The sequence below is a fragment of the Taudactylus pleione genome, unplaced genomic scaffold, assembly GCF_031769625.1.
Source record: "Taudactylus pleione unplaced genomic scaffold, aTauple2 ptg000093l, whole genome shotgun sequence".
Classification (NCBI taxonomy): Eukaryota; Metazoa; Chordata; class Amphibia; order Anura; family Myobatrachidae; genus Taudactylus; species Taudactylus pleione.
In genome coordinates, this window is record NW_028284495.1 from 27191098 (window position 1) to 27335276 (window position 144179).

Consider the following 144179-nt stretch of genomic DNA (forward strand, 5'->3'; position numbering starts at 1 on the left):
CTGACCCAGATTGGGACTTAGGGCCTGATTCAGAGCCGAACGCTCTGACCAGAGCGCTCGCTCTGAATCAGGGCCCTCCTCCATGAAAATGGAGCGGCCTCCTGGCCGCTCGCATAGCTGTGGGTTACCACCCACAGCATATGCGTGCGTCCATGATGATGGTCGCGATGGTCTTGACCATCGGGCTTGCGACGGAGACCCTGCGGTAGGGTCTCGCTGCCGCAAGCCCTGGAGTGATTTTGGCTCTATCAGAGCCAAAATCACTCCCACTGACATCACTAGTGATGTCAGTGGGGCCGGCTTCAGACGGTAGGCATTCCCATGGGAACACCTCCGTCTGGCAGGCACGCCCCCGGCACACCCACCAAAGGGTGCGTGCTGTCAATCAACATCGACAGCATGCCCCCTTTGGTGCGAGACCCGGAGCGATGGAGAGCCCGTCGCTCGCCGGGTCACGCGCATGCGCACGACGGAGCTCCCTCCGTCGTGCGCATGCGCAGTGGGGGAACATTGACCCACTTGCGAGCGTCCTCCGCTCGCGAGCGGGTCTGAATGACCCCCTTAGATATCGGATATATATCTCTTTTCCTATCTCTTATCAGTCACCCATTACTGGACCTACTGTGGCCCAGATAATATTTTGTGTTTGTTTTGTTTTTACAGTGTTTACGTATAGTTGTTTGTCATATCATTTTATCTTTTTAACAACATACAAATTAAAAGTAAAGTTTTATATACTGCAGTAGGATAGAGAGCCCCACAAAAAGAGAGTACCTTTCCCCTTTTTTCTTCTCAATATACATATATACAGTGCTGTTTTTTAGCAGGAACAAGCAGGAACTCAGGGCTCCATTCAGATGCATTTGCACGCAGCAAAAGTATGCACATCCTGCAATCGCACAGCAAGGCATTAGCACGCCCACTATGTTTTGGCATACGATCGCGGTGTGTATGCAGACACCCACTAACCTTACTTAAGATGCCCACTTATGTATTATGTACATCATCTCCAGGAAGTGTATGCTGCCATCGGTAACATTGAATGCCACCGGATGCGAACGCAGCACTTGTGGTCGACCATACCCTACCGCAAGCACTGTGTGTACTATGACGCTCCGTAATAATTATGCACGCCTCTGAAATGCCGTTGAGACTCTCAGACACGCCTGCATTTGCACCACCACTCCCCGTTACCATCGACCAACCATCGACCAACCCCTGTTACCACCCACAAATGGCTTGTCCTGTCACTCATTCTAGCGAGCAGGCTTTGCTTAAGGGGCGATCGCATAGACTGGTTCGTGCACGCGCACTGCGATGCGTACGCATGTGCAGATTGCAAACATTAGCTGTCTGCATGAGAACGCATCCTAGCGAGTGGGTCTGAATCAGTTCCCGAACCTCTCATTAACTATGATGTAATGTCCAGGGCCAAAATGTATTTCCTATAAAATAAGTTTTATTTTAAAGGCCCTTTTGAGTGCCTTCTTTTTTATATAAATGTATATACAATATAAATATAAGTATTTATAATGTGCATATATAATTGTGTTTCTATAGCTCTACCCACAGTTCCAAGAAAAAATAGCCCTGCATATATATATATGTGTGTTCATTTTTATTGTCAGAACCCAATTACTGTGTAGGAGTGGAGAAGGAGGTGTAAATATTTTCCTTTATAATTTATAGTTTTTCAAATATATGCTGGAGGAATCACTTACTAAAGAGAACATACTGTATTTTGAAACAGAGATGGTCTGGTGCCCAACTTATTGTATTTGCACTACACCACCATGTAACATCACCTGGGTCCAGGGGCTGGCTGGCAACTTTTAGCCTGGGGGGCAAATGCATGCAGGCGGCCCTGGCAGAGAAGTAGCGTGTAGCCAGGGTGCCCGAAGAACGTGCGTGCTACGGGGCCGCCCCCCTCAAGTGTTTCAGGGAGGAGGCGGGTCCATATGGGATTAATGTAAGGTAAAAATAAAGATTAGGGGCAGCCCCCTGTCGTAGTGCCCATATGCAGTGCCCCCGTGTGCCACAGGAGATAACACCCTTATGCAGGCCTCCAGTAGTGCCCCCAGTAGTGATCCCCCCCTATGCAGTGCCCCTTGTGCCCCCAGTAGTGGTCCCCCCTGTTCAGTGCCCCTTGTGCCCCCAGTAGTAAGCCCCTTATATAGTGCCCCCAATAGTGGTACCCCCTATGCAGTGCCCCCAGTAGCAGTCCACCCCCCCATGCAGTGCCCCCAATAGTGGTAACCCTTTAGCAATGTCCCTTAAATAGTGGCCCCAGTTGTAGTCTCCCCACTATGCAGTACCCCCAGTATTGCCCTTTATATAGAGTCCTCAGCAGTGGTCCCTCGCAGTGCCCCCAGTGCTAGTCCCCTCCCCCTATGTAGTGCCCCTAGTAGTAGTCCCCTCCCCCTATGCAGTGCCCCTAGTAGTAGTCCCCTCCCCTTGTAGTGCCCCCAGTAGTAGTAGTCCCCCCTTGTAGTTCCCCCAGTAGTAGTAGTCCCCCCCTTGTAGTGCCCCCAGTAGTAGTAGTAGTAGTCCCCTCCTTGTAGTGCCCCCAGTAGTAATCCACCCCCCTGGTAGTGCCCCCATAGTAATCCCCCCCCTGGTAGTGCCCCCAGTAGCCCCCCCCCAGTAGAGAGAGACTTTATAAAAAAATAAAAAAAAAACTTACCTGAAACTCCCGCTCCTGGTCCCAACGCTTCTACCGGCTCCTCCGGCCGCTTTGCATTATGGGAGAGACGTCATCATGACGACGTCTCTCCCATTACCCATTGCGGGAGCCGGAAGATGGCTCCCGCAGTGGGAGCAGCGGCAGCCGATGAGAGTCTGACAGACTCTCAGCGGCTGCTGATTACAGCAAACACACAGCTGCCGGCTCCGGCGGCTGTGTGTTTGTGCTGTGTAGTGCTGAACACGCGGTGCAGTCTGTGTCACAGTGACACAGACTGCCCGCGGCCCGCATGACACTGCGGCCCGGGGGGCACATGGCACCCTGCCCCCCGGCCCAGACCGCCACTGCCTGGGTCCACACAAGAAAAAGAGTTGCTGTAAAACCTGCATGAGTGGGGGCCGCTTAGTCACTAATTGCCCAAACCTAAACTAGCCATGGTAGCGAAGTGTATCAGTGAGGAGATGAGCTATCTACTCATGCACCTCGTGACATCTCAGCAGTGACAGGGGGTTACACATGCATATATTTATACATATTGTATTCGGTTCATATCGTTTTCCCTGGACACAAGCTATTATTTTCTGTTATTATTTTCTGTTATCAGAAATCAGCTATTATATGCAAAAGGGGCTAAAAGGGGCTAATTGCACTGGCCTTCAATGATATCCCTGAGGGCCTGATTCTGAATTGGATGCAAGTCCAAATCCGTATCATACAGATCTTGCAGATATCTGTAAACTGTGCATATGCTGCAATATGTATATATAATTATATATCACATGGATGAAGATTGAAAGTGCGGAAAATTAATCGATCCTTTGACTTATCGCTATTTGCATAAAATAGATTATTACTATGCATACGTGCTGAAAATGTCCATCTCGTGGGAGCACCATTGGCATGTATTTGAACTTAAGTGCTCATTTGGAGTGTGTGGATGGAGGTGGAATCCCTGTTTCTGATGGTTATTTTCCCCCCATCATGGGTTGGGCTGTAAGTCCATATACTAATAATGACCACTGATGATGGAAAAACAGTGGGAAGCTTGTCCTTTTGCATGAAGGAGGAAAGATAACAGACATACACGTGCAAATAGCAATAGCCTAAGGTAGTAAGCAGGCTACCGCAGAGCGGCCTCAGATAGTGCTGAAATTTACAAAGAATCGAGTTTGGGGGAGATTAAGCTCGAACAGGTTCCCATGAACATGCATGAGAATGTATGCATCATCCTAGGAAAGTTTTCCCAGAGCAAACTCTTAAATTTACCAAGAAGTGAGTTTTGCTAAATCGTGTTTTTCATTGGTGAAAGCAACCCTGTTTTGTCATGCGAGTTTTTGGCAAAACACGTGACAGAATGGATGTGTTTTTAAAACATGCATGAGAATGTATGCATCATCCTAGAAACCTGTTCTGATGGGTTGAAGCAGTTACACTTCATGTGCACACTGCCCAAGCATATAAAAATTCAACAAACAGCCCGACCTTTGAGGGTTTTGTTGGGTGGAGTTTGCAGAGCAATAGGGGTATATTTACTAAGACGCTACATTAATGCCACTCCTGCTTTGCCTGCTATCTGTAATGTACTGGTTTAGTTGTGGACCCGGGGTGGTGACAGGAGCAAACACAGAAGCAGATTTAAAGAAAAAGGTAGAATTTTTAATGAGTGGCTTAGAAGACATGGGAATGGCAAAAGCAAAAGTCCAGGTTTAGCACTAAAGTGCACTTGATTACTGTAGTGAGGATAATGGTAGAATGTCCAGATAGTGGCAGATAAGAACAGTCCAGGTATGCAGGTTAGTGAACTGAAATAAACACAGGCAGAGGTGATGAGTCCAGCTGGGAGTGAAATGGAGGTAGGGAGTCAGCAGGCTCAGGCAGGGGAAAAGGCAATGGAGGATGCAGGGTAGTCCAGAGGGTTATTTGGAGCTGACAAGCAGGTTGGCAGATAGCGTATACACAGGAACAAGAGGTGAGCACAGAGAACTCCCTCTCAGCTAGGCTGAGATACACGTTGCACTGGCAATGAAGGAAGGCTCTGGACCTTCCTAAATACCCCGTGCCGTGCTATGACTGGCTGGAGGGAACACATGACTCACCAGGATTGGGCAGTTGAATCACATGGTCAGAAGGCAAGATGGCGGCGCCCATGCCAAACGGAACGGAAACACCGCCAGGCCTCACCAGCCTCGAGTGACAATCTGCACGCACAGAACCACGCGCAGCCACAGCCCCTCGCCAAACACCAGCGCCACCGCCAGACACCCCCCGCCATAGTGACCTCACAGGTAATACCCGCCGACCACCATGCAGAGAGACCCTGGCCGTGACACTACCGCTGCAAAGCAGGAGCTGGCTAACGCAGCACTTACTGAAAACAGACCAGCCGAGGTTGGTTAACGTTAAGTCACCCCCTCGTCGGTAACAGCTGAGACTCCCTTTCCCTGAAAGCCCTTTGTGTGACTCACAGCAGCAATTACTTTTTTTTTTAAACAAAACTTTATTTAAAAACGGCCAACCTGACACAGCCAAAGCAGGTAACGGCAGCTACAGGAGGCGATATCAGCGCTGGAGAAGTCAGCAGACGGTAAGTGACATCTCCTCTTAGTAATACCTGGGACACTTAGCGCTGCCATAGGTGTTTATGGCAGCGCTAAGTGCCCCAGGTCCAGTGTGATATTGTAGCCTGCACTTAGCGCTGGCAGGCTGCAGGCAGAGAAAATCCCTTTAGTACATACTAAGAAGCGCTATGTATAGGGATTTTCTCTGCCTTTAGCATTTTTACCCCTTTTCTTCCCTTAGTACATAGAACCCTTAGTGAGGTGTGTGTATAGTGGTTATATGAGAGTTTTTGGCTAGTGGAATTGATTGCTGCTTGGTGTATGCTAGTGGAATTGATTGCTGCTTGGTGTGTGAAAGTTGTTTTATGCTTATTTGTTTTATTTTATTTATCTGTTTGTCTAATTTTTTTGTATTTCTTGATTGTCCTGTCAGTTTTCTTGATTTCTTGATCTTTTGTGCTGTCAGTTTTTTTTTTTGTGTGGGTAGTAGGAGAGAAGGTTTATGTTAGTTTGTCTTTTTTGTGTGTGTGTGTGTGTGTGTTTTGTGTCTGTATAGGGAGAAGGACAGGAATATGTTCAGGGCAGAGGAGAGGCAGGGAGAGAGTGAGGTGGAGGAGGGTGCTGCTCAGGAGCCCTATTGAGCAGTACAGGCAGCAGTGATGAAGCGCTTAGTCAGAGGGGCAAGACCAAGACGGGGCGCAGTGTGAAATTCTCTGTGGAGGAGAAAATGGCCCTTGTGCAGGAGAACATGAAATCCCACCGCATACTGTTTGGACGAAAGACTGCCAGCACATCGACTCTCCACAAGAATGCCATCTGGGCAGCGGCTGTGAGTGCAGTCAATATCTCCCAGGACATTAGGCATTCCCACAATGCTATAAAAAGCTACCCTGGCTGCATGCCACTGTGACTCACGGCTAGGGAAGCTGGTGCAGGTATCCATTAGTGGCTGAAATGTCACCATAACCTGAGTTAGATACCATAAGACTGTTGACTGGGATATCCCGAGAACTCTACCGGTCACAGACTGAAAATTACCAGTAGCCAGAAAGTGCAACACAGCCAGAAGCTTATGCAGGCCTGAGACAGAGGGCCGTGTTCAATCAGAGGTGAAAAGCCTTTTAGTCTGTTTTTTGGTGAAAATATTGCCTAAAAACATTTCGCGTAATTCAATTCCATGATGATTTCGCCTAAGCGGAAACTCGATGCATTGAATTCGCCAAAAAAGATTCTCCAATGAATAGCAAGTGAAAAGAAGTGCAAAATCTTTATTTTGGGGTGCAAACATGGGAAAAAGACTCAGAACCCTTGGGACAGCCCCCCAAAGGACAAATCTGCAAAAAATAACTAAGAACACCCCCAAAAAAGTCATTTTTGGAGTGAAAATGTAAAAAGTGGGGGAACAAGCATAAAAATAGTAAAAAAAGGCTTCTTGGGGGGCTGCAAGGATGGGTCAGGGGTTTTTGGGATTGAAGGTGAATTTTTCACATTTTTAAAAAGGTCACTTTAGAGTCATAAAAATACACTAGCACCCATTTTCAAGTTCCCCAAATTTGACAGGACTACTTATTTTCACCAAAAAATACTGCTTTATGCCACTTTTACAAAGACGCTAATATCAAGCAATTTGCACAACTTTATTATGGCTTTATTATTAGTACACATACAGTATATATTGATTTCCTTTGTTAGTGCATCTTTTTCTGGGGTACAGACTGATTTCCCCAATTCTTTCAGTAATTTTCGCCTGTTCCGCATTCGCCTTTTTCCGTTTTCTCCTGTTTTGCAATTGAATTAAGCGAAAAGCGGGGACGCGCACGGAATGAATTCGCCTCTGAAACAGGCAAATGAGGCGGAAAGTTGGACAGGCGAAAACTTTCTGACTTTTCGCCTCTAATTGAATACGGGTCAGAGTGGGAACGTGCCATGTCAGGGTCTAGGTCCAGTTTGACTTTGTCATACAGATGGAATATGTTGTAACGGTTCAGCCGTAACATCTGTATGACCTCGCCATATGCCAATGTGCTCAGGTTCAAACACCTCCTAAAAAACTGTGGCCTGTGCAGCCTTTGTAGTACCTGCATTACCTCATGAGCTTGCTCAGTTTCTTGCTCCAGGGTCCTTCCAGCCTGGTAGTAGAGCATCTGAAATCCCAGCCACATGCAGTGAATAGCACTGGTACTAAATTCTGCCATTTTTGCTTCACACAAATCAATGCAGCTGATTTATCCCCTTTTATAGGTATCATCATTGTTGTCTCAGTAATTGCAACTTGAAATAGCATTGAACACATGCAAATACTCACCTCAGGAGGTCGTCTATTTGAAAAGTTTATTTTGGTGAGAATTTGGTCATTTCCCATGCGAATTCCAAAACTCGATTCTTGGTAAATTTACGTGTTGTATTGTTTCCTCTGGAAAGTACTTGCGAGTTTGGCCGATGGTGTATTTGGTCGTGTTTTGTAAACTCATGTGAGTTTTGTTGTTTGTTTCCTGAAAGTTTGCACGTGTTTGCCCTTAGTAAATTTGCGAGTAGGGAAAACAGGCCAAACTCGCATGAGAATACAATCTCAAAATATGTCCCCGTTCTCAAATTTAGATCTCAGAAAATAAATCTTTTGTTCTGTAAGATTACTGGGCAGAGGTGTAATGAGGTTGGGGCAAGCAGGGCATGTGCCCTGGGCACCAGCGCTGTGGGGCACTGATATGACAACAGAACAGGGTGGCCACCTGTCCTGTATAATACAGGATCGTCTCAGAAATGCAAGCAACATGTTTGTCCCGTTTCCAGTTCTGCGCCCCACCGATGACTGTGTGAGCTGGAGCTCCGCCACTCTCAGTCATTCTGCGCCTATCACTGTCACATTGTCTGGATTCCTGAGGGTGCCTGAAGAAATGCCGGCACCGGCGGCTATAGTGCCCGAAAGGGGCAACAATTGAATTACTCTATTATTATAAACAATTGAATCACCCCCTCTGGCCCAATTACAATTTATTGTAATTGGCCAGAGGCTACTCTGCTGTTAGGTAGCCATCACTTGTGCAGGTTTCACTCTCACTGTGCCACAATGGTTCCCACCTGCTTCATCCTATGGGTTTACTGTTCATTTACTGCTATTGTTTATATCCTGAGTACTCCAGTCCACTCCATCATGTTGCTACCCCCCTCCCTCCCCCCGATCCCTTTCCTAGTACACCTCAACCCTTTGCTCACTAATTTGCTAATCCGTCCTTTCCCCTTCCATCATTTCCTTCTCTACTCCTTTAATGCCTCCTCACTCCATTCTGATACTCATCCTCTCCCCTTGCCCTTATCTCCGTCCCAGATCTAGGCCACCCTCAGCTCATCTTGTAGCTCTAGTGCGCATTCTGTTGGCTTGATTCAGCTTAGGACGGAATTGTAAAGCTGCACTCAGGCAGTTGACAGGAGAAACTCTGACATTGTTGAAGATCCAGGAGAGGGATGCAGTCATTGGGCAGGCCAGACAAACTTTTCAAAAAAAGAGATGACCAAAAAGAAATCACACAAAACAGTTATACAGAGACGCTGGAACAGGTTTGCTGGATTTCTAAAAAGGAAGAAAAATCAAATCATAACAGAAATTAGCAGAGGCCAAACAGGCATCCCATTGGTTCAGCAAACTGCCGAAGAGAGGTGCTCTATGCCCACCAGCCACCGAAGCCTAGACACTGTCCCTCTAACAATGGAAACATTTACTTTCTACTCAATACTTGGAGAGGGAGGTTATGGCAAAGTGATGCTGGCAACAGATGCTATTCGTAGAGAAAGAGTGGCAGTTAAAATCTTAAAGAAGAGATTACTAATAGAATATGAGGACAGTTTGGTAGAGTGTCAGGTCCTTGAGGTGGCATATGAGAGCATTTTTCTAATCCATGGTTATACAGCCTTCCACACAGAAAGCTATCTATACTGTGTAATGGAATGAGACCTCAGAGCTAGACCTCACCACAATAACATTTATGGCTGCTGAACTGGTTTGTGGACTGCAGTTTATGCATTCAAGAGGAATCATTCATCGGGACATAAAATTGGATAACATTTTGCTGACCACTGACGGTCATGTCAAGATCACCGACTTTGGTTTGGCCCTGTTGAATGTGTATGGAGATACCGATGCCACAGACTTTGGTGGGACACTGGCTATAATGCTCCTGAAATGATAAACTGCCAGCCAATCAGTGCAGGGGTAGACTGGTTCACATTTGGTGTTATTTTGTATATACTCACCATAGGATCACACCCTTTCCCTGGAGAGTCAACATCAGAGGTAGAGACAATGATCCTTACACATGAACCAGCATTCCCAGACCTTACTGATCCTGTAACAGAGGACATTGTAACAAAGCTTCTTGCAAAGAACAGTCCCTCCAGCTCGGGGTAAATGATAATGTGCGAGAATACCTCTTCTCTTTAATCAACTTCGAAGAGACAGAGACTGGAAAAACTGCATCTCCAGTCACACTCAAGGACTCAATGGATCTAGATAAAGAACAGCAAATTCCTGTGCCCAAAAGTGAAGTTTTCAAAGAACCAATTACTGCCACAAACCAGAGGCTTTTTGATAACATTCCATTTGTGTGCCCCATATGGGGTGAAACTTATCACAATGTGCCAATGGAAGCAGATACTATACCATCAGACGAAGAACTGCACTAAAGAAAATCTGTGGTCCTAAAAACATCTTTTCCTGCTACGTGTGCTGCCTGCCCCATCTTCTGCTATGTCCCTGGAGATGCAGTCTGTCACCTGCCCCGACCTCAGCTAACATCACTGGAGATGCACTGTCTGCCACCTGCCCCGACCTCGGCTACATCCCAAGAGATGCATTGTCTGCTGCTTGCCTCAACCTCAGCTAACATCCCAGGAGATGAACTGTCAGCTGCCTGCCGCGACCTTGGCTAACATCACTGGAGATGCACTTTCTGCCACCTGCCCCTACCTCTGCTACATCCCAGGAGATGCACTGTCTGCTGCCTGCCCGGACCTTGGCTATGTCCCTGGAGATGCACTGTGTGCTGCCTGCCCTTACCTTGGCTACATCGCAGGAGATGCACTGTCTGCCACCTGCACCGAACTTAGCTACGTCCTAGGAGATGCACTGTAAGTTGCCTGCCCAGACCTTGGCTATGTCCCTGGAGATGCACTGTCTACCGCCTGCCCTGACCTTGAGTACATCCCATGAGATGCACTGTCTGCCACCTGCCCCAACCTCAGCTATGTCCCTGGAGATGCACTGTCTGCCACCTGCTTCTACCTTGGCTACATCCCAGGAGATGCACTGTCTGCCGCCTGCCCCGACCTCAGCTATGTCCTTTGAGATGCACTGTCTGCCGCCTGCCCTGACCTCAGCTATGTCCCTGGAGATGCACCTGCCTCTACCTTGGTATGTCCCAGGAGATGCATTGTCTGCTGCCTGCCCCATCCTTGGCTATGTCCCTGGAGATGCACTGTATGCTGTCTGCCCCTATATTGGCTATGTCCCAGGAGATGCACTGTCTTCCACCTGCCTCTCTACCATTGCTACATCCCAGTAGTTAGTGCCTCTGCTGCCTGCCCTGACCCTGGCTATGTCCCTGGGGATGCACTGTCTGCCGCCTGCCCCGACCTCAGCTATATCCCTGGAGATGCACTGTTTGCCACCTGACTCTACCTTGGCTACATCCCAGGAGATGCATTGTCTGCCCCAACCTTGGCTATGCCCCTGGAGATGCACTGTATGCTGTCTGCCCATACCTTGCTACATCCCAAGAAATGCACTATCTGCCACCTGCACCGAACTTAGCTACATCCCAGGAGATGCACTGTAAGTTGCCTGTTCAGACCTTGGCTATGTCCCTGGAGATGCACTGTCTTCCGCCTGCCCTGACCTCAGGTACATCTCAGGAGATGCTCTGTCTGCCGCCTGCCTCGACCTTGGCTACATCCTAGGAGATGCACTGTCTGCCACCGGCCCCGACCTTGGCTATGTCCCTGGAAATGCACAATTGATCCTTTTACTGAATTATATACATTGCTTATTTTAAATAAAGTTTAAAAAATACATAAAGGTATCTTGCTTAAATATATGTGGATTTACTTTGCTTCAACCCCAAAATAAGTAAAAAAATGTGGAAGAAATAAATAGGGGCATGATAGGGCTAAAAGAAGCTTTATCCTTAAAAGGAAAAACATAGAGGGCCTGATTCAAAGGTGCACATAATTTGAGGCAGATTTACTGTGAAACTAATGAAGCTTAAGCTTCATGGCCCCTTACCCCGGAGGGGCCCTGGAGCAAATTTTTTTTTAATGATTGAATTTTTCAACAAAATCAATTGAGTTTTTAAAGTCTGTGTTATTAAAATAAGGTTATTTTAGTGAAAAAAATCATAAGCCAATGGGTTGAAGAACTTACTATTGACCTTAGAATATTCTCTACCGCAGTGAATGTGTGTGTGTGTGTGGGGGGGGGGGGGTTCTGAGTACCCAGAAGTCCCCACTGATCAGTACAGGCCAGCACTCTATCTACAGCTCCAATCAGAGGATGGCTCCTATGAGCCGGCCAGGTGCAGAATAGAGAGCTGCTGTCAGTGTCATTGCTGAGTGCAGTACTGCCTAGTGCCACTAGATGTTCCCATCTCCATTTGTGCTGTCCCATCTGCCAGAAGTCATCCATGCAGTGCTGATCACAAACTGAAAGCTCAGATGAATGAGGGATGGCATTCAGCTCAGAGGTGGGAGCATGCACCGTGGGGGAGAGACCTGACAGGGGAATTCCACTCAGGAGGATCAATAGCTGGGATCCTACAGAAGAAGTGAGTATGTTTTGGTTTTGTATGTGATCTATCTACAGTCTCTCTTTCTCTGGAGGGTTTCTGTGTCTATCTATCTATCTATCTATCTATCTATCTATCTATCTATCTATCTATCTATCTATCTATCTATCTGTCTCTCACTCTCTGGGGGTTCTTTATCTATCTATTGTCTCTATTTCTGGGGGGTTTCTACATCTATATAACTATCTACAGTCTCTGACGCTTTCAGGTTTTTTTACATCTATATATAGTCTCTTACTCTCTGGGGGGTATCTATCTATCTATATTCTCTCACTCTCTGGAGGGTTTATACATCTATCTATTTATCTATCTATTTACTGTACAGTATCTACCTACAGTCTCACTTTCTGAGGGATTTCTACATCTATCTATCTATCTACAGTCTCTCACTCTCTGGGGGGTTTCTACAACTATCTATCTATAGTCTGTCACTTTCTGGGGTGGGGTTTCCAGTGTCTCATTCGCTGGTGGACTTCTATACTTATTTATCTATATCGATTGATCGATCTATCTACAGTCTCTCACTCTCTGAGCGGGTTTCTACATCTATCTATCTACTGCACTCAAGCTGTACTTGACAATGTCTATCATGAGCTGTGAAGCAGAAAGGAATTTCTGAAAGCTTTCCTTTATAAAGAACAAATTTTGGTCTACCATGACTGAAGAGCGCTTAAATTCTTTATGCATATAGGGCCTGATTCAGACCCACTCGCGAGCGGCTGTCCGCTCGCAAGTGGGTCGATGTTATGCATTGAGCATGTGCACGACGGAGGGAGCTCCGTCGTGAGCATGCGCCAGACGCGACGAGCGAAGGAAAGTTCTTCGCTCGTTGTGTCTTATCAAAGGGGGCGTGTTGTCGATGTTGATTGACAGCACGCCCCCTTTGGTGGGCGTGCCTCCCTGACGGGGGCGTTCCCATGGGAACGCCTCCCATCAGAAGCCGGCCCACTGACATCACTAGTGATGTCAGTGGGAGTGATTTTGGCTCTGATAGAGCCAAAATCACTCTGGAACTTGCGGTTGAAAACGTCAACCGCAGGCTCCGGCTCGCAGTTTCGATGGTCGCGATGGTCACGACCATCGCGGCCATCAAAATGCACGCTCGTATAGGCTGTGGGTGGTGACCCACAGCTATACGAGCGTCCAGGAGGACGCTCCATTTTCATGGAGGGCGGCCCTCATTCAGAGCGTGCGCTCTGCTCAAAGCGTACGGCTCTGAATGAGGGCCATTGTCTCTAGAAAATGATATTGCAAGGAAGCTCTCATATGACAAAATTGTATGTGAATATGTTTCTAGAAAAAAACTGAAAAGTGAGTATTTTATAAAATGTGTTTCATGTAGTATATATTCTCACATGTGTCTAAAATAAAAGATTATATTAACCGTGGTCTTTGCTATGTTTTATATCTTTACTCTATAATGCATCATGCATATATATAATGTTTCCCTAATTATTTTCTCTTATAACTCAAAAACTATAAGGCATAGCCTAGAAAAGTTTTGTTCACACCAGTGACTTTGACATGTGAGATAACCCAGTACAGCAATTTTAATCAAAATCTGAAAATGGAGTGGGTAAATAAAAAAAAAAATGTGGTGATCTGCCATGGAACAACCACATTGAAGAAAATAACAGCAGTGACCCAGACCTTATTGCTGGTGGGAAAGGACTCACTGTATGGCCTATTTTCACCGACTCCACCCCACCACCCCGTCCTCCGCCATTTGGGCCTAAAGGTCCTTGCAAGGGCAGAAAGGCGCTTTGGACCTTGTTGGATGTTGCCCTATTGTTGCAGGTTGCAAAGGAGCCCTCATAACACAATAACAAACAGAGGGTAGGAATATGCAGATGCACTCCCTAATTTAGCAGCCTAGGTATTTATAGGTGGTACCCTACCACCTTAACAATAACAATATACAGAAAAGAAAATATTTTAGAAAGGCCTTTGGTGCTACTAGTGTTCAAAATCACTAATCAGACAGTCTCAAGTAATTTGTCTTTTTGATGAATTCCTCTGTTAGCAGTGATATGTCCTTTCAGTCCAAATTGGGGAAGCTCACATGAGATTTCATAGAGAGAGAGGAAAGAAAATACTCATATAGTGTAGTATTTCTTTAAAATTGCTTTTAATTTATTAACAACAAATGAACATGCATTCAAACAATAATTGGTCCGAAGTAATGATAATGTGAGGAACCATACCATGTGAGGCTCCAAATGAGGAGCCAGCAGCTGAATACAAGGGTTGGGAGTGTGCGGTATTCCTCCTTCTTCCCTTACTGGCAAATCACTGGAACGTTCACAGGGTGTCCTGCTATAATGTAGCAGATGGGTATCCAATATTGCCCCCAGTAGTAATGCTCCCTGCAGTGCCCCCAGTAGTAATGCCCTTGTAGTGCCCCCAATAGTAATGCTCCCTGCAGTGCACCAGTACTAATGCCCCTTGAAGTGCCCCCAGTAGTAAGGACCCCTGAAGTGCCCGCAGTTGTAGTGCTCCCCATATGAGGCCTCCAGTAGTAAGGCCCCTGTAGTGCCCCCTGGAGTAAGCCCCCCCACCCCGCGCGCACACACACACATACCCACACACAAAAAAAAATTCTTACTTTAAACCCCGCTCCAGTGTCTGCTGCTGTCTGTTCCCGGTGCCCGCTCCTCGGAACTATGGGAGTGACGTCACAACGTCACTCCCATAGTGCACTGCGGGACCCGGAAGCCGGAGCTTAGAAGTGAGCTCCATCCTCCGGCTGCCACTGGCACCAGGGGGGGGTAGAGAAGGAGCCGGGCGCCTGATGGTAACACAATCTCAGCGGGCATCCAGCAAATGGAGGGTGCAAGGGGTGCGATCGCTGGGCCGGCGGGCCCCTTAAGCCGCCGGGCCATAGCAACTGCACCCCCCGCACCCTCCGTAGTTAGGCAGACTCAGAAGTGCCCTCTAGTGACCGGCGCCCCTATGTAGATGCCTAAGCTTGCCTAGTGGTAGCGCCGGCCCTGGTTGTGGAACTACGATAAAGCTGGAAAATCAAAGGAGGTCATCTCTACTCTAGGTACAGGAGTAATTCTTACTGCATTTAGAAGCAGATGTTACACAACGTGAGGATTGGGGACTTCTCTGATGCCTTACATCTTGAAGGCAATCTTCACTATATCATTCCATGGGCAAATAATTACACCCATGTGCATGGACTGCTAAGGAGGTGGATGAAGCTGTTCTGTATTAACTTCTTCTGCAAAAGCCCAAGGGAATTTTCCAATGAATAGCTGGAAGTCCACACACCTTTCTGAGTATTATAATTAATTCTAAGATCATCTAGAAAAAGCGTACCTGCGCTGTAATTAGTTACACAGTTGTCCAGTACCTGGTCCTGATTCATTACGGATTGCTATAGCGATTGCAGCTGAGACTATGCACGCAGGCCCACTGCGAAAATAAGCTAATATTTCCAATCTCAATGCCGTCGCAGGCCAACATAAAGATGCCCACTTCCCCTTTCTCACATCCGTAATACATTGCAAGTCTATGAAAACAGTGGTAACATAAATTAACATGGGAGCCTCATGCACAATTACACAAGGTCAGACCTTATCTCAGAAATAGCCAATCTCGTCTCACACAGTAGGAGCTCAAGCTGCGTATGTCATCGCAGTGGCTAATTTATGTACGCCCCTGTAATGCCATTCAAACGCACTGACGCCTGCGTTTTGCCGACCACTCCCGTCAACACCCCAAATACTCACTTTCTGGGATGGACTCTGCTATCGCAATATAATTGTAGTGATACCTTCGCATACGCATGCGCAGTACGCAATCGGATGTGTGCATGCGTAATCGCAATAGCGATCCATAATGAATCAGGCCCACTATTTGAAACAAAATTATTTTAGTCACAAATTACCATTAATGGATCTGGATTCTGCAAGCATTAGACCAAGCTAAGATTTCCCGTAAGGTGTGCGACTAAACATATTTTTTCAGGCTCTTGCACATGGATCCATTTGTTTTTTGCATTAGAAACATTTCCTTATTTTGGTTTAAGTGCAGGGGGAATTACGTTTTTTTTTGGTATATACAGAGGTGTTCTGACATTTATTACTATGCCAGACAGTAAGATCACCGATCATCTGTAGCAAATATATATGGTATCCAGATACATGTTAATAGAGGATTATTAAAGTTGCGTACAAATACCTATTTTTTGAGCTGCACTGGCAGCCAGCCGCCCACAGTAGACCTTGAGAGACACAGCGCCACTGTCACTCTAATGTGGCACCGGACACGAGCCATTCGGAGCTCGCGGACTGGCAGCAAATCAGCAGCGGCTGCTAGTCTATGAGCTCCAATTGGATCGTGACCGGCGCCACATTAGAATGACAGTGGCGCTGTGCCTCTGAAGGGCTGCGGATGCCTGCCAGTGTGGCTCCATGTCAACACCCGATAATGCAGGCACATAGGGGGGCAAGGTAAGAGGCTGCTGGAGGAGAGAGGGGGAGGGTAAGAGGCTGCTGGAGGGGGAGGGGCACAATGTGTAAGGGCATTACTGTGGCATAAGGTGTTATGGGCATTACTGTGGCATAATGTGTTATAAGGGGCATTACTATGTGGCATAATGTGTTATAAGGGGCATTACTGTGTGGCACAATGTGTTATAAGGGGCATTCAATAGTGTGGCATAATGTCTAAGGGGCATCACTGTGTCACAAAGGGATGTAGTGGCCGGAATGCCACTACCCGGCCAGAAGACTGGTGCTGGAATACCGACAGTTGACATGCCAACGCCGGAATCCCGACAGCCAGGATGCCAATCGTAAATACAGCGGGGCTGGTTATAATCCTCCGCTGTGCGGACGGAGGGTTAGGATTAAGCGTCATTGGTGGGTTAAGGTTAACTAGGGAAGGAGGAGGTTAGGGTTAGGCACCACATGGGGGGGTTTGGGTTAGGCACTAAGGGGGAAGGGTTTAGGCACAAAGGGTGAGGGTTAGGTTTAGGCACTAATGGGGAGGGTTAGGGTGTGGGGTGTGGAGGGTTAGTGTTAGGATGTAGGAACGAAGGGTTAGGGTTTGGGTGAGAAGGGGGGATGGTTACTATACTTACCGGACCCTTGTCGGGATCCTGAGCATCGGGATGCCGCTGTCGGTATATTGACAGCAAGCATCCCGACTGCCGGGATTTCATGCCCATTCCGTCAGAAAACCACACAGCCTTTTTTAGGCCCTGGTCACACAATATTTTAACAACCTTAGAATACACAGTTCAAGTTAACTAACATACGAAATTCACCACTTAGGTAAAATTTATGAAAAAACTCTCTAATAAAATATTATTCAGTCAATCTGGCACTAGAGTGCAGTTGGAGAGATATGAGGTACAACTTTTACAAAATTAAACTAATTACAATTTGAACACAAACAACTTTAATATATTTGCAAACAAGACTTTATACTGCAGTATAATACATAAATCACAATTACATGTCCATCAGGGTATTAACCTGGCTGATGGCTATAATTATAGCTAGCCTGGATCTGATTGCACTGGAAAAAGTCAGTTTTCAATTAATGGAAGGGTTGGAGCTTTTCCTAAGGAGTAATGGAAAGCTGGATAATTGAGCAGCAGTTTCTCACTGCAAATACTGTAAGAAGGCAGATCCTCCTGGAGAAAATATTAAAACGGGATGCGGTCAAAATGCCGACGGCCGGGAAGCCATCTAACTACATCCTGGGGTCAAAATCCCAACGCTGGACTAATGACAGGCGTCGAAATCCTGACGATCTTCAGCATTCGGGCTTGCGGCGTCAGTATTTAGTCAGACGGCTTCCTGGATGTCATTATTTCATACCCAACCCCATTAAAACAGTGACTGTCTTTGGGAGGATAAGCAGCTATTGGATGTCCTTGGTATGTGTGTGCAGTTACCTGGAGGATTCCTCTACTCACATTGCTGTATTTATGGCTCTCTATCTGGCTCCACCAGACAGGACTCAGTGCCGGGATCCACTAATTCAGCTCACAGACTCTCCACCTCAGGTATTCAGGGAAAGAGTCGCTCAACTGTACATTAGGGATGGCCATCGACCAGCAATGTCTCCAAAACATCGATGGTTGCTGGCCAATGTCAACTACTTTTCCCATCGATAGGTAGAGAACCAATGTTCTCTGCTATTGATGGATGAGCAGGAGCCAATGTTTTTTTGTTTTTTAAGAGCAGGACGGAGCTTAGCCCCTCTCCCTGGTGACAGCTAAGCTCCACTCTCATTTTTTATTGTCCTGTGGCCCAGCGAGCCCGCAGCAGAGGTGGCCATAGATGGTTTGTGTCCCATCGATGGTAATCACCAATGGGCCCATGGATGGTAACCATCGATGGCCATCCCTACTGTCCATCTGCCTCCTCACACCATAGTTCTGCTCTCCTTGTCTGTTACCTCAGCTCTCTCCTGACCAACCTCCACTCACTTCTAACTGTCATATGTCTTACCACCTGACACTGCTCATGTGACCTCCTCCTGACCTCTTGAGCAGCTGCAGCTGCTGCTGGGAATCATATTCTGCCTGTGTAATAACATACACATGTGCTGTAGCATGATGCATAATGTCAGACGTAATACCTCAACTAGGCAGTTTACTACACAAACACCACCAACAAAATTAATCAGGATTTTCAAGATTTATTTATCTGCCATAAGATTTTTGGAGGTAGACACATGATGCTTCTAAACGAATGGGTATATTTACTATAGATTGTTTTTTTAAAGCCGTCGATTATCAGCAAATTTCAAAGGGAATTAATGATATACACAAAACCAAGCAGTAAATATACCCCCGAGTTTCTATACCTGCTCTTCTACCACTGGCAGAGCCGGTGCAAGGTTTCAAGATGCATTAGGTAAAGGTTCACAATGTCACCCCTGCTTCCCCCAATCCCTCAGCCCAGCCAATGACATACACATCCCTCCAGCTCCCAGTAGTACAATGTTACAAGTCAGATGGCATCTGAGAAAAAAAATGTATGCACACTAAAAAAATGCAAATTACAGCCAAAAAAGCCACATATTCCATTTAAACCTGACTCTAAAGGACTTTAAAGTTTAAAAATAATTATAGTCGTGTCCATGTTATGTAATAACAAATACATTTGATTAACAATAAGTCATGCTTTCATAAGCCTAGAAAAAAAAACATCAATAAATATGTGTTCGCATACCTGGAAAAGGGGCATGACCTCGCAGCACGCCCCCGTTTTCATGCCCAGCACTGTGTAGATACCTTGAGCATGCGCACATCATCTATTGACCCACTTTCTGTGGCGACAGTGCTCCCCGCAGTGTGGTTACAGCCACTTTATTTCTCACATTTCAGGCCCTTATTACAGTATGTCTTTAGACACCACCACTTGACCCTTTTATGTCATCAGATCCCAACACTTTCCCCTTTTATGCCATCAGGCTTCTCTGCTTGCAACATTTATGCCATCAGACACCTTCACATGCTAATTATGTGTTGTCACACCCAACCACATGACCCTTAGGTGTCATCACACCTAACAGATCTTTCAACCCCTTAATAATCAATATATGCCCATCAAAATTTTCACTCATTGCAAAGCCAATACAAAGATAGATAGATAGACAGATATGTGTTTTACCTTGCTACGAATAACAAACTTGGCATTCAAGTATAATAGAGCATAATAGTATAGTTGAGCAATATCTCACCTACAAGGAGGCTGACATTTCAGGAGGGCTGAGTCACAGTGTCATTTTAGCAAGACCTCTTACAGCATATGTTCCATTCCCTCCATCATCCTGATGACGATTCCTATCTGATCCCTGTCTGCCCCACATGCCAAGCACACTTTGGGCTTGATTCAGACCCGCTCGCTGGTCTGATGGGCCTTTTTTTTTTTTTCTTCAGGCCACTCGCTAAGCTGTGGGTGACCACCCACAGCGTTTGAAAGCAGCCTGGAACCCATTGCGATTATCGCGACCATCGGGCTTGCGAGGAGACCCTGTGGTAGGGTCTCAGCTTTCGCAAGCCCGAGTGGACAATAGAGCAGGAAGTCCACTACTGACATCACTAGTGATGACAGTAGAGCCGCCCACAAATGCCAGGCATTCCTAAGGGAACGCCTGCATTTGAGTAGCCACCCCCCTTCCCCACCTACAAAACGGGGCGAGCTGTCAATCAACATCGACAGCCACCCCGTCTTGTAGCGAGACCCGTAGCGACAGAGCAGGAAGCGCATGCGCAGTGGGGGACCATCGACCCACTTGCGAGCTGGTCTGAATCAGGCCCTTTGTGTTTGGGACTAGAAAAAAGAAAAGAGAAGATTGGCTACAGCGCTAATATAGTTAGTCTTTTCCAAGGTTTAATTATAGAGTTCAATCTCAATTCAGTACTGGCAGCTGCAAAGTGTCTATAGGGGGTGGAAAAGCCCCATATAATCATAAACAGAGAAACAAACAACAAAAACTAGACTTTGCGCTTATTGCCTATTAATAATCTGAAATGGCAGAATGATATCAACTAGACTCGATCTTATATGGGTAAATGTACAGTTTTATTCATAAAACATTAGAAGCTTCTATTACATATAATTAACCGAATTATAATAATCAACCGATTACTAATAATCATAAATATATAAACAGCATATCTCAAATGTAAAACCTTAATAATATGTATAAAACTACAATGACATATTGAGCACCACAGATAAGAACATGTATTGCAGGCCTGCTTATGATTGGCTTGTATATTCTTATTATGCCGGTATGGGAATTCCTCTTAGAGGTGGATTAAATACACCACTGTGCATATATGTCAATAGTCACTATGTATCAATTTATGTAAGCAAGTAGACCTCTTTCCAAATGCAGGATGATGTGTCTTTGTGTCAGTAGAGGGCTGCCGGACTGATTACTAAGTTTATATTGAATTACTGACAATGCTGTGTAATAGTAACAAGTTCTCCTTAAGGAAACAGACTCAGTCCCGCTGATGTGTAAATACACTTGGGTTTCCTGGAAGACCACTAATACAAGTGTTCTGTACACTGCTAAGGGTGGAGGCAGCACAGCGGATGTAATGTTAGCTTGTCTCTCGAGGGGTAGCGCTAAGCAGCCTGACGGCTCACTTACATTGATGCCCCGAAGCTTGTCCCAGGGCCAAATCCCGACAGCGGCAGCCCGACAAGGGTGAAGATGCCGATCGTCCCTAAGGTAAGTATCGCTAACCTAATTCACCCCCCTAACCCTAACCCTTCCTTAGGGGTGTCTAACCCTAACCTTCCCCCCAAGCGCCTAACCCTAATCCCCCCTCTAAGTTCCTAAACCTAACCCCACTGCCCAGACCTAAGTCCCCCAGGGGGGTGCCTAACCCTAACCTCCCCTCGGGGGTGCCTAAGCCCCCCTTCCCGTAGCCTAAACCTAACCCTCCCGGGGGGGTGCCTAACCCTAAGTCCCCCCGGAAGCCATAAACCTAACCCTTTCCCCCCCTGTGGCTGTCCGCGCCCGGCTTGCCTTTGTTCAGTATGTCGGGTGTCAGTCTTCCAGCGTATGGTTAATGACAGGCGTCGAGTTTTCAATGCCTGTCATTAGTACCACGTCGGGATTAGAAAGTCTGGAAGCCGGCGGTCGGCATTTAGTCCGTTGGCTTCCAGACTACATCCCAATCAGAGGACTACGTCACCCTGAATTTTGTGTTCGTTATGCCATCTCATGTTTTGCATTGCTTTGAAGCTAACTTTAGCTTTAATGCTTGTCTTGTTCAGGGGATAAGAAAATGCATGGCAGATGCTTTGCATTGCTTCCAGTGGGCTAGGATTAGAGCACTAGAGCCAGGTTTTAGTATGCAGGGTCTAATTTGACCACCTTGGCAGATTGCCAAGCCGGTATAGAAGGATTGGCATTGTTGACCATTGCAATTTCAAGTTGTTTTCATAGATGGCCTGGGAACAGTTCCTTGGGTCAGATGTTTTTGCAGGTAAAACTTGCGAGCAGTGCCTTAGTGTTTTTATATGCACATTATAAGGAATGAAGATCAAGCCGATCTACATTGATGGTCTTCGCAGGCATTGCTTATTTTTGTAGATTATTTGGTTGAGAAGATCCTATGAAATCATTCTTGACTTTGATGGAGATGGAAGGTTGGGCATCATCTGAAAAATATTGGAAAGACCTCGCTGGATTCCAGCCTTTTGGCCAAGAATATGGTAATCAAGCCGCACACCCATTTGTGTAAAATACATCATCAAAAAAGGATCAGTTGGGTAGGGAGCCATTGGATTACACTCCAGGCCAATGCTGATTAAATTGTGGACCCAATGGCTTTGTCAAATCAATTTGCTGCTTTGTGCCTCTCGCACTGCTCACATTAGCTGTCACATACTGTACATATTGTGTCGGTCTTACAGAATTTCAGTTTGCAGCTATATTCAAGCTTTAGGATAGGTGCTGCTGAATAAGGTAATTCTGCTAATGATATTTAATTGTTAAGCCGATGGAAGTCGCCGGCTTATAACGTTTACATTGACAGCGCTAGTAGGTGTTAGGTTGGCGCTCTTTGCAGGGCTGTTGATCCGGATTTGTGGCTCATCTCTATTGTGGGGAGTGAAGGGATTTGGCTGAACAATTTTTCTTACCTTGAAGGAACAAAAAGAAAGTACTGTGCATTGGTCTGACTTCTGCACTGCCCAGGAGTATCTTCGGTTGGGCCCGTTCCAAGCAGCTGCGGCTGACAAATGAAAGTTATACCTCGTGGATGCAGTTATTTATCCACTTGTGGTGCAATGTATTGCTCTACATTCGCTGAAGGTACATTTTTAATTACACATTTTCTGTTTTGTTCTTTTTAATTACACATGTTCTGATTTAGGTCCGGTTAGCATGCAGTTAGTTTGGAAAATGCATTCTGCAGAGTGATCAATAATATATCATTATCAACATAGTATAGTCTAATGCAGCATGGTGCCTGATTGACGTCACCCATTTCTTATAGGATGCATTCTCTAACGTCGGGGTGGGCAATAAGCCGGCCCCCAGCTGTTGTAGAACTACACATCCCAGCATGCCCTGCCACAGTTTTGCTATTTGACCATGCTAAAACTGTTGCAAGGCATGCTGGGATGTGTAGCTCAAGAACAGCTGGAGGGCCGCTTATTGCCTACCCCTGCTTAATGTATTGGTTCAGTCAACTGTCTCCTCTGTGCTAGTGTAACACTAGCGCTATAATATAAACCTGCGGAGAAATAGGGCTTTTGAACTATGCTCATGGTGCAGATATTTCTAGAAGTGGAAAAAACTTTGTATAAAAGAATGGAAAAACAACAGCTAACTGAAAGAAGTTGTGTACAATTGTGTGCATATTACCTATATCAGACAGACAGGAGGATTACAATTCCAGGATAGTTGGCACATGTGCATTTGTCTAATCACAGTCTATTATGTTAATTGGATTAGCAACCAGGTCATCAGATAAATTGCAATGTCGGATGCTGGAGATTGTGGGTCACTGAAGCAGACGAGTGTCTTCTGTATCGACTCCAAAGAAACATAAAGGTTGTACAATATATTATGTTTTATTGATTTTACAAGCACCATATCTTTAATATAACTGTAATACTGACATTTAATTGTTGATATTGTTAAGAGTTTATAAACTGTCTAAAACTATATTCTGACAAGCAGGTATCTAGCTAAATGGCTTTATATTGAGACAGCACTATATTATTGATCTAATGTGTTTTCATTGATCTAATCTGTTGTCAGTATAAACTTGCCCTGCTTAGAACTTCTATTAAAAACATAATTTTATTATTCACTGAGCAGGACGCCCAAGAGAAACTAGACACCTTGTCATTTGCAGTTTTAGGGCCGTATTCAATTAGCCGCGATAATTTTGCAGCCGTCGGCGGAATATAGTTTCCGCCTACATCGCGTGTTCTGGCTGTGGAAGCTTATCGGGCGCGTCCCCACTTATCCCCGTATTCAATTCCAAAGGGCGCGAAACGCAAACAGGCGAAAAATGCTGTCAGATTGGGGAAATCATCCTGACACCCCAGATGTAGATACCCCCGAATAGACCAGCTGAAGGTATTTTGGGTACTTAAATGCTCTCATTAGCTGCTAATTAGGGTCTTTGCACAAGTGCTGAAGAATAGCATTTAGCAGTTGTTTTGGTTGGAAATAACTAGTCCCAGCAAATTTGGGGTACATGAAATGGGTGCTAGCATGGTTAAAATTCGAAAAAGTGAGGTCTTAAAAAGTGTGAAAAACACACCTTCAGCAAGCACCTGCATTAAAAAAACACCTCCCCCATACTTCCAGACCCCCCCAAAGTGTATTCCGCTAGTTTTTAAGTTTGTACCCCAACTTTGTACTTTTTCGCTCCCTGTTTCAAAGTCATTTTTGGGTTGTTCTAGGATTTTTTTTGACGCAGTTATCCTTTGGGGGGCTGTCCAAAGGGTGTAGAGTGTTTTCTGCACCTTTGCACCCCAAAACCGCAATTCTGCACTTTTTTCTGCCGGGTATTTATAGGCAAAACTTTTATGCCTATTACATTGCATTGACATTCCGCGTATGGGAAAATCTTTGCAATTGTGGGTTTCATTTTCTGGTGGAAGTGTTTTTACAGAACAATGAGCATTCTCATAATGTCCTGAGTTGGGAGCAAAGCAAAACAATCAAACTTTGCACCTTGGTAAAACTCTGTTGCTCTGCAGTTGGAGCAGATGTAAAAAGTGCAGAGAGATTTTTCTAGATTTTTAGATTTTTTCTGAAGATGGAGGATTTGAGAGAGTATACAAACTCAAATCTAAATTACTGTGTAAAACAAGCTGTTCTACATGCAAAAGCAGCCAGTATATATCCTGCATGTAAAAAAAAAGAGAAAAAATGTGTATTTGCACCACTTGCATTGCAACATGCTTTGTTCCAGGTGTTATAGATGTGTCCACATACATCTTACCTCCGTGTGGTAAAAGTTACGTTAAACATAACGCGTTAGTGCCGATCAACTCGGTAGCGCTGAGCATCTTTTTGTGCAACTTTTTACCTTCAAATGCATCTAATTCGCAAAGTGAATAGAACGCAGAAGCAGCTTCTGCTGATTAAAATAATATACGACATGCCTATGTTCTGTGTGCAACTGCGGGTGTTTTTGCATGCAAATGCTATTTTACAGTGTCAGCAAGCTGCATGGGACCTGGCGTGCCGAGAGGGGCTGCCTGATGCGATTGTGCCAACAATGTATTATTACACACTCCCTAAGCAGTGCCAGGTGCCCTCTTCCTCCTCCCTTCGCTGTACACTCCAGCTCTTTGTGTATACATTATACTAGTAGTTCTAGACCCAGCATCTGTCAAGTCAACCTCAGCAGCCCCATCTTACCTGTTTGCCTGCTGCCCCTGTCTCGCCCGCTTTCTGGCCGATTCTTCCAAGCACTCTCTCCTCACGCTCTCTCCCTCTCTCTGCCCTTCTCTCATCCCATTTCTAATTTTTACCTTCCTCCAGTTCCAGTGAACTTTCCATACACCTTAAGGTGCACGATGCACCCAGTGATAGACAGGGCGAGCGCCACGCACGTGCATGCTTACATGCACAGACAAGAAAGCATGATGCATAATATCAGGATTAAATGTTATAATAATAAATATGTAGATATGTATATATATTATATATGCATGCATATATATTATATATGCATACATTTATATTATATATGTATACACATATTTGTGTGTATGTATATGTGTAAATAACACTTCAATACCCCAGATGGATATGTTCCTTGGAGATTTTTTCTGAAGATGGAGGATTAAGAGGGTTCTTCCTTAGATTTCTATATTGAGACCCTCACACCAGAGTTCACCCAAATGACAGAACCAATACTTGTATATATCTTTTAAAATTATTTTCATAAAAGTTTTAAAAGGATCTTACACAGCAAATGCAGATTGATTTAGGCGGGCCAGCTGTTGTTAAACTTGATGTGTGAGCTCATATACACCAGGGACCTCATTCAGACACGCTTGCATGCGCTATGCGCTCGCAAGCGGGTCGATGGTGGGGCACTGCGCACACGCGAGCGCAAGCCCTGTAGTGAGTGAGAAATTCACTCGCTCCGGAGCTCGCTACAAACAGGGTGGCTGTCGATGTTGATTGACAGCTTGCTCCGTTTTGTAGGCATGCAAGGGGGTGGCTGGACAAATGGAGGCGTCCCTGAAGGAACACCTGCTGTTTGTGGGCGGCCCTACTGACATCACTCATGATGTCAGTAGTGAGCTTCCTGCTCTATTTGAGCAGGAAGCTCACTGGGGCTTGCGGCAGACAAGACCCTACCACAAGGGTCTCGTCGCAAGGCCGATGGTCGCGATAATTGCGACCATCACCTGGCCACTCGCAAAAGCTGTGGGTGGTCACCCACAGCTTAGCGAGAGGCCAGGAGGCCGGGTTAAAAAAAAAAAAACGGCTGCCCTCGTTCAGGGCGAGCGCACGCTTTTTGCGAGCGCCTCTGAATGAGGTCCCAAGTGTGCCCACCTTTCACTATTGCATTAATCACCCTACGTGTTTTGTCGAATTATCGACTTACTCAGGGGTGTTCAATGTTTAGACTAGCATCTACAAAAATGGTATCAATCCTTCTACTCGGGGGTGTATAATATACAGTGCCTTGCAAAAGTATTCACCCCCTTTGCATTTTTCATGTTTTGTTGCCTCACAACCTTGAATTAAAAATGGATTGTTTGAAGGTGTGCATAATTTCATTCGCAGAACATGCCTACAACTGTGAAGTTGTGTTTTTTATTATATTGTGAATCAAACAACATTTAGGAAAACTTCAGCGTGCATAATTATTCACCCCCTTAAAGTCAGTACTTTGTCGAGCCACCTTTTGCGGCAATTACAGCTGCATGTCGCTTTGGATAAGTCTCCTATGAGCTTGCCACATCTTGCCCCTGAGATTCCTCAAGGCAAAACTGCTCATGTTGGATGGTTTCCGCTTGTGAACAGCAATCTTCAAGTCTGACCACAAACTCTCAATTGGATTGAGATCTGGGCTTTGACTAGGCCATTCCAACATATTTAAATGTTTCCCCTTAAACCACTCGAGTGTTGCTTTAGCAGTATGCTTCGGGTCATTGTCCTGCAGGAGGGTGAACCTCAGTCCCAGTCTCAAATCACAGGCAGAATGAAACAGGTTTTGCTCAAGAATATCCCTGTATTTAGCACCATCCATCTTTCCCTCGACTCAAATCAGTTTCCCAGTCCCTGCTGCTGAAAAACATTCCCACAGCATGATGCTGCCACCACCATTTTTCAGTGTGGGTATGGTGTTCTTGGGGTGATGGGATGTGTTGGGTTTGTGCCAGACATAGCATTTTCCTTGGTGGCCGAAAAGTTAAATTTTAGTCTCATTTGACCAGAGCACCTTCCTCCATACATTTGGGGAGTCGCCCACATGCCTTTTGGCAGACTCAAATCGTGTCTTCTTATTTTTATCACTAAGTAATGGCTTTTTTCTGGCCACTCTTCCATAAAGCCCAGCTCTATGGCGTGTACGGCTTATTGTGGTCACAAGCACAGACACACCAGTCTCTGCTGTGGAACTCTGCAGCTCCTTCAGGGTTACCTTTGGTCTCTATGCTGCCTCTCTGATTAATGCCCTCCTTGCCCAGTCTGTGAGTTTTGGTGAGCGGCCCTCTCTTGGCAGGTTTGTTGTGGTACCATGTTCTTTCCAGTTGATGATGATGGATTTGATGGTGCTTCGGGGGATCATCAAAGATTTGGATATTTTTTTATAACCCAACCCAGAATTGTACTTCTCAACAACTTTGTCCCTGACTTGTTTGGAGAGCTCCTTGGTCTTCATGGTGTGATGCCTCTTGCTTAGTGGTGTTGCAGCCTCTGGGGCCTTTCAGAAAAGGTGTGTTTATACTGACCGATCATGTGACACTTAGATTTTACACAGGTGGACTTCATTTCACTAATTATGTGATTAAGGTAATTGGTTGCACCAGAACTTTTGAGGGGCTTCTTAGCAAAGGGGGTGATTACATATGCACAATTTTCAGAATTTTAGTTACAAAGATTCTTTTTTATATATATTTTTCTCATTTCACTTCACCAAATTAGACTATTTTGTGTAGATCCATCACTTAAAATTCAGATTAAAAAAATAAATAAATTACAGGTTGTAATGTAACAAAAAAGGTAAAAAGCCAAGGGGGTGAATACTTTTGCAAGGTACTGTACTAGATAATTAATAGAATATTCTTCCTTTCATAAAATAGTTACTTCTTAGGATCACTGTATCCAAATACTGCAGCTGTGTCCTGAGTATTCCGTTTCTCAATCAAATGATGAAGAATATTCTACTACTGGCCTGGCCAAAATGTAAATTGCGATCTACCAGTAGTTTGCGGAGCTCCCGCCAGTAGATTGCAACCAACTTGCCTGCAGCACCTGGGAACACTGGCCTCTGAAGTGATAAGAGGCTAAAGAAGAGGCTAAGTATCACCTCTACTAAAAGGGACAGCTGATTTTCGGACCAGCAGCAATATTTAACATAATGAAGCCCCTGACACAAAGAGAGATATAAGGGACACAAAGAGGCATAAGGGATACTGGTATAGAGAACAATGAGATAGGTATAGGGGACACACAAATAAAGAGGACACAGATGTATAGGGACACTGCAATATGTATGGGGGGACACAGGTATAGAGGATACAGAGAGGCATAGAGTACACTGAGATATGTATAGGGGATACACAGTTATAGAGAATACAGAGAGGCATAGGGTACACTGAGATAAGTATAGGGGATACACAGGTATAGAGGATCCAGAGAGGCATATAGTACACTGAGATATGTATAAGGGATACACAGGTATAGAGAATACAGAGTGGCATAGGGTACACTGAGATAAGTATAGGGGATACACAGGTATAGAGGATACAGAGAGGCATAGAGTACACTGAGATATGTATAGGGGATAAATATATGGGATACTGAGATATGTAAAGTGGGCACAGAGAGATAAAAGACACTGAGGGGTATAAGGGACACTTAGACCATTATATTTATAGAGGGGATCTGAGGCCAATGATGGGTTACAGAAGGATCAGTACTGTAGTCAGCCACAACAACAGCCTCAGTCAGCCAGAAGAACCACAGCCTCAGTCAGCCATATTAAGATCCACAGCCTCAGTCATCCAGAACCACAGCCTCAGTCAGTCAGAAGAACCACAGCCTCAGTCAGCCATATTAAGATCCACAGCCTCAGTCAGCCATATTAAGATCCACAGCATCAGTCATCCAGAACCACAGCCTCAGTCAGCCAGAAGAACCACAGCCTCAGTCAGCCAGAAGAACCACAGCCTCAGTCAGCCAGAAGAACCACAGCAACAGTCAGCTGGAAGAGCAGCAGACACAGCCCCACAACGAATGAATAACACCCATGAGGCTGCACTGCTGATGATCACCAGGGTCAGAGGAGCATGTGATGGCCTCCTCCAATCAGAGCTCAACACATGCTCCTCTGACCCGCCTGCAGGGTCTCATGGGATTTATTTCCCAGTAGTACACTGTCCCGGTCCTCATTAGCCCACCTGCCACCAGCCAGGTCAGTCAGACGGTACTGTACACACACAGACAGCCGCTGACCTGGCCCCTCAGTCACTGTGTATGTCTCCTGGCCTGAGCTCCTCCCCGCTGACGTTACCGCTGATTCTGGTAAATGGAATCAGTGATGATGGAGCTCGCAGCATGCAGCCCCTGCCAGGTCAGTCAACTGTCTCTGATCACTGCCAGGCAAGCAACTACTGTGTACAGCCTGCTATAGTAAAAAGTGCCGGTGAGTTGGTGATTTGTGCTAGGTCCCGCCCTCCTGTGATAGAGGGTGTGGCTGAATCACCAGGGCCCACCAGGGGATTCCCTGAATCCCTGGCACCCCAGTCCGAGTCTGAACTATAGGGGGCATTGCATAAGAGGTACTGCATAAGGGGCACAACCACAGGGGGCACTGCATAATAGGCACAACTACAGGGGGCACGGCATAATGGGCTCTAATACAGGGGGCATTGCATAAGGGGCAGTACTACAGGGGACATTGCATAAGGGGCATTACTACAGGGGGCATTGCATAAGGGGCACTACTACTGGGGGCATTGCATAAGGGGCATTACTATAGGGGACATTGCATAAGGGGCATTACTACAGGGGGCATTGCACAAGGGGCACTACTACTGGGGGCATTGTATAAGGGGCACTACTGTGGGCATTGTGTATAAAGGGCACTACTGTGTGTCGTAACGTGAATAAGGGACACTACAATGTGGTGTAATGTGAATAAGATTGTGCTGCTTTGTGGCGTAATGTGAATTGAGTATATGGGCCAAACGTAATATGATGAGCATTTAGCAGTAAACTCTCACACTTTTTAAACTCGGCCAATGTAACAGAGTCTGAGAACATGCAGACTCGCATGTATTTAGACTCAAAAAATCCATCCAGATGTTTTCCCATTTTGAAAATAAAATTCGACCAATGTGAGAGTTTACTACTGAACTCTCATCCTATTACATTTGGCCCTATGTGTTATTTCAGCAGGACAGACCCCACACCCCTTGCTGAGGGCATGCCCCCTTTTTGCATACCATGCCCATTTTTTCGGACTCAGTAGATCACGAAAGGCTTTTAGTTTTAAAAGTAGTCCAAAAGTCTGGCCACCACTGTTCTACTAATATATGTGGGTAATTGTGAATATATATATATGGCCGTTTGGCACCCTTTAGGTGGTATTTATAGGGGCCTGGTAGACGTGGTTAGTGTGATGCTGGTTTCTGGGTGGGCTGCATGCCCTGATGTCACTGCTGTGTTGTTGTGCCTCCTGAGGATGGTCCTGTGGGGACCAAAACATTGAGACCTCTCTAAAGCCCTACCTGTGCTGTGATAAGTATGGAATAAACCGTATATTTTTAGTGCATTTCTAAAATCTGGTGAGTGCCTCTATTTTTCTGCATTATGATTTGTACTCCCTCTTGGAAGTCTTGGATGACACCCCAGTGGATGATAAAATTGATTGAGGTGAGTGTGACCTAATATACTGGATATATATATATATCCAGTATATATATATTATATATCCAGCTGCTCATTCCGCCCCCTTAGTCCCCCCCCCTCCCATCCCGTCCTGTCGCTACCCTTACAATGTGCACATTAGGTTTGCCATGTGCCACAGAGAACTATCAAAATTAGGTCATTATGTTTGCTTGATTACCTAATTTTGACATATATATATTACACTTAAATACTTTTTTTTATATGTTTTTATTAATCTTTTTTTTTTTATCTGCCTGCACAATTAATTATGTGTTTTTTCTGCTTTCTCCTAAAATAACACCATATAGGTGTTAACTTTTGGAGAAAGTTTGAAGAAGAGAAAAGTTTCTCTTTTCCATAAATACCATAATTGATTACTCCCCATTGAACCCTATGTGGGATTTATCAAGAAGAGACTTTGCTGCAGTTTTCTCTTTTCTAAATAAGAAGAAGAGAGAAAACATCTTTTCTCCAGCTGAAATGCTGGAGAAAATAGGTTTTTAAGTTTACTAAATATAGGGGTGTGCACCGGCCACTTTTCGTGTTTTGTGTTTTGGTTTTGGATCTGGATCTTTCTTCGTGTTTTGGATCTGGATTGGTTTTGCCAAAACCATCCTTCCGTGTTTTGGGTTCTGGGTTTTGTGTTTTGGATCTGTATTTTTTTGAAAAAAAGCATAAAAACAGCTAAAATCACAGAATTTGTAGGTTTTTCTGCTCCTATGCTATTATTAACCTCAATAACCTTCATTTCCACTAATTTCCAGTCTATTCTGAACACCTCACACCTCACAATAGTGTTTTTATGTCCAAAAGGTTGCACCGAGGTAGCTGGATGACTATGCTAAGCGACACGAGTGGGCGGCACAAACACGTGACCCATCTAGGCGTGAAACTGCAGTGGCAGACAGGATGGCAGTTTGAAAAACTAGGCCCCAAACTGTACATAATGCAAAGAAAAAAAAGAGGTGCAAGATGGAATTGTCCTTGGGCCCTCCCACCCACCCTTATGTTGTATAAACAGGACATGCACACTTTAACAAACCAATCATTTCAGCGCCCGGGTCTGCCACACAACTGTGGCTGAAACGATTGGTTCGTTTGGGCCCCCACAAAACAAGCTGGCAATTAATCTGTCCCTGCACAAACTGGCTCTACGGAGGCAAGATGTCATCCTCATCCTCCTCATCCACCGATTCCTCACCCTCTTCAGTGTGTACATCCTCATCCTCACAGAGTATTAATTCGTCCCTGCTGGAACCACAGGTCCCTCTGTACGTTCTGGAGGCTGGTCTCCCTGGAAGAGTTGATAATTCATTTTATGAACATCATCTTCTCCACATTTTGTGGAAGCAACCTCCTACGCCTTTCGCTGACAAGGTTCCCGGCTGCACTAAACACTCTTTCGGAGTACACACTGGAGGGGGGGCAACTCAGGTAAAATAGAGCCAGTTTGTACAGGGACCTCCAAATTGCTTCTTTTTCCTGCCAGTACAGGTACGGACTGTCTGACATGCCTACTTGGATGCTGTCACCGATGTAATCCTTTAACAGACAGACGCACGCTTGTCGCTGCTGCTTTGAGGATGCAAGTGCGGCTACAGCCCACACAATTCACAAAGACAGAAAAAAGAAGAAGAATATTTTTATTGTTTGTGTAGCACACTTTGAGGGTGTCACCACCCTTTAACAGACAGACGCACGCTTGTCGCTGCTGCTTTGAGGATGCAAGTGCGGCTACATCGCACACAAGTCACAAACACATTAAAAAAATAGTTTTTTATTTTTTGGAGCACTTTGAGAGTTACACCACCCTTTAACAGACAGACGCACGCTTGTCGCTGCTGCTTTAAGGATGCAGGTGCGGCTACAGCCCACACATTTCACAAAGACCGAAAAAAAAAGAACAATATTTTAATTGTTTGTGTAGCACACTATGAGGGTGTCACCACCCTTTAACAGACAGACGTACGCTTGTCGCTGCTGCTTTAAGGATGCAGGTGTGGCTACAGCCCACACAATTCACAAAGACAGAAAAAAGAAGAAGAATATTTTTATTGTTTGTGTAGCACACTTTGAGGGTGTCACCACCCTTTAACAGCCAGACGCATGCTTGTCGCTGCTGCTTTGAGGATGCAGGTGGAATCTAGATGGGATTTGGAACCGAGGACACACTACCTCCATCAATTGTCTAAATCCCACTGCACTAATGGCGGATACCGGACGCACGTCTAACACCAACATAGCAGTCAAGGCCTCAGTTATACGTTTTGCTTCAGGATGACTGCTGTCGTACTTCATCCTCATCGCTAGGGACTGTTGGAGGGTCAATTGTTTAGTAAAAGTAGTGATGTTCCTACTTCCTCTTTGGGATGATGAACAACTCCCAGCAGCAGCAACAGCACTAGGAGGAAGTGGTTCTTGATCTTTCCCTATTTTATTTTTATCGGAGAAAGTTTGGTCCTCCATTTATGTTATATTGATATATACGTGCGGCTAAAGCGCACACAAACTAGGGGTGAGCGGGTTCGGATTTCTGAAATCCGAACCCCCCCGAGCCCCCCCGATCCGAGTCCGATCCGAGTCAGGCTCGACTTTTCCCGCCTGACTCGGATTCTGAAATCGAGGCAAAACGTCATCTTCCCGCCTTCCGAGTCTCGCGGGTTTTGGATCCTATATAAGGTACCCACGTCGGCGCCATTTTCTCACTCGGCTGTGGACAGTGAAGAGGGAGGGTGGGAGTTAGGGCTGTGTAGTGTAGTGTAGTGCTGCTGTTGTCCACTACTTCAAAGTCCATAGGGGCTGGCTGTGTTGTGCTGTGCTGCTGTTGTTAATAGGGGCTGTGTCCACTACTTCAAAGTCCATAGGGGCTGGCTGGACTGTGTTGTGCAGTCAGTTCTCCATAGGGGCTGTGTCCACTCCAAAGTCCTGTGCAGTGTCCCAGTCCTAAAGAGGTGCTGTAGTGTTGTCCAGGGGGTGCTCTGTCCATCAGGGGTGCTCCCCCCAAGTGCTAAAAATATAATATATTTTCTGTGTTTGTGAATTGTGTGCGCAGTAGCCGCACGTGCATCAACAAAGTAGTGCCAAGCGTGCGCCTGTGTCATAAGTAAAGGGCCGGCTGGCTTGACCGTTAAAGGGTGCTGTAACCCCCGAAAGTACACTCCAGTCCAAACCAAAAAAAAATTATTTTCTGTGTTTGTGAATTGTGTGCGCAGTAGCCGCACGTGCATCAACAAAGTAGTGCCAAGCGTGCGCCTGTGTCATAAGTAAAGGGCCGGCTGGCTTGACCGTTAAGGGTGCTGTAACCCCCGAAAGTACACTCCAGTCCAAACCAAAAAAAAAATTATTTTCTGTGTTTGTGAATTGTGTGCGCAGTAGCCGCACGTGCATCAACAAAGTAGTGCCAAGCGTGCGCCTGTGTCATAAGTAAAGGGCCGGCTGGCTTGACCGTTAAGGGTGCTGTAACCCCCGAAAGTACACTCCAGTCCAAACCAAAAAAAAAATTATTTTCTGTGTTTGTGAATTGTGTGCGCAGTAGCCGCACGTGCATCAACAAAGTAGTGCCAAGCGTGCGCCTGTGTCATAAGTAAAGGGCCGGCTGGCTTGACCGTTAAGGGTGCTGTAACCCCCGAAAGTACACTCCAGTCCAAACCAAAAAAAAAATTATTTTCTGTGTTTGTGAATTGTGTGCGCAGTAGCCGCACGTGCATCAACAAAGTAGTGCCAAGCGTGCGCCTGTGTCATAAGTAAAGGGCCGGCTGGCTTGACCGTTAAAGGGTGCTGTAACCCCCGAAAGTACACTCCAGTCCAAACCAAAAAAAAATTATTTTCTGTGTTTGTGAATTGTGTGCGCAGTAGCCGCACGTGCATCAACAAAGTAGTGCCAAGCGTGCGCCTGTGTCATAAGTAAAGGGCCGGCTGGCTTGACCGTTAAGGGTGCTGTAACCCCCGAAAGTACACTCCAGTCCAAACCAAAAAAAAAATTATTTTCTGTGTTTGTGAATTGTGTGCGCAGTAGCCGCACGTGCATCAACAAAGTAGTGCCAAGCGTGCGCCTGTGTCATAAGTAAAGGGCCGGCTGGCTTGACCGTTAAGGGTGCTGTAACCCCCGAAAGTACACTCCAGTCCAAACCAAAAAAAAATTATTTTCTGTGTTTGTGAATTGTGTGCGCAGTAGCCGCACGTGCATCAACAAAGTAGTGCCAAGCGTGCACCTGTGTCATAAGTAAAGGGCCGGCTGGCTTGACCGTTAAGGGTGCTGTAACCCCCGAAAGTACACTCCAGTCCAAACCAAAAAAAAAATTATTTTCTGTGTTTGTGAATTGTGTGCGCAGTAGCCGCACGTGCATCAACAAAGTAGTGCCAAGCGTGCACCTGTGTCATAAGTAAAGGGCCGGCTGGCTTGACCGTTTAAGGGTGCTGTAACCCCCGAAAGTACACTCCAGTCCAAACCAAAAAAAAAATTATTTTCTGTGTTTGTGAATTGTGTGCGCAGTAGCCGCACGTGCATCAACAAAGTAGTGCCAAGCGTGCGCCTGTGTCATAAGTAAAGGGCCGGCTGGCTTGACCGTTAAAGGGTGCTGTAACCCCCAAAGTACACTCCAGTCCAAACCAAAAAAAAAAATATTTTCTGTGTTTGTGAATTGTGTGCGCAGTAGCCGCACGTGCATCAACAAAGTAGTGCCAAGCGTGCGCCTGTGTCATAAGTAAAGGGCCGGCTGGCTTGACCGTTAAAGGGTGCTGTAACCCCCGAAAGTACACTCCAGTCCAAACCAAAAAAAAATTATTTTCTGTGTTTGTGAATTGTGTGCGCAGTAGCCGCACGTGCATCAACAAAGTAGTGCCAAGCGTGCGCCTGTGTCATAAGTAAAGGGCCGGCTGGCTTGACCGTTAAAGGGTGCTGTAACCCCCGAAAGTACACTCCAGTCCAAACCAAAAAAAAATTATTTTCTGTGTTTGTGAATTGTGTGCGCAGTAGCCGCACGTGCATCAACAAAGTAGTGCCAAGCGTGCGCCTGTGTCATAAGTAAAGGGCCGGCTGGCTTGACCGTTAAAGGGTGCTGTAACCCACAAAGTACACTCCAGTCCAAACCCAAAAAAAAATTATTTTCTGTGTTTAGCCGCACGTATATATCAAATCGATATAACATAAATGGAGGACCAAACTTTCTCCGATAAAAATAAAATAGAGAAAGATCAAGAACCACTTCCTCCTAGTGCTGAAGCTGCTGCCACTAGTCATGACATAGACGATAACATGCCATCAACGTCGTCTGCCAAGGCCGATGCCCAATGTCATAGTAGAGGGCACATACAATCCCAAATGGCAAAGTTCAGGAAAATGACCTTGAAAAAGACATTTAAATCAGCTGAAGAGAAACGTAAACTTGCCAATATGCCATTTACGACACGGAGTGGCAAGGAACGGCTAAGGTCGATCCCTAGTATGTTCATGACTAGTGGTTCAGCTTCACATGACGATGGAAGCCCTCCTCCCACTAAAAAAATCAAAAGAGTTAAGCTGGCAAAAGCACAGCGAAGAACTGTGCTTTCTAAGAAGATATCACAAATCCCCAAGGAGAGTCCAAGTGTGGTGGTGGTTGCGATGCCTGACCTTCCCAGCACTGGACGGGAAGAGGTGGCTCTTTCCACCATTTGCACGCCCCCTGCAAGTGCTGAAAGGAGCACCCACAGTCCACTTGCTGATATGCAAATTGAAGATGTCACTGTTGAAGTACAACAGGATGAGGATACTGGTGTAGCTGGCGCTGAGGAGGAAGTTGGCGAGGAGGATTCTGATGGTGATGTGGTTTGTTTAAATCAGGCTCCGGGGGAGACAGTTGTTGTCCGTGGGATGAAAAAGCCCATCACGGTCATGCCTGGGCAGAAGACCAAACATTCCACCTCTTTGGTCTGGCAATATTTCTATCCAAATCCGGACAACAACTGTCTTGCCATATGTACCATATGTAAAGGTGAAATAAGTAGGGGTAGGGACGTCAACCACCTAGGAACATCCTCCCTTATACGGCACCTGCAGCGCGTTCATAAAAAGTTACTGTCAAGTTCAGAAACTTTGGCTAAGACCGTAAGCAGTCCAGGGACACCTAAATCCCGTTGTCCTGTTGTATCCAAGCGCCTGCAAACCACACCGTCAACTCCCTCCTCGTCAATTTCCTCCTTAGTTAGGATCGGAAGTAGTCCTGCAGGCCATGTCACTGGCATGACTGACTCTCCTATCCGGGATTCCTCCGGAGGATCCTGCATTGCTACGCCTACTGCTGCCGCTGCTGCTGTTGCTGCTGCTGGGAGTCGTTCATCATCCCAGAGAGGAAGTAGGAACACCACTACTTTTACTAAACAATTGACCCTCCAACAGTCCTTAGCGAGGAGGATGAAGTACGACAGCAGTCATCCTGAAGCAAAACGTATAACTGAGGCCTTGACTGCTATGTTGGTGTTAGACGTGCGTCCGGTATCCGCCATTAGTGCAGTGGGATTTAGACAATTGATGGAGGTAGTGTGTCCCCGGTTCCAAATCCCGTCTAGATTCCACTTCACTAGGCAGGCGATACCGAGACTGTACAGAAACGTCAGAAAAAGTGTCCTCAGTGTCCTGAAAAATGCCGTTGTACACAATGTCCACTTAACCACGGACATGTGGACAAGTGGAACAGGGCAGACTAAGGACTATATGACTGTGACAGCCCACTGGGTAGATGTATCACCTTACGCAGCAACAGCAGCAGCGTCACCAGTAGCAGCATCTCAGAAATGCCAGCTCGTTACAAGGCAGGCTACGCTGTGTATCACCGGTTTCAGTAAGAGGCACACCGCCGACAACCTCTTAGAGAAACTGAGGGAAATCATCGCCCAGTGGCTTACCCCACTTAGACTCTCCTGGGGATTTGTGATATCTGACAACGCCACCAATATTGTGCGGGCATTACATCTGGGCAAATTCCAGCACGTCCCATGTTTTGCTCACACAATAAACTTGGTGGTGCAGAATTTTCTGAAAAGCGACAGGGGCGTGCAGGAGACGCTTTGGGTGGCCCGAAAAATTTCTGGCCACTTTCGCCATTCAGCGACTGCGTGCCGAAGACTGGAGCGCCAGCAAACACTCTTGAACCTGCCCCGCCATCACCTGAAGCAAGAGGTTGTGACGCGGTGGAACTCAACCCTCTATATGCTTCAGAGGATGGAGGAGCAGCAAAAGGCCATACAAGCCTATACATCCACCTATGACATAGGCAAAGGAGGGGGTATGCACCTGACTCAAGCGCAGTGGAGAATGATTTCCGTGTTGTGCAAGGTTCTCCAGCCCTTCGAACTTGCCACACGTGAAGTCAGTTCAGACACTGCCAGCTTGAGTCAGGTCATTCCCCTCATCAGGCTTTTGCAGAAGCAGCTGGAGAAAGTGAAGGAGGAGCTAAGACGGAGCGATTCCGCTCGGCATGTGGGACTTGTGGATGAAGCCCTTCATTCGCTTTGCCAGGATTCCAGGGTGGTCAATCTGTTGAAATCAGACCACTACGTTTTGGCCACCGTGCTCGATCCTAGGTTTAAAGCCTATGTGGTGTCTCTCTTTCCGGCCGACACAAGCCTGCAGAGGTGCAAAGACCTGCTGGTGAACACACTGTCAGCTGAAGCGGAACGTGACACGTCAACGGCTCCTTCTTCATTTTCTCCTGCAACTGGGGCTGCCAGGAAAAAACTTAGGTATCCTAAGCAACCCGCTGGCGGTGATGCAGGGCAGGCAGGACCAAGTTTGGACATCTGGTCCGGACTGAAGGACCTGGCAACAATTTCTGACATGTCTACTGTCACTGCATATGATACTGTCACCATTGACAGAATGGTGGAGGATTACATCGGTGACAGCATCCAAGTAGGCATGGCAGACAGTCCATACCTGTACTGGCAGGAAAAAGAGGCAATTTGGAGGCCCCTGTACAAACTGGCTCTATTTTACCTGAGTTGCCCCCCCTCCAGTGTGTACTCCGAAAGAGTGTTTAGTGCAGCCGGGAACCTTGTCAGCGAAAGGCGTAGGAGGTTGCTTCCACAGAATGTGGAGAAGATGATGTTCATCAAAATGAATTATCAGCTCTTCCAGGGAGACCAGCCTCCAGAAGGTACAGAGGGACCTGTGGTGGTGGATTCAAGTGGGGACGAGTTAATACTTTGTGAGGATGAGGATGTACACACTGAAGAGGGTGAGGAATCGGTGGATGAGGATGACATCTTGCCTCCATAGAGCCAGTTTGTGCAGGGACACATTAATTGCCAGCTTGTTTTGTGGGGGCCCAAACGAACCAATCATTTCAGCCACAGTTGTGTGGCAGACCCTGGCGCTGAAATGATTGGTTTGTTAAAGTGTGCATGTCCTGTTTATACAACATAAGGGTGGGTGGGAGGGCCCAAGGACAATTCCATCTTGCACCTCTTTTTTTTCTTTGCATTATGTACAGTTTGGGGCCTAGTTTTTCAAACTGCCATCCTGTCTGCCACTGCAGTTTCACGCCTAGATGGGTCACGTGTTTGTGCCGCCCACTCGTGTCGCTTAGCATAGTCATCCAGCTACCTCGGTGCAACGTTTTGGACATAAAAACACTATTGTGAGGTGTGAGGTGTTCTGAATAGACTGGAAATGAGTGGAAATTAAGGTTATTGAGGTTAATAATAGCATAGGAGCAGAAAAACCTACAAATTCTGTGATTTTAGCTGTTTTTATGCTTTTTTAAAAAAAAATACAGATCCAAAACACAAAACCCAGAACCCAAAACACGGAAGGGTGGTTTTGGCAAAACCAATCCAGATCCAAAACACGAAGAAAGATCCAGATCCAAAACCAAAACACAAAACACGAAAAGTGGCCGGTGCACACCCCTAACACAAACACAGAAAATATTTTTTTATTTTTGCTGGAGAGTAGTGCACTTTGTGGGTTACACCACCCTTTAAGAAATGAGCCAGCCGGCTCTTTACTTATGGGACACAGGCGCACGCTTGGCGCTGCTCCTTTGTTGATGCACGTGCAGCCACAGTGCACACAAGTCACAAACACAGAAAATATATATTTTTTTGTTTTGGAGTGTACTTTTGGGGTTACAGAACCCTTTAACGGTCAAGCCAGCCGGCCCTTTACTTATGACACAGGCGCACGCTTGGCACTACTTTGTTGATGCACGTGCGGCTACTGCGCACACAATTCACAAACACAGAAAATAATTTTTTTCTTGGTTTGGACTGGAGTGTACTTTCGGGGGTTACAGCACCCTTAATGGTCAAGCCAGCCGGCCCTTTACTTATGACACAGGCGCACGCTTGGCACTACTTTGTTGATGCACGTGCGGCTACTGCGCACACAATTCACAAACACAGAAAATAATTTTTTTTGGGTTTGGACTGGAGTGTACTTTCGGGGGTTACAGCACCCTTTAACGGTCAAGCCAGCCGGCCCTTTACTTATGACACAGGCGCACGCTTGGCACTACTTTGTTGATGCACGTGCGGCTACTGCGCACACAATTCACAAACACAGAAAATAATTTTTTTTTGGTTTGGACTGGAGTGTACTTTCGGGGGTTACAGCACCCTTTAACGGTCAAGCCAGCCGGCCCTTTACTTATGACACAGGCGCACGCTTGGCACTACTTTGTTGATGCACGTGCGGCTACTGCGCACACAATTCACAAACACAGAAAATAATTTTTTTTTTGGTTTGGACTGGAGTGTACTTTCGGGGGTTACAGCACCCTTTAACGGTCAAGCCAGCCGGCCCTTTACTTATGACACAGGCGCACGCTTGGCACTACTTTGTTGAAGCACGTGCGGCTACTGCGCACACAATTCACAAACACAGAAAATAATTTTTTTTTTGGTTTGGACTGGAGTGTACTCTCGGGGGTTACAGCACCCTTAACGGTCAAGCCAGCTGGCCCTTTACTTATGACACAGGCGCACGCTTGGCACTACTTTGTTGATGCACGTGCGGCTACTGCGCACACAATTCACAAACACAGAAAATAATTTTTTTTGGGTTTGGACTGGAGTGTACTTTCGGGGGTTACAGCACCCTTTAACGGTCAAGCCAGCCGGCCCTTTACTTATGACACAGGCGCACGCTTGGCACTACTTTGTTGATGCACGTGCGGCTACTGCGCACACAATTCACAAACACAGAAAATAATTTTTTTTTTGGTTTGGACTGGAGTGTACTTTCGGGGGTTACAGCACCCTTAACGGTCAAGCCAGCCGGCCCTTTACTTATGACACAGGCGCACGCTTGGCACTACTTTGTTGATGCACGTGCGGCTACTGCGCACACAATTCACAAACACAGAAAATAATTTTTTTTTGGTTTGGACTGGAGTGTACTTTCGGGGGTTACAGCACCCTTTAACGGTCAAGCCAGCCGGCCCTTTACTTATGACACAGGCGCACGCTTGGCACTACTTTGTTGATGCACGTGCGGCTACTGCGCACACAATTCACAAACACAGAAAATAATTTTTTTTTTTGTTTGAACTGGAGTGTACTTTCGGGGGTTACAGCACCCTTAACGGTCAAGCCAGCCAGCCCTTTACTTATGACACAGGCGCACGCTTGGCACTACTTTGTTGATGCACGTGCGGCTACTGCGCACACAATTCACAAACACAGAAAATAATTTTTTTTTTGGTTTGGACTGGAGTGTACTTTCGGGGGTTACAGCACCCTTTAACGGACAAGCCAGCCGGCCTTTTACTTATGGGACACAGGCGCACGCTTGGCACTACTTTGTTGATGCACGTGCGGCTACTGCGCACACAATTCACAAACACAGAAAATAATTTTTTTTTTGGTTTGGACTGGAGTGTACTTTCGGGGGTTACAGCACCCTTAACGGTCAAGCCAGCCGGCCCTTTACTTATGACACAGGCGCACGCTTGGCACTACTTTGTTGATGCACGTGCGGCTACTGCGCACACAATTCACAAACACAGAAAATAATTTTTTTTTGGTTTGGACTGGAGTGTACTTTCGGGGGTTACAGCACCCTTTAACGGTCAAGCCAGCCGGCCCTTTACTTATGACACAGGCGCACGCTTGGCACTACTTTGTTGATGCACGTGCGGCTACTGCGCACACAATTCACAAACACAGAAAATATATTATTTTTTTAGCACTTGGGGGAGCACCCCTGATGGACAGAGCACCCCCTGGACAACACTACAGCACCCCTTTAGGACTGGGACACTGCACAGGACTTTGGAGTGGACACAGCCCCTATGGAGAACTGACTGCACAACACAGTCCAGCCAGCCCCTATGGACTTTGAAGTAGTGGACACAGCCCCTATTAACAACAGCAGCACAGCACAACACAGCCAGCCCCTATGGACTTTGAAGTAGTGGACAACAGCAGCACTACACTACACTACACTACACAGCACTAACTCCCACCCTCCCTCTTCACTGTCCACAGCCGAGTGAGAAAATGGCGCCGACGCGGGTACCTTATATAGGATCCAAAACCCGCGAGACTCGGAAGGCGGGATGATGACGTTTTGCCTCGATGTCAGATCCGAGTCAGGCGGGAAAAGTCGAGCCTGACTCGGATCGGACTCGGATCGGGGGGGCTCGGGGGGGTTCGGATTTCAGAAATCCGAACCCGCTCACCCCTAACTAAATATAGCCCCAAACCTACTGTTATCCTTTGTTTGAACAAAATGTTAGGAGCGCATACTGAAACCTGCCCTGCAGCAGAGTATAATGTGTACTTAATGAGCATTATATTGTACAAAATTGATGCATCTATCACATTTACAAGCCTTTGTTGAAATGTTAAATAAGCTTTTAATAATTCCATTGCCAACAGTGCCTGCAATCTAAAGTAGTAACTCTGCACCAGGAACAAAAGTGCCTCACCCTATCCTGATTAGCTAAACGGTTTTTACTACTCATTATTACCAAAATGGGGTGTGGTATATTAATTTTTTTTGTAAGGGGCTTAGCCGTGCCCCAAATAGACCACGCCCCCTACTGCACCTGGGCCTGGAGCTGCTCCCTACAGGCCTGATGACAATGTCATTATGACCTATTTCGGGAAATTGTCCAGAATTGAAGCACATGTGGGCCTCCACTAACCAATAAACATGTTAGGGACCTTCCTGAAGAAAGAATTTCTGGCGACAGTGATCATTACATGTATGCAATCTTAAATTATCTCACATCAAAATTCTTATTAAATCACACAACATAAAAATGCAAATATGATGTAACCTATAGCAACATATGCTACGCTAGTTTTGATCAGACAAGTAGAAGTAGGTCAAATTAAAGTGAATGTATGATATTCAGACCCACTCTTTTTGCATGAAAAGCCCATAGCAAGCACGAATGTTCACTGTATGAAGTTAGTTGCTGGCAAACAAATACTGAAAACATTTATGTATCAATATATCTCCCAACATGCAAAATTATAAAATTGTATAAAATAAGCCCCACTTTCTAGTCCACCCAAACTGTGCTACAACAAGAATATTTAATGCGTACTCTTTTGAGTAATGTAAAAAAATAGCACTTTGCTGAAAAACCCATCAAATGATATTTTCTCTCTATTTCTCCAGGGGTAATATGAAATATTTATTTACATTGATAACATGTCTCCTGTGTTTGAAACACCAGCAGAGTGCACCAGCATCAGCAGAATTAGGAGCAAGTTCTCTCAGCAAGGACATGAAAGGTAATATTATTATTACTACAATCCCACAATAGCATAATACATTCTTCAATATCATTTCATATAACAAGAGACTAAGCCAGTGTTTATAAGCCATGGATTTAGGCGTTTAAAAACAAAGTGAGTTTTGCATGAAACAGAGACTAACTTTGCCATTTACTGTAATTCAAGTAGAACTTAAACCACATGAAAATGCTGTTTTGCCCAAAGTTTGTGTCTCCGTGGAGCAGTCTGGTTCAATGATTATGTTCAACAGAAAAAAAAAACATTCCTCCATACAGACACAGACATCAGATCATCACTGTAGTTGTTTTGAAGAATGTTCATTTTTGGAGCCACATTGACTTCAGTGGGAACTTGAAAAGATCACATCAGTGCCTTGATCCCGTTACAATTAACTGAATGTTTGTTTATTCATATGCTTATTATAATTGACTCGTGCCTTGTGTGTGATACTTGAAAGTGACAGTTGGTGAGGTGAATAGGGTTCTACCACCAATGGTTGATGATTCCTAAACATCCATGGGAAACTCTCAATGGTTGAACCATCGATTCTTCACTGCCACATAGATCAAGACTGCGAATGCACATACCATGACCACCATCACCCTTCTGACCTCTGCCATCCAATCCATGCCATTGGGGAGCTCCTATAAACTAATCACTATCAGCAACAAACCATCAATTGTTGTTAATTATCACTGAATGATAACCATCTCTAGAGATGCGTCCTGCTCCACAGGAAGAATCATCTAGTAAAACTCAATCTGCAATAATATAAAACCTTCTTTAACTTTAATATTCCTGGACAGGGGTGGGTATATTACTTAGAAAACCAAAATATAGACATTCAAAACATAGACACCATAATTCGGCAGGTATAATATTTAAACAACCAAAATGTCGACGTACTATATGTCTACAAGCAATATGTAGACAGTCAAAATGTTGACAGGGACATAATGTAATGTAGACATGGACATAATACAGACAATTAATATGCTGATAGAGCCAGCTGTAACTTTGATTGCAGGTTACACTATGTACAAAAAATAGATGTAAATCACCTCCTAGCGCTCCCCCAATCACAAGTGCACATAAGTGACAGGAAATGAGAAATAATCACCATAAATCGGATCCACATAACCATCTAGAATTCACAGTCTTTAATGGTAAATTAAAAAAGTGAATCTTGTCCTCCAAATAATATGCGCTGATCACAGCAATCCTCATATATGAAAATATAAAGAAAATACAGACATAGTGTAGATCAAACTAAAAACATATTCTGTTTAATAATAAGGTACACTCACAAATTGTAGAACACAATCAGGCATGTAAAATTTATTTAAAAGTGGCAATGCAGCAACATTCACATCTGCTCCTTTCTTGTGATCCTTGGATGGTAAAAGGAAGGCAAAGAACACCGGCTCCGGATGCAGGAGTATGCCCAAGATGAAGCAAGTGAAGTCAGTTGTCCACCACACAATAATCAATGCAAACTTCAAAGCCCACGCTTAACGCGTTTCAGACATATTAGTCCTTCTTCAGAAGCTTCTACAATTTGTGAGTGTACCTTATTATTAAACAGAATATGTTTTTAGTTTGATCTACACTATGTCTGTATTTTCTTTATATTTTCATATATGAGGATTGCTGTGATCAGCGCATATTATTTGGAGGACAAGATTTACTTTGTTCATTTACCATTAAAGACTGCAAATTCTAGATGGTTATGTGATCCTATATCAAGTGGATCCGATTTATGGTGATTATTTCTCTTTTCCTGTCACTTATGTGCACTTATGATTGGGGGAACGCTAGGAGGTGATTTACATCTATTTTTTGTGCATGTTTTTTGGAGTAGTGGGTGTCTACTCATTTGTATTTTCACCCTTTGCTGCATCCCTGATTTTATTGCGCACTTGTTATCACCCTTTTCTAGGTTACACTATGTGCAGTGACCTATATTGTCAATGTCGACATTTTGTTTGTTGACCTTTTGATTTGTTCAAAATGTTGACATGCAAAATATAGACTTGCTTATATTATCAGTTCAGCATTTTGATTGTCTATATTTTCATATGTTCAAATGTCGACACTCAAAATGTCGACATGCCTATATTTTGACTGCAGGCTAGACCACTTAATGTGCAGTTACCTACTGTATATGGTGACAGGCACCTTCTAATTGCAATACTAACTTGTCTAAATATAATCTACTGCCATTGCTAAATAGTTTAAGATTGTCAGTTGTGTACTTGTCAAGCTATTCAACATTTATTGCAGTTTAGGTCCTGCAACATGCCTTGTGTAAATTCCTCACATTTTAACAATTACAGACATCTTATGCCGGGTATCCACTACCCGATTACATAGAGCGATTGCACGATTACGATATCGCTCTATGTAATCGGGCACACATCGGGGATGTAAATGTCGGAAACGACCAGCGATGCACTTTCCCGCTGGTCGTTTCCGACATCAATCATCGCCTGAACATGCTGGTGAACCTGACGACAACGTCAGGTTGAGCATGTTAGGGGATGATTGATGTGCCTACACTGAATGACTGATCATTCAGTGTAGGCAGACCACCAGACTGTGAAACGACTGCACGATTACAATGTCGTAATCGTGCAGTCATTTCTATGTATGCTAGTGGATGTGCCCCATTACCTTTGTAGAACAACAGTGTTGGCACTGCTCAATGTAACAATTAATTGACACATGAGTAAAAAAATATAGAGAAGAACTAACATTTAGAAAATGTAATGCAATACATAGTACACAGTTAGAGTTTAGATACTACAAGTCTAATATTGTAGTAACATTCCTGTAGCTACAGTACATTATTTTATTTGTTTGCAAATAGTTAAACTCAAAACATGTGATTCATTGCAATATTACATATTTCTTTAATTAATTGTGCTTGTTTCAACAATGAGTCAAATTTGCTGCTCTGTAGAGAACAATAAAAGACCGCGTACACAAATCATAGAAAAGTAAATTACTTAATTCATCTCTGTATTCATACCACATGAAGTAGCTTCAAAAGTCATGATTGGCCCTTGCTAGCTTGTGAGATATCACTCCTTACATGACTTTCAGGGGATACTTAATCTTGGTTTCATAAATGTGATAGCCATTTCAAATGCTCACAGCCATTGTTGTACTACCCTTTTCCCTTTAGTCACAACATGTATTATGGCCATATTAATTGTAAAAAAAACAAACAAAAGTGATGACAATTTACTATTGTCGCAGAAAAGATTTAGGGAGTTTGTACTTTTCAGTGGTGACGGGGCTGCTAGACTCTCCAATGCTCATATGGTGTTGGTTTGTGAGAGCATTGACCTCTCTGATGGTCGAAGGGGGTGTTATCCTCTACAATATTTGAGCAGCTCCTAACCCCCTTAATGTTCAAGAGGCACTAGCCTTTCTGATTGTCGAGGTGGTGCTCTTTTCCCTAATGTCTGAGGTGGTGCTGGCCTCTTCAGTGGTCCAGAGGGATCTAACCTCTCCAGTGATCAAGGGGTACTGGCTAATCTGAAATACAAGTGGGATCTAGCCTGTCTTATGGTTGTGGGGATTCTGGCCGTTCTGATGGTTGAGGAGGCATTCTTTTCTCCAGTGGTTGAGGGAATTATGGTCTCTCTAACAGCGAAGGAGGTGCTAGCCTTTACGATGGTCAAGGGGGTGCTAGCCTCCCTGATGATTAAGGTTGATCTTGCCTCTTTGACGGTCAAGTTAGTTCTTGAGTCTTTGATGGCCAAGCGTGCTGGCCTCGTTGATGGTAAAGAGGGTGGTGGCCTCTCTTGTAATCATCGTGTTGGCATTTATGATAGCCAAGTGGGTGTTGTCCTGTCTGATGGTCAAGTTGGCCCTTTATCTTTTGATGGCCAAGAGGCGCTCGGCTTTTTGATGGTAAAGAGTGTGCTGGCCTCACTGATGGCCAGCACATGTGAGTACTTGCCACACTAATAGTCATGTAGTATGCCTCTCTGATGGTCAAGGGGGCTCTGACCTTTCTGATAGTTAAGGGGGTGCTGACCTCTCTAAAAGTCATGGGGTGCTGGTATTTACCATGGACAAGTGATCCTCTCTTCTACAATGGCTAAAGGGGGACTTTCATATCTAATTGTCATGGGGTGCTGTCCTCTCTGATGGTCAAGGGGGCACTCTCCATTACAATTGTTAAGGGGGCTCTGAACTCCCTGACACTCAAGGTGGTTCTGGCCTCTTTAATAGTCAAGAGGATACAGGCCTGTCTGATAGTCAATGAGGTGTTGGCCTTTCTGGTGGACAAGGGAGTGCTGGCCTCATTGAATGTCATGGGGGTACTCTTATTATATATGGTCAAAGTTTCTCTGGGCTCTCCGATGATTAAGGTGGCTCTGGCCTCTCCAATGGTCAAAGTGGCTCTAGCTTGTCCAATGGGGAAACTGTTCTCTATCATAATCATGGGGGTAATGGTCTCATCATTTCTGAGAGGGGATGCTGGCCTCTCCCAAGGTCAAAGGGGTGCTCATCTCTACAATGGTCAATGGAACTCTGGGCTCTCCAATTATCAAGTTGGTTCTGGCCCCTCCACTAATCAAAGTTGCTCTGGCCTCTGTGATGGTCAAGGGGATGCTGCCCTCTTTGATAGTCAAGAATACTATCATCTACAATGGTCAAAGGGCCTCTGGGCTTTCCGATGGCCAAATTGGCAGGTAGCTCTGGGCTTTCCAATGGTCAAGGTGGCTCTGGCCTCTGCAATGGTCAAAAGGGTGCTGGCCTCTACGATAAGTGGTGGGATAAATGAAAAAGTCCTTTTTGTCTATTAACTATTCCATATTTTAAATGTTGCACTCCACAAATGGGAAAACAATAGAAAAACTACTTGTATGTTCATTTATTCCAGAGTCTAATGTGTAAATGGCAAAGAGAACCTGATAAATAATATAAAGATGTTAAACTGCATATTTGGCTAAGGTGTAACCCAGTGGGACTAACTAATACAAAACCAAAACACAAATCTACAGATAATGTGCACAACCACAGACTACTGAAAAATAGTTTGAAAAAAATAAGATGTCCAGTCAAAATTTGATTTACTCCCCATATACCCCAATTAGAACATGGGACCCCTGCAGTTCTGAAGAAACGTACTCCTGCTAATACCAATAATGGTAATTTACTCAAGACTTACACCATGAAGAAGTTTGAATGCATAAAAGACTTAGTGCACCATATTAATACAGCTGCCATGGCACCTATCCAATCAGTTATATTAAGGCAAAACATTAAGAAATAGTTCACTCAAACTTATATAGGGTGGTAAAATGACCATGCTAATGATATGTACCATGCTAAGGAACTGTATAGACGCAGAACAGGAGATCCCCACAGATCAGAGGAACTCTATGCGGTTGCACTCTTATTAATGGGCTTCTTTATTTGTTTTTGTTTTGTAATGGAGTAAATTGAGAAGTATATTTAACTTCTAGCATTTATCTATACCAGAGGTTCCCAAACGCGGTCCTCAAGGTTCCCCAACAGTACAGGTTTTAGAGATATCCATGGTTGAGCACAGGTGTTAAATCAAATTGGCTTAGGTACTAATTCAGTCACCTGTGCTCAAGCATGGATATCTCTAAAACCTGTACTGTTGGAGAGCCTTGAGGACTGTGTTTGGGAACCTCTGATCTATACCGCAGCTGTAAATTCATGATGTTCCTGCTAAGTGTGAAAAAACATTTACTAGAGCTCTTTATAGCTCTGCGTGGTTATTTAGAAATATTAATTAGTATCTGCTTGTATCCAGCACTTTCACAATGTGGGGAGGAGCATGTGGAGCAAGAAGTAATGAAAGCCTTGCTGGGTGTAAAGCAAATGAAGAACATTGTGGAAATAAATGAAGAGAAACATGAAAATTTACTGAAATCACTTGAGAAAACAAAAGAAGACAAAGTGGTAACATCTTTTACTTATATGATATGAGTCTGGTCTACCATGTTCCTGAAAATGCAGAATAATATTGCTTATTGGCAATATTATCCAATCTTAGGTTAAATTTGCTAAGCGTCGGCTTTGCTGTCTATTTGAAAGCGACGGGCATCGACGGCAAATTGCAGTGTATTAAACAGTATTTACTATGCATCAATTCTTACTTTTCAGTCATCAATATCCGTCGAGTTTCAAGCCCTTTTTCTGCTGCAAATCTACCAACAATCCATTTGTCAATCTGTGTCGGCTTTAAGGCACTACACAGATCACTATGATCTGTGCAGGCTTTGTTTTTGTAAAAAGCCTTAAAAGTATAAAATAGGAGGGAAAAATGGCATGTATTCCACCATATTTTCCAACAACCACAAAGCTCGACCAGCCAGGGCAGTTGATGCTATAAGCAGGGTGTCCCACAGGCTGTGGTCCCCCTGCAATAATGGCAACCAGCCATCAACTGGTCAGCCCAGGACTGGAATCCCTAGGGAAGTGGGAACCCCCCTAAAAATGGTGTCCCCGTCTCCCCAAGGAGCACCAGCCCTGGGCTGAAAGCTTCTCTGCACTCCATGGCTTTGGAGGTAATAGTGTAATTAAAGATTAAATAATATTGTTCTTGTCATGCTCGTGGATTTTTAATTTTAAATGAATTGATTTACTTACTGTACACTGAATTGTGCACCTAGGATTTGGCAGGTGGTTTATGAGGGAGAGGGAATGGCATAGCTCTTGTGTCAGTCTGTACAGGAGTTCTGTCAGAAATAATTCTGTGTTTTTTGCCTTTATGGGGAACTTTTTTCTGATTGGTGATTGGTGGGCTCCCCAAGGAAGGGACCTGATCACTAGGACCAGTGAACTCCGAAGCTCCGTTCTCTTAGGTTTTGGGGGAGATTTATCAAACCTACTAAATAGGATATGTTGAAAGTTGTCCAGAGCAATCAATCTGCTTCTAGCTCTAATATATCTAGCACTATCTATAAAATGATAATCAGGGGTATATTTACTAAATTGAGCATTTTTAGAAGTGGAGATGTTCACCATAGCAACCAATCATATTCTACTTAACATTTAACTAGCACCTTCTAGATAATAGCTAGAATCTGATTGGTTGCTAAGGGCAAAATCTCTACTTCTAAAAACCCGCACTTTAGTAAATACACCCCTTTAGTAAATACTAAATCTGATTGGTTGCTATGGGAAACTTCTTTACCTGTCCTCTTTAGAATGTCTGATAAATCTCCCCATGGCTAGTAAAAGCTAGTAGGGTTCAGTAAAGTCATACAATATTCCACATTAAAGTTGCACGTATTTAAGTATAAATCATGTCTGAATTTCCATAAAACACATAACTCCGGTAGTTGTGGCACTTTCTAATACCTCCTCTAAAGGTGCACAACATGCGTTGGTATGACACGCTTGGATCTCTGCAGCCCACCTCTCCAACCCAGTTGCTGTCTGACTCCAAATGCAAAAACTTTGGTCACCCCCGATTTAGAAACGTAATACTATCTGTACTTTGTAGCAATGAAATAACTGCGATAACTTTGTACATGTGCAATGGAGTACAACAAGTATACTAAGTCAGCGATTGTGCAACCATGATCTTAGCTAGATTTTAGCTTATTTGTATGTAAATGTCAAAGGAAATGGAATGTTTATTCACTTGCTGACATTGCAATCATGAGTGTTCTTCTACCAGGCAGTTCTAGAGTCTTTCAACATGGTTTTCTTGGAAGAGATTCAATTTAAATAGGTAACATAGTTGACTTCTTTAAACTATCACAGTTTGATTACACTTCCAGTGTAGACATTTAAAGTAAACAACTATTAAGCAGGAACATTCCCACTGGGATTTTACAAAATAAAAACATGAAATGAACTATACTGTCCTCATGATCCACTTTTTATGTTTCCCCTACATCTGCTGACTTCAGGAATCAGCTTGGAATAAACAGTGGCTCCCTGCATGTCCCTGTAGTGGCCCCACTCGGAGCGGATATACATGAGGAATGACAAATATGTGCACGTTCTATTTCAACATTCAGAGTCTTCATTTGACATTGATAGTTGACAGAAAAAAAATAATTTATAGGTGATTCTTGTAAATGTATGAGTCCTGTGTAGGAGAATATTTACTGATGGGTGTATTATTATACCTGCTTGCGCACTCAGGATACGGTGTGCCCAATGCCCAAATGCATATTTGGTGCACTTTACTGCTGGTCTCATACAGATGAGGACATGGCCCCTAGTGCAGGTTATTCAGGCTTTCTAGTAAATATTAACTTGTAAATCCAAGATTATAAGAATATATTAGTAATAACTGCACTCAGTATGCAAAACCAGGTATTTTATTGTGTATTTAGACAATATTAGAAAATGGGCTAATTCCAGAGATAAGCCTTTAAGATCTGGAAATTAGATGCCATATGTTGCACTTACTTCATAATATCAACAACTTGTATATCCATCAGATTTTTGTGCTTAGTAAACTGTAGACATAGTACATTCCGGTCGTTTGGATCAATCATTAAATGACCAGATCTTTAAACAACATAGTCCTAAGTACAGGGGAGACAGCCCATAGTAAAAGTAGAAATAACTACTTTCTGTTTTGTAGCCCTATTCTATATCTAACTCTACCTTAGATGTACTTCCCAAGTGTTCCGCTATTGGAGGGGCAGTCCTGATTTGAGTGATCTGTCTCTACTTCCAGATTAGGACAGCTTTGTGTTTTGTTTCTTTGTGCTATGTGTTCTACACTATAATTGTGTGGATGAAGACCCACGCTGCACATAGAAAGGGGCAGAAAAAATGGATGTGCTAATATAAGCTGCAGGACCTTACAGGGTAACCTGACCCTTTATAACGTCAAAATAGCAAATACAATGGGGGAAGGTCCTCGCTTGGTTGTGTATATGCAGGTGGTTAGTACACATATATCACCAGGTAGTATATATGGAATGATTTTATTATTTATTATCAGGAGTCACAGTGCTTCAATTCAATACTATAGTGTGTGCACTGAAATTATGAAAAGTTAATTGCCACTTATATAAGTATAAGTGGCAATCAACGTTTCATAATTTCAGTGCACACACTATAGTATTGAATTGGAGCACTGTGGCTCCTGATAATAAATAATAAAATCCTTCCATATATACTACCTGGTCATATATGTTCACTAACCACCTGCATATACACAACCAAGCGAGGACCTTCCCCCATTATATGTGCTAATGTTTTTTACACTGCTGCTGTGTGGGTTCAATGCTAGGGGCTTAGCCATATGTGAGATCTGGATCACAGGACTGGGGTTACATGACTGTTACCTGACTGCAGTGTTATTTGGGTATCTACTCTTTGCTGTAGCTCTTGATCCTCAGCCACACTGTTGTATTCTCCTTTTCCCCCACACCATAACAGAGAGGCAAGGGCTTCCATTTCCAGATACAATAAATGTACAACCCACTACTTGAATGATATTGACCCTGGTGCTTAAATTGGATCAAGGCATAAATACACTTTCAATAGTGGCTAAACTGTAGTCCTCTTATACTGTACAGGTTGAGTCTCCCATATCCAAATATTCCGAAATACGGAATATTCCGAAATACGGAATATTTTTAGCATGACTGAGATAATAAAACCTTTGATTTTTGATGGTTCAATGTACACAAACTTTGTCTAAGGCACAAATTATTAAAAATATGGTATAAAATTACCTTCAGGCTGTGTGTATAGGTTGTAAATGAAACATAAATTTATTTCATGTATGTACACAAACTTTGCTTGAGCCACAAAATTATTGAAAATATTGTATAAAATGAGCTGCAGGCTGTGTGTATAAGCTGTATATAACACATAAATGCATTCTGTGTGTATATTGGGGTCCCATTCCCAAGATATTTCATTATGATATGCAATTATTCCAAAATACGGAATATTCCGTTATCCAAAATACCACTGGTCCCAAGCATTTTGGATATGGGAGACTCAACCTGTATATCTAATGTGGTAAATCCTTACCTAAATGTCCATGACACTTGTACGTTGGCAACATGAGTAATTTAGGGATCTTTGGGTGCACTATAGGGGCCCGTAACTTATGCATTACAGTGCTATTATGTGTAAGATAAATAGCAGCAATGTCCCATTAAGAAAAAAAGTGCAACTTAAATGATTGAATCTCACCAACTGGAGAGAGCTTCCCTCTAACAACTAATAACATCAGACATTAGTATAAAGGAACTCTGTACTGGGATACCACAGCTGGTTGTGGTACTACAGGTCCCAGCAGTCTATTTCAAGATGGATCCTTATTTTTCTGCAGCTTGTGTTTACTTAAGTGCAGATTTCTTTAAGTTTGCCTTGCTGCAGCTTGTCTTTGGATGATTTCACATGCAGCTTGTAAAGTCACCAGGTCTCTAGCTTGAATACACTTTCCTGTGTTAGTAAAACAGCTAACAAGACTTTTGCTGCAGCGCAACTCTACTAAACATCCTCTATGCCTCTCGTAACCTAGCTTGGCTCTTTTTCCCACTTTGTTCTCTTTCCTCAGAGATGGATCTTACACAGAGCCCCATCTTCAGCCATCCTGATTTGCGTGCTTTCGCTCTTGTTCTTAAGACCACACCTTCTCATAGTGCAGGATCCTGATTTACTCCACCTCCTTGGTTTTGCATGGTTCAGCTGCCGACTTTCCTAGGATTCTTCTCCAGCCCTCTGGGAATACGCTGGCTCTCCACTGCTACAATGACCACCTATCAGCATACTAAAAGGATAGCTTTTTTAAGAAGCAACATTATGGAAAAAAAACAGAAAATCAGCAAGGCAACATAATACTCATGTTTAGACAAAAGGTGATAATGTGAAGCCCATCAGCCATTTTGGTGCCATCAACAGCACCTTTTTCATTGCTTACTACATTAAAGACTATCCACACAAACTTCATTTATACACCTTTGTAGTTGACAAACATTAAGTAAAAACACCTGTGAAACATAACAGTATAGAAAATAATCTGTGATCATTTCTATGCTTATCTATTTAAATGATGTCTGTTTAAAGGATTTTAAAAACTGAATATATACACTGATGAGCCAAAACATTATGACCACTTGCCTAATATGCTGTTGCTTATTTGATTGCCACCAAAACAGCTGTGACCTGCCAAGGTATGGACTGTATAAGACTTCTGTTACTGTTCTTTGGTATCTGGTACCACCACATCACCAGCAGATACTTTAACTCTTGTAAGCTGCAAGGTGGAGAGTCTGCATATCACTTCTTAGGGATACCAGCTCTGTGTTGACTGGCTGGATGGCACTACAGTGGTGGGAAATGTCTATTGCTAGTAATTGTAAAATCAGGGGGGACCCTATGCTCTTTACCTCCATAGCAAAACTCAGTATGTGGATCCAGATCCCACTAATAATGGGACATCCCCATGAGCAATGGAATATATCTGCCTGAGGACCACCATATTTGGGACAATTTGAATGTGTAGAGAGAGACCTATAAGATGGCTTCTATGGGGAGACCAGTATGCTCTGTGGATATGTTTAAAAACATCTCTACATAAATGGAATTTGGTGGAGCAATATGATGTCTGGAAGGTCAGATGATAGCATTGGATCTCATGTAAAAGACGATAATGAACAGTTATGGCTCTTTTCCCAGGATGGGGCTGTAACATCAATTTATCAAGAGGATTATCTAAACTGAGTGGTGAAAAAATGTAATAATGGAGTGAGCAAAATTTGAGCTTGCATGAAGGCTAAGGCATGAGAACCAATACAAGGAACTCTCTCCATAGTAAGAGGTGTATTGTCCATCAGTTGACTCACCGTTCTTAACCCCTGGGTACCCCAAAAGGTAAGGGGGTGAGCTGCCAGTCCAAACTGAAAATCGGGGCTCTTAAGGAATGGTATATAAATGGTCTTATATGGATTCAACTTATACTTGTATCATAGAATTAACCATACATGACGAATAGCCAGGCCCGTCAACAGAGCCGAGCAGGGCCCCGGTAAAAAAGGGGCCATGGCCTAATCGCTGGAGGCATGGTTATGCCCCCCTTAGTCCAAAAAAAAAGAAGTTTTGCAGCGCTGGCGAGGGGGGGGGGGGGGGCGCGCAGTGAGCCCCCTCAGCCCGGCTCATAACCATTGGGGGGCGCGATCAGCTTGATCGCTCAACCCACAGGCATAGGAGACTGCTGTGGCTGCCTCTTAGCACCAATGAACAGTCTCCCAGTGCAGCCCAGCACACAGCAGCGTGTGCTGGGCGCTGTGATGTAAGAGAGGGGGGAGCGGTGCCGGACCCGGGCCCCCACCGGGCCCCTCCAGCAAGCCCGGGCCTGGGTAATTTGTACCCAACCCCCCTCCTCTCTGCGCCCCTGCGAATAGACATAAGGACAGGGTTATCAGGGATATCATTGGAGAGCCAAACCATAATAGCACAGTGTATTATTATAAAGGCAAATAGACACATTTACAGACATAAAGATGAAGACAAAATAGTTCAAATGTCTGTGGAAAAATATACACCTTGTTCCTCATTACGAAAATGTCTCTGTGAATCAGCTTATTCTGCAGCAAAACTCAATTCGTGTAAAATGTCAGCGCGGATTCTCTTCTCTCTAGGTTCAATTATCTTTTTTGAACATCATACCCAAACAAAAACTGTGGAATATACAGTAGAATTCAATAATCATATACATACTACTGTATATAATACCATTATATTTTTAAAAATAGATTTGATTCTTTGTCATTGTACTAATTGTAAAGTATTATTAACAGGAGACTGTGAGGCTGTTTGAGGACATCAATGAAAAGCTGAGTGAAGCAAAAACACAGTGCAAACAATTGCTGGAAAATAACTGGGATAGATGTAAAGCTTGCCTTGAATGGTTCTGCATTACATTTTACACAAACAGCTGTTCCCAGCAGGGTTTACAGACATTTCTTATTAAGGTAAGAGCAGAATATTTTTCTAATCTTGTTATTTTAGGAATTTGTTCGTTTTGTAGCCATACTGAGCGCCTTTGGTATTTCTATACATAAGCGTATGTAATACTGTACATACAATCAGGAAATAGCAGGATATGTTACAAAATATAAAACAATTTTCCCAACATCAAAGCAAATGTAAACTTTTCTCAATAGTACTCGTAAACCTGACTTAGTTGGACATTTCTTTTTTGCATTCAACAGTACCAATCGTACACTAAGAATTCGCTTATTGGATCAAAGAAATTCATTGTGGCCAATAATCTATGAACCTTATTGATATAGTATATATCATTCATAAACCCCCTTCATGCTACAAGTGAGCAATAAACCAGCCATCTATACCTCGTAACTGTCTCAATTTAGGTGGGACAGTACAGGACCGAAACTAGGAATTTCGTACCCGGGACAAGGCAGTAATTTGATGCCCCCCCCCCCCCCCCCATAACTATAGACTCTGTCCTTTCCGTCAGCCAGCAGCACTCATTAGCTGGTAGTGAAAGGCAGTATCACATACCCTGAATGGTACATGCGCCACTGACGGTACCTTGGCTCTCGCCGCATACTCACAGTTCCTGATTACCATGGCCAGGACCCGCATCCCATCGCCCTTAGACATGGCAGACCTCTTCCTCACACAGAAGGCAAAGCCCGGGCCCAACTGTCAGCGTGATCTCTCTCCTCTCTCCTGTTTTAGCACCGGGGCTGGTTACGAGATCGTGGCATCAGATTCCCAGCAACAGCAGTGTCAGATAGGAGGGAATGGGAGGTGTCTTCCTCCTCTCCTCCAGCCAGATCGCCTCCCCTTTCATTGTTACGGACGGCCTGCGGCCGGTCAGCAGCGTACTGTAATGAGTCAGTTTGATCATTATTAGTCTTATTGTCGATGTCACTGCAGGCCCCTTCTTTGCCCCTGCACTGCCAGTAGTTCTGCCCTTGGTATTGTTGCCCCCTCAAATCCGGCACACACGTGCCCCTCTAGCCACCCCTGGTTGCAGCCCTGGACAGTACTGGCATGAGGTCTTTGTCCTGTCATTCTTCATGGACATGTCTGTCCCGGGGTGGGAATGTTGGGAGGTGCAACAGTGAACATTTGCAGCGCACAATGAACAGGTGTTTTGGAGTATAGATGGCTATATATAGGGCACGATTCAATTCAGCGTGATATAAATAGCGCTGGGAGATAGCTCCCGGAGCTATTCAATTCATCGTGCTGTTAGGTCGGGGAAGGCTCGTTATCGCTATTTACATCGCGCTGAATAGAATCGAGCCCCTAGATGGCATCATTTTGATGCCATGCCCCTGTCCCAATTCCTGGATCCAACTGACTTCCTCTTTCAAATCAACATTTTCTTTCAGCTCTTCTGTTTGCCTCCTAAAATACCGTCAAATATAGCTACATTTATGTTCAGGGTCGAATTGGCCCACAGGGATACAGGGGAAATCCCTGGTGGGCCCCACCCCCTCGTATAGGGGTCCTGTTCCAGACTGTGTACTGAAATGTACATTGTTACTCTATTAGAGTGTCAGTTACCTTGTGGAGCAGAATCAGTGATAAACATTGGTTCTTGGTTTGCTGCTATAGAAACTACACCAATATTTGACTAATGGGTAGCCAAGTTACTGTGTTTGCATTACATCCCCCGCCTTTGCTGGATGACCATACCCCTATTACTGCATTCCTCCGGTGGGCCCTATATGCCCCAGTCTGACACAGTTTAAGTCTCAAATTGCTCACAAGAGTGACGGGACATCAGGACTATATTACATTTACCACTGAGCCTTTGCATGTTTGTAAATGATCTTATGGTCATTTGTAGCATAAAATGAGTAAGGGTTCTTGATCGTTAAGTAATTGTCTCTTGTAGTGATGTGGTATATGTTACTTGTTAAATTTACATGACACACAATGCAAATATTCAAAAATAAAAAACAAAGGGATAAATGTTCCAGCTTTCCAGTGCAGATTGTTAGAGGAAATAAGTCAACTAAAGAGCCTAACTTTCCCTACCTTGTCCTCTGGCAGTCTGGCTGGGTATGATGTTTCTCTCTGGGCTGCTTCCCTGACAGCTGGAGAAGGTGTGTATGAATGGAAACAGCAGATGATAACGTCACTCACTTACTGTATGTGTAGTGGCTTCGATTCCTGCCTAAGGTCTCCAACGTGTTTCGTACCCCAAGCGGTACTTTGTCAAGGATACGTGTGGGCCAGTCTACTGGTTATTTTATAAAATAACTTTATTATTTCTCATTGAAAGTCCAGAGGTCTACAGTAGGTCTGAAAGTACTGAAAAAGAGCTGAAGGCTCATGTTGTGCATATAATAAAGTGTATTGTATTGTATTGAATAAAAGCTTATTTGAATATTACATTTGGTGTCTTTTGTTTGTGATACTGTACATATATGTTTGCTTGTGCGGAGTTGTATGAGTCTGAAGCGGGATGTAGTTATGAAGCCGCCAGTCTCAATCCCGACACTATAATCAGGACAGGGGATTCAACATAGGTGTTGAAATACTGACTGTTAAACCCGACGCTGGGACCCTGACTGAACGATGGACCGAATGTCCAGCGCCGGAGGTAAGTAGCGATGTAGCTGGGGATGGGGGGGTTAGGTTTAGGGACCCCCGGGGGGACTTAGGGTTAGGCACCCACCCGGGGAGAGTTAGGGTTAGGCTAGGGGAAGGGGGTTAGGTTTAGGCACTAGGGGGGAAATTAGGGTTATTGACCCCCCGGGAGGGCTAGGTTTAGGGGAGGGGGCGGTTAGGTTTAGGCACTAATGGGGGGAGGTTAGGGTTAGGCACTAGGAGGGGAGGTTAGGGTTAGGAATCCCTAAAGGAGGGTTAGGGGGGGAGATGGGAGGGTTTGATTACTTGCCTCCGCTGTCGGGATTTCCTCTGCGTCGGGCTAGCGCTGTCAGGATTTGAACCGGTGGCTACACAGCCGCTGGCATTTCAATCCCATTCCGTCAGAAGCAGGAAAGCATTAACTATATATCAATATTTGGATTGTGTGGTCTCAGAATTTTTAGATTATATTTCAATTTGTTTCCCTTTCCTTTAGAGCTGTCACTAAATCTCATCCTCTCCAATGGTTGTTACTTTTTGTATACACATGCATTTCAGACCTTTGTGACTCTTGTTATGTACTTCTGCGAAGTGTTGTGACACATGTGTGTTTAAATCTTTCTTGATATTGTACACATTCTTCAACTCTGGTCTTGACTTTCCTTTTCGCTTGCGCCATATATTTTTTCCACAAGAACAATCTGAGAGATAAATAGCTCGCTGTCAGGATGCGGCCTGGGATCGGCCTTTACTCACAGCTGTACTGGTGTCTTTAGGCTCTGAGGCATTCAGACGCCAGTTGTGGTGATGAGTTATGGCAGAGTATTCTCCCCGGGGCCTGCTAGGACTTCCATGCTTGGGTCCTGGTTCTCGTGGTAGCGGGCATGGGCGCAGCCATGTTAGTTCATCTCACCTGATCATTCTCCTCCAATGGCAGTCCTGCAGTCTGTCAGCTGATATCATGATCCAATGACCAACTGCCTAAGGGTATTTAGGTCTGACTCCAGCAACAGGAAGTTGCCTGATCAACTTTGCTGTAAAGACAGAACGCTACTGTTTCCTTGTGATATCCTTCTCGTATTCCAGTGACTGTAGTACCTCCCTCAGTGTTCCTGGCCTGTTATTTTCTGCGACCTCCGTGTACTTACTACCTGTGTTTCAGTGCAAGTCCATTTGCACTCCCTGTGTGTCTCAAGTCGCATCTTTGTATACTTAGTTCCTTTGTTTCAGTACAAGTCCGTTTGCACTCCCCGTGTCTCTTTAGAAGCATCTTTGTGTACTTAGTTCCCGTGTTTCAGTACAAGTCCATTGCACTCCCCATGTGTCTCAAGTAGCATCTTTGTGTACTCATTACCCAGACGTTAGTACAAGTTTATGCCTACACCTCCGGTGCATCTCAAGTGCATCTCTGTGTACTAATTACTTGGATCTCAGTACAAACTCACCATTGCATTCTCAATACGTCCTCAGTGCATCTCTGTATACTAATTACCTGATTTCTGTACAAGTTCATCATTGTATCACCTGTACGTCCTCAGTGCATCGTTGTGTTCTCATTACACTGATGTCAGTACAAGTTTATACCTACATCTCCGGTGCGTCTCAAAAACATCTCCATGTACTATCATTCCTGTGTAATAGAACCTTTACAAGTTGATGTCAAGAACTCCAATGTGTCCTAAGTGCAGCTCTAAGGTTCCTCCCAGTGCTTCCCTGTGCAACACTTTATCTGGATTATCCTTTCCCAGTGTTTCTAGTACTTCTTATTTGTTATGGTCTTCTGTCACTCCCAGGTACCTGTCCAGAGGGCCGCGCCCTGCTCACTTGGTGCAGCGAAACCCAAATCCCGATTGGAGGGGTCACTGGAGAAAACCACCAAGTGAGTTAAACTCCGCTCCTCCGGGCAGGTCTAGCCAAACCTGGGTTTGGCTGCAATTAGAGGACTTAGTCATTGTCTTCCACGTCATTTACCTCACAGGTTATCCTAACCCCCCGGTTCTCGACCTCAACAGGTATTCCTGGTGCCCCAGCGTGACAGATTGATCAGGCCTAACAAACATGCAAACCGCTGGGTTACAGGATAAAGCAACATTCCCTGGATTACTTTCTCGAGTAGAGGCTCATGAAACGAGTCTGCAACTCATGAGGCAGCAGTTACAGGAACTCTTTGGGCAAATGAGAAAAAATTGTTCTATCTCTTCAAAATCTCAAGTTTTTTCTTCTTGCAATCCAGTTTTCAAGAGTCTTCTGACCTCACAGTTAACTAACACCAGTGACTGTCCATCTCACGAGTTTCTCACAGTTATTGGAATAACTTCAACATCTCCTCTCCAAAGTTTCCCAAGTTTTTCCAAAACTTTTTATTGTCACCTCTGATTCCATTAACATCTCCCCTAAGCAAGATAAGGTGAGGCATAGGAGCAGGTAAGGAGAGGCATCGGAGCTTCCTGCACCCTAAACTCACTAAGCTTGAACGCTAGCAGCGCCGGGAATTGCACCTTTGCCTATATTGTGGATATGAAGATCATTTAATTAAAGATTGTGTTCTTTGACCACAGAGATATGGTGAAACAGAAGTGAGGACACCAATGTCTGCACTTTTGGTTCTTTCCATCAGCCATCGGAGGTTTTAGTATCCCTCGGTCCAGGTGACGAAGGGAAGTCGACCAAAGATAAGGAATTTAAAATTCTCAATTGGGGTCCAGTTACAAAACATTATCATCCACGTCTGGGAAATTTAGGGGAAGTAGCTTTCTCTACGAAGCTCAAAGAGGCACAAGTTTCTAGTGGCTCTGGTCTCAAACTGGATAAAGTCTGTTCTATACCCTGTGCTAAGAACTCCTGTGATCCAGTAGGTTCTGGAGGGGCAACCATTTTGCTGTCCACTGGAGGGAAGTCTGACATCACTACGCCAGAAGCAATTGTGCTATCACATTCAAAGGAGCAATTTATCTCGTCTAAGGCCAGTGCCTCACCCGAGTTTTCAGTACAATAAGGGTACACTGTACTAAAGTTTTAAGGGCAATTCCCAATACTTCTATATCAACATCTAGTATGGTGCAAAAAGGGTCTTTGGAACAACCAGTTTTGATTATTTCAAGTCTCACAACCCAGGAGGGGGTCTAAAGTCTCTCACCCCATGTGGGGGTTTCAAGTCCTGTACCCCAGGAGGGGGTCATAAGTTTTCTACTTCAACAGGCAGTTTCAAGTCTCTCTACCCAAGCAGGAGTTGCAAGTATCACACCCCAGGAGGGGGTCTCAAGACCCTCACCCCAAGTGGGGGTTTCATACCCCAGGAGAGGGTTTCAAGTTTCATGCCCCATGAGGGGGCCTATGTTTCGAGTTTCATACCCCAGGAGAGGGTTTCAAATTCGAGTTTCACGCCCCAGGAGGGGGTCTCCATTTTGAGTTTCATACTCCAGGAGGGGATTTCTAGTCTTTCACCCCAGGAGGGAGTTTCAAGTTTTTCAACCCAAGTGAGAGTTTCAAGTCTCTCACCCCAAGAGGGAGAATCAAGTACCATTCCCCAGGAGGGGTTTTCAAGTGTCCTACCCCAGGAGGGGGTTCCAAGTGCCATACCCCAGGAGGGGTTTTCAAGTGTCATGCCCCAGGAGGGGGATCCAAATTATATTTTTCAGGAAAAGTCTTTAGGCATTATACCCCAGGAAGGGGTTCCAAGTGCCATTCTCCAGGAGGGGGTTTTGAGCTTCATGCCCCAGGAGGAAGTTTCCAGTAGTAAGCCTCAGGAGGCAACTTCAAGTGACTTATCCATCCCAGTTGAGAATTCTTCTTTTTCTACTCTTGAATGTGCTTCACAAGCCAGAACCTTTCTGAAATGTAGACCTGAAGCTGTTGAAGTCAAGCAGGCTCCCCAGGGAGTTGATAATTACATGGAAGGTCTGACATTTGTGATCTTTGGGGTCTCTGGACTCTTGGGAAAAAGGGAACTCAAGTCTTTAATAGAGGCCATTGGGGGCAAAGTTACAGAAAATATTAGCAAAGAAACCAACTACCTCGTCATGAGCCGTGACGGTGATGAATCCAAACGGAAGATGGCAGAGAGTCTTGGGATCAAGATTATTGATGTGGATAGTTTGTTTGAATTAATGTACTCCTCACCCAGCAATGAATCATTTTATGGACATACATTCCTTGAGAATGACGAGTTGTATAACACTAATTAGACTCTACCTGGCTGGTTAAGTGCCTCTTCGAGTTTATTTGACTCCTGTTCCTCTGGCTCTCTGTCGGTCCTATCTATTGATTCAAGTAAGGAACATCAATTAATGTCAGTTACAGTATGTCTTCTGTTCACCAGTCTGTAGATTCTCAAAGTAATTCCATTTCTACTCCTGATGGTGATTCATTCATCCGGAACTCATCTGATGCTCCAACGTTCATTTTATTTTATGGAGATTTAACACAGTATGTCACTTTATTTGGACAGGTGGAAGCCCTTATGAGAACTGTTCCAACATGTGGTATCACTTCTACAAACATCTAAAATTTCTTCTGTCAAGTTTCAGAGGTGAGGCATGGAATTGGGCTAACACACTCATGGAGTTTGAGGATCCAATCCTTCATGATATGGATGCTTTCAATATGGCTGTATTCAGAAAATTTGCTCCTACGAGTCTCCCAACTAACACTTTCATTGATGTAGGTTCTAGCTCTGAGCTTCCGTATGAGTCTTTTACTGCTTTCTCCCAAAAGTCTACACCTCCAGAAATAAAACTCAGATGCACCACTTTACGCTCTTTACAAAACGATACAGTACAAGATCAATTTGTCCGGAAAGGAAAAAAGACTAGGAGTAATACTAGATACCAATTTAGGATTAGGAAGTCCACAGTTCCTCACACTAAGTCTTTGTGTACATCATTTTTTGAAGATACTCCTTTTATAGGCATTACCAAAGACTTCATAGATGATGAAAGTTCCATCGGTAGTGAAGAAGAATGGTTTACGTGTTCTGAGGATAAGAGTAATTTTTTGGGATACGAGATTTGGGAGGATGTCTGAAAATTTGTTTTCAAGTTTTGTGGAACCTCATTTTTCTTATGTCTTCAAACAAGATTTTTTCACGTAAAATTTTTTATTTTCCTGTGTTTCAAGTAGAAATTTTCAAGTTTTTTAGAAAACTTTCTTGTATTTCTGGAATTTTTTCTAGAAGGAAATTCTTGTGCGTGTTTTTGGTGTCCGGAGTCCACCATGAAAGGAAGGGGGGTACTGTCAGGATGCGTCCTGGGATCAGCCTTTACTCACAGCTGAACTGGTGTCTTTAGGTTCTGAGGCATTCAGATGCCAGTAGTGGTGATGAGTTATGGCTGAGTATTCACCCCGGGGCCTGCTAGGAGTTCCATGCTTGCGTTCTGGTTCCCGTGATATCAGGCACAGGCACAGCCATGTTAGTTCATCTCACCTGATTAGTCTCCTCCAATGGCAGTCCTGCGGTCTGTCAGCTGATCTCATAATCCAATGACCTACTGCCTAGGGGTAATTAGGTCTGACTCCTGCAACAGGAAGTTGCCTAATCAACTTTGCTGTAAAGACAGAACACTACTGTTTCCTTGTGACATCCTTCTCGTATTCCAGTGGCTGTAGTACTTCCCTCAGTGTTTCTGGCCTCCTGTTATTTTCTGCGACCTCCGTGTACTTACTACCTGTGTTTCAGTGCAAGTCCGTTTGCACTCCCCGTGTGTCTCAAGTCGCATCTTTGTGTACTTAGGGCCTGATTCAGACCCGGACGGTATCTGCAGTCCGTCCGCAATTGCTGATGGTTGGTAATCTGCGCATGCGTATGCATCGCAGTGCGCATGCGCGAACTACACTGTGCGATCACAGATCCCTCGCTCGCCCAGCAAAACCAGTCCTGCAGAGTGAGTGACAGGAGAGGCCGTTTGTGGGTGGTGACAGGGGCAGTCCAGTAAAAACAGGGGGTTGGAGGTGCGAACGCAGGTGTGCCCGAGTGTTTCAACGCCGTTTTAGAGGCGTGCATAATTAACAGGCAGCGTCATAGTACACGTCACCAGCTATTTTTTTCCTCAGTTTTCCTCGCAATGCTTGCAGTAAAAAAAAGCTACCACAAGCACTGCGTTCACATCCGATAGTGGTCAATGTACCAATGTTTTCATGACGTGGGGCAGTGGGCATCTCTGCATACGCTAAGGGGAGTCTGCATACACAGAGTGAACGCTCGTACAGGTACGATGGGCGTGCTTATGCCTTGACGAGCGATCGCACCCCGCCGCATCACGTTCAAATATTTGCATACGCATCATTCGAGTGTACACTCATAGCGTCCGGGTCTGAATCAGGCCCTTAGTTCCTATGTTTCAGTACAAGTCCGTTTGCACTCCCCATGTGTCTTTAGAAGCATCTTTGTGTACTTAGTTCCCGTGTTTCAGTACAAGTCCGTTGCTCTCCCCATGTGTCTCAAGTAGCATCTTTGTGTACTCATTACCCAGACATTAGAACAAGTTTATGCCTATACCTCCGGTGCATCTCAAGTGCATCTCTGTGTACTAATTACTTGGATCTCAGTACAAAATCACCATTGCATTCTCAGTACATCCTCAGTGCACCTCTGTATACTAATTACCCGGATTTCTGTACAAGTTCATCATTGTATCACCTGTACGTCCTCAGTCCATCATTGTGTTCTCATTACATCAATACAAGTTTATACCTACATCTCCAGTGTGTCTCAAGCATAGAACCTTTACAAGTTTATGTCTAGAACTCCAGTGTGTCCTAAGTACAGCTCAGAGGTTCCTCCCAGTGCTTCCCTGTGCAACCCTTTATCTGGATTATCCCTTCCCAGTGTTTCCAGTACTTCTTATTTGTTATGGTCTTCTGTCACTCCCAAGTACCTGTCCAGAGGGCCGCAACCTGCTCACTTGGTGCAGCGAAACTCAAATCCCGATTGGAGGGGTCACTAGGAGAAAACCACCAAGTGAGTTAAACTCCTCGCCTCTGGGCAGGTCTAGTTGGCCGCAATTATAGGACTTAGTCATTGTTTTCCCCATCATTTACCTCACAGGTTATCCTAACCCCCCAGTTCTCAACCTCAACAGAGGTATTCCTAGTGCCCGAGCGTGATACTCCCTCTATATTACATGTTATTTGTTTCTTTATTTTATCTATTTTGCTTTGTTTGATTAGATTGGAATTATTGAATTGGTTTTGTGTGTTTGCTCCATTATTTTTGTATCCTATACAGCTAAAACAGAAATAAAGCCCTTTATGTTTAATTTCTTCTTTTTTCCACCGGGATGTAGCTTGTTGTTAATTCTCGTTTTAGTTTGTTTGGTGTTTTTTTTTTAAATAAATAATTTTACTGTTTTGAAAGAAATATGTTTTTTAATTCCTTATCTAACAGTAGTACATGCCAGTGTTTTCTAAACATGTCTTCTATCTCGTTCTAATTGCTGTTATATTGTGTAATGAATGCCATCTGAAACTCATCATGTTATTTGTTATTTTGTTTGTATTGAATTAGTTCCATTCTGTTAGTTTGTGCTACCATATTTATTTGACCTTGTAAAAAATGACTCTTTGTATCCCTTCTCCAGAAATTCCTGTTTCATTTCCTGGCTTTGTTCATGGAATGTGTTGTCCCCCATAAAGTTTCTTCTCGCTCTTCTAAATTGTCTAGCCGGAATGTTTTCTAACCCCTTGCGGTGATGGTCGCTACTTGTTGAGAGCATAATATTTCCATTTATATGTTGCGTATGTGCCCTTGTATGTTTGAAATTGTCTTTTTTGAAAACTTCTAAATCCAAGAAGATAACCATCTGTTTACTGGTATTGGTACATTCTAAATGTAATTTGTCTTCATTCATGTACTGGATACATTTGTTTAGTTAATTTTCTGGTCCATTCCATATAAAAACAAGTCATCTTTATATTGATGCCAACAGATGAAGTTTTCTTGATACATATTATTATTCTAGATTTTTTCATTCTGCCATTTAGCTACAAATAGGTTTGTGTAACTCAATGCGAATGATGTTCCCGTATTGGTTCCTTTTGTTTGTATGTAAGAATCTCCTTTTATACTAAAAATAATTGTGGTCGAGTATATAATCAATATTATTCATTATGAAGTTTATTTGCTGATTTGGAATATGGGTCATAGGTGATAGGTAATATCTTGTATGTTCACATCCTGCAACGTGTATGATGCATGTATAAAGGGATTTCACATCACTAGTGCACAACGTGTAGGTTCTTCCCTTCAAGATTTTCAATAATTTATAATATATGCATAGTATCCCTTAGGTTACTTCTTTGCTGGCTTATTACTCTTTCTAAGAAATAATCAATGTAGCAAGATAGATTTGAAGTTATTGATCCAATTCAAGATATTATTGTTCTTCCAGAGGACTTTTCTTTATTCCTATGTATTTTTGGCAATTGATAAAAGTTGCTATTTTGTGATGTGATATATATATATATATTTTAACAACCAGATAATCAACTTCTTTTTTTGTTTATTATTTCTAGTTGTAGGCCTTCTTCCAGATGTTGGATAAGTTTTTTGTTAAATGATTCTTTGGGGTCTTTATTTAGTTTTAGGGTATGTTTTTGTGTCTGTTAGGATAAAATATGAAAATCCTATCCAAAATCATCAGGCTTTTTCCTGTATGCTGGTTTTATTACCATTGTCTTATGTTTAAATTCTTTAAATATTTTTTTTTCCTGAGGTGTTAACTTTTTTTCATATGAACTTCTGTGTGTCAATATATAAATTAGGGGTGTGCACCGGACACTTTTCGTGTTTTGTGTTTTGGTTTTGGATCTGGATCTTTCTTCGTGTTTTGGATCTGGATTGGTTTTGCCAAAACCACCCTTCCGTGTTTTGGGTTCTGGGTTTTGTGTTTTGGATCTGGATTTTTTCTTAAAAAATAAAAAAAAAACGCTAAAATCACATAAATGGGCCTTTTTTTGTTCCTACGCTATTAATAACCCCAATAACATTAATTTCCACTCATTTCCACTCTATTCTGAACACCTCACACCTCACAATATTGTTTTTAGGCCAAAAGGTTGTACCGAGGAAGCTGGATGACTATGCTAAGCGACACAAGGGGGCGGCACAAACACGTGGCCCATCTAGGAGTGGCACTGCAGTGGCAGACAGGAAGCCAATCAGCGTTATGGTGCCCATTTGCATGTAGCACGAACCCGGGAGATCCGTGCTACATGCATCTGTGTGATTGGCACAGAGCAATGACAGGTCCGTGAGACCCGTCTGTGCTGCTGTGGTAAAAAAAAAAAAAAAAAACCTGTGTAAAAAAAGAAAAAAATGGCGTGCACCCCCCCAAAAAAGAGCAACCAGCCCCGGGCATTAGTAACCCAGTGCTGGGTGTGCTTAAATACAGGGGACAAACGACGTAGGGGTCCCCTGTACTTAAGCACAACCAGTACCGGGCTAGTCAGAACCAGCGCTGGTTGCCAAAATACGGGGGACAAACGACGTAGGGGTCCCCTGTATTCTGCGCAACCAGCTCTGGGCTCTGATCCGGTCCTGGTTCTGGAAATATAGGGGACAAAAAATGAGTAGGGTTCCCCTGTATGTTCCAGAACCAGCACTGGACTTTTTCTAGCGGGGGGCTGATGCCACAGCCAGGGGAGCCCTTTCACCGGGCCCCCCAGCCGCAGCATCAACCCTGACCGCTAGTCAGCCCAGGCCGGGGATCCCTGGAGAGCTGGGGACCCCCCCAATAAAGGGGTCACCCTCTCCAGGGCACCCCAGGCCCAGGCTGATAGCCCGGGGCTATCCCCGCCACCCCTGGTGGCGGTGGGTGGCGGGTTGATTGTGTGGTGTGGTGTAAATAAAGAATATCAAACATTGTCTTTACAAGTAGAACTGCAAGTCCCAGCTAGCCTGCCCCGCATGCTGGTACTTGGAGAACCACAAGTACCAGCATGCAGGGCATTAAGGGCCCACTAGTACCTGTAGTTCACCTGTAAAAAAAATGTTTAAAAAAACACAGGACACACACACCGTGACAGTATAAGTTTATTAAACATACATACACACACACACACATGTACACATACTCACCTATGTAACCTGTAGCATCGGTCCACTTGTCCGGTAAAGTATCCATAGGGGACCTGTGAAAAAAAACATACTCACCATCTCCTATGCGAGGTTCTGTCCTCTTCGTTCCAAAGTAGGCATCCCCGGACTTGGCAAAAAAAAAAAACGAAAACGCGATCCACGAACTTAGTACCGTTCTATAGAACGGTACTTCCCGAATGAGAGCTTAGCGGCGGGGTATCACCATGGAAACCCCGCTGCTAAGCGTTCATTGGCTGAGAGAGGTCATCTCCCGTCTCTCAGCCAATGAACGGCTCCCTCCATTGTAGTCAATGGTGGGAACCGCAGGGTAAACTTTAATAACCTTGCGGCTCCCAGCATTGACTACAATGGAGGGAGCCGTTCATTGGCTGAGAGAGACGGGAGATGGCCTCTCTCAGCCAATGAACTCTTAGCAGCGGGGTTTCCATGGTGATACCCCGCCGCTAAGCTCTCATTCGGGAAGTACCGTTCTATAGAACGGTACTAAGTTCGTGGATCGCGTTTTCGTTTTTTTTTTTTGCCAAGTCCGGGGATGCCTACTTTGGAACGAAGAGGACAGAACCTCGCATAGGAGATGGTGAGTATGTTTTTTTTCACAGGTCCCCTATGGATACTTTACCGGACAAGTGGACCGATGCTACAGGGTTACATAGGTGAGTATGTGTACATGTGTGTGTGTGTGTGTGTATGTATGTTTAATAAACTTATACTGTCACGGTGTGTGTGTCCTGTGTTTTTTTTAAACATTTTTTTACAGGTGAACTACAGGTACTAGTGGGCCCTTAATGCCCTGCATGCTGGTACTTGTGGTTCTCCAAGTACCAGCATGCGGGGCAGGCTTGCTGGGACTTGCAGTTCTACTTGTAAAGACAATGTTTGATATTCTTTATTTACACCACACCACACAATCAACCCGCCACCCACCGCCACCAGGGGTGGCGGGGATAGCCCCGGGCTGTCAGCATGGGCCTGGGGAGCCCTGGAGAGGGTGACCCCTTTATTGGGGGGGTCCCCAGCTCTCCAGGGATCCCCGGCCTGGGCTGACTAGCGGTCAGGGCTGATGCTGCGGCTGGGGGGCCCGGTGAAAGGGCTCCCCTGGCTGTGGCATCAGCCCCCCGCTAGAAAAAGTCCAGTGCTGGTTCTGGAACATACAGGGGAACCCTACTCATTTTTTTCCCCTGTATTTCCAGAACCAGGACCGGATCAGAGCCCAGAGCTGGTTGCGCAGAATACGGGGGACCCCTACGTCGTTTGTCCCCCGTATTTTGGCAACCAGCTCTGGTTCTGACTAGCCCGGTGCTGGTTGTGTTTAAGTACAGGGGACCCCTATGTCGTTTGTCCCCTGTATTTAAGCACACCCAGCACTGGGTCACTAATGCCCGGGGCTGGTTGCTCTTTTTTTGGGGGGGGGGCACGCCATTTTTTTCTCTTTTTACACAGGTTTTTTTTTTTTTATTTACCACAGCAGCACAGACGGGTCTCGCGGACCCGTTAGTGCTCTGTGTCAATGACACAGATGCAAGTAGCACGGATCTCCTGGTCCGTGCGTGCATCTGTGTCATTGAAATACACAGCAGCACAGACGGGTCTCACTGACCCATCTGTGCTCTGTGTCACTGTCAATCACACAGATGCATGTAGAACGGATCTCACGAGTCCGTGCTACATGCAAATGAGCACCATAATGCTGATTGGCTGAGAGCCGTGACAGACGGCTCTGTCAGCCAATCAGCACTTTGCCCATTAAAGGCAAAGGCATTTTTTTTTAAATGGCCGTTCGAGGCAAAACCTCGAGATCCGACAGCAGATCTCGAGGTTTTGCCTCGGGAGAGGGATCCGGGGCAGACAGGGAGATCCGAGCTTGGGCTCGGATCGCCCCGGATCCCCGAAGTTCGGGTGGGTTCGGTTCTCAGGGAACCGAACCCGCTCATCCCTAATATAAATCAAACTTGTTCACAGTTGAGTACACTGTGAATTTTTATGCTTTATTCAGTACACGTACAGTATGTGTACTTGATATAGGGACTTTTGACTCAGATTAAAAATGCTCTCTTTAGTCTGTGGTTGATCTTTTTCTGGTATCTTCGTTTTCCTATTTCTGTTTCCTCCCTTTATGCTCCTTTTCCTGGGGGCTATTGTTTTTTTTCTTGTATGGAAATACAAGCACTGTCCAGCTCCTAAAAAGCCTTAAAAGACAATAAACATTATTGATGATTTTATTGATAAATAGTATTTAACATTTATTGATATTTTTTTTTATATTTGAATACGTATTTGCATTGTGTGCCATGTACATTTAACATGTAATATACAGTATATACATATACCACCTTACTACATGAACAATCATTTTTAACCCATTTTTTACAATACCTTTAATTTAACTGATCAGCTTTGATATATTACAATAGCGCGGCTTACATTATTCTAGTTAATTAATTGATTGCTTCTTTACAAGCAAGCATTTACTCACTCAAAGTAATGTTTTTTTAAGAGTTCCATTGAAATGACTGGGCTAGTAAATGATTCATTGATTTAATATAGATTTTAAAAATATTACATTTTGTATCTTTAATAATTTGTTCTCTGTAAACAGGCTCAAGAGTCGTTTAAAACATGGCCACCATTGAGTCTCAGTTCCAAGAATGTTGAAGAAAAAATGTTGGGTGAACATTACATGGCTGCCCAGATCAGCCAAACAGAGAGTGTATTCAGTCAACTTGTGCATGATGTCAATACTTTGTTCAATCAAAGCATTCTGTTTTTCAAAAACTTCCGTCACAAGTTTGACGAGTCATTCCAGAAATTATTTCTATCAGATGAAAATAATCTAGATATGGACCCCACCACGATTGTGCCAGGCCAAAAGTCTGTCATCATTTCGGCTGATTTTGAACACTGGGATTTACCAGGCCTTTTTCAAAGATTATATGAATTTGGACAAAATATTTTGGAAGTAATGAGCAATGTCTTTCTCATGATATATAACAACTTCCTTAATGGTTCCGAGGGTTCTTATGCACCATTGCAAGGTAAGATTGCCTTATTGACCTGCGTTACATAACAGGGAGAGCAAAGTCTTACTAAAATGTTAAACATTTGATAAGGGACAACATGGGGTTACAACTGATAAGAAGAAAATAAATTAAATCAAATACAAAATATAAGGGTAACTTAAAATGTTAAACACTAAAACAATAAACTATAGATAATGCACAAGATTCATAAACTGTACATACTATATAGACCAAGAAATACTATATGTCAATAGAACCTGATGGGACACAAAAATTATGCAATGTTTATTCTTTTACATATTTAGGGAGACATTGAGGCTGATAGCGTAGAGTTGGATAAGGTGACATGGCACAGGCCAGACCCACAAAGTACTGGTCACACCTCCTCTGCTTCTCACTATAGGCCTTTGATCATTTTCATCCCAAGCCCATATAACTGGCCCTGAGTGCTCAATTCAGACTCACTCGCTAGATGCGTTTGCACGCAGCCGTCAGCTGCTAAAGTATGCAAATCACGCGATTGCACGGCAAAACATTAGTACGCCCACTTTGTCTTAGCGTGTGATCGTGGTATGTATTGAAGACGGCCACCAGCCAGTCATAAGACGCCCACTTTCCCTTGTTACACATGTCATCTCCAGGAAGTGTATGGGACAATCTGTACCATCGAGTACCATCGGACCCATATGCAGCACTTGCGGTTGACCATACCCTACCGCAAGCACTGCGAATGCTGCAGTATGTAACACAGCCTGGTGATGTGTACTATGACGCTGCGTCTTAATTATGCACGCCCTTGAAAATGGCGTTATGACGCTAAGGCACGCCTGCGTACGCAGCACCACACCTCCGTTTACATTGACCTTCCCCTGTCACCACCCACAAACGGCTCGTCCTGTCACTCATTCTAGCGACGCATCTATGTTCAACGTGCGATCGATTCCCGATCGCAGTGACTAGTTCGCGCACGCGCACTGTGTCTTTTCCGCTTGCGCAGATAGGGAAACTCATCCAGCTACGTGCGAACGCAGCCTAGCGAACGGGTCTGAATCGGGCTCTGAGTTCTATCCATTAAAATAACCACTATATTTGTAATTGCAATGATCTTGAATAAATTATTCAAATTAAGAAACTATAATTTTTTCTTCAATTAATAGATAAGTTATTTTAATGTCGGACATATATTCCTCTGTTGCATGTTTCTGTTATAAGTACAGTTGTGCACCCAGCAGGTTAATAAACATTGCATTGAATTGGAAATTGAAATTAAGACTTATAATACAACCACCATTTAGTTTTTTACTTGATGTATAATCGATAATGATAAAATTCAAACTAGTCACTTTGTAGCACTTCTCAAAACTGCAGCCTATGTAAACTGGTAACTGGTAATAATAATACGTTTGGCGCAATCTTTGTATCCACAGAGGTGCAACTTGAGTATAAATTCCTCTTCCCTCTTAATCAAACAACCAATGTTAACCCCTTTTGGAATGTCCTGAGAATACAACCTTATTAAAGGTGAATGGAAAGCTGTACAGGTGTTTCTTTCTATGAGATGTTAAAAAAGAGCAAGCTTTTGTTGGTTCTGAAAGACTTGGTAATAGGATAAAATAATAATCTAATTGTAGATATCATAACAAAGAAGCAGTTACTACATAAAATAATGACACATTAATGTATAAAACATACACACAAAAAAACAAGAAAAAAATAACAAATAACAGGAAAAGCAGTTAGGTCTCATCAGTAACACATAGCAAATTTAAACAAGCAGTTGGACCACTTGTAGAATACACACTAAAATATTGATGTACAATTGTATAAGTCTTTGTAAATATCAATGAATCCGTACTGCTGATATGAAGAAATTAATAAAGTACACTCTTGAAAAGTGCGGGCCTAGTATATTTTATAGGCATCTGTTGTTAGTGCAGCAATATGCACATGCAGATACAAGTAATGTTAGGTAATTCAGAAAAATAGCATCATGTATACCAAAGTTCTTATAACGGACTAGTGTGATGGCCAATAGAGATGGTCAGATCTTAAATGCACATGGTCACTCAAATGTGCATGAAAGTACTGCATATAAATTGCAAAATAGTTGTATTTTACTGGTGTATATTAGTAGCCATCTGATCCTGCGGAGTCGTCTATGGAAGATGGTACATGGTGTAGTGGCATTACATTGATATGCCGAGTGCTGCTTGCTGAGACACCAGTCTCGCGTTGCTGTGTCTGGTGATGTTGTAGGACATGTGGTCAGTGGGGAGGAAATCCAGACGTGTTTCATCCAATTCTTAGGACTTTCACAAAGTGATGCTGTTAACTGCATTCTCCCTCTTATATGTATCAATGGAATGCTTCTGTGGTGTTATATTACAATTAATTTAGATATGTAATGTCTTTGGTTTAAGGTCTAATATTGGTTACGGCTAAAAATGAATACAAGAATACACTGAAATAAAAATGAAATAGTCACAACTTCTTTGCAAATGTATTGAAACATTATACTTAAAAAAACATAAAAATATATGAAACTGGAAAAATATAATGAACTGATATTATAAATGTAAGCTGAAGATTACATATAGTTTTTGCTGATGTGTGAAGGTAAAGTGATGCTTCACCAGCAGGGGGGGTAATGCCAATGCCAGGGGACACACTTGACAGGGTCCCTCAGCCAGAATCGGTACACCATCATCCCGGCAGCGGTGGAAATCCCTATCGTCCTCAGGTAAGTATTAGCTAACCTAATTCTACCCCCTAACCCTAACCCTCCCTTAGGGGTGCCTAACCATAACCTTCCCCCCAGTGCCTAACCCTAATCCCCCCTCTAAGTGCCTAACCCTAACCGCCCCCGGGGGTGCCTAACCCTAACCCCCCCTTCCCCCAGCCTGACCCTAACCACCCGGGGGGTGCCTATCCCTAAGTCACCCCCAGGAACCCTAAACCTGACCCTCCCCCCCTCAGTGGCTATCCGCGCTCAGCGCCCGGCGTCCCTTCGATCGGGATGCCGGGCATCGGGCTCCCGGCGTATGCCTAATGACAGGCGTCATCATATCAACGCCTGTCTTTAGACCCTTGCCGAGATATGACAGTCGGGAAGCCGGCTGTCGGGATTAGGTCTGTCGGCTTCCCGACTGCATACCCGTCAGCCAAAGCATTTACCCCAATCAACAATCAGCCTGCTGATTGACTAAGAGACAGGGCACTTACATCCAATCAGTGTCCTGCTCTCATGGTAGCGGGCGGGGCTCCAACTGCAGGAACACACGTGGGTTCTGTCCAGGGCCGGTGTGAGGTTTGTAGACGTCCTAGGCAAAACTTCACATCACCACCCCTAATTCCTCAATACACACTTTCAATCTATTCACATGAAACCACACTTACGTGTTTACCAAAGTCTATATCAACTATGTGAGTAATATTTCATATGCACATCCTGTCTTTAAATGTACTGTATTGGGGATGTAGTTATGAGCCCCGGTGGTCTAAATCCTGATAGCTGAAGCCCGACAAGGGACTTAAGATAGGTGTAAAAATATTTAAACACCTATCTTAATCCCAACGCCGGAACACAGAAAGACGCCTGCCTGAACAAGGTAAGTCTGGGGCGTCTTTAGTTTTAGTTGCAGTGAGGATTAGGTTTAGGTTACATAGTGGGGTTAGCATTAGGTTTTGGAGGGTTAGGCACCCCTAGGGTGGAGGGTTTAGGCACGAAGGGGAGAGACTTAGGTTAAGGCACTAATGGAGAGTGTTAGGGTAAGGGGTGGGAGGGTTAGGGTTATGGTGCGGGGTGGGGAGGTTTAGGGGGAGAAGGGGGGAGGGTAAGTATACTTACCTGGCCCCTGTCGGGATACCAACCATCGGGATGCCACTGTCTGTATTGTGACAGGAGGTATCCCGACAGCCGGCATTACATACCGGTTCCCTGTATTGCACTTTGTTGCAGAACCAGAGCACACAGTATGCCTATTCACCTTCACACCCATAAACCCCATTTACCAAATTAACCCTCCACTTGCCAGAAGGGCCGATGGCCAAATGGGCCGTTTCGGATGAGCACACCCAACACTGCAGCACCGCCTCCCGGATGGCGCCACGCTCAGCAAGTGTTCATCTGTTTACTATACGCGGCCGCGTCATGACATCATCACGCAGCCGGCAGCTGTGTGTGTGAAACACGATGGGGGCATTTAGAATTAGTTGGCTGTATTTCCCCTTCTTGCTAGGGACCTGGAAGTGGTGTGAGTGAGGACGGAAGTGCAGTTCATGCCCATGAAGGCCAGCTAAACAAGTAAGTTGTCCCCACTTAAAAAAACAACTCGTCCCCTTGCGGGCTTGCTGCGCTAGCCACGCTTCGGGATCAGTTGTATTACCCCTCTATGCCCACTTGGATGGCAGGGAATGAGGTTGGACAGTGGCTGATGACGTCAGGGTCCTCTCCGTGAAGGGGATTTAGACACTACCATTTAGAATCTGGGTGAGTGTATGCTATTCAGCCAGCTCCTTTGAGCTGGCAACGTGCAGGGCTGCCCGGTGTTATGTTTGGCCGCGTCATGACGTAGTGATGTCTTCACGTGGCCGCGTACCACAATTTATGTGTTTGCTAGCACTGGGCACCCACTGCTTACACTGCGATGCGTGGCACCCAGCTCTGAATAGGACAGCAGCCACAGCCTACCCCTTCATGTGATTCCGACTCCCAAGTGCCTGTGAGCAAGGTCCGGTCTTCCAGGGCCCAGCAGAAGGGCTTGGTTTGCTCAGGACTGGAGGCTGCTGTGGTTATACGTGCTGTGGTGGTGGAGCTGAAGTGCGGGGCCAAGCATGCCATCTACTGAAACACCAGGTCAGTGTTCTAATCATCTCAGCCCAGTGCTCCATTCTCCCCCCAGCCCAGTGCTACCCCATCTCACTGCTCTCCCATCCCAGTGTCTCCCCCATGTCCAGCCCAGTGCCCTCTCTCTCCCCATTCCAGTGTCCCCCGCCATCTCACTGACCCCCATCCTAGTGTCTCCCACCCACCCAGCCCAAATTCTCCCCCCTTCCCTCCCTAAACAGCCTACTGCCCCTATCTCACTGCCCGCCACCTAGAACCCTCCAGCCAGCACAGTCAGTGACCCCACATTCATCCCAGTGCCCCCCTTCTCCAACCCCATCTGCCTCCTCTTCCCATCCAGCACAGTGCCCCCCATTGCACTGTCCCCCAATCCAGTGTCCCTGTCAAATATCACTCTCCCCTCTCCCCAGCTAATCAAGCCTAGTGCTCCCGCCCCCTCTAATGTCACTGCCTCCTTAACTGGGAACAATGCGGCCACCACTTATCCCCCCCCCTCATTATTAAGGTAGCCCCCTCCCTTGACACCCCAGGGTCCACCTATCCATCTGCTTTCTGCTCTGTGCCCCCTCCCTTCTGCTGCCTTTGGTAGGTCTCAGCTTCTAATGAGAACCAGAGAGAGAGAGCTGGATCTCTCCAAGCAGGGGGTTTATATATATGTGTGTAAATATATAACCCCTCACTCTCTCTGTATTCTGTGCATGGACATGTGATGTGTGTGTGTGTGTGTGGGGGGGGGTTATTAATAATTTTTGAATAAACGGTATCAGCTTATTACAAAGTGATTTGCTGCAGGTGTAGATGTTTGATTATTCCTTAATACGGTAAAAGCAATCCATTTTCTGAACTTTATTCAGTGAGTATTGTAAAAGCAGCTTGCGGGAGGGAGGGGGGAGGCGGTAGGCACCGATACTGGGGATGGACATCGATGGTCGATGTTAGTCGACCATCAATGTTTTTCTTCCGATGTTAGTGGTTTTACCATTCAATGGCAGCATTCCGATGTTTGCTGCCATCAAATGGTAATCATTCAGTGGTGGTTCGATGGTGGCTTCTTTTCTTTAAATACTATAAGCTATGCCACCCATGGCTGCTGTGTGCTGTGTCTCTGCCTCTGATAACCTTTCTGGCTCATGCTGCTGGGATCGTTGGAGGCTGTCTCTCACTGCCTCAGACCTGGCCCTCCCTCCCCTCTCTGCTAGCTCTGATTGGCTCTCTGAGACTGTGAGAGCCAATCAGTGTGCAGCCCTGGCCCAGCAGCTGCAGTCACTCACAGACACACAGAGTGACAGCTAACAACGTTTATACCAGCAGAGATGGGGAGTGATTTCTCTGCTGGTGCTCTAAGAGGTTAGGCCCTCATTCAGACCCACTCGCGAGCGGCTGTCCGCTCGCAAGTGGGTCGATGGTCTGCACTGCGCATGCGCACGACGGAGGGAGCTCCGTCGTGCGCATGCACGAGACGCGACGAGCGAAGGACTTTCCTTCGCTCGTAGTGTCTCATCAAAGGGGGCCTGCTGTCGATGTTGACTGACAGCACGCCCCCTTTGGTGGGCGTGCCTGCCAGACGGAGGCGTTCCCAAAGGAATGCCTACCGTCTGAAGCCGGCCCCACTGACATCACTAGTGATGTCAGTGGGAGTGATTTTGGCTCTGATAGAGCCAAATTCACTCCTGGCCTTGCGTTTGAAAAACTCAACCGCAGGCATCTCCTCGCAGTGGCGATGGTCAAAACCATCGCGACCATCATCCTGCACGCTCGTATATGCTGTGGGTGGTGACCCACAGCTATACGAGCGTCCAGGAGGACGCTCCATATTAATGGAGGTGGGCCCTGATTCAGAGCGAGCGCTCTGGTCAGAGCGTCCGGCTCTGAATCAGGGCCTTAGTTTTCTGTGTGTTATATATATTTAATGTTTTTAGACTTCAGTTTATTGTTGCTTTAAGTGCCCACAGCAGCAGCAGCGTGGCAGTGACAGTGTGTCTCATCCTCCTCCTCGTCCTCAGTCAGCTCTGCCTGCCTTGCCTAGGGTTTTTTTTTTGTGTTGCTTCGTGTCCGAGCCCCTCCCCTAACCCCGCCCCTTTACTATTCATATGAATAGTTTTTACCATTGATTGCTTTTGATGAGACGGTTAGTTACCATTGCATCGAAAGATTCAATGGTGGAAGCACTGCCATCATATGATGGTGGGCTTCCGATGTCCATCCCTAACTCGCAAAAGGCACCAAAACGTCTAGTTACGGCTCTGGTAAAGGGCATTTAGATGCTGGCACTCCTAAAGGTGCCTGTCCACTACGCCACCCAGGGAAGACAGTACGATTACGACATCGTAATTGTACCGTGGTTCCCATCCCCTGCAGTGCCTACACTGAACGATTAGTTGTCTAGTGTAGGCACCCTCCGTCATCCCCAAACATGGTCAATCTGTTGTTATCGGCAGATTGACTGGCATGTTCGGGCGATGATTGATACAGAAAATGACCAGCGGGAGCGCGACTTTATATCGCACGATTAATGAGCGATTGCATTGTTACGATGTGGTAATCATGTAATTGCTCGGGGGCGTGGCCAGGATGAGCTAGGGGAAGGAGGCTGACTTTACAGCTCCTAGGCCCAAATATCCGGAATCATTATCCTGCTCCCTCTGACTGGGCTCCCACTTTGGCAAATTGTGGATTACTTACCTCTCCACGCTCCTGCAGTCTCTCGGTCTGTTAATTCCTTCTGGTTGCTGTGAAGTGAGAGCAGTTACTTTCCTCCTGCAGCGTCTCTTCATCGCGGGCGCCATTTTGGATTCGGGTGCGGCGGCTGCTGCAGCTCCTGGTTCAAGCGCTGACTCCATTACCCTCCGGTATGAAGTCCTGGGCGGGTGTGTAGCTGAAGGACCCTGCTCTGGTCAGTCCACGACACTCTGTGGGCTTCTGTGGACCTGCGAATCCCGGGCATGGCCGCCATCTTGTACTCGGCCTGAATATTTGCTGTTGCTCCTGTATCCTTTGCTGGAACTCTATGCACGCCGGACAGTGCTCTCAGTAGTTACAGAGGTGGATAAGTCTCTCCTGATGGTGTGTAGATTGATGGTGATCCTTGTGAATCCGCAGTTTCTGAACCTTGCCACCATTATGTAACAGAATCCACAGAAGAAGAGCTCCAGAGTCGCACTGATTTTATTTTTTAAGTGTTAATCTGTAGCAGCAGGGGCTTGCAGGCTGAAGGTGGACTTTCTGCTGACTATCCCGAGTATCCTGGATTGCAGTGCCTGTTGTTTTGGTATATCTCCAGTGAAGTATTGTACTGTTATCCGATTTTCTGATACTTACCTGCTTTTACGATTATCTCCTGAGATGGCTATGCCTTCTATAAATAATATGGAACTTCTCCTTAAAGCCATCACCAACTCTGAAGAAAGGCTCGCGGTTCAGGTGGAGAAATTGAACTATGAGTTATCTCTTTCATGTTATGATTTATCACACTCTGAAGTTCAGAATACTGAAATGGAGGCCTGTGATCTCGAATTGGAGTCTGGTGATTCTTCAGGTTCTGTTTGCCTAACCACATTCAAGCCTCAGACACCAATTGTCATCAATATTGAGTGTTTTGCTAGTACCCAATATTCTCCCTCTCTCCTTAAATTAGTGGTCCTCACATTGCCCGCAAAAAAGCAATCCCTGGACTTATCCTCCTTTGAGATTGGGTTTTCCTTCAAGTTTAACAATCTCTCTATTCCTGGATGCTTTGATTTTTCAGTGATTCCTCAAGAAGTCTGGTATATATTCCTATTGGCTGTGATGGAGTGTTGTGATTTTCCATTACATTTCTTTATTATTTTGCAAGAATCTGAGGCTTGGCCTGATTAGTGCTCCGTAGTTTAATATATTTGTCGCAATTTTGATGCCTTTACAGTAAGCTTTCATTTTTCTGCACTGCCATACAGATATATATTCTGATGTTTCAAATGTTCATATTTTTCCTGTTACAACTGTACCTTACTTAGGTTCACTGTGGGAGGAATTATTTTCTTTTTTCTTTATTTTTATGCCTGGGAGCCGGGTTATTGCTGATGTAGATCACATAAGTCTATTGCCCATGTCAATTATCCTGTGCAGGTTATGTATATATGTATGTGCGTATATGTATGAGTATATGTATATATGATCTATTTGGGCTGGGAGGTAGTAGGGGTTATATTTCTGATATATAAGTACTCTTTATATCCTTGTCTTTGGTCTCCTTGCTGAGGGGGAAGGATTTTCGATTTAACTATTTTGGAGGCCTGTTGCGAGCTGGGGTTAGCTTCCACTAGCTTAAGGCCATCTAGTCTATTCCCCCTATTTTCTTTTCTTTTATTATTATTATTTTTTTTTTGGGGGGGGGGGTGGGGGATTTTGGTATTTAGAAAGGTTAGATTAGTTAGCAATGGGATAGGGGATTAGGGGATCCAGGTATACCTAGTTTGGGGTTAGGTCGTACAGGGTGGGGGGTTTTAGGGAGGTTTGATTTGGGATTTTCTGGAGGGGTTATGTAATATTTAAGTTTGTTTACATTTATATGTTTGCAGACATGGAAGTGTTTATCCTTTTTTGTTTTTTCTTCTCTGTTTCTTTTAAAGTTTACTGTATATTTTATTCTGATATGTGATATCTTTTAACTCTATATACTGTCTCGATAGTATGTCTGTTTTATATAGGCTATCCCATATAGTTTTTGATTACGTGTGCCCAGATGGCGCCTATGGGTCCGCGTTACATTATCCGTAACATTTGGAGATAGTTATGGTCTATATTTCTGTTAGCTACCATGATATGTTATTTCCATTCTTATCACCATATCTGGCTATTCTTATATGATCTAAATTGTATGCCTGCCGATACTGTTAGATTGCAATTTTTGTTAATTTGTTTGGGTGTGTTTAAAAAACTCAATAAAAAAACATAATTTAAAAAAAAAATCATGTAATTGCTCATTAATATCGCCTAGTGGATGTGCGCCTTTAGTGTAGAAGTAAGTTTCCCCAAATTAGACAGTCCAGCCACTGACATTTGTGTATTAGTGAGAATAAAGGCAGCTAATTATAAAGCTCTAAAGACATTGAGGGGCTAACATAACAGCTGGATAAAATATATTTGACCCCTACTTTTATAGTCTAGAGAAACGGGGGGAAGCTGAACGTTTATTGGACTTTTATAACAAGATTTTATCAAAGTTTTGTTTTTTCCTGAAATATAGCGGCTATAATTTATTTTAATATTTGTATATTGCGTGAAGAATATTGTATGTTTGGGACAGGATGTAGTTGGCATCCCGGTGATCAGGATGTCGACTCCAGAATCCTGACACCAGGATACTTACCTGCAGGTGTCGGCATTCTCACTTGGAGCCGTATTCAATTTGAGTGTCCCGCAATACTTTTCCGCCTCCCCGATCTTTTCGCCTACTTCATCTGTTTTGCAGGCGGAAAAGTATCGCGTACGGGCCCACGTATCCCCGTATTCAATTTGAAAGTACGCAAAAACGGGACCCGGCGAAACTGAACCAAGCAGAAAGTCGTGTCAGATTTGGGGAAATCAGCCTGACACCCCCCAAAAGATGCTCTGACATGGGTGTTCCCTATGGTACCCCCCGATTTGGCTTGCTGAAGGTATTTGGTGTTTTTAAACGGGCTCAATAGCTGCTAAATAGCGTCTTTGCATTAGTGGTGAAGAATAGTATTCAGGAGTTTTTTTTGCAGTAAGTAACTTATCCCAGCAAATTTGGGGTACTTGGAAATGGGGGCCAGCATATTTTAAAGTTGCTAAAGTTAAGTTTAAAAAATCATGAAAAATCCATCTGCCGCAAGCACCTGCAATTAAAAAAACACCTGGGGCATACTTGGGTACCCCCCAGAGTCTAGTTCACTAGTTTACTTTGTCCCCCAACAATTTTTTTTTTTTTTGCTCCCAAAATGAAATATGATTTTTTGGGGTGTTCTTATGTGTTTTTTTTTTTTTTTTAATTTGACGCAGTTTACCTTTGGGGGACTGTCTGAAGGCTGCACAGGGGTTCCCGCAACGTTGCACCCCAAAACCCCAATTCTGCACTTTTTTCCGCCTGCTATTCATAGGTGAATCTTTTTCGCCTATTACATTGTATTGCCTAGGCGGAAAGTCTTTCAAATTGAATACGGCGATACTTTTCCGCCTGGCGAAATGACGTCATCGGCGAAACTTTTTCGCCGATCTCTGCTTTTCGCCTCAAATTGAACACGGGCCTATGGCCCGTATTCAATTTGAGGCGAAAAGCTGAGATCGGCGAAAAAGTTTTGGGATTCCGGCTTTGGGATTCTGAGCGCCCAACCCGTTTGTGACATGTATGCGATTTTATAAGATTTTGCATGTGACATTACTGCAAATTAAAGAATATACAGGAAACAAAATAATTTTCATTAGAAATAAAAATGCCAATTTTAATACACAAGCTTTATTGTACAATAAGAATAGTGTCATACATAATGGTTAATCTTATTGCTCCATTCCCGCCTGCAGCCACAACCCCCATAGGTTACTATGGGGGGTGCGATACTGTGAGATTCACCAATCCATCTGAAGATGGCGTAAGTTCGCTGTGGCCTAAGGACTACACTTTGCAAACTTAGTAGGGAGAGGGTTCCTTAAAAAATCCTTAAAAGGTCAGGTGAATTTCGTATGTGGTTCACTGCTTGCAAGACTTCATTTTATTGTGTTATAGGCTAGCTCTCCTATCACCACAATGTATTGTTTGATGGGCTAATAACATCAGGGGCACTACTGTTGTGTGGAGCATTACTGTGTGGCATAATATATAAGGGGCACTACTACTCGGTGGCATAATGTGTATAAGGAGTACTACTGTGTGGCATAACGTGAATGGGCTCTGTGTGGTGTAATGTTGATGAGCACTACTGAGTGGTGTAACATGGATAAGGGGGCTCTACTGTGTGGTGTATTGTGATGAAGGGACACTGACACTACTGTGCGGTGTAATCATACTTGCCTACTTCTGAAAAAGCATTTCAGGAAGATTGTGAAAACAACACCTATGATGAGTGCGGTGTTAAAGTGAACGTGTGCTGCTACATGTGAGAGGCATGCCATAATAATCACTTACATCCAAATGTTAATGAGCCATTAAGCAGTTACTAAGATCTCCAAGCATTGCATTTAACAAGTGGTTCCATATAAGTGGCCACAAGAAACCTTATATGAAAATGTATGTAGCCGGCAGTCGGGATGCCGCTGGTCAGAATACCAACAGCGGCATCCCGACATCTATAAGAAAACCAGGTAATTCTAACCCTAACCCCTACCCTAACCCTCCCTCCCCGATGCCTAAGCCTAACCTCCACCTCCCCGGACCCTAAACTAACACTCCCTCCCTGGTGCCTAAACCTAACCTCCCCCCTCCCGGAACCTAAACCTAACACTCCCTCCCCGGTGCCTAAACCTAACCTCCCCCTCCCCGGACCCTAAACCTAACACTCCCTCCGCGGTGCCTTAACCTAACCTCCCCCCTAGTGCCTAAACCTAACCTCCCCCTCCCCGTATCCTAAACCGAAGACCCCCTCACCGGTGCCTAAACCTAATCTCCCCCCTAGTGCCTAAACCTAACCTCCCCATAGTGCCTAAACCTAACCTCCCCCTCCCCACACCCTAATCCTAACCCTCCCTCCTCAGTGCCTAACCCTGCACCTAACCCTTCCCTAAATGGCTATACTTACCTTCGGGATGCCGGCAATCGGGATACTGGTGCTGGGATCCCGACGCTGTGAGGATTTCGGCACCGGTATTTAGACCATCGGCATCCCACATGCTGGGATGCCGCGACTACATCCTATAGGGATCATTGTGCCTTATAAACAATACAGGGAAATGGCACTGATAATCCCATTTGAATATATCTCTGATTTCCCCCCCCCCCCTAGTATATAACAGCTACATAATAGTGGTAAGGTGCAATCAGGGAGATTGCTAGACTCTTCAAGGAGTCAGGGAGATAACTGCTGTTTCAGGGAGTCTCCCTGACAATGAGGGAAAGTTGGCAAGTATGGGTGTAATGTGATGAAGGAGCACTACTGTGTGGCATAATTTGAATTGGAGGTACTATTGTGTGATCACGCCCCTTCGCAGTGAGACCACACCAGATTTTTCCGGCGCACACTCTCCCTTCGCCGCCGTCTCTCCCTACTTCAATTGTGGATGGGGACACCAATGCTCTTTATGTACATAAAGCACCAGAATGTGGAGTTACGGCTCTGCTTCGATGTGCACAGATGTGTCCTCCGCTGTTCCTGTTCTAAACAATTCCTACAGTGATCACCATCTAATCCTCTACAACTGCTAAGCTAGAGCTTGGTCAATTGGGAAAATGCCTTCCCTTTTCTTTGTGTGTGACTTACACCAGTGGTTCTACCCAACACAGTTGATGTTTTCCAGGTCACCCAGCAGGTTCACAGGTTTGATTTACATCAATGAAGTGCCAGCTTTAACAAACAGAACCAACCAAATGTCTGACTATGGGCCTGATTCAGAGCCGCTCGTAAGCGGCCACTCGTTCACTCCGAGCGATGTTCGCACAACTGCGCATGCGTATGGGTTGTAATACGCATGCGCGAACCAGTCATTGCGGTCGGAAATTGTGTGCTCGCAAAATAGCGAATGCCTGCTAATTTGAGTAACAGAATGAGGCGTTTGTGGGTGGTAACAGGGGAAGGTGCTTGAAAACGGGGAGTGGAGATCCGAGCGCAGGCGTGCCAAACGGTCAAAACGGGTGTTTTAAGGGTGTGCATAATTAACAAAGCAGCGTCATCGACCACGTCACTTGGTTGTTTCTTAGCCTGAACTGTTCGCATGATTGCGGTAGGAAAATCCTACCACAGGCACTGCGAGCAGTTCATACACCTTTCGATGTACTCGATTAATCTAATAAATAGCGGAGATGACGTAGGATGCGAGTGGCCAGGGGGCGTTTTTTAAAAAATAGCGATCGCATGTTTCCTTCGCTCGTACAGACATAGAGGCGTCAACAGACCGCAAAGAGCGAGTGCTCTATTTAAATATCCGGCCCCTTTTTCTGAACGAGCGGCGCAAATAGCGTCCGGCTCTGAATCAGGCCCTATGGCATGTTTGAATCCCCTGCAGGGGGAGCTCTCAGCTCTGTATGTGTTCAGAGATTGATGTTGTACATTCTAATATTAATTATATTTGTAATGGCATAAGCTAAGTGGGAGGAGTCAGGAATAGTAAGGGGAGGAGTCTATGCCAGGAGTCAGATGCTGACGTGAGGTGGGCCTATGTGCTTTAAATGCCAGGGCCTATTTTTAGTCCCAGTCCGGCCCTGCCTGCTCCTCTCTAAAAATCCATTTATCAATTCACCCTCACAGCATCCATTAACACATATGTCCATCTTGTCAGCATCCAAAAAAAACACCCAGCACCCATTAACCATTTCACACACTCAGCACGCATTAACCCATTCCTCTTGAATCCATTCATCAAGTTACGCTCATAGCACCCATTAACACATTTGCCCACGCTGTCAGCCCCTATCATCCATTCTCAGCACCCATTATCCCTCCTCTCAGCACCCATTAACCTCTCCCCCACCAGGCACCTATTAATACATTCACTCTTAGCAGCCATTAACCTACCTCTGCATCAATTAACCCCACTTCCCAGCACCAGTTAATACATTCCTCCTCAGCACCCATTAAACAGCTCAACCCTCCCTACAGCACCCATTAATCTCAATCACACACTATTATTAAGTTCCCTTACCTGCCTGGCTCCTGCAGCTCCTCGTTCTTTCTCCTGTGCAGCCTGGGGGGTGGAGCTTGCACACTTGGCTGTGTGAGAGGAGAGGGGACAGGACGGGTGTCCACGCTGCTGCCTGCCTACTGCAGCTGGCTGAATACACGGATGGCCAGAGGAGCAGGCTTCATCAGGTATAAATAAATAATAGCTGGTTCAGCTGTGGCAGTGGCTGTCACCAGCAGTATACATTATGAAGGATGTCAGTGACAGCCTTCATTTTTCCAACAGGCAGCCTCAGCGGGCCGCCCCTTCAAGTCCTGATGCCTTTATTCAGCTGGTTGGTTCGGGTTGCGGTTTGATATTTTCTTACCCAAGGATGCCTACTGGAGAAGAGAACAGATCTTCGTCTGGGATGCCTACTGGACAAGGGACCAACTGATGCCAGGGACAAGGTAAGTATGTAGTGTGAGTGAATGAATGAGTGCATGTGTAATAAAAGAATAAAACATTCAATGTGAGTGTACTGTCATTATTTTAATATTTCTCTGACAGGAGCAGTATAGGCACCAGCGGGCCCTTAATGCCCCACATGCTAGTATTTGTGGTTCTCAAAGAACCGGCTTGCGTGGGAGGCTTGCTGGGACCTGTAGTCCTAATGTAAAAGACAATATTAGGATAAGTCTATTCTTTACGCCTATCAACCCCACACCCACCGCTCAGAGATGTGGAGGATAGCCCCAGGCTACAGCCCCGGACTATGGTACACTGGAAAGAGGGGACCCCTTTATTGGGGGAGTCCCCACTTCCCCTGGAATCCCCGGCCTGGGCTGAGTAGTTGGGCATGGTGAATGCTTTGGCCGGAGGAACCCATCAAGTGTGTCCCCTGGCTATGTCATTATCCCATTAGTGGAGCCCGGTGCTGGTTCTAAAAATACAGGAAACCCCTACGCAAATTGTTTTCCATATTTTTACCAGGGCCAGATCCAAGAGCTCGGTTCTGGTTCATTAAATATTGGGGATCCCTACACATTTTTTCACTGTAAATTTTGAACCAGATCTGGCTCATAGAGCCTGGGGGTGGTTATGCTTGGGGAGAGTGGGGGTGGGCACATAATTTTTTTTTTAAAGAATTCACACTTTTTAAAGGCATTTTTACTCTCAGAAGGATGCACAAATCTCACTGATCTGTGTATGCTTCTGCTAAACACGCCACTGATTTGGTTGTCTATTTAGTGCATTGCTTTGTGATTTGGGTGTGAGTTTGCTCATTTTGGCAAACACGAATCTTAGTAAATTCGTAATTTGTATTGATGTCAATATTATTCATACGATGTTTAGTCCGATGGTGATATGCCATGAAATTGAGTGTGAAGTCATGTTTGATATGCAAAATCCATGCAAGTTGCCATTTAGTAAATTCCCGATTTGCAAACTCACGGGTTTTTCACTGAAAAACACCAAACTGCACCAACACGATTCTTAGTAAATTTCCCCCTAAGGGTCTGATTCATTACCATTCGCAACTGCGATAACGCATGCAAACGGCCAATTGTTGCATTCTGCGCATGCCTATGCATCGCAGTGCATGTGCGCGAACCGGCCACTGCGATCGGGACTGAGATTGCAGTGAATACGCAGACCCATCACATAGTGTTTGACAGGAAGTGCTGTTTGCGGGAGGTGACGGAGGAGTGGTTGGCGAAGCGCAGGCGTGCCAGTGTGTTTGAACGACGTTGCATGGGCGTGCATAAATTATCCACTGCGATGCCATACGCAGCCTGAGCACTCATAGCGTGCAACGAAGTTAGCAATTCCTGAGTAAGGTCAGAGCTTGTGCAAGTGTGTGTGAGGCTGCAATGGTACTCGATAGTATTGATGGTTTTGCAGTCTTGCTAAACATAATGGATGTGTGTAAGGGCAAGTTGGAGTCCATATGTAGTGCTGCAACGGCATGGCAATCACAATGGATTAGCTTATCTTCGCAGTGAGACTGCGTACGTAATCGCTATTGCAATCCATAATGAACCAGGCCGTAAGGTACAAAGAACATACAAATAGTCATTGAATACTGATTGGCTGACTATGTAAATGTGTGTTACAGCGTCTTCAGCTCATCTCACATCAGAAGCAAGCAGCATGATGTGCAGTGACCTTCAGAATGCGTCAGAGTGCTTAATATTTCAAGAGAGATGCCAGCTATGCTATGAACCTGTGATGAAAGGTACATTCAGTTAATAGTGTTTATATGTAGGGTATAGTATTTAATAGCAGTTACATTATATACTAACACTGAGAACCATGACTGTAGTATGAGAATTAATTAAAGTAAATTAAGACTTTCTTCAATTCTTGCCTCTGCCATAATCTTTTTTTTTGTTTTTAACATGTTCACTAATTATCTCACTGTATTTTGCCTGTTGTTAAAATTTAGTACCAATAACAGCATATAGTATAGCAACAATGTATAGTAGCTGACAAAATATATATTTTGCATATTATGTATGTGAATGTCCATACTACTGTCCTAACAGTTAGGAGTATATTTACTAAAGTGCGTGTTTTTTAAAAGTGGAGATGTTGTCTATAGCAACCAATCAGATTCTACTTAACATTTATCTAGCCAGGGACATGTGGTCAGGGTTGGCAGCAGAGCCTCCCCTGTCATACTCCTGAGATTTTATATAAAAAATATTAGAATAATACAAAGAAGATATTTATGATTTATAAACATCTACTTTGTTTGTTGTAATAAGTTTTATAGTTAGCACTCACCAGCTTTGTGGAGCTTCCTGGGATTGTAGGGATACGAGAGATGAGGCAGCAACAGCTCAGCCTCGCTTCTGTATAGTCAGTCACTGCTTGAATAGCTGGAGGGGGAACCACACTACAAGGAGTATGCTGCACAAAAAGAGAGGTAATAGAGGCATGCCTCTGAGTATGGGGGGTGTGCCATGAGCACTGATGGATACCTTGGATGTGTCATGTAACCAGGATTTGCACGGCAGTGCTTAGAGATTGGAACTCAGCAGCAGCAAGAGAAGACACAGTAATGCAGGTAGGAGGAGAATCAATGGACACTGAAGCTTATGGTGCATACACACGTAAAGATTTTCTGTCCAACCATCCAACTAGTTGATTGGTTGAAATGAAAATCTGGTAACGTATGGGAGTAACTGATGATCAGCAATTTGCTCCTAAATGCCAGAAAACAGATGAAAATGGTCGTTCAGACAAGTTTGTTAAATGTTTGATCTAAACAATTTGTTCAAACAACAGTTTTTGGCCATTTTCCGGTGTTTGAGAGCAGATTGCTGATTGTCATTTGCTTTCATACCTCACCAGACTTTCATTCCAACCAATCAACTAGTTGGATGGTTGGACAGAAAATCTTTACGTGTGTATGCAGCTTTAGTGTAGGGAGAGTTACAGTGAGTAAGAGTTGAGAGAGGCTCTCAGCTCTCGGACCATCTCCGTGTGCCTCCCCAGCCATTGACCCTCACCGTACATCACTGTATCTAGCACCTTCTAGAAGATAATAGCTAGATTGCTATGAGCAACATTTCCACTTCTAAAAATCTGCAGTTACCCCTTAGATTGGATTCTGTTTGGCTTAGCTGATGTAAAGTGTTGAACTTCTTCACAATTAAATCATAGGGGTTTTTTTTGCCTGGCACTGTGTGAAATGGTTCAATATCTGGGCTTCCTGTTAATGTGAATTATATACAGAACCTATTAAGTAGGGTTAGATTATTTTTATCAGGGCCCAGCCGGGGATCGGCACTGCCTTACCATCGCGCCGGCTTCCTTTGACTTCCCGGGCAGTCGGACGGCTGGTGCGGCAGCGGAGGAGGAGCTGAGTATTCTCCCCGAGCGTAGGAGACTGCAGGTGGTCCAGTGCCGGGCATCAGAGTTCCCGTCATGGGCGCCGCCATGACAGTTCGCCCATGTGACAGTACTTCCGTTCCGGGATAGGTGTGTGTCAGCTGACGCTGTGCACCTATCAATGGGTATGGGTCCTGTGGTAGTGTTCACTCTAGCTCCGGCGGCAGGCAGGGCGCTTTTTGCCCTCCTCCTGGAGGGCAGGGTGCTTTTTGCCATCCAGAAGGAGGGCAGGGCGCCGCGCCTCGCTTAAACAGCCTTGCGGGAACGCTACTGTGGGGTATAAATCTGGCTCTCATTCTTCAGGTAACTGCCTGAACAACGGTTGTCTCCTAGTGCAGATTAGTTGAGTTCCCGGTCCAGGTTCCTTGCTCCTTGTGTCTGCTACAGTGTGTTTGCCATCTTTGCCTGTGTGCTCACGTCTCCAGTGATCTCCTGTGCAACAGCGTGCTTAACATCTCCGCCTGTGTGCCAGCGTCTCTAAGTGATCTCCCGTGCAACAGTGTGTTTACCATCTCTGCCTGTGTGCCCACGTCTCCAGTGATCTCCTGTGCAACAGCGTGCTTACCATCTCCGCCTGTGTGCCAGCGTATCTAAGTGATCTCCCGTGCAACAGTGTGTTTAAACATCTCTGCCTGTGTGCCCATGTCTCTAGTGATCTCCCGTGCAACAGTGTGTGTCACACCTCAGCCTGAGTGCACAACTACCATCGTGCTTCTTGTGCTACAGAGCATCGTCACGCTACTGTTGGAAAAGTACTACAAGTGCCAGTCCTCAGCGCTAAGGCGCATCTGTATACGTTTTCAGGGGTGCTATCTCTCAGGGAAACCTTCAATACTAGAGTGCCTAGTATTAGGCATTCTGCCCAGGGCCCCTGTTATTTATGTCTCCATTCCCGCGGGGCTTGTGTACCTGGTCAAAGGACCGCGACCTGCCTGCAGGGTGCAGCTAAGCCCATATCCCGCTTGGAGGGGTCACTGGCGAACACCACCCTGTAGGTTAGACTCCGCACCATTGCCCAGGTCTCGTCAACACCCAAGATCTGTGGATGAGGAAAACATATATCCAGGCCCCTCGTCTCCGTTTCCTCACACAACCCAGACCCACAGCTTCCAATACCCCAGCCTCAGTCGTGACAGTTTGTTCAGGCCCTATGGAGGCTGCAGGGCCCCAGGGTACTGGGTCCTTTCAAGACCTAACCTCTCGGATGGACAACCAAGAGGCGGCTCAACAGCAAGTGGCTCAGTATTTGCAGGAGCTCTCGAGACAGCTGGTTTCTATTCAAACCACGTTGACTTCTATCCAACCGGTCCCACCAGCGGCAGTTCCGTTACCCCCTCCCCCGGCTCAGCCCCAGGGGGCCTCATTACCCAAATCCCGCCTTCAGCTAGCTACCCCAGAAAGGTTTGATGGCAATCCTCGACGATGCCGTGGATTTATAAACCAGTGTGAGATCCAATTTGAATGCCTCCCTCAGAATTTCCCCACCTCTAGGGCTAAGGTGGCGTATGTGATCTCTCTGTAAACCGGAGCTGCACTGGATTGGGTCTCCCCTTTGTAGGAACGGGCTGACCCCATTGTGTCTACTTACGAGGAATGTGTTTTGGCATTTAAAAGGATTTTTGACGAACCAGGTCGCTCTGCTTCGGCCTTGTCAGACCTGCTTCATGTACGTCAGGGGACTTAATCCATAGGACAGTACGTAGTCCAGTTTCCGACCCTGGCATTGGAATTAAAATGGAACGAGGAGGCCCTCAAGGCGTCTTTCCTTCACGGACTTTCAGAAAGGATGAAGGACGAGCTGACTTCCAGAGATTTGCCAGAATCCTTTGCTGATGTCATCTCTCTCTGCATCAAGATTGACCTTTCGCCACAGGGAGCGTTGGGCTAGTAGAGGTAGAGGGGAATGCTTTCAAGTCCGGCCACTCTCAGTAAGCCAGCTTTTGCCCTCATCGGTTGGCGACTAGGAACCTAAGTCAATAGATCCAAGCTCACTTCCACGGAACACAATCGATGCTTTCAGATTAAGTTGTGTATTTATTGCGCTGCATCCGACCACATACTGAAGAATTGTCCTCTGCTTGAAGGAAACATGAGACCCTAACTGAAGTAGGGAGTATTCAGTTGGGGGTAATTCTCAAGTCATCCCAAATAACAGATAGTCTCTTACAAGTATCGCTTTCCCATGAGTCCAGGACAAGAAGGATCAAAGCCTTACTAGATTCCGGAGCTTCAGGAAATTTCATTTCAGAAACCCTAGTACAGACTCTGGATATTCCAGTCGTCTCATTGCCTAATAAATTATAAATTAAATCTATTTATTTTCTCTCCCATCCTGTATCGATTTAAGATTGGGTGCCTACACCAGGAAATGTTAAGAGTTTTTTGTGCTACCCAAATCCTCCTACGAGTTAGTGTTGGGATTGCCCTGGCTAAAAAAACACAATCCTGTATTCAATTGGGATAAGATGCAAATCCTGTCTTGGGGACCAAATTGTTTTCAGGGGTGTTTGACCAAAGTGGTCCCACTACATAACCAAACAATGGTTACCAGTCCAGCTGTGATGTCCTCTTGTTCCAAGATTTTAAAAAATCCCTCTCAGTCCTATTTACCCGAGACCTACCAAGATTTTTCAGATGTGTTCTGTGAACAGGCGGCAGATAAGCTTCCTTCGCATCGGCCGTGGGATTGATTTGCTTCCTGGGAAGACATGTTCTCGTGGCCATGTGTATCCTTTGTCTGTTCCTGAAACCACCGCCATGGCAGAATACATTAAAGAAAACCTCGCCAAGGGGTTCATCTGGCCGTCTTCCTCTCCTGCCGGAGATGGATTTTTCTGTTGTAGAGAAAAAGGATGGAGGCCTCCGTCCCTGCATAGACTATCGAGGCCTAAATCAAATTACCATCAATAACTGGTACCCCTTACCTCTGATCTCTGAACTTTTCGACAAGGTCCGAGAGGCTCATTTCTTCACTAAACTGGATTTACACGATGCTTACAATTTGATTCGGATAAAAGCTGGCGATGAATGGAAGACCGCTTTCAATACTAGAGATGGTCACTTTGAGTACCTTGTGTTGCCTTTTGGTCTCTGCAACGCACCCGCTATATTTTAGGGCTATGTCAATAAAATCTTCAGGGACATTCTCTATAGATTTGTTGTGATTTATCTCGATGATATTTAAATTTTTTCAAATGATTTTCAAAGCCATCATTGTCATGTGCGGGAGGTATTGTCTCGCCTCCGTGACCATTTTCTTTTCGGGAAATTGTCTAAATGTCTCTTCGATCAAACATCTGTACCCTTCCTGGACATATAATCTCCAGGAAAGTCCTTCAAATGGATCCTAACAATTGAAAGCCATTTCTGAGTGGCCTCAACCTACTTCATTAAAAGCCACCCAGCGGTTTTTGGGATTTGCGAACTATTACAGGAGGTTCATTCTGCATTTCTCTACGTTGGTATCACCCATTACCTCTCTAACGAGAAAAGGAGCTTATCCATCCAGTTGGCCAGATACAGCGGTACAGGCTTTTCAAAGATTGAAGATTGCATTTTCTACGACTCCAATTCTCCGCCAACTCCAACTGGATACACCGTTTACGGTGGAGGTTGACGCTTCTTCTGTTGGAGTAGGGGCAGTATTGTCTCAAATTGCCGAGGATGGGAAAACTCATCCCTGCGGATTTTTCTCCCATAAGTACTCTCCCGCTGAGAAGAATTATGTTATTGGCGACCAGGAATTGTTGGCCATGCTTTTGGCACTGGAGGAATGGTGGTATCTTCTGGAAGGAGCTAAATTTCCGATTACAGTCATCACGGACTACAAAAATGTGATCTATCTTCAAACTGCTCATCGGCTGAACGCCAGGCAGGCTCGCTGGTCACTCTTTTTTCTAGATTTAATTTAAAACTTCAGTTCCGTCCTGGCATCTTAAACAAGAAAGCTGACGCTCTCTAACGTTCGTTTATGACCAAGATGGAGGAAGAGGATCATCTCCAGATTCGCCCCATGTTTGATCTTATTGTCTTTGCTCATACTCAGGTATTAGCTCCACCTCCGGGGAAAATTTTTGTGGCCTCCAGTTTACGTAAGAAATTATTAACATGGGCTCATGCTTCCTTATTTACTGGCCATACCGGAATCACTAAAACCTATCAATTTCTACAAAGGTCGTACTGGTGGCCCACCATGAAGAAGGACGTCAGGGAGTTTGTCTTATCCTGTATTAAGTGCGCTCAACATAAGATACCTCGCAGGAAAATGATTGGTCCATTACGCCCCTTACCAGTTCTAGTTGCTCCATGGATCCATATTTCTATGGACTTTATTTCTGAGTTACCTCGGTGCAAAGGAAATAATACGTTATGGGTGGTCGTGGACCGCTTTTCGAAAATGGCACACTTTGTTCCACTGGTTGGTCTTCCATCAGCTCCCCAATTGGCCAAGATTTTCATCCAGGATATCTTCAGATTACACGGCCTTCCAAAAGAAATCGTTTCTGACCGAGGCGTTCAATTTGTAGCCAAATTTTGGAGAGCCCTGTGCAATACGTGTGGGATCAAATTAAAGTTTTCCTCGGCTCACCACCCACAGATGAATGATCAGACCGAAAGGGTTAACCTGGAGCTGGAGACCTTTATTAGGCTCTTCATGTCGTCTTCCCAGGATGATTGGGTGGATCTTCTTCCGTGGGCAGAATTCTCTCATAATTACAAATACCACTCTTCATCCAAGTCCACTCCTTTCTTTACTGTCTTTGGAAGACATCCTCGAATCCCGGACTTTCAGGATCTCCCGTCAGCGGTAACCAAGGAGATAGAGTCCTTCTCTGCCCTATGGGGTAAAATTCATCATTCCTTGAAACGGTCTTCAAGAAATTATAAAAAATTTCTGATAGGAAACATCTGGCTGTTCCACTGCTGAGAGTTGGGGACAGGGTTTGGTTGTTTTCCAGAAACATTCCTCTGAGAGTGCCGACCATGAAGTTTGCTCCCCGCTTTATTGGCCCTTATCGTGTTCTCAAAGTGATCAACCCAGTAGTATACAAGTTGGAACTTCCTCCACAAATAAAGATTTCTAATACATTCCACATCTCTCTTCTACGTCCCTTGGTGCTTAACGATTTTCAAGTGTCTCCTCCCAAGTTGCCTCAAGTGCAAACGCTGCAGGGTACTGAGTTCGAGGTGGAAAAGATCCTGGATTCACGCCATAGGTTCAATGCTCTTCAATACCTCATTGACTGGAAGGGCTATGGTACTGAAGAAAGAGCTTGGATTAAAGCTTCCGATGTGCACGCTCCACAATTGATCCGAAACTTCCATAGGAAATTCCCAGATAAGCCTGATGGGTGTTCGGTGCCCACCCTGAAAGTACTGGGGGTACTGTCAAGCCTCAGCCGGGGATCGGCACTGCCTTACCATCGCGCCGGCTTCCTTTGACTTCCTGGGCAGTCGGGCGGCTGGTGCGGTGGCAGAGGAGGAGCTGAGTATTCTCCCCGAGCGTAGGAGACTGCGGGTGGTCCGGTGCCGGGGATCGGAGTTCCCGTCATGGGCGCTGCCATGACAGTTCGCCCATGTAACATTAATTCAGTTCTGGGATAGGTGTGTGTCAGCTGACGCTGTGCACCTATCAATGGGTCCTGTGGGGTATATATCCGGCTCTCATTCTTCAGGGAACTGCCTGAACAACGGTTGTCTCCTAGTGCAGATTAGTTGAGTTCCCGGTCCAGGTTCCTTGCTCCTTGTGTCTGCTACAGTGTGTTTGCCATCTCTGCCTGTGTGTCCACGTCTCCAGTGATCTCCTGTGCAACAGCGTGCTTAACATCTCCGCCTGTGTGCTAGCGTCTCTATGTGATCTCCCGTGCAACAGTGTGCTTAACATCTCTGCCTGTGTGCCAGCGCATCTATGCGATCTCCCGTGCAACAATGTGTTTACCACCTCTGCCTGTGTGCCCAGGTCTCCAGTGATCTCCTGTGCAGCAGCGTGCTTACCATCTCTGCCTGTGTGCCAGCGTCTCTAAGTGATCTCCCGTGCAACAGTGTGTTTAAAAATCTCTGCCTGTGTGCCCACGTCTCTAGTGATCTCCCGTGCAACAGTGTGTGTCACACCTCAGCCTGAGTGCACAACTACCATCGTGCTTCTTGTGCTACAGAGCGTTGTCACGCTACTGTTGGAAAAGTACTACAAGTGCCAGTCCTCATCGCTAAGGAGCATCTGTATACGTTCTCAGGGGTGCTATCTCTCGGGGAAACCTTCAATACTAGAGTGCCTAGTATTAGGCATTCCTCACAGGGCCCTTGTTATTTGTGTCTCCATTCCTGCGGGGCTTGGGTACCTGGTCAAAGGACCGCGACCTGCCTGCAGGGTGCAGCTAAGCCCATATCCCGCTTAGAGGGGTCACTCCGCACCATTGCCCAGGTCTCGTCAACACTCACGATCTGTGGATGAAGAGAACATATATCCAGGCCCCTCGTCTCCGTTTCCTTCCGCAACCGAGACCCACAGCTTCCAATACCCCAGCCTCAGTTGTGACAATTTAATTGTAAATTATTATACTGTACATATACAGATGAGAATATTTGGTGTCCCCCATCTGCAGGCCCGGCGACAGGGGGGCCCAGGAGTACAACTGTACCGGGCCTGTGGTCCTAGGGGGCCCCGGAGTGTACTGCTGCCTGCACTGCTGCTGCAATGATCATCAGGGTGCAGGCATGCACGGGGCCCCTGCTGATCACTGCAGCAGCAAGTCCAGTGGCGGAGGGAAGGCAGAGTGTCATCTGCCACTTGGCCGGCAAAAATTAACTGAAACCGCACACTGCATATACATTATATTACTTATACTAGCAAGGCTGGCCTGGTCTGTGTCACTACTGGCTGCTGCAGGGGCTTGGTGAAGCTCAGCTCTGTGGTGGGGGCGGGGTCTGTGCCTGATGACTCCTCAGATCTTTCCTCCAGTGATCCAAGAAGTCTGATGTAAGTGGAACTGTCTCCTCAGATTACTGACTGGGAGATAGAAGCAGTCATTAGGCAGCCCCGCCCTCACCACAGTGCTCTGCCTCTCTTCAGTCCCTCCCAGCAGCAGCAGCAGCAGCAGTCAGGATGGAGAAGGACTCAGCAGAAGTTGCCGTGAAAGCTCGAGCAGGTAAGTGCAACCTAGGAGGAGGGGAATACAAGATATGGGATGGAGGATGGGATAGCACAGTGGGGGATGGGAGAGCACAGTGTGGGATGGGAGAGCACAGTGTGAGAGGGGGGATGGGAGAGCACAGTGTGGGATGGGGGATGGGATAGCACAGTGTTGGTTTTGGATGGGATAGCACAGTGTGAAAGGGGGGATGGGAAAGCACAGTGTGGGATGGGGGATGGGATAGCACAGTGGGGGATGAGAGAGCACACTGTTCTATCCCATCCCCCCTCACACTGTGCTATCCAATCCCCATCTCCGAGTGTGCTATCCAATCCCCCATCCCACACTGTGCCCTCCCATTCCCATATCTCCTAACATTGGCAGTCCAGTGGTCGGGACATCCGCACACCTTCGACGCGCACGCCCAAAAAAGGGATGTGGCCTATCAGTCTTACAACACGACCCCATTATATCAGTCTGGGGTTGAGCCCAGCATCCCCGGAGATTCTGGGCTGCTCCCAGGCCCTCCCTGCACAGTGAAGAGATACCGTGCTATGCAAGCAGTGATGAAACTGATTTCTCCCATACTTCCCCCCCCCCCCACCATGGGACACTGCGGCCTGCAGGTGGGATGGCGAGACAGTATCTGAATAGCGGGACTGTCCCGCCAGAAGCAGGACAGTTGGGAGGTATGGGAATGGGAGGGCACAGTGTGGGATAGGGGATTGGATAGCATACTGGGAGATGGGGATTGGATAGCACAGTGTGAGAGGGGGGATGGGATAGCACAGTGTGAGAGGGGGGATGGGATAGCACAGTGTGAGAGGGGGGATGGGATAGAACAGTGTGAGGGGGATAGGATAGTACAATGGGGGTGGGATAGCACACAGGTGAGATGAGGGATGGGAGGGCACAGTGGGGGTTGGAAGAGTACACAGTGTGGGATGGGGGTCACAATAGGAAATAGGAGAGCACATTGTGGGATGAGGTATGAGCGAGTATAGTGTCAGATGGGGGAGCACAGTGGGATATGGAAGCACTGTGTGGGATGGGGAGCTTATGATTCTGCTTCTATAAATACAGTGCATGTGGAAAGTATTCACAACGCTTCACGTTTTCCACATTTTGTTATGTTACAGCCTTATTCCAAAATGGAATAAATTCATTTTTGTCCTCAAAATTCTACACACAATACCCTAAAATGAAAACGCGCAAAAAGTTTTTTTTTGAGATTTTTGCAAATTTAATAAAAAAAAAACAACTAAGAAATCACATTCACAGCCTTTGCTCAATACTTTGTTGATGCACCTATGGCAGCAATTACAGCCTCAAGTCTTTTTGAATATGATGCGACAAGCTTGGCTCACCTATCTTTGGGCAGTTTTGCACATTCCTCTTTGCAGCACAGTCATTTTCAGATCTCTCCAGAGATGTTCAATCAGATTCAAGTCTGGGCTCTGGCTGGGCCACTCAAGGACATTCACAGAGTTGTCCTGAAGCCACTCCTTTGATATCTTGGCTGTGTGCTTAGGGTCGTTGTCCTGAAGCCACTCCTTTGATATCTTGGCTGTGTGCTTAGGGTCGTTGTCCTGCTGAAAGATGAACCGTCGCCTCAGTCTGAGGTTAAGAGCGCTCTGGAGCAGGTTTTCATCCAGGATGTCTCTGTACATTGCTGCATTCATCTTTCCCTCTATCCTGACTGGTCTACCAGTTCCTGCTGCTGAAAAACATCCCCACAGCATGATGCTGCCACCACCATGCTTCACTGTAAGGATGGTATTGGCCTGGTGATGAGCGGTGCCTGGTTTCCTCCAAACATAACGCCTGACATTGACGCCAAAGAGTTCAATCTTTGTCTCATCAGACCACAGATTTTGTTTCTCATGGTCTGAGAGCTCTTCAGGTGCATTTTGGCAAACTCCAGGCAGTCTGCCATGTGCTTTTTACTAAGGAGTGGCTTCCGTCTGGCCACTTTACCATACAAGGCTGATTGGTGGATTGCTGCAGAGATGGTTGTCCTTCTGGAAGGTTCTCCTCTCTCTATAGAGGAATGCTGTAGCTCTGACAGAGTGATCATCGGGTTCTTGGTTACCTGCCTGACTAGGGCCCTTCTCCCCCGATCACTCAGTTTAGACGGCCGGCAAACTCTAGGAAGAGACCTGGTGGTTCCGAACTTCTTCCATTTATGGATGATGGAGACCACTGTGCTCATTGGGTCCTTCAAAGCAGCAGATATTTTTCTGTACCCTTCCCCAGATTTGTGCCTCGAGACAATCCTATCTCGGAGGTCTCAGACAATTCCTTGGACTTCATGCTCAGTTTGTGCTCTGACATGCACTGTCAAGTGTGGGACCTTATATAGACAGGTGTATGCCTTTCAAAATTATGATCAATCAACTGCATTTACTACAGGTGGACTCCAATATGCTGTAGGAACATCTCAAGGATGATCAGTGGAAACAGGATGCACCTGAGCTAAATTTTGAGCTTCATGTGATTTCTTAGTGTTTTTTTTTTTTTATTAAATTTGCAAAAATCTCAAAAAAACTTTTTACACGTTGTCATTATGGGGTAATGTGTGTAGAATTTTGAGGACAAAAATGTGTGTATTCCATTTTGGAATAAGGCTGTTACATAACAAAATGTATATATATATTTATAATATGAAAATATGCTTATATAAATTAAACTTATGCAAAGGAGCTAATACCAGCCCCATGCTGCTTAGGTTAAGTATTTTGCTAATCAAGTACGCCAGCAGAGTTAAGCCAGCACCGAGAGACAAGAGAGGATCCGGCGCATGGCAAGCTGAGGAAAAGACACCCAAGCAGAGACACCGCAGCAGACATACATAGAATAAGGTAAGTGTGGGGCATGGAGTGACACTGTGAAGGCGTGGAGGGAAACTGTGGGGGCTCAGAGGTTCCCCAGAAAAACCACATATAGGTAAGGAAGACTCTCAAGCGACTGGCCTGTTTCTGCCAGGGACCCATGAAATTGGGGGCCCTTAAAAGAATGAGTGTATCGGGTCCCATTATTTCTGTTGCTGGCCCTGGTTCCAGTAAAGGATGTGCTGTATGTTCCTAGCTTGAAATAAGAAATTTGAATGTAAGCACATGATGGCTAAAAGACTTAGGGGTGAGAGTTTCTAGACGTGAGTTTTAGAAGAAATGCTGCCCATAGCAACCAATCAGATTCTAGCTATTTTCTTCTAGAAAGTGCTAGTTAAATGTTAAGTAGAATCTGATTGGTTGCTATGGCCAACATCACTTCTAAAACTCACTTCTAAAAACTCTCACTTTAGCAAATTTACCCCTTACCATCAAAATCCAAGATGACAATGTAATGCTTAAGGGAAGAAAGGTAAAAGCCAGTTTCAAAGTGCATAAGCATCTGTATTGTCTCAACACCACAAAGGAACAGGTGAGTTTAAGCACACACAGACATGATAATAGCATTATAATGTAGCATAGATGCCTGGTGCACGGACACCGGGAAAGTATACAGAAACTGCAAACGCGGGACCTGACAATGTATTATCATACTATCAGTATGTTCTGCAACTATGAGGTACAATTAAAGCCACAAGAGGTAGAGATTTCCAGTAAAGGTATATAGGGCGGGTTGTACTAAAGTTAAAATGCGGCCAAAGTTTTGACCACGTTCCCCATATATACAAAACTCCGGAAAGCAAGACTTTCCGGGGATTGTACCCACTATAGATGGTGTTGCCTAATAGAAGCCTATGGACTTCTTTTCGCAATCTACCCTGGGAGATATCCAATAGATTTTTATTATGAAACATAAAACATTGTATTTCAATCTGTGCGCCACTCCTGCACAACTTTTTGCTTCATTTTTTTGGTCTGCAATTATTCCTATTGGTTGTTATAGCTGTCCTTTGTGATTTTATTCGCAATTGTACATGCAAAAGGAGATTTGCCTTTCAATGACACCCTGATGCTGTCAGTGAAAGAAAGTCTGTGCATGCGCTTAGTAAATTGATCTAAGCCTGTAGGGGAACCCAGAGATGCTCTTCAGCTTAGCTGAACCCCCATTGACCATGCAAGCTAATGTCATACTGAGAATAGATGGAGTTAGTTAATGTGAAAAAGCTTTACGTAAACTGTATGTTACTGTCGTTGTCTCCATAGAGGTTTATGGAATTGTTCGTATGTTGCTGAAACAAGTGCAGCATTGCATAAATCTCTCATTTCTCCAGCACTAGTCCTTTGTTGATTAACAAACAATGGGCATTTTAGCTCTTCATCGCTTATTAAATAAACACTATGGTATTGATTTTTTTCAACTGCTACAGATGTGTCTTTTCTTACTGTTGCTTCAGTGGAGCCAAATAGCCCTTCTCGGTGTGTGCCAGGTCCTGTCAACTCGCAGACCATCTTACTCACTCAAAATGTGCATTTTATTTACATAACTAAAACAACTGGAAGCAAACAAACTGCATTGCTATCTTACACTAGTCAATTTTATGTGGGACATCTGTGAGCATCTGAGTCTGAATCTGTATAAATAGGTCTCTAATGCGTGCTTCATCTGCAACTTTGTACATGTGTAAAACCAATTCCTCTGCCATTAAAGTCGTAGCCTAGCATCTCTGGTACTCCCCTATTTTTCTTGGCTGGCAGCTCATTCCCAATATAATGTTTGTTGGTCTGGTGTAGTAATCTATGTCTATGAGAACTATTTTATTATTATAGTTTACTAGTGACCCACCCCTTGTAGATGACATTAGTCGTTTTTCCTCCTGACATCAAAATGAAAAGATTTAGTTTTGATGTGACACACAAAAGGGCCATGGAAAATTGTCCATGAGATAAACACTCTCTCCGTTGAAATTTTGTATCAGTAAACAGGGCTTATATAAATTTTTCTGGAGAAACGAGATAATATATATCCATCTCTACATGGTATAAAATAAAGTCCATCAATATGATATATCTTTAACGGTTTGGGTAGAGTAAGCTAAGAAAGTGCTCGGATAGCCGTGTTTTCATTGACTTGCTTCACATAGTCACTGCTTGGCTCCCTTTTGTAATACATTAAAGTTGTATACACCTAAACCTTCCTAGACAAATGCTCTATAGAGTGCATCAAAATCCATCCAGTGGTTCTCGAGATTAACCCAAACAGACAGACACCTACCAGGGACTTTATTTTATACTATGTATAGATACAAAATGTGAGACTAACTGGTTTACAAGTAATATTTACCTATAATTGATCTTTTCTTCTTTTATATCACTACTCACTGTGCATCACTACAAATGCAACAAGACTGTCCCGATGTGATTGAGCTGCTCATGAAGTTAGAAAAGGCCTTTAAGTTAGTACAATTGTCCACAAAACAATATGAGGAAGTTGTACAACTTGTCCAGCAGCACATTGATGAAACGTTGATCGTAGTGAGACAACTGAAGGACAGATTTGGATGGGTGGCCGAGCATTCCAACATGACGTCTGCAACAGACACCATCTTCAGTATAGAAAAGGTAAACAATGCTAAATATATTTATGTTTAAAATATCCTCAAACTACAACCATTGGAAGAATTACTCATTTAGGCCCGTCCTTCCACCAAACCAACACAATGTTTTAGAATGATTGATATTACCTGCCTAATTAGCCACATATTATGCATGAAAATGCAGCATCGTGCCTTCCTCACACTCAGGTGAATAATATCTTTGAGGACACATCACCAACTCCCCTGTGTCCATCCTCAAATGAGGTGGTGAGAGGTGGGATTTCAGCATTTTTGAAAATGGAAATTGGAAGGTGGGCTCAATGACAAGCTTTGCGATTATACAAATTAACATTATGTAAATTGTAGGGAAGTGCAGGCTCGGATTAGTTCGAATTTTTCCGGCAAAAATCGGGTCTCAGAAAGAGGCAAAACGTCATCTTTCATGGACAAATATTATCATTCCTGGACAAAAGTCCATGAAAGATGATTCTTGTCCATGAAAGATGATGTTTTGCCTCTTTCTGAGACTCGATATTTGTCGGGAAAATAAAAACTGAATTTGGCGGGAAAATCCTAACTAATCCGAGCCTGCACATCCCTACAATTTACATAATGTTAATTTGTATAATCGCAAATGTTGTCATGGCGGGAAATTCCGAACTAATCCGAGCCCTCACATCCCTAGTAAATTGTAGTGATTTTTTTAATCAGATTTACATAAAATACTCATAAACCATTTATTATATATTTTACTGTGGGGATAAAAAATTCAGTGGTCATGTGTGCAAGTTCACATAGGTGTTAACGTGCCCAGCTGATCCCTTGTCCAGCTGTGGTGATGTCTGGTGATGAGTGCTGGGTTGGTTCTGCTCAATTGCCTGGAAGCCAGGTCTGCATTAGCACAGGAGGTGACTGCAACTGGGGCAGTAACAGCATTTACACACACTGATCTGTGATTTTCCATAAATCATACTTACATCCTTTACACACACATTGACCGGGAACTGTCCATACATTACATAAACATACACCAGCGCAGATAACTCAGAGCTCTTGCCGAAATGCATTACTGAAGTCCAGCCAGTCCCTTCATGAACAGGAACATTAATGGGATGATAAATGACCCTTGAATTCCAGCGCAGAATGGTCCACTTAGCCCCTACAAATCCTGATGTCTGCCCCGGAAAACATAGCTGGGTTTATAGTGGGAGAAAAGTGCCGGGGTCCCACTGATGGGGCATCCCGCCTCCAAAGAGCTACCTGGGGGTACATTTATTAAATGTTGATTTTGGAGTGTTTTTAGTAATTTTCCGTCAGATATGCAATCCGTAGATTTACTAAAAGCAGATCAGCAGAAATATCAGTTCTTTAGACAGCAACAAATCAGAGCAAACATTGATTATTTGATAATTGTAAATAGACAGCAATAAAAAAACCTGTATCTACTAACCATTGGGTTAGTAAACCCGATAGAAGCTGTAGATCCATCACAGCTGAATAGTAAAAATATACTGTAGACCTGCCTGTGAGTGGCGTGTTTGGCTGAAGATCTACACAAATCAGTATATTCTGAAGGCTTTGTTATGTATAAAATATGAGAAATGGCTAATTCATATAAAAAAAAAGTGTGTGTGGTTCCCTTCAAATCCATAACCAGCCCGGACCTCTTAGTCAGGGCTAGTAGTGCAAAATCAGGGGGGGGACAGTGTGGGGTCCCCCCTATTTTCTATTAAACAGCACTGTGCTTAAACAGCCATTGGGATAACCCTAAAGCAGGAAGACACGCAGCATATGGTCCGCCTCCCAAACTATTAACCAGCCCCAAACAGGCTAGCTTAAAAAAATGGGGTCCCCCTGGGGGGTAGGTGTGGGGGACTGTTTTTTTAATAAAGTAATACAATATTCGGTGTCTGTAACATGTTTATTGTAATATTTTTTTTACAGGTGGACCACAGGTACCAACAGGCCCTGTGTGTCTCCCTGCTATAGCGTTATCATCCTGGCTGGTTCAGCCCGATGCTGGTTATTGAAAAATAGGGAGAACCCCATGCCTTGTTTCCCCCGTGATTTTCCAATATCAACGCTGGCCGAGAGGTCCAGGGCTAGTTATGGATTTGGAGGGGGAACCCCACAAATTTTTTTGTAATAAATTAACAATTTTTCACCTTTAGTACATACTGATCTGTGCAGTGCTTTACAATCGCTTTGAGGGTGGATTCATACTTCTATTTGACAGCGGAGCCTATTCTAAAGGGGACAAACTGACAGGTTTTAGAAAAAAAAAACAATTGGTATCACCAACGAATTTCAATAGACACTCAAATACATTGGTTAGCAAATACGGCATTTAGACCCTGCAAACTGCCGACGATGTTCAGTGATTTGATTTAGAAGTCACACATGATTCTTAGTAAATTTACCACCTACCCTTGGCGACCAGTAGTCATAACATAAGCATCACCAGCCACAACATGCTAACATGATATAGAGTAAATTAAGACATTTTATAAGGTTTTTAAAAAACCCACATGTTGCTTTGAATTAACACCAACTATATAATTTCAATATGCCAACGGTCTTTAGAACTAATATATAATATTAGGTGAATTTAAACAGAATTTGAGTACTTGCATTCACTCTTCAAACTGGCATAAATGTGTAAAGGTGCCTACACACTAGGCGATGTTTTACACGATCTGCCCGATTTCGACGCATCGGGACAAGAGATCATGTAAAATATGTCCTAATCGTGAGTGTCTACTCATGATCACGATGCTGATGCGTGTACCCGCTGGTCGTACATCGCATCTTCAGATCTTGCCTACTGCAGGCCAGATCTGAAAATCTCAGACACGATGCAATGGAAATAGTTTGATGCACGATAGATCGTGGGTTAATTTGGAAAGTTTTTTAACTCCAAATCAAGCCCACGACTGCCGGGGAACTGCCGGGGAACTGCCGGAAGTGTGTAGGCAGCTTAAGGATGAAATCTGGGGAGATAAAACACCTTTAGCCAATAAGATTGGAATGTTGATAGCAGCAGCACATAGTACTTTACAATTGGCATGTAAAACTGAAACAGGCGACTGCATTACATGTTGTAACAATTAGAAAAACATCTACAAAAACAATTAGGGTTAACAGAAAATACTTTTTCATTTTGCAGTCTTAAAGATCCTTTGAATGATTGATATAATTTCATTAAAAAATACACAAATAAATGATGCACTGACTGCAGAATACATGTTAATTATAATGATCCAAAAATCCTTTGTCACCATCAGCTGGAGCACACCTGTGGTCATTTATACCCCTTTTCCACCTAAATTCCGGGTCTGACCCATAGTTGGAACAAAGGGCCTGATTCAGAGCCAGTCGCTATTTGCGGTCGTTCGTTCAACAAAAAGGGGTGGCTATTCAAATGAACCGTTCGCTCTTTGCGGTCTGTTGACGCCTCTATGTCTGAACGAGCGAACAAAACTTGCGGTTGTAATTTTGAAAAAGACGCCCCCTGGCCGCTCGCACCATACGTCATGTCCGCTATTTATTAGATTAATCGAGTACATCGAACAGTGTATGAACTGCTCGCTATTCTTGGAGCTGGTGTTTGCTACCACAAATTTGCGAGCAGTTCTGGCTATAAAATAACCCAGTGACATGGTGAATGACACTCCAGTAGTAATTATGCACACCCTTAAAACGCCCGTTTTGACCTTTAAGCACGCCTGCGTTCTGATTTCCACTCCCAGTTTTCAAGCACCTTCCCCTGTTACCACCCACATACGCCTCCTCCTGTCACTCATATTAGCAGGCATTCGCTATTTAGCGAACAAACGATTTTCGGCCGCACTGACTGGTTCGCGCATGCGTATAACGATCCGTACGCATGCGCAGTTGGGCAAACATCACTCGGAGCGAACGAGCGGCCGCTTACGAGCGGCTCTAAATCAGGCCCAAAGTTCCTATCCGGATCAGACCCGGAATTTTGCCGACAGATAATCGTTCAGAAAATCGTTCAGATAATCATTGGTAACAAAATCGTTGTGTGTGTGTGTGTGTATGCAGCTTTAGGAGTAGGTTTACTAAAGTTTCTAAAACTGTGGTGTTGCCCATAGCAACTAATAAGATTCTATAATTTCTCTAACGCAACCTAGAAAATAATAGACATGATCTGATTGGTTGCACTAGGAAACATCTCCACTTGTCTCTTTTAGAAGCTTTAGTAAATCTACCCCTTAGAAAGATGATAATAACATCAGAAACCTCAAAACTGGTGAATTCTTGTGGAGAAAGTTGTCATTTCCATTTGACCATTTCATGGTTCATTTGCTTCCAAGGAATGAATACAATGCATGCATACACTGTATCTGCTGGACCTCTCCCATTCTTTGTATAACACCTTTAATATCTCCAATGCAGTATTATTTGTTACTAGAGAATATTGAGGATGATACTGTGCTGATATTTTCTATTCTTTTTTTCCTTTAGGTATCGCTTAGTCCAAATGCAGAGAATCCTGCTATATATGACATTGTTACTGAAGTGAGATTATTTACATCTCCAAATTTTACTATTAGGGTTCCTGCCAATTTTGATGTTGATAGCACCCAATTCATACAATACATAGCAGATAAAGCATTAGAACATCACAAAAATAGAAGCTAAACCAAATATGTACAGTCGTTTGCAACGTTCAATTCATTATACATTTGTGTTGACATTCAAGTCATGTCTATTTAACCATGTGAGAGATTTATTTTTAACGGTTTAGAAGACATCATGTTATAACTTTTGCATTGTATAATTACTGCTCCTATTTTAACTTCTCCCCCATGAGACATTTAAAGTCTTTTATGTCAGTCCAACATGTTATATTTCACTGATTTGTCGATCACGATCAAAATATTATTGTGATTTTCACATCAGTGAAATTTAACACGGAGAGTTTCATCGATCCTCCGACGGATCGCGGAACATCGATGCACGCCGATCGGCATTTCCGACTGGCAGATTGGTGTATTGCAGGATCGCGCGACCGGTCGGTAGGTGTATGGTGGCCTTAAGAATTCTGAAGGACATGAGGTTATTTTAGTGTGTTGGTCCAAAACAACAGTCTATTCTTATCTATCGTGTGTATGACTCATCACAGGAAATAGACCAGGTCACCCCGTCATTGTGCAGGCACCTTAAAGGAGTTTTTCACTTTAAACATGTTTTATTCATTTCCTCATGTCAAATAGCACTTTTAGTACTTGTACCCCAACTATTTCTTATATTGAACAGGGACTTTGAGCCAAATGTAAAAGGATGAGAGTTTAGAAAATGTAAGAGTTTAGCAGTAAACTCTCACAATTTCTAAACTCGGCCAATGTGATAGGGTACGAGAACATGGAAACTCGCCTGCTTTTATACTCAAAAAGTCTCACGATATAAACTCCCATCCAGATGTTTTCCCATTTTGAAGATAAAACTCCACCAATGTGAGAGGTTACTGCTAAACGCTCCCATTTTGTAAACTCTCACCCTATTATATTTGGCCCCTGGTGTTTTCATATAACAAGAGATGGTGTGTTCTAAGGGCAAATATTATGGGGCATATTCAATAAGCCGCGGGAGTTCACCCCGCAGCTAATTATTGCGCTGATCCGATTCAATTAGGGGAGATTCCTCGCACGGGAGTCCCCGAGACCCCGCGCGCGAGTCCCCACAGTCGGACTTTACCTCACACCTCATGGAAAACGGCCTATTCGGCCTCGCGCGCAAGTGTAAAACACACTGATTCCTCAGTTTTTGCGGAATCAGTGTGTTTACGCGCGTCAGTCTCAAATTAACAATGCGGGGGAAAAGCTAATTGAATGTGGGACTTTTGGCCGACAATTAGCCGCGGGTGAACTCCTGCGGCTAATTGAATATGACCCTATGAATTCATTTTATCAAGGTATAAAATATGATGAATGACCCCCACAAACACTCACAGGGATGTGTTCCCAGACTAAAGAAAAGTGAAACTAGGGGTATATTATAAAACAGGCAGAAGTCAGGACACAGGGAGGGTGAGATGAGGCAAGGCATGATACAAGGGAAAACCAGAAGTGGGTCAGAACACAGGAAGAAGTCAGGACACAGGGAGGGTGAGATGAGGCCAGGCATGATGCAAGAGAAATCCAGAAGTGGGTCAGAACACAAGCAGAAGTCGGCACATAGTGACTCTGAAACATGGAATGGCACAGTGCAAGATGAGGCTGACAAGTAATGCACAATTCAGGAGAAATCCAATAAGCAGGTCAGAACACAGGAAGAAGTCAGGAAACAGGGAGGGTGAGATGAGGCAAGGCATGATGCTAGAGAAATCCAGAAGTGGGTCAGAACACAAGCAGAAGTCAGGACACAGTGAGGCTGAGATGAGGCCAGGCATGATGCAAGAGAAATCCAGAAGTGGGTCAGAACACAAGCAGAAGTTGGTACATAGTGACTCTGAAACATGGAATGACACAGTGCAAGATGAGGCTGACAAGTAATGCACAATTCAGGAGAAATCCAATAAGCAGATCAGGACACAGGCAGAAGTCGGTACAGAGCAGAACTGGATTAGGCACAATGTAAATTGGACGCAGGACAAAAACGAGTCCCTGGAGATACATGTAGGTCTAATTATGGGATGCAGTCATGTGACGGTCACAATCCCGACGGCAGAATGCCGACTAGGGATTATTGATAGGTGTCGAGATACCAACGCCATAATCCCAATGCCGGAATCCAGAACGACATGGGACCGAACGAGGTAAGTATGGTCCACGTGTCCTCATAGCCGCGGGGGAAGGTTTAGGGCATCCCGGGGTGATTTAGGGTTAGGCACCCCCCCGGGAGGGTTAGGGTTAGGCTAGGGGAAGGGGGGGGGTCAGGGTTAGGCACCCCCGGGAAAAGGTTAGGGTTAGGCACCCCAAGGGGGATGTTAGAGTTAGGCACTAGTGGGGGAGGTTAGGGTTAGGCACCCCTAAAGGAGGGTTAGGGGGTGGAGAGGGGAGGGTTAGGTAGTTAACTTACCTTGTCCATCTGGTCTGCCGCCTTCTGTATTTCATCCGTTGGGCTTACGTCCGGCGGTATGACATGCCGATTCCTTAATTATAAAGAAAATGAAAACTGAATTGTTACTTTTCACTATTTATCGCATCGGTTCAATGCGATATATAGCTTTGTGAAGTAGCAATTCATGTATACTTAACTTTCCGGCGATGCGATCTGGTATCCAGGGCTCTGGTGGTCGTGTCTTCGGCTGCGTTCCAGGGTGAGTAGCCGGGAGGCAAAGGCAGGTCCTTCCTGCTCATACGCTGGCGGCTGAGGTCAGGGGAGGCTGCAGTAGCTGTTGGGATATCAAGGGGGCGGAGCCATAGCCAGGTGCTGGGCAGAAGACAGGGAGGTAAGCAACTTCCCTGACCGCTTCATGACGGTGTCCAGATTACACTATCCTGAGATGGCGAATCTGAATACACAGGAGAAGCACAAAGCAGAGCTTTCCGTCCTTTAATGAATCGCACTCACCACACTAAAGTATGGTGATGAGATTCATCCACGGATAAGGGGTGCCGCTGGAGATGTAATGAACTTCTCCACTGTAACACGCTTTGTGAATTGCACCAAGCAGAGAAAAGCCCTGTTTACCGCAAAACAGGACTTTTCACCGCACTATGAATAGACCCCCAGGTACTCAATGGAATAACTAAGTACTGAGGCATAGTACAGAGCGATCTAAATAGGGAGCCGTTAGATGATGTGCAGGACCAGGATACAGGCTTCTGCTGTGACCCACATCTGTGAGCCAATTGCCATTTCCACACAGACCTTGCTCGCCAAGAGACTGCCACTCTCCAGACCACCGCAGCAGGGTTTGTGTACTATCTTGCTATGCTTTGGACAATTGTGATAGCCACTCCCTTATAGGGGCAGAATTGGTTATCCACAATCCCCTCTTGCAGCCCCCATGTAATGCGGCTTTGCACACTTCTGGGTATTACGTTAGGCAAAAACATTGCTTTATCGCCAAAGTTTTGCATGCCGTACTTTTCGCCGACATCGTGTGTTTTGGACACAAAAGTTTTCGTGCGCGCCCCCGCTATTCGCCGTATTCAATTCCAAACCACGGGAAAACGGGACCTGCCGAATGTGAAACAGGCGGAAAGTGCTGTCAAAATTGGGGAAACCAGCCTGATACCCCCAAAATGATGCACTAACATTGGGGATCAATATGGAAGTGTTACAATAGCCATAATAAAGCTATTTTGGGTAGTTTGACAATTGCTTGCTATTAGCATCCTTGTAAAACTGGTGAAGAATGGCATTAAGCAGTATTTTTTTGAGAAAATAAGTAGTCCAGTCAAATTTGGGGTACATGAAAATGGGTGCTAGCATATTTTAAAATCGCTAAAGGGAAGTTTTAAAAATTGTGAACAACGCACCTGTTGCAAGCACCTGCAATCCTAAAAACCCCTCACCCATCCTTGCAGACCCCTAAGAAGTCTATTTCGCTACTTTTTATGCTTGTACCCCTACTTTGTACTTTTTCACCCTCAGAATGAAAGTACTTTTTTGGGGTGTGCCTCACTTTTTTAGGGATTTTTTTACACAGTTGTCCTTTGGGGGGCTGTCCTGTTCTGAGTGGTTTCCCACTGTTGCACCCCAAAATAAAAAAAATGCACTTCTGTTCTCCTCCTATTCAGAGGCAAATCTTTTTCGCCTATTACATTGCATTGACTTTCCACAAACGCAAAAGTATTTGGAATTGAATATGGAGATTCCGACACGCGACAAGCCGTGAGCAGCGAATCTCGGCTTTTCGCGGCTAATTGAATACGGGCCTAAGTGTGAGCAAAAATAAGCAACGTTTATCATTTAAAGCAGGAAACACTGGTGCTAATATCACCAGAGCATCCTTCTTTCATCAGGGCTCCATTTTGAAGTGTGGTGATAATCTCTATGAAATAGCTACTGTATATACCCGAGTATAAGTCGACCCGAATATAAGCCGAGGTACCTAATTTTACCACAAAAAACTGGGAAAACTTATTGACTCGAGTATAAGCCTAGGGTGGGAAATGCAGCAGCTACTGGTAGTAATCCCCCCTCTGGTACTGTCCCCAGTAGTAATCCCCCCCTGGTAGTGTCCCCAGTAGTAATATCCCCCCCTGGTAGTGCCCCCAGTAGTAATATCCCCTCCTGGTAGTGCCCCCAGTAGTAATACCCCCCCTGGTAGTGCCCCCAGTAGCAATATCCCCCCCTGGTAGTGCCCCCAGTATTAATCCCCCCCCTGGTAGTGCCCCCAGTAGCAACATCCCCCCTGGTAGTGCCCCCAATATTAATCCCCCCCTGGTAGTGCCCCCAATAGCAATATCCCCCCCTGGTAGTGCCCCCAGTATTAACCCCCCCTGGTAGTGCCCCCAGTAGCAACATCCCCCCTGGTAGTGCCCCCAGTATTCCCCCCTCCCTGGTAGTGCCCCCAGTAGCAACATCCCCCCCCTGGTAGTTCCCCCATTATTAATCCCCCCCCCTCTGGTAGTGCCCCTAGTAGCAATATCCCCCCCTGGTAGTGCCCCCAGTATTAATCCTCCCCCTGGTAGTGCCCCCAGTAGCAACATCCCCCCTGGTAGTGCCCCCAATATTAATCCCCCCCCTGGTAGTGCCCCCAGTAGCAATATCCCCCCTGGTAGTGCCCCCAGTATTAACCCCCCCTGGTAGTGCCCCCAGTAGCAACATCCCCCCTGGTAGTGCCCCCAGTATTCCCCCCCTCCCTGGTAGTGCCCCCAGTAGCAACATCCCCCCCCTGGTAGTTCCCCCATTATTAATCCCCCCCCTCTGGTAGTGCCCCCAGTAGCGATATCCCCCCCTGTTAGTACCCCCCGGTTGTAGCCCCCCCAGTAGAAAGAAATGTAAAAAAAAAAAAAACACTTACCTGTAACCCCGCTCCTGGTCCCGACGCTGCTACAGGCTCCTCCACCGCTTTGCATAATGGGAGAGACGTCGTCATGACGACGTCTCTCCCATTACCCACTGCGGGAGCCGGAAGATGGCGCCCACAGTGGGAGCAGCAGCAGCCGCTGAGAGTCTGACAGACTCTCAGCGGCTGCTGATTACACCAAACACATAGCTGCCGGCTCCGGCGGCTGTGTGTTTAGCAGTGTGTAGTGCTGACCGAACTCCGTCCGGTCAGCGCTACACACGCGGTGCAGGCTGTGTCACAGTGACACAGTCTGCACCACGGCCCGCATGGTACGCTACTCAGCAGCGTACCATGCGGGCATGACTCGAGTATAAGCCGAGGGGGTGCTTTTTCAGCACAAAAAATGTGCTGAAAAACTCGGCTTATACTCGAGTATATACAGTAATCTCTAATTAGCCTCATAGAGAAAGCAAAGTGCTACATACAGTATTGTATGTTGGACCAGTCACATAGCAATGGAAAAAAATGTTTGAGGGGATATGTGATCCAGTCTCACATTAATATTAGTTTTATGGTCTGGGAGTTTTGGAGTAAGGGGTATATTTACTAAAGTGCTGGTTTTTAGAAGTGGAGATGTTGCCCATAGCAACCAATTAGATTCTAGCTATTATCTTTTAGAAGGTGCTAGATAAATGATAAGTAGAATATGATTGGTTGCTATGGGCAACTGTTTTTTGGTTAAGAACATATCTTGGGAACTTGACAAGCGTGCCTAATGCATACCATTGCTATTTGTGCAAAATAAAAAGTAGGGTGGTGGAATGGTTTGTGCTAACAATGCTGGCATAATTAATGGGGGAAAAGCTGATATAATTAATGAAGGCAATGTTGGTTTAACCAGTGGGTGCACATTCACATATACTGTAGACATTTTACTCAGTCTTGCGCTAACAGATCACTTTTACTACATATTACACAGCAGGTACAATGCAACATTCCATATGTGGACAGTCTAGTACTGTAAATAAAATTAATAACAAAGAAAAAAGTCCTCTAGGAAATCTTTATGGTGTACGGATGGTCAGTGATAATAACTGCAGGAAAATAATGCAAACCATGCACAAATAATAAATCACAACATTAATACATCAGTAGTAAGGTTAAAAAAACAAAACAAAAGTCACTTAACAAGGTTCATGCACAGTGAACAAAATCTATTCATATGTTCCTTACTATGCAGGATCGCACAGTGAAATTCTATATTAATTGGTTTTGGATTTTTTTTATTGTTTTTGGTGTGTCCATATCCTTGTCTTATGTATACTGTTTTTGTTTACATTTGGTAATTTACAACATTATTCACTATATAATCTTCCTCCAATATTTACCCTGTAATATATTATCATGCTATATATGTACATTTTGATCTATCTATAATAAAATGACACCACAGTCTTCTTCATGTATTTTTGTTTTAGCACATTGCCATCTAGTAGCTATTTCAGAAACTGCATGCTATACTTATTAGATAAACAACAGTTAACAGTTAAAACAAAAGTTACCATTACAGAGACAATGTTACCCCAATCCATTATGTTTTTGACTAGCTTCTATGTGTCAGGTGTGAATTAATAGATGGATGGGTAGGTACAGAATACAAGGGACCATCTGTAAATACAAAAACAAGAATGTAACTGCCTTCCTGAAGAGATATGACATCAAGCACCAGCTAATCATTGCGTACACACCAGAACAAAATGATGTCAACGATAATGCAAAGCACATAATTGTGGAGAGAGCGTGCACTATGCTGAGTGATACGGGCCCCAAAAAGTGTTTTTGAACAGAAGCGGTGTATACCAGAGCCATCCCTAGCCAAATTAGTGCCCTAAGCAAGATTTTGGGTGGTGCCTCCCCAGGGGATTCTGAAAGGGATGTGGCCTCACAGCTGTGGCCCTGTCCTCCATTGTGCTGTACCAACAGCATCCCTCTCCCAGCACAGATCACAGCACCCATCTTCCAGCAGAGCACCCCTCTCCCAGCACACCTCAGATCACAGCATCCCTCTCTCAGCACAGATTCCAGCACCTCTCACCCAGCTCCCCTCTCCCATCACAGCACAGACCACTGCACCCCACACACAGCACAGATCACAGCACCCTTCATCTCTCTCCCAGCACAGCACCCTTCACCCCTCTCCCAGCACAGCACCCATCATCCCTCTCCCAGCATAGCACAGATTATAGCACTCATCACTCAACAAAGCACAACACCCACCATCCCGGTCCTCACCCAGCACAGCACCCTTCACTCCCAGCACAACATGTGTCAGCACCCCTTACCTGAACCAGCACCCCTATCCCAGCACAGCATACCCCCTCACCCAGCACAACACCCTGGCCCTCACACAGCCTAGTACCCCTCTTCCAGCACAGATCACAGTAACCATCACACTTCTCCCAGTACAGCACTCTGGCCTTGACCCAGCACAGCACCCTCCTCTCCCAGCACAACATGGTGGCACCCCTCACCTGACCCAGTACAGCACACCCCTCACCCAGCATAGCACCCCCTCTTTTAGCACAGCACAGTGTCAGCACCCACCCTCACCTAGTACCCCTATTCCAGCAGAGCATGCCTCTCCCAGCAGTAAGCACCACAGCACCCCAGCCCCCTCCCAGTTCCAGACTTGCTTTACTTTAGCACAGCCTGTAGAGCTGCCTGACTAGAGATACAGCAAGCTGCGGGAGTCAGACCCGCTTTTCCCAGCTCAGGCTGGCAGACCACAGCTGTGTGTGATGATTGCTTTAGGCGGGTGCAGAAGCCGTCCCATGGCCATTTACTTAGCTTCTTTCCCATGTGTAGATGCTCATTCTGATCACTGTAGCAGCCACCGTCCACCACCGTTCTATTGCGTGCCATCCCAGAGCTGGCCTGGAGCTAACCACTAGCTGCTGTCCAGGTGCCCCGCCCCTGCAAACCACTGTCGGCTGCTCCACCACTGCCTGCTCACTGTTTGCTGCTGCTGGGTTCTATCAGCTGTCAGTTGAGCTCCGTTCGTGAATGCTGCACAGTGGCAGAAGCAGCTGCCAGAGTCTCTGCCCAGCCCCAAACTTCCACCAGCCCTAGGCAGGATTGGATGCCCCTCGGCATTCCAAATGACCTAGACATTTTCTTAGTTTGCTTTGCCTAGGGCCGGCTCTGGTTGTATATGGCTGTATACTTAAAGAATTGTGCACCCACAGTTGCTGTAAAAGACCAAACACCACTGGAGGAATGGTCTGGAAGCAAGCCAAATGTCAATCAGCCCAGAGTGCTTGTAAGCAAAGAATATGCGGACATTCCAAAAAAAAAAAGATTCTTGTTCCAGCCTTAAGTTAGATGGTGCTGTCTCATAGAACACTACATGACTAAACTTTCTAAGTTTTTTATTTACAATGTCCTATAGTCTGTATCTTTTACTCTCTGGGCAGTATCCAAGAAAGATACTCTCCACTCATTTGGGATCCAGCTTGCATCTCTGTTTTTTTTTTTTTGGAAAAGACAAAGGAACAGCTACATCTACACACATCAATCAGTGTTAGGTAAAGGCCCTGTATTTTTGTTTGTAAAATAATATTTATATTAGGAGTGCTGCCACTGACAAAAAAAGGTAACAATTACCCAGAATTAGTAATTTATATATTCATAAAACTGTATTATAAAAAATGGAGAGCAAACATAGAATGCATCCAATTAATTCACAAAGTAACATTTATAAACTTTTTGAGCATATGGAATGGTTTGTGCTGAGGCAGATTATCTGATGGACCTCTTAGCAATGTATTTTCCTTTTAATGCTGTTATTATCACCCCAGGTATTCCCTGGTTTTCTCTACATGTATTGTTGTAACTTTTACGAATGTATTGCCCATCATATGTTGCTTTTCTTTCTACATTTCCCCCCTCAAGTTTACAGCTTGTTTTTGCTTTTACCTCATCGACTTCTTTGATTTACCTCACGGAAATTCCTTAATTGTTGCTGCTATGAAATATGTTTCTGTCTTACCTCTATTCTGGCAATTTTCCTTTAGTTTTATATATATAGATTTTTTTTTACCTTTTCAGCGATCGAAATATATATTTTATTTTTATCAAATGCAAAAATTTTAAAATCTGTAGATCCCTACTTTCACATGTTCAAATTTGAACTTTATACTGTTGTATATTATCCTATTGTGTACAATAAAATTGGTTCCTCCTCCCAACCTTGCGCCATGGGTGGTCTCACATGTGGCACTACCCTTGATACTGGCAGTGCAAGGCATGAGAGAATATAGAGTCAACAGACTGGATCCGATTGCAGCAGGTTGTATTGGGCCCATCCTGATAAACTGACACAGGGGGCAGGATTACAGTATGTATTTTTATGTCTTATTGTTCTTTTTGCTGCATAGGTAAACAATATCATTTTACAGTAGGCCTAATTGTTGGGTATGTACATTTGTGATTGGAAATTCAGAGGTAACTTCTTTAACAGGAGATATCAATGTATAATTTTGTCATGAAATCTGGATTATGAAAAATGTGAAAACTGACTATGGAGAGATATACAGGGGAGAAGTCGTCCAACACAACCAGTCAGCTTCTAGCACAGGCTATCAGCTGACAGAAGCTGATTAAGGGCCGAATTCAGTTAGCCCATTAATTTAACGGGTGAAAAAGGATGGTAGCCTCGAGATTTAACGCCTGGGAATATTCAATTCCAGACCCTTTTTCACCCGAGACCCTTTTTAATGCCTGTTAAATTAACATGTTAATGGGCATTAATATGTTACCAAGCGTTAACACATAGAATCCGTGAAAAGTTTGCTGACCTATGCGTTACCAGGGTCTCTTTGCCCGTTAACGAGCTACTTATTGTGGATTTCTTTTCGGGTACTATCTGACCCCAAAAAAATCTCCATTATGTGCAGTCTGCGCAGTGGCATCCCTCCCCGTGGAGTCACCTGGTGCAGGGAGGGACTTTTTGAGGTCGGTGCAGCCGCGAGCGCTGCAAAAACAGGGCATGGTCTAGTGAGAAGGGGAGTGGCCTCGTGACCCGGGGGGGGGGGTGCAGGGGGTGCTGACTGTCTTGTGTTGCAGTTCCAGCTCCCTCACAGTGTAAGGAGCCGGGTGCTGCACTTACTGCCACAGTGCAGTACCCGGGTCCTGTCACTGTGGGGGAGTGTCAGTGTGCACCTTGGTGTCACACCTTGGCAGGTGACACCCGGGTGCGGCCCGCACCCCCCGCACCCATCTTGTGACACCACTGAGTCTGCGGCCTGCCTTCGAGGCTGATTGAATAGCCCCGGGGGATCAATTAGCACGTGGTAATTACCGTGGCTAGTTTAATTCCCCCATAAATGCTTTGGACAACTTCTCTACTTTATTTCTCTCCAAGGCTTGCTACATCTCCCTATGTGACTTTACTCTTCAATAAGTCTAGGAAAGGTATGATGTCAGATAGCTTCACTTTATATCATTGTCAGATGCCTCAATATTTTGTTTTCAACAAATCTCAGATCCTACCTGATCTTATTATATTTTATATTATATTTGTCATAAGTAAGCTTATGCCTGGATTTACATATATGGTGTCATTAAGTCTATTTCAATAAAATAAGCCTAACTTCATGGAAAAGAAAAATGTGTACACCAAGTCAGTCTGTTTTATAGTGTATCTGTTGGTGATAATGTGCATTACTTACCATGGGTACCAGTGGCGGCTCCAGAGGTGGGGCTGCAGCGCAGTCTAATATTCAAATAGCCACACCAATTGCCAGTGAGTCCTGACCGGCGATGTTTGGAAGTGTATCTGTTGGTGATAATGTGCATTACTTAACCATGGGTACCATAAACTAGGCCAGGCATCAGCAATCATGGGCATATCTATAATGCGTGCAGAGTGTGCGTTGCACATGGGCCATCGGGTACTAGGGTGCCCGCACCACACTCCCTACAAATATAGATTATACTTACCACTCTGCAAATCCCTAGGAAATGGTGCCAGCATGATTTTCCCAGCAATTTGCACAAGTGCATGTAGACTCTGGCACAGTGCCATAGCCTGCTCAACACATGCACCGGCAAGAGAGGGGGACTTGCATGGAGAGTGCACACAAGCCCCCTTCTCTCCTGAACCGCCTCAGTTGGCAAGCCTTTGCACATGTGCCACAGGAAGTGTGAAGTGGCATTCGTGGGGTCAGCACAGCTCCTCCTGATCTACCTTCTTTACTCACAGAGTGCCGCTAACTGTGCAGAAATCTCCCCATGTTAGGAGACGTATGTTCAGTGTCTACCTGGGCCCCACCACTGAGACCAAATGGAATAAAAGATTAATTTCTTCTTTCTTGATGTTGTTGTTGCTCAATTGTTGAGCCTCTTCCCCCTGAACAGTGCATATAAATATCTCACCCACCAAAATACTAAGAAAACCAATGCTAAATAATCAAATTCAATGTTCCACAGGGCTCCCCTTACTTGTCTCCAATCACAAGCAACCAGTGTGGGAAGCAGCCAGTGAAATGGAGTCCCTCTAACTGCCACCTTTATTCATTTTCACATTTTCATTCGGTCATCTACAGCATGCAGGAGCCATTTTTATATTGTGATTCATTAGGGTTTTCATCATTTGGATAAGGGCGGATCAAGATTTTATTTTCCTTTTGTATTACAATCAGGGCAGGCAAACCCCATCTTACTGAGGCATGCCTACCTCCTCAGGTTTTGTGCCACTAACATCCTTTCCAAGATCAATGGAATGGGGTTATAGGCGAAGACAATGTAAACAAATAAAGGCTGCAGGTGTACTTCAGGGTCCAGTCTTTAACCTTGGTAATGCCGGGTATCCCAACACCCTTATAAAAATCCAGTGACTACACATATGATATGGGAGTGAGGGAAAACTTTTTAGGGTATGTCACCAGCATCTTGAAGTCGGCCATCTTGGTTGCAACTCTACTTTTTTATTTGGGAAGGTAGTCATGTAACATATCAAACATGCAGAATTTCATAAGAAAAACAATGGTATTCTGATTTGTAACTTCAAGCATTTGTCAACAGTAATTCATTGTAATAGGAAAAGTAACAGTGTGAGCTACAAGGTAGCTGCATGAGATGGGCTTCAGTGCTGGTGGGCTGTCTGGTAAAGCATGGCTGGTGTCATCAGCAGCTGCTATGCTGTAGTCACATGATCACCTGCTGCTGTTTCCTTTTAAAATTCTAAGTGGCAGTTGGGAGACAGAGGCAGTTGGACGGTCAGCAGGAGGAGTTCTCCATCTGCAAGAGAAGAAAGAAGATGAAAGCTTTAAAGAAAAGAAGGATATCTGACAGTTTGGAGGAGTCTGGAGCCATCAAGAAGGCCAGAAAGAGGACATCCACCGAGTCTCGCAAGAAAGGAAGGAAGAAGAGTCTGCGTGTGAAAGACAGCTCTGTTGATGGGAGCCAGAAAAGTTTTCCTATGGATTATACCAACCAAAAGTGTGATAAGAGGAAGCAGAGAGAGGATCAGATAGAAGAAATTGGCATAGACAGTAGAAAGATTTCAGACAGGAAGAGAAGGAAAACATCTAGGGAGGTCATTCGCAGAAAGATTCGATTTGGCGACTCTAGAAGAAGACAGGAACGAGCAGGTATGGTCATATCAATAATACAAACCTCACAACAAAAACAATCTGGACAGTGTAGGCCACTCCCCTTATCCACACTTACCACACCCATTTCCTATGAGAATCACACACACATCCAATAAATTATGCACCTTTTGCCCTATAGAAAGTGAAACTGGTGGTAAATATGATAATATGTAATAATGTTCTATTACATGTCCATTTATGAAATAATTATTCAATATTATATGATGTAATCATTTATGGCCCTCACATACAGTATAAGAAATATCAGGGTTTGCAGCTGAAACTATGACTACAAATATTTGTTTAACTGGGCTGTAAGGTTTTCTTTACTCTGGGTTTAATTTTTCAATTAGTTTTATCACTCACAACAAGTAATAAAACTCGTTGCATATGATAAATGGTGCTCCAGCCAATCAGCTCCTAACTGTCATCTGTTTGAAAAATGACTGTTGGGAGCTGATTGGCTGGAGCACCATTTATCATACACAAAAAGTTTTATCACTAATTGTGAGTGATAAAACCCATTGATAAATGAGGCTCAAAATCTGTATTTTCCATCTCTGGGGTCTCTGGGCCTGATTCAGACCCACTCGCAAGCGGCTGTCCGCTCGCAAGTGGGTCAATGTTGTGCACTGCGCATGCGCACGACGGCGGGAGCTCCGTCGTGCGCATGCGCCAGATGCGACGAGCGAAGGACTTTCCTTCGCTCGTTGTGTCTGATCAAAGGGGGCGTGCTGTCGATGTTGATTGACAGCACGCCCCCTTTGGTGGGCGTGCCGGGGGCGTGCCTCCCAGACGGGGGCGTTCCCAAGGGAACGCCTACCGTCAGAAGCCGGCCCACTGACATCACTAGTGATGTCAGTGGGAGTGATTTTGGCTCTGATAGAGCCAAAATCACTCCGGGCCTTGCGGTTGAAAAACTCAACCGCAGGCTCCGGCTCGCAGTGGCGATGGTCACAATGGACCATCGCGGCCATCAAACTGCACGCACGTACAGGCTGTGGGTGGTGACCCACAGCTATACGAGCGTCCAGGAGGACGCTCCATAATTATGGAGGGCGGCCCTCATTCAGAGCGTGCGCTCTGCTCAGAGCGTACGGCTCTGAATGAGGGCCTCTGACCCTTTGCTCAATTTAGCATGGTCCAAGACTTTACTTCTACTGCCCCTAAGGGGAATGTAATCATTGGTCCCACTTAGGGGTAAGGCTAACCACTAGTGAGATGATATCCTACCATTAGTGGGGTTGTGTTAATTCCTCAGAGGACATGTTTGGTGCCAACGTGTAGTATATAAAAAAGAAGAAAAAGAGCACCTTCCAAATAAGGCTCGTTTCACATAAGCTATGAAAAAGAACAACAGTGATGAAATCTACATTCATCAATAAACAATTGTAATTTTTTTGTTTATTGCTGAAGAGTATGTAGTTTTGTCCAGTTCTTTACAGATGAAGCTGTAAATAGCCTGGGTTATAGGAATAATTGCATAATACATTATGTGTCATAGTGCGCTGTTTGCTGCAACAAATTCTGCAGCTTCTGTAAAACCATACACCTTATATAAATAAACTGGATTATTACATGCATGATAACAGCTGACTGCATGCAGCTGGATAATGATCATGTGTCTGGTTTTAAACACAGAGTGCAATGCAAGTTGGCCATAATAGCTCCAGCATTGCATATATGGAACTAAGGGCCTGATTCAGACCTGCTTGTGAGCGCTCGTAAGTGGGTCGATGGTCCCCCACTGCGCACGCCGGAGCCGGCTCCGGTGTGCGCATGCGTGAGACCCGGCCAGTGATGGGCATCTGTCGCTACGGGTCTCGCACCAAAGCGGGGCAGCTGTCAATTGTGATTGACAGCTTGCCTTGTTTTGGAGGCGGGCAGGGGGGGTGGCTGGCCAAACGGAGGCGTTCCCAAAGGAACGCTTGCCATTTGGGGGCGGCCCCACTGACATCACGAGTGATGTCAGTGGGTGAGCTTCCGGCCTTATTAGAGCCGAAAGTTCACTGGGGCTTGCGGGAACAAGACCCTACCACAAGGGTCTTGTCGCAAGCCCCGATGGTTGTGACCATCGTGACCATCACCTGGCCGCCTGCTAAAGCTGTGGGTGGTCACCCACAGCTTAGCGAGCGGCCAGGAGCCTGCCTTTAAAAAAAAAAGGGACGACCTGATTCAGAGCGAGCGCTCTCAAAGAGCGTCCGACTCTGAATCAGGCCCTAACTACAGATATCACCCACACGCTGAGATGTATGCATCCTTGTGACTGGACTGCCACAATCTGTATGCTTGGCTTCATAGCTGTCATTATTTTCATTGCTCACTTGCACAAGCTCTATCCCTGGTGCAAGAGATCCTACTGAATATACAGTCGTATTTACACATATGTGCAATCCTTGTATGGCCCTAAAATACATGGACATGCTCCTATTAAACTATGTCCACTTGTTACTCAGAGAAAACAATTCCCTTGTAAGATGTTCTGTTGTAGTTCCAGGGAGTATTTTAATGTCAATACCCTTGAGCCACAACAAAATGGAGCACAGCATGCAATCTTACATCTACATTAATGAAATACTTGGGGTATAGCGCAATACTTTAGAGCTTATTTTATTATTATTAGGTCTGGTTACCCATATCCCTAGCCACCTAGCAGTGACTAGGCATATGGTATAAACACGTATAGAAATATGTCAATAATTAGTGAACAATTTGGGATTGTTTTTAATAATCTAAACTATTCTAGCAGTAAAGGAAAGCAGCCAATACAGTTTATACCCTTTCACAAAAAAATTAAAAGTTAGTCACACCCATGGCATAGGCCATACACCCTATGTAGACCACACCCACACCACACTGGTCACACACCCACATCACTAATAACACAGCACTTGTCACATCCCCTGCAGTGCCCCACAATAAACCATTCATAAATTTCAGCTCTAGGCCCATGTGGACATTAATTTGGAACTGACTTTAAGGCATTTGTTCGAGTCCATCCTCCTACTTGTTCCTCCTGTATGTGGTGGACATAGAGGGGAGGACTGTGGGACCGTGGGCCCACCAGGGATATCCCAGGCCCCCTACCTGGCTAGTCCAACCCTGGACTGGATAGAGTGATACTGACAGGTGGAGAAGATACACATACAGGACAGGGTGTTACACTGATTAATAGGAGACACTGACAGGTAGAAGATTGATACTGACATTATATATGCTTAAACTGACAAGACAGTAAAAAAATGACTGGTAGAGGAGAGATACTAACAGGACAAGGGGCTACACCGACAACATAGGGAGATACTGACAGGTAGAGGAGAGATACTAACAGGACAAGGGGTTACACTGACAACATTGGGAGATACTGACAGGTAGAGGAGAGATACTAACAGGACAAGGGGTTACACTGACAAGACAGGGAGATACTGATAGGTTTTGAAGAGATACTAACAGGACGGTATGCATTCAGCATCCCAACAGTCTGGATGCCGACGCTTACATTACTGGCACCAGAAAACCGACATGGATGCCGAAGATAAATTACGGGGTTTTAAGTTTAGGGGTTAGAGAGGCACTAGGGGGTGGGTTAGGGTTAGGCACTAAGGGGGGAGGGTTATGGTGCGGGGAGGGGGAGGTTAGGTTTTGGCACTATGGGGGAGGTTAGGTTCAGGCACCAGGGGTGGAGGGTTAGGGTAGGGAGAGGGTGAGGGTTAGCATACCGACCACCAATTGTCGGTATGTTAACCCTGTTGGGAACCAGGCGCCGGGATTCTGACCGCCTGGATCCTGACTATGGGCTCTATTTACAACAATCCTCATTTTTAATGCAGATTGTAGTGTGATATTACCAACTGAATTCGCATTGCGAATTCAGGCAATATCACAGGGATTTACTACAAATCAGGCTTGCCTACCCTCCCGATTTGGCCGGGAGCCTCCTGATTTTCGGGTGCCGCTCCCGGCCCCCCGGAAAGGCAGGCAAGCCTGAAAAACTAGAAATCCCCACAGCGGGGGGGCCGGTGACGCGATTCGCGCTGAATCGCGTCATCGTGGCCCCGCCCCCTGCTTCACAATGCCAAAAATAATGGCATTGTGAAGAGGGGGCGGAGCCACGATGATGCGATCATGCGGTCCCGCCCCCAGCTCCACCCCAATGTGACACCAAATGGCCGGCCCCGCCCCTGGCTCTGTCCCCAATGGCCGGCCCCGCCCCCCCACTGTTAGCCGACAATCAGCTCCCTCCCGGAAGGCTGGAGCTGAATGTCAGCAAGTATGCTACAAATCCCTTGCAGGGACAGAGCTTGCGAGAAAGCTCTGTCCCTGCGAATCCCCTCCAGAGCCTTATCATGGTATTTTCACAAAAAATACCGTGACAAGTGCCCCGCACATGCGCCGACCGGCTGCCGCTGCTAACCCCCCCTGTCACCAAGCCCCGCCCCCATCACTAAGCCCCGCACCCTGCGATCGCGGACTCCCCGCGACCCCCTTCCTCCCTTAATTACACTTACCTGCAGTTATCAGGCCTCCGGTGACTCTGTCATTTAGGGTCAGCTGCACTGGGACCCTGTCAGGTGATGACCAGGCCCCAATGCAGCATGGGAGACCAGCTGACCAGACATCACCGGAGCCCAGAACTCCGGTCCTTGGACTCAGGCAAGTTTGTTTTTTAAAAACATTTTTTTAGTGAATCAGCGTGTGGTCTGTTTAAACCACACAGCTGATTACTGGGGCCGGCTCCAGGCTCTGCTCTGCATGTTAGAGCGGAGCAGAAGTCCGGTAACCGTGGGAGACCCTGGAGAACGCCACCTCCAGGCGTTATTATCACAGGGCTTTCCCCGGTATTTTTTCACATTTTATTTTTAGTAACTTTGGCCAGATCACATTTCCCATTACAATTATGGGAAATGCAATCTGCTTACTAAAAATAAGTGATACTTAGGGGTTGGAGTAGAATTTTACAAATTCTACTCCAATTGCCCTTTAGTAACTATAGCTGATACTAAAATAATATGAAAAGGGTTGAAAACACCCTTTTTCATATTTTAGTAAAAATAATGTTAATAAATAGAGCCCTATGAGACATTCCCTGGACATTCATACACACAACTAACAAATATCAAATATCACAAATACATAAAAAATTATTACCTGTCTACATTACCTTTATGGATTGGGGACCTGATTCAGATTTAGGAATAGAGTAAGATAGAGCATGTAACAGTGGGCCTGATTCAGAGCCGGACGCTCTTTCAGAGCGCTCGCTCTGAATCATGCCCGCCGATTGTATTTTTAGAGCGGCCTCCTGGCCGCTCGCATAGCTGTGGGTGACCACCCACAGCTAGTGCGAGTGGCCAGGATGATGGTCGCGATGGTCAAGACCATCGCGACCATCGGACTTGCGACGAGACCCTTGTGGTAGGGGCTCGTTTCCGCAAGTCCCAGTGGACTTCTTGCTCTTACAGAGCAAGAAGTCCACCCACTGACATCACTTGTGATGTCAGTGGGGCTGGCCCTAGACGGTAGGCGTTCCCATTGGAACGCCTCCGTCTGGGCAGCCACGCCCCCGGCATGCCCACCAAAGGGGGCGTGCTGTCACTCAACATTGACAGCACGCCCCCTTTGTAGCGAGACCCGGAGCGACGGCTTGCCAATCGCTATCCAGGTCTCGCGCATGCGCATGACGGAGCCGCCTCGCGAGCGGGTCTGAATCAGGCCCAGTGTACCTGGGCAAAACATGTTACAATGCAAATACAATAATTTTTTTGCATGTGGGGTAAATAAAGCTGGATAGCTTTAATTTTACACTGCAATTTAGATTTGAGCTCGACAGGGACGTCCTGTCATTAATTAATAAAATAATACAAAGAAGATACATATTCTGTGTCAAAAGTATCTGTTTTATATTAGTCTAATCATTTTACAGTGTAAAATTTGTTTGGAAGGCACCGAGAGTGGTGCCTCCTGCTGTGAATAGTAAAGAGATAAAGCAGGGGGCGGGGCCAAGCTGTGGGCAGTAAAGGCCCGTTAAGAAAAAGCAGGAAAAGCGGCATCTATAGAAATGCCTCACAGGGACGTGCTTTCAGCCCACATCAAAGCACGCCTCTGTCACTGAGGCAGATGTTATTAGGCATCAGATTCAGCATTGACAGTGACTGTATCCGTCGATCACAAAATGGACAAATATACATATAAAATTAAATAAAAAAACAATCTTAGTGAACATGAAAACTAGCAGACAAAGCTTGTAAATAAATGAAATTAAAAGTTAAATTAAATTGCAGTTGGAGAAAAATGTGGGTGTTCAGATGATGATCTTGGGGAATTATTTTCCCGGTAGGTTAGGACCCTCGTGGGCAAATAGTAAATAGCATAGGCTCAATTAAATTCTCTTATTATGATGAGCACATTTAAAAAGAATAATGGCAGCAGCACTGTAGGTTGATAATCTGTTAACTCCGGTGCACAAAGTCTTAGTACTAAATTGAACCGGGCGTCCCCGAGTTCAGGTAAAAATATAATAATTGATAAATACCGACTATCCAGGTTGAAGTGCTGCTCCAAGATTCTTTCTGCCGTTAACGGGGGTAGAGCATTTGTCCTGTATATAGTATACAGCAGCCTGTGTAGATAGTGGCCGCAATCATGTATCCAAGCTGGGAATCCGAGGTCTGCTCTACAGTCAGCGGCAGTGGGAAATTCGTCCCGTATGTAGCAGCCTGTTTGGCCTGCAGCCGCAGTCTCACTGTGGGAATGACTGCTATACTGACTAGCTGCCGTGTACCTTCTGGGGTATAAGAACAGGTAAACTGAAGCCCTGGACAACAAAATAGCATAAAATCATAATGTCCCACTCAGCTGAATGAAAGGATCGCAGATGATCCGAAGCTGCGTCCCTGGCTGCAGCTTGGTTCAGTAATGCATGCAGTAGGCATGCCTCCTGCTGCATTATCATATTACTGCTTACAAAGCTGCTGACATGCTCCTTATATACTCTATTCCATACAGTATGAGACTATTAGGGGAATTCAATATGGAGCGAAAACTCAGTTTTTGCGTTAATATCGCACCTATGACGTCATTATCGCAAGTTTTAGTTTTACACTGTATTCAATTTCAAAGACTTTTTGCAGGTTCGAAAAGTCTTTGAAAAAAAACGGGGATAACTTTTCACCACTGAATAGGTGGAGAAAAAAAGTGTAGAATTGGGGTTTAGGGGTACAGGCTTAAAAAAAATAGCATGCACCCCTGGGAATGACATTTTAAAAATAACTGTGTAAAAAAAAAAAGAAATAGGGACACCCCAAAAAATTAATTAAAAAATTGGGGTGCGCAAAAAAAATGGGAAAAAAGTATTTAAAAATAGGGAAATAGGTTCAGGGCTATTCTGCAAGTATGCGGCAGGTGTATTCTAGAATAGGCTATTAGCGGCAGGTGCATAGTTGCAGAATTTTTAAAAACTTACTTTAGGGACATCAATATATGCTAGTACCCATTTTCATGTACCCCAAATTTGATGAGACCACTTAAAAAAATGAAAAAAATAACCTAAGTGCTCTTCTGTAACACTTCTTCAATGTCGGGAAAAAAACACCTGCTGCGGCTATTTAAATCCCTGACTTTCATTTGCAGGCTAAAACGGGGGTACCCATAGTGATCCCCCATGTTTTTACAACTTTAGGGGGGTCCTACAATTTTTTCCAGGAAAATTTCGTAGTTTATCGCAAATCCCACTTCGCCAGGTCCCGTTTCCGTAGATTTTATATTGAATACGGGGATAAAGCGGGCGCGCGCCTGATACTTTATCCCTGAAAAATCTCCGATGTGGAGCGAAAAGTCCAGCACGTACTTTTCGCTCCCATATTGAATACCCCTCTATGTCTGCATGTACTGTCATTTACTCCTAATTTGCATAGTTATCCAGGTTATAGGTGAGGACAATGTAATAAAATTAAGGTTGCAGGTGCACTTCAGGGTCAAGTCTTCAACCTGGGCAACGCCAGGTATCCCAGCTAGTTATAAATATGCCCCACCTGCAGTGCAACATTCACTGTTAAGCTGGCCACACATCTAAAGATTATCTGTCCAACCAGCCAACTAGTTGATTGGTTGAAATGAAAATCTGATAAGGTATACAATCAGCAATTTGCTCCCAAACGCTGGAAAATGGACCAAAACTGTTGTTTCAACAAATAGTTTAGATCAAGCATTTAACAAACTTGTCTGAACGGCCATTTTCATCTGTTTTCTGGCATTTAGGAGAAAATTTTTGATCATCATTTACTCCCATTCCTTACCAGATTTTCATTCCAACCAATCAACAAGTTGGCTGGTTAGATATAAGTTGGTCTAGTGTGTGGCCAGCTTAACACTGGTGTCTATTATGCAAGTGGCTTACTAACCAGCACAAGGTGATGTAATATGACACCAGCCTGGGGTGCAAATACCCCCTACACAGCCCATCCCCGACTCTCACTGTTCTGATGGGAAAACCATCTTTGTTCCATTAGCAACTGATGACCCACTCTCCTCTGTATGTCTGAGTTTATGTGATCTCTCTATCAGGGGCGTAGGGAGGGCAGTTCCACTGGAACGCAAGCTCCAGGTGCCTAACTTACCAGAGGGTGCCCTGAAGTCGGACTCCGGAGCAGCTGTCAAGTAGCTGACAGCCTGCCAGGTCCGCAGCAGCAGCGTCCTGCCTTCCTGCTCTAGTGAGACTCCGTGGTCAGAGGAGGTTGTGCTGAGCCCTGATTGGTGCTGCTCAGCACATGTTCATCTGACCCCTGACAGGGGCGGGAGGTTGAAGTTTTGCTTAGGGCGCCTAGAAACCTTGCACCGACCCTGGCTGGCTGACTGCATATTACTATTGTTATTTACAGAAAACATCAACTACAGTCTACTCTGTTACAGAATCAAATAATATCTAAAAAAAATGTTTACTTTAATGAAACTGGAAATACAATATAACATCCACTTACCTCTAAAGATAAGGAGCTATCTGGGTGCATATGGAGGTAATAAAATGTAAGTATATATATCATTGTGTATGCCTCTATCTCCTGTAGGTCATGCTGGCTGAGGACTCTCTGACTGGTCAGCGACTGGCAGTGAAGGTCATCAAGAAGAGAAAGCTGCTGTTGGAGTACCCGGAGCTGTTGTTTGTGGACCGCAGGGTGCTAGAGGTTGAGTCTGGTAGCGCCTTCCTCATACATGGACATCTCGCCTTCCAGACCATGGTATAGTGTATTTCTTATTAGACAAGGATCATTAGTTAGGATTCTTTATTTATATCTATACATCTAACATAAATACAGGTTTTATCTCTTCTTAGTTAATAATGTTACTGCTATGAGCCAGTATGCTCACTTGAAGTTGTGCCATGTTCTCCTAATAAAATGTATTCTATGACTATTGTGTGTGTCCAATCAAACAGAACCATCTATTTCTGGGTCTGGAATATGTGAGCGGCGGGGACTTCTACCAGTTCCTGCAGAGGAAAGGCTGCTTGGACATCACCAGCGCAACGTAAGGACCTCAAATACAGCAGACGTGTACTGAAATGAACTGTAGCAGTGTGTGCAGACATAGGGACAGTTTAAGGGTTGTACACCTTTTTTAAATTCCCCTTACTATTTCCTACCCCTACATACAGTGAATACTGGAAACCCACCTTTAAGAACAGCTGCGATGCTAGACGGCATAGCAGCTAACATTACAGGGGTACCTTGTCCTTATCAGTAGAGCTTGTTTGAGATTATCAGGTTGAGTCTCCCATATCCAAATATTCCGAAATACGGAATATTCCGAATTACGGAATAATTTTGGCATGACTGAGATAACAAAACCTTTGATTTTTGATGGTTCAATGTACACAAACTTTGTCTAAGGCACAAATTATTAAAAATATGGTATAAAATTACCTTCAGGCTGTGTGTATAGGGTGTAAATGAAACATAAATTTATTTCATGTATGTACACAAACTTTGCTTGAGCCACAAAATTATTGAAAATATTGTATAAAATAAGCTGCAGGCTATGTGTATAAGGTGTATATAACAAATAAATGCATTATGTGTGTATATTGGGGTCCCATTCCCAAGATATTTCATTATGATATGCAATTATTCCAAAATACGGATTATTCCGTTATCCAAAATACCACTGGTCCCAAGCATTTTGGATATCGGAGACTCAACCTGTACTCAATTTTGAGCTGCAGTAAATTAGCATTGACTGGATTTAGACTTAAATAAAACTCAGATTGTAATGTACATGCCCCCATCCCATACACCTGGGCTATCCTCTCCAGGGACCTCCCAGAGAGAATCTTGCTGAAGTTGGTAAGTATGACTGAAGGAATGGCAAACGTTCAATGTAATCTCTTTATTAAGATAGGGTTTGATCACCCTAATTTGGTCTTTATGTGGAATGTCCACAGTGTGAAAGTGAGTAGGGATGGTATAACATGATTGGGTGCAGAGAGAGGGGGGAGCAGGTACTAATTACCTGGGTATATAGGGAAAAGGGGTGCTGGGAAGCCCTAAGCACTGGTACCAAAACACTGTATCGATGGAAAGATGAGGCAGATAAGACTCCAATACAATTAAAGAAATCAGTAACGGGATTATATCCCAAAGTAATAATGACAAAAAGGAGGTGCACCCATGAGAGTGAAATATAATATAGGAGAAAAAAAGGGAAAGTACTCTCTTTTGCTGGGGCACAGTATCTGCTTCTGTAGTATAAAACTTAACTTTTAATAAGTGTATAAATATAAAAGGACTAACAAGACTAGACAACAAATAACAGAGATAGAGCTGAATATTTTAGCAGTATATATGAGAGGGTATCTCATATTAGAGCAGTATATATGAGAGGGTAACCGTGACCATCTTGTCTCATCAATATATATGAGAGGGTGTCCAAGACCCTCGTATCTCAGAATCTGGTATATAAAGCGTAGCAGCCTATAAATACCAGTAATCAGGCTATGCCTAGTGGTTAAAAGTATGTGATATCTCTGCTGCTATAGCAGAGAAATGTGATTCGTACAATAGGTGAACATATGAGAAACAATATATAACAAATAAACAGATAAGCTCTGAAGTATAAACTGAAACTGTAATCCGCCGTGTCAATTCATAATATTCAAAATAAGGGTGCCAGGTAAGTACGATGATTACCAAGGCACTGTATAAATGTCCGCAATAATACACTAGGTATAGATGTGCATATGCAGGTCACCATATATATACATATCAGCATGGAGAATTATAATAGGTATCAAGATAATGGGATACAATCAAAATGTTCAAACAGTCTGGTATTTCTCACTAAAGATGAAGAAGATCAGTAGCCAGGTATCATATGTATAAACAATACATAAGCATAATAAACAGGTATCACCTGTAAGCAGTGCCTATGCTATAGTAGTAATTATTGCATGTAATGATCCTTAGCTATATTAGTAGTTAAACCAGTGTTAGTGACAGAATGATATATGAGTTGTAATCATACAGTCAAGATACCACTCACTTAAGGTAAGGGGATAGGTGGCTTCTGTATCCCATGTACATAAGTATTGAATGGGATATGAGCGGACCCACCGCATGTACCATGAGGGTATGAAAATAGAAAGATGGTATGTATATACTGTCACCCGTGTGTGTCCACCTGGAGCCAAAGGTATAGATGTGGCTTGTACTAGTGGACCACTGGAAAGGTGAGAGAATATCCAGACAAGGACAGTGAGTAAAAGTCAAATGACATAGCCATCCTTATAACATAAAAGTATTATCACCTGATAGAAATAACCAATGGGAAAAAAAAAGCACCATGGAAGTATAGAAAAGAACGGAACAGCGCCGGTCTCTGCAATGAGCACACCTCACCCCACTGATATCAAATGACAGTGCAGTGGGAACAGTAAATGAGGTGGTGCAGTCCGGATGTCCGTTGAATGGGAGATACCTGTGTGTGTGCGGCGGCGGAAAGTTCAGATAGCGGGAGTCCCCACGTGCAGACAGCAGACGCGCGTTTCACCTACGACTTCGTCAGTGAGCTCCGTGATTACCTGGGCCCAGGCTTGTTTGAGGGCCTGGCGGGGTGCAAACATCCCCCTTTGCATGCGCACATAGTATTTTCCACTTATTTTTTTAAAGACCACTTGGCCCTTTGTATCACCCGGGCCCACCATTTGACTTGACAGCCCTGCTAGCATGTGGCCTGTTAGTATACTATAATATGTCAATGTGCAAATCATGAGGGAGGAACATGAGAGTTCGTCAATAACACGTTGTCATGTGACAGGGGCAGTGTTATGAAGTGCGGGTAAGCAGAAAGTCACAGACTAATGCTGGGCACACGCTAGATGATGTGTACCCAGCCCGACATCGGCAGCGTCGGGACTCAGCGGGGAAGCCTGCATTGGCAAGTGCACACACACTTGCCGATGCAGGCAGCAACAGAACAACGATGCATTCAGCAGCATGGCCCTCACTAACAACATCCCCTATCGACCCTGCATGTAGGGCCGGCAGAGGATGATGCACGGGAGCGCGCATCATCAGCGACATAGTGAGTACACACGGCCGATGCGGACGATATGTCGGTCCGATCAGCCTGTTTCAAATGACATATAGTCTAATGTGTACCCAGCCTAAGAGTTAGATAATAAAAAGAGCAGGATCCCCCAACAGCAGATTAGTGATATCAGGTTTTCTACCTTTTTCTAATGGCAACATGTTACATTCATGTCTTCTCTTTAAGGTTCTGCGCAGCTGAGATCACGTGTGGTATACAATACCTGCACTCTAAGGGTATCATCCATCGGTAATTATATTAATAATACCTGTTTCATACACAATCAGGTTACAATGATGTGCACTTTCTAATTACATTCAAAGTAAGAACTGAAATCACTGTAATCACTAGGTGGCGCTGTCCCAGCAGCTTAGCTGTCTGCAAAATGTGACTCGTGTAATTAGGGCACCCCAAAGCTGGTGATGATGGGAGAGATGTCATGACGCTATTGTCTCTCCCAACTGTGCAATAGAAGAGCCGGGACTCGTGTCAGGAGCGGGGATTCAGGTAAGTTTCTTTTTATTTTTTTGTGTGTGTGTGGGGCACTGTCACTGGATAGGGGGGGAGCGCTACAGGTGTCCCTGTATAGGGGGGCAGCTACAATGATCACTGTATAGGGGTGCCACTTCATGGGGGCACTGTTTAGGGGGTTTGCTACATGGGGGCAATGCATAGGGGGGACTACTACTGGGGGCAGAGCATGGAAGGACTACTACTGGGTGCACTGTATAGGGGGCAACTACTACTGGGGGCAGAGCATGGAGGGACTACTACTGGGGGCACTGTATAGGGGAGGACTACTGGGGGCAATGCTTTTGGGGGAATACTACTGGGGGCACTATATAAAGGACACTGCATAGGGGGGATTACTACTGGGGGCACTGTATAGGGGTGGACTACTACTGCGGGCAATGCATAGGGGGGAACTACTACTGAGGGCAATGCATAGGGGGGACAACTACAGGGGGAACTGTATAGGGGAGACCACTACTGTGGGCATTATATAAGTGGCACTGCATAAGGGGCACTACTACAGGGGGCACTGCATAGGGGGGACTACTACAGGGGGCACTGCATAAGGAGCACTGTATAGGTGGGACCATTACTGGGGACATTGCATAAGGGGCACTTCTACAGCGGGCATTGCAAGAAGGGAATTAAGGTGAATAGAAAGAAAAAAATCTAGGGTGACGAGAAACGGTGGTATATAGGGGCCCCCACAAGTTTGTTGCCCTGGGGCCCCCACAGACCTTAATCCGGCCCTGCATGTAATACTACTAGTAATTCATGTATATATTTCGGGAAGCAGTCGGGAAGCCGATGGACGTAATCCCGACCGCCGGCTTCCCGACTGTCTAATCCCGGCAAGGCACTAATGCAGGTGTCGAAATCCCGACGCCTGTCATTAGACCTTCAACAGGGAGCCAGTGGCAGATCCAGGGGGGGGGGGCGATTGGTGCGATCGCCCCTCCTAGCACAGTTTGTCCGACCTTTATCATCTCTCTCCTCTGCATCATTAAGTTCAGAGGAGAGAGATGATAATGGCTGGGCTGTGCTGTGATTGGAATTCCCGTCTCCCAGTTAGGGGGATGTGTCAGTGACAGGCTGTCACCTGACCCGGGAGTCTCGGAGGAAGCGATCACAGCCGGCTCCTCACACCCTGTGATCAGCTATGTGGTCTAAATCCCTGGTGGGCCCCACTGTCCACTGTACCGACACATATATTAGTCAAAAGCATATAATTGTGGTTTTATATATATATATATGGCTGAAAATACGGTATTGGAGGGTGACAGGGGCGGGAGGTTGAAGTTTTGCTTAGGGCGCCTAGAAACCTTGCACCGACCCTGGCTGGCTGACTGCATATTACTATTGTTATTTACAGAAAACATCAACTACAGTCTACTCTGTTACAGAATCAAATAATATCTAAAAAAAATGTTTACTTTAATGAAACTGGAAATACAATATAACATCCACTTACCTCTAAAGATAAGGAGCTATCTGGGTGCATATGGAGGTAATAAAATGTAAGTATATATATCATTGTGTATGCCTCTATCTCCTGTAGGTCATGCTGGCTGAGGACTCTCTGACTGGTCAGCGACTGGCAGTGAAGGTCATCAAGAAGAGAAAGCTGCTGTTGGATTACCCGGAGCTGTTGTTTGTGGACCGCAGGGTGCTAGAGGTTGAGTCTGGTAGCGCCTTCCTCATACATGGACATCTCGCCTTCCAGACCATGGTATAGTGTATTTCTTATTAGACAAGGATCATTAGTTAGGATTCTTTATTTATATCTATACATCTAACATAAATACAGGTTTTATCTCTTCTTAGTTAATAATGTTACTGCTATGAGCCAGTATGCTCACTTGGAGTTGTGCCATGTTCTCCTAATAAAATGTATTCTATGACTATTGTGTGTGTCCAATCAAACAGAACCATCTATTTCTGGGTCTGGAATATGTGAGCGGCGGGGACTTCTACCAGTTCCTGCAGAGGAAAGGCTGCTTGGACATCACCAGCGCAACGTAAGGACCTCAAATACAGCAGACGTGTACTGAAATGAACTGTAGCAGTGTGTGCAGACATAGGGACAGTTTAAGGGTTGTACACCTTTTTTAAATTCCCCTTACTATTTCCTGCCCCTACATACAGTGAATACTGGAAACCCACCTTTAAGAACAGCTGCGATGCTAGACGGCATAGCAGCTAACATTACAGGGGTACCTTGTCCTTATCAGTAGAGCTTGTTTGAGATTATCAGGTTGAGTCTCCCATATCCAAATATTCCGAAATACGGAATATTCCGAATTACGGAATAATTTTGGCATGACTGAGATAACAAAACCTTTGATTTTTGATGGTTCAATGTACACAAACTTTGTCTAAGGCACAAATTATTAAAAATATGGTATAAAATTACCTTCAGGCTGTGTGTATAGGGTGTAAATGAAACATAAATTTATTTCATGTATGTACACAAACTTTGCTTGAGTCACAAAATTATTGAAAATATTGTATAAAATAAGCTGCAGGCTATGTGTATAAGGTGTATATAACAAATAAATGCATTATGTGTATATATTGGGGTCCCATTCCCAAGATATTTCATTATGATATGCAATTATTCCAAAATACGGATTATTCCGTTATCCAAAATACCACTGGTCCCAAGCATTTTGGATATCGGAGACTCAACCTGTACTCAATTTTGAGCTGCAGTAAATTAGCATTGACTGGATTTAGACTTAAATAAAACTCAGATTGTAATGTACATGCCCCCATCCCATACACCTGGGCTATCCTCTCCAGGGACCTCCCAGAGAGAATCTTGCTGAAGTTGGTAAGTATGACTGAAGGAATGGCAAACGTTCAATGTAATCTCTTTATTAAGATAGGGTTTGATCACCCTAATTTGGTCTTTATGTGGAATGTCCACAGTGTGAAAGTGAGTAGGGATGGTATAACATGATTGGGTGCAGAGAGAGGGGGGAGCAGGTACTAATTACCTGGGTATATAGGGAAAAGGGGTGCTGGGAAGCCCTAAGCACTGGTACCAAAACACTGTATCGATGGAAAGATGAGGCAGATAAGACTCCAATACAATTAAAGAAATCAGTAACGGGATTATATCCCAAAGTAATAATGACAAAAAGGAGGTGCACCCATGAGAGTGAAATATAATATAGGAGAAAAAAAGGGAAAGTACTCTCTTTTGCTGGGGCACAGTATCTGCTTCTGTAGTATAAAACTTAACTTTTAATAAGTGTATAAATATAAAAGGACTAACAAGACTAGACAACAAATAACAGAGATAGAGCTGAATATTTTAGCAGTATATATGAGAGGGTATCTCATATTAGAGCAGTATATATGAGAGGGTAACCGTGACCATCTTGTCTCATCAATATATATGAGAGGGTGTCCAAGACCCTCGTATCTCAGAATCTGGTATATAAAGCGTAGCAGCCTATAAATACCAGTAATCAGGCTATGCCTAGTGGTTAAAAGTATGTGATATCTCTGCTGCTATAGCAGAGAAATGTGATTCGTACAATAGGTGAACATATGAGAAACAATATATAACAAATAAACAGATAAGCTCTGAAGTATAAACTGAAACTGTAATCCGCCGTGTCAATTCATAATATTCAAAATAAGGGTGCCAGGTAAGTACAATGATTACCAAGGCACTGTATAAATGTCCGCAATAATACACTAGGTATAGATGTGCATATGCAGGTCACCATATATATACATATCAGCATGGAGAATTATAATAGGTATCAAGATAATGGGATACAATCAAAATGTTCAAACAGTCTGGTATTTCTCACTAAAGATGAAGAAGATCAGTAGCCAGGTATCATATGTATAAACAATACATAAGCATAATAAACAGGTATCACCTGTAAGCAGTGCCTATGCTATAGTAGTAATTATTGCATGTAATGATCCTTAGCTATATTAGTAGTTAAACCAGTGTTAGTGACAGAATGATATATGAGTTGTAATCATACAGTCAAGATACCACTCACTTAAGGTAAGGGGATAGGTGGCTTCTGTATCCCATGTACATAAGTATTGAATGGGATATGAGCGGACCCACCGCATGTACCATGAGGGTATGAAAATAGAAAGATGGTATGTATATACTGTCACCCTGGTGTCCACCTGGAGCCAAAGGTATAGATGTGGCTTGTACTAGTGGACCACTGGAAAGGTGAGAGAATATCCAGACAAGGACAGTGAGTAAAAGTCAAATTACATAGCCATCCTTATAACATAAAAGTATTACCACCTGATAGAAATAACCAATGTGAAAAAAAAAGCACCATGGAAGTATAGAAAAGAACGGAACAGCGCCGGTCTCTGCAATGAGCACACCTCACCCCACTGATATCAAATGACAGTGCAGTGGGAACAGTAAATGAGGTGGTGCAGTCCGGATGTCCGTTGAATGGGAGATACCTGTGTGTGTGCGGCGGCGGAAAGTTCAGATAGCGGGAGTCCCCACGTGCAGACAGCAGACGCGCGTTTCACCTACGACTTCGTCAGTGAGCTCCGTGATTACCTGGGCCCAGGCTTGTTTGAGGGCCTGGCGGGGTGCAAACATCCCCCTTTGCATGCGCACATAGTATTTTCCACTTATTTTTTTAAAGACCACTTGGCCCTTTGTATCACCCGGGCCCACCATTTGACTTGACAGCCCTGCTAGCATGTGGCCTGTTAGTATACTATAATATGTCAATGTGCAAATCATGAGGGAGGAACATGAGAGTTCGTCAATAACACGTTGTCATGTGACAGGGGCAGTGTTATGAAGTGCGGGTAAGCAGAAAGTCACAGACTAATGCTGGGCACACGCTAGATGATGTGTACCCAGCCCGACATCGGCAGCGTCGGGACTCAGCGGGGAAGCCTGCATTGGCAAGTGCACACACACTTGCCGATGCAGGCAGCAACAGAACAACGATGCATTCAGCAGCATGGCCCTCACTAACAACATCCCCTATCGACCCTGCATGTAGGGCCGGCAGAGGATGATGCACGGGAGCGCGCATCATCAGCGACATAGTGAGTACACACGGCCGATGCGGACGATATGTCGGTCCGATCAGCCTGTTTCAAATGACATATAGTCTAATGTGTACCCAGCCTAAGAGTTAGATAATAAAAAGAGCAGGATCCCCCAACAGCAGATTAGTGATATCAGGTTTTCTACCTTTTTCTAATGGCAACATGTTACATTCATGTCTTCTCTTTAAGGTTCTGCGCAGCTGAGATCACGTGTGGTATACAATACCTGCACTCTAAGGGTATCATCCATCGGTAATTATATTAATAATACCTGTTTCATACACAATCAGGTTACAATGATGTGCACTTTCTAATTACATTCAAAGTAAGAACTGAAATCACTGTAATCACTAGGTGGCGCTGTCCCAGCAGCTTAGCTGTCTGCAAAATGTGACTCGTGTAATTAGGGCACCCCAAAGCTGGTGATGATGGGAGAGATGTCATGACGCTATTGTCTCTCCCAACTGTGCAATAGAAGAGCCGGGACTCGTGTCAGGAGCGGGGATTCAGGTAAGTTTCTTTTAATTTTTTTGTGTGTGTGTGGGGCACTGTCACTGGATAGGGGGGGAGCGCTACAGGTGTCCCTGTATAGGGGGGCAGCTACAATGATCACTGTATATGGGGTGCCACTTCATGGGGGCACTGTTTAGGGGGTTTGCTACATGGGGGCAATGCATAGGGGGGACTACAACTGGGGGCAGAGCATGGAAGGACTACTACTGGGTGCACTGTATAGGGGGCAACTACTACTGGGGGCAGAGCATGGAGGGACTACTACTGGGGGCACTGTATAGGGGAGGACTACTGGGGGCAATGCTTTTGGGGGAATACTACTGGGGGCACTATATAAAGGACACTGCATAGGGGGGATTACTACTGGGGGCACTGTATAGGGGTGGACTACTACTGCGGGCAATGCATAGGGGGGAACTACTACTGAGGGCAATGCATAGGGGGGACAACTACAGGGGGAACTGTATAGGGGAGACCACTACTGTGGGCATTATATAAGTGGCACTGCATAAGGGGCACTACTACAGGGGGCACTGCATAGGGGGGACTACTACAGGGGGCACTGCATAAGGAGCACTGTATAGGTGGGACCATTACTGGGGACATTGCATAAGGGGCACTTCTACAGTGGGCATTGCAAGAAGGGAATTAAGGTGAATAGAAAGAAAAAAATCTAGGGTGACGAGAAACGGTGGTATATAGGGGCCCCCACAAGTTTGTTGCCCTGGGGCCCCCCACAGACCTTAATCCGGCCCTGCATGTAATACTACTAGTAATTCATGTATATATTTCGGGAAGCAGTCGGGAAGCCGATGGACGTAATCCCGACCGCCGGCTTCCCGACTCTCTAATCCCGGCAAGGCACTAATGACAGGTGTCGAAATCCCGACGCCTGTCATTAGACCTTCAACAGGGAGCCAGTGGCAGATCCAGGGGGGGGGCGATTGGTGCGATCGCCCCCCCTAGCACAGTTTGTCCGACCTTTATCATCTCTCTCCTCTGCATCATTAAGTTCAGAGGAGAGAGATGATAATGGCTGGGCTGTGCTGTGATTGGAATTCCCGTCTCCCAGTTAGGGGGATGTGTCAGTGACAGGCTGTCACCTGACCCGGGAGTCTCGGAGGAAGCGATCACAGCCGGCTCCTCACACCCTGTGATCAGCTATGTGGTCTAAACAGACCACATACTGATCATTGCTAAAAAAATAAAATAAACAACTTACCTCTGTCCAGGGAGCGAAGATCGGGGCTTCGGTGATGTCCTCCCTCCAGTCAGCTGGTCTCCTGGTTCCTGCACTGTGACCCTGGTCAGCTGCTGCATTAAACAGCTGACCGTGTCACAGTGCAGGATGGGAGAGCAGCTGACCGAAGCCCGGAGGAAAAACATCACCAGAGCAGCGGAGGTAAGTGAAAGTAAAGGGGGGGTTGCAGGGGGGAGTGGGGTTGCCATGAGGGGGGGTCGCAGAATTAATCTTTAACTCGCCTCCCCTAATACAACAGTCTAGATCCGCCCCTGCCAGGAGTCCGACACCCGGCTTACCGTAAGTCGGGCACCGGGTGTGGACAGCCGCGCGGGGGGGAGGGTTACGTTTAGGGTTCCCGGAGGGGACTTTGGGTTAGGCACCCCCCCGGGAGGATAGATTTAGGCTAGGGGAAGGGTGGGCTAGGGTTAGTCACCCCCCCGGGGGACTTAGATTTAGGCACCCCCCCAGGGGACTTAGATTTAGGCTTCGGGAAAGGGGGGGGGTTAGGTTTAGGCACTTAGAGGGGGGTTAAGGTTAGGCACTTGGAGGGAGGTTAGGGTTAGGCGCCCCTAAGGGAGGGTTAGGGGGTAGAATTAGGTTAGTTAGTACTTACCTTAGGACGATCGGGATTTCCTCCTCTGTCGGGCTGCCGCTGTCGGGATTTAAATCATACTGATTCCAATATTTCTCACTAGACAAAACAGTTCTCATTTATAATAAATATTTCGTTTTAGAGACCTAAAGCCAGATAACATCCTGATGGCAGAGTCTGGTCATCTGAAAATTGCTGATTTCGGCCTGGCAATCGATGACATCTTTGGTGACCAGACAGCCACAGACTATGCTGGAACCCTTGGATATATGGCACCAGATGTGAGGGGTATAATATATTATTACTGTCGGCAGCATATACTCCGGCTTACGCCTGGCAGATCTCATATACACATTATTAACCAATATTTTTTACCATTTGTTTTGATTGCAAGATATGCATTTACTTTTAGGCATCAATAAAATGTAAAAGTCTTTTCTAATACACAAAAAAAATCTCAATATGGATAAAAAAAAGGTTAAAACACACACAAATAAAACATTATGTACCTGAGTCAGAGGTGGAAGCTGATGTGACTGTGTCTTTGGTGATAGCCAGTATGTGGTACTATGTAAATGCCACTACACAGCCCTTCCCTGGTGTACATCTGTGAGTATGACTGTGCAAGGGCTGAGACGTCACTATGAGCATATGTCATAGTTGCCTACCTTTTGGCTTCTTTTCCCCGGGAGAAGCCTTGGTAGGAGAAGCAGGTGGGCTATAAAGGGGGCGGGGCCTAATGGCTAGCACCATTGAGCCCCACCCCCTTCATGGCAAACTGCCACGATTGGCTTAAATTTAATTACGGGTGGGACTAAATGACGTGATTCGTTGAGAATCGCATCATTAAGCCCCATCCCCTACACAGGGACCCGCTATCACCGCGGAAATTCTCCCCATTCTGCCCACTTCACTAGAAAGTGAGCAGAATGTGGGAGAAGTGCCTACCCTTCCGGGGGTGCAGGGGGCTTTCCGAAAAATCAGGAGCCTCCCAAGAAAACCGGGATGGTAGGCATGTATGGCATATGTAGATGCTGTAATACCGCCTGGTGCATCTGTAGACGGCACCATCGGTCGCACCGTAGAAATTTACACCAGCCCTATGGCAGGTGCAGATTATACAAGTATGGCATCGCTGTGAGCGATTGAGCATCCATGCACACAAACACTTTAGTGACACGCCCACAATACGCCCATAACACGCCCATAAGACGGACCATCTCTGTGCATCTGTTTAGCCATCTCCCAATCACCACCCAGGATTGCCAAGCACTTCTCCTAGACATCTCTCATGGTGTGCAGCTCATCAGTGCCTCTGTGCACACACACTGTGTAACATGTGCACCGAGTTTTTAGGGACTTTTGGGCAAGTGCAGTAGCAAAACATTGCCCTATTCTGTGACCACCGGCATTGCGTCCAATTCAGAATCATACCCTATATGTCCTGTCAGCATAAGTGGTGCATTCCCCATCATCTCACTAGTGCTGGTGATCTTCATCAGTGAATGTGCACACGTCCCTGGCCTACCCAATAATAATTCTGGCCTCCATCTGTTCATAGCTGTGTCATCACACCCTTATTGTACTCTGAATAAGAGCATCACTGACCTGCCTAACCAGGAGCAAGCATGTGTAAGTGACAGCAGTGCTGGGGTAGGACTCTGTGACACCTTGTGCTGGCCTCGCCCCTGAGCATGTGACTTCATGATGTTACGCCACTCCAGGCAGCTCTACAGGGTGTGTGTTTGTAGTGACCAGGCACCCTGCAAGCCAAGTACAGAAGCCCTGGGGCAGTGACAGTGGCACCCCAAGGGCCCTGTACAATGGCACTGCTCACACTTCCCTAGTGATGTCCCTGAGTGGCAGAGTCACTGCGAGTTCTGTCCGTGGAAGTTACGGCTGTGACTTTTTCAGCCACTTCAAGTAATTTGCGGCAAAGACTCAGCTAATAGAATTCTGCCCAAAGTGTTACCTACTGAAAGAGGTGGGATGATAATAGCAAGGAGCTAGCACCAATGAGACATAGGGGTCTATTTACTAACAGTCCACTTAACATGGAGTTATTGCCGCTCCTGCTTCGCCTGCTAGTGCTGTGAAGCAGGAGCTGGCTACCGCAGGTGTTACTAACAATAGACCAGCCGAGGAGGGTAAATGTTAAGTCACCCCCTCGGTGGTATAGGCAGCACAGTAAGAGACACTGGACTCACCATCACCAGGTCTCCGTGCAGCAGAAAGTAGAGATGGCTAGTGATTGAGTGTCTCAACACACTGACTTGAATCATTCAGATGAGTGAATGATTCGAGTCACTCAGTGTTTGGTGAGTTGAGACACCCACCTCCCCTAGCCTCTCTGTCACCTCCCCTAGCCTCTCTGTCAGTGGGAGCTAGTGAATGGCAGCTCCACCCCCT

The 144179-nt window shown here is 45.0% G+C and overlaps 1 protein-coding gene and 1 pseudogene across 1 annotated transcript; both read left to right on the plus strand.

Annotated features, from left to right (window-relative positions):
• Positions 1 to 8746: 8746 nt before the first annotated feature.
• On the plus strand, positions 8747 to 9918 carry LOC148526905 (protein kinase C theta type-like; annotated as a pseudogene).
• Positions 9919 to 43789: 33871 nt separating this feature from the next.
• CLUL1 (clusterin like 1) lies at positions 43790 to 108339 on the plus strand. Its single transcript, XM_088469800.1, has 7 exons — positions 43790 to 43898; positions 49705 to 49853; positions 56684 to 56857; positions 72149 to 72584; positions 89279 to 89398; positions 103485 to 103699; positions 108163 to 108339. Exons 1-7 carry the CDS (start codon positions 43790 to 43792, stop codon positions 108337 to 108339), a joined length of 1380 nt encoding a protein of 459 aa, XP_088325926.1.
• Positions 108340 to 144179: the final 35840 nt, after the last annotated feature.

What these genes read in the sequence shown, in the direction of transcription:
- CLUL1 (XM_088469800.1), top strand. Translation starts at nt 43,790, where the DNA reads ATGAAATATTTATTTACATTGATAACATGTCTCCTGTGTTTGAAACAC. An exon ending in AAACAAAAGAAGACAAAGTG is followed by an intron (nt 49,854 to 56,683) that starts GTAACATCTTTT and finishes TATTATTAACAG; the next exon opens with GAGACTGTGAGGCTGTTTGA. An exon ending in TACAGACATTTCTTATTAAG is followed by an intron (nt 56,858 to 72,148) that starts GTAAGAGCAGAA and finishes CTCTGTAAACAG; the next exon opens with GCTCAAGAGTCGTTTAAAAC.